This window comes from Anthonomus grandis, chromosome 5 (genome assembly GCF_022605725.1).
Source record: "Anthonomus grandis grandis chromosome 5, icAntGran1.3, whole genome shotgun sequence".
In the NCBI taxonomy this organism is placed as follows: domain Eukaryota; kingdom Metazoa; phylum Arthropoda; class Insecta; order Coleoptera; family Curculionidae; genus Anthonomus; species Anthonomus grandis.
This window is the reverse complement of record NC_065550.1, coordinates 15,043,493-15,172,238: the sequence shown is the minus strand read 5'-3', so window position 1 is coordinate 15,172,238 and position 128,746 is coordinate 15,043,493. Positions and strand designations below refer to the sequence as shown.

The 128,746-nt window shown below is 32.1% G+C and overlaps 6 protein-coding genes and 1 long non-coding RNA gene across 8 annotated transcripts in view; 4 read left to right on the top strand and 3 right to left on the bottom strand.

Moving 5' to 3' along the window:
- Positions 1-8,658: 8,658 nt before the first annotated feature.
- Positions 8,659-13,661, top strand: LOC126736679 (major facilitator superfamily domain-containing protein 9-like). Its single transcript, XM_050441168.1, has 5 exons — positions 8,659-8,901; positions 12,116-12,247; positions 12,308-12,437; positions 12,497-12,709; positions 12,845-13,661. The coding sequence occupies exons 1-5, from the start codon at positions 8,872-8,874 to the stop codon at positions 13,522-13,524; spliced, it is 1,185 nt and encodes a 394-aa protein (XP_050297125.1). The 5' UTR covers positions 8,659-8,871; the 3' UTR covers positions 13,525-13,661.
- A 27,326-nt stretch (positions 13,662-40,987) lies between these two features.
- On the top strand, positions 40,988-61,888 carry LOC126736418 (quinolone resistance protein NorA-like). Of its 2 annotated transcripts, XM_050440749.1 has the most exons (6): positions 40,988-41,052; positions 41,113-41,244; positions 60,692-60,821; positions 60,872-61,084; positions 61,145-61,417; positions 61,484-61,888. In XM_050440749.1, the coding sequence occupies exons 1-6, from the start codon at positions 41,020-41,022 to the stop codon at positions 61,840-61,842; spliced, it is 1,140 nt and encodes a 379-aa protein (XP_050296706.1). In that variant the 5' UTR covers positions 40,988-41,019; the 3' UTR covers positions 61,843-61,888. The 2 variants fall into 2 exon arrangements, with proteins under 2 accessions (XP_050296706.1, XP_050296705.1); XM_050440748.1 differs by having other exon boundaries at positions 61,145-61,888.
- Positions 61,840-63,174, bottom strand: LOC126736420 (uncharacterized). Its single transcript, XR_007660662.1, has 2 exons — positions 62,420-63,174; positions 61,840-62,365 (listed from the first exon to the last, which is right to left on the bottom strand). It is a non-coding gene; the product is annotated as an uncharacterized LOC126736420 (long non-coding RNA).
- An 873-nt stretch (positions 63,175-64,047) lies between these two features.
- On the bottom strand, positions 64,048-68,965 carry LOC126736419 (protein PET100 homolog, mitochondrial). Its single transcript, XM_050440751.1, has 2 exons — positions 68,808-68,965; positions 64,048-64,479 (listed from the first exon to the last, which is right to left on the bottom strand). The coding sequence occupies exon 2, from the start codon at positions 64,456-64,458 to the stop codon at positions 64,234-64,236; it is 225 nt and encodes a 74-aa protein (XP_050296708.1). The 5' UTR covers positions 64,459-64,479; positions 68,808-68,965; the 3' UTR covers positions 64,048-64,233.
- Positions 68,966-70,587: 1,622 nt separating this feature from the next.
- LOC126736161 (uncharacterized) lies at positions 70,588-76,839 on the bottom strand. The gene is made up of 5 exons (XM_050440390.1): positions 76,836-76,839; positions 76,674-76,746; positions 72,146-72,467; positions 71,112-71,394; positions 70,588-70,733 (listed from the first exon to the last, which is right to left on the bottom strand). The coding sequence occupies exons 1-5, from the start codon at positions 76,837-76,839 to the stop codon at positions 70,588-70,590; spliced, it is 828 nt and encodes a 275-aa protein (XP_050296347.1).
- Positions 76,840-87,311: 10,472 nt separating this feature from the next.
- LOC126736897 (protein phtf) lies at positions 87,312-118,667 on the top strand. The gene is made up of 15 exons (XM_050441523.1): positions 87,312-87,537; positions 93,009-93,154; positions 93,203-93,408; positions 93,462-93,628; positions 93,676-93,744; positions 93,795-93,922; positions 93,970-94,128; positions 102,865-103,031; positions 103,088-103,202; positions 103,399-103,533; positions 107,957-108,293; positions 113,377-113,560; positions 113,618-113,758; positions 113,816-114,052; positions 117,990-118,667. The coding sequence occupies exons 1-15, from the start codon at positions 87,512-87,514 to the stop codon at positions 118,137-118,139; spliced, it is 2,367 nt and encodes a 788-aa protein (XP_050297480.1). The 5' UTR covers positions 87,312-87,511; the 3' UTR covers positions 118,140-118,667.
- Positions 118,668-127,148: 8,481 nt separating this feature from the next.
- Positions 127,149-128,746, top strand: part of LOC126736898 (major facilitator superfamily domain-containing protein 9-like) — a 1,625-nt gene continuing 27 nt past the window's right edge. Inside the window, exons 1-5 of the mRNA XM_050441524.1 lie at positions 127,149-127,314; positions 127,405-127,536; positions 127,595-127,724; positions 127,773-127,985; positions 128,040-128,746. The exon at positions 128,040-128,746 is cut by the window's right edge and continues 27 nt beyond it. Of these exons, the coding sequence (XP_050297481.1) occupies positions 127,285-127,314; positions 127,405-127,536; positions 127,595-127,724; positions 127,773-127,985; positions 128,040-128,725 (1,191 nt within the window). The 5' untranslated portion in view covers positions 127,149-127,284 and the 3' untranslated portion in view covers positions 128,726-128,746. The remainder of the gene's footprint in view (positions 127,315-127,404; positions 127,537-127,594; positions 127,725-127,772; positions 127,986-128,039) is intronic.

Below are 128,746 nucleotides of genomic sequence, written 5' to 3'. Positions count from 1 at the left end.
CCCTCACGGGCTCACGGCATTGACGCGCAACATCTTCAGTCAGTGTAGAAACACAAATTGCTGCTATTTAGTTTTTGAATAAATTGTAACCTTAAGAAAAAACGCATTAAATGAAAAGATATAGAAATATCTTGAGCAAGAGGCATGTGACAATCAAACACTACTTCCAAGATGAATTAAATCTATTAAGAATCTGTATGAAGCTAACGTTCAATCGACCAACCCAAACTCATAACGCAGCATATATCGGTAACAAAAAAATGAAATTGAATTTTACTTACAAAACTCCCATCGCATTTTAATAGATATTTTTGTGGATGTTTACAATTTTTTATAAGGAATAATAATAAAATGGTTTATTTTCAAAAACTTTGGTAAATTTGTAGACAAGGCCAGTACAAATAAAACAAAACATATTATTAATGTGATGATGATGAACAAAGCAATACAAATAGGCCTTTAGTTTTAGAAACGTTAAAGCACATTATTTATAAGAGTATAAAACTTGAAAGCAAAAGATGCATTTATAAATGAAGCTAGTAATCCGTCTTAAGCCTGTGAAAAGTCATTAAAGCTTTTAATAATAATGTGAAGCGGACGTAAAATTTTAATGAATTATTTGTTAATGCTCCGACCACCTTAAAACGAATGCTGCACCTTTCAAACCCTTTGACCTATTTGACTGGTGATTGTCGTCCTGGCTTTCCTTTTCCTGCAGTGACTTAGGTAAATCAAATGACTGATTCTAACATTCTACATTAAAACCATAAAAAACTTGATTATTCTTTCCTTAACAAAATTGATTAACGTAACTATCACATTGAAGATTTTCCCCTATAGTCTTAAAAAAGTTGCAAAATGTCATACCGATACATAAAAAAGATGGACCCATCTAAGATGGATCCCTAGAATTATCGGCTAATTTCTTTAATCTCAATTTTTGTTAAAATCTTTGAGACGTTGCTGAAGAGTCAAACGGAAGATTACTTTGAGCAAAATTCTTTTTTGCATGTTAGGTAACATGGCGTTAGACATTAGGACTCAACGGATACCGTGGGCATTAAAACATTCTGCCACCAAATCTAGCCATAGCCCCAAATTTTGGCCAATCAAAATTGATGTGGCTACTTTGAGTGGCAGAATGTTTTCGACGCAGAGGATAACTATTATAATTAACAAACAATATGTTTGATGTTAAAATATTTATATTAATTTTTGTATTCAGAAAGATAGATTTTATTTTAATTAAATTGCTATTTATATCCATAGAAATAGACTAGAGAATATAAATTAAATTAGACATTACATTTTTAAGCAAGGATCAGGTACGTAATATTTGAAAAAGCCACATACTCAATAATATATCATGTGTTAAAAACTATGTAACGTTATAAATGAGTTCCTCTTAGAGAGTCTTTTGATGAATATATTGATTAAATAGTTTTGCTAACGAGATAATGATATTTAGATATTGTATCGTAATGATGGGTATATCATATTTTATATGTATATCACGCATAAGCGCAATTTTTAATAAATTTAAAGGGTTTATAAAAAAAGGGGTATTAATTTAAAATTTAAGTTCAAATACTTTCAAAGACATGCAGGATTTACCTATATTTAGATACATACATAGTAAGTACATACTTACTTTTTTATGGTAGGTAATTTATTTAGGCAGATAGTATTACTTGTAGGATTATTACTTGTCAATAAAATATGAAAATATCAAATTTATAGAAATTAATTTTATAAAAAACAACATATTTTTAGGGTTTAAAAATGGATATAAATAAATTATTATGTAAATGTATATTTAAAAAATATAAATAATAAATACATTAATTAATAAATGCCAAAATATATATATTAATTTACCTAACTTTAATGTACTTTAATGTGCATCGCCATGTTTTAAGGCATTGGGACGATTTTCCCGAACGTTTTTTTGCCAAATTATGTGGCCGTTTGGCCCTTTTTCTTAAAGATTCGCATTGGGCTGGGCGGCCTATAGGAGCTCTTTTGCATCCCCTTACTACTCCTGGTCTTCGTCGAGCAACATTAATAGCTGATCTCCTTTTAACTTTAAGTGGGCTGCAGCTTCCAGCTGTATTTAAAAAAGTTTCCCAAGCATTTTTTGTTTTAATTGAGCTCAGTCGTGACATAAATTTGGGCAGTGGTACCAAATTTTACATGATTTTGCTTCATTAAAATAATAAGTGTGGTAAACTGATCCTCACTAATATTCTCCTCTTGCTGAAGGTCAGTTAATGTTTGGTGATTATTAATATTATTTTCCGATATTAAAGCATTATTTAAGTTTACATCAGTAGCCAAATTTTCGTCAGCTTCACCCACTCGTTCAGTCATGTTTTGATTTGTAGATGTAAATGGCATATAAAAATCCTTTGATTGGACATTCTCTCCAAAAGCTAGCTGAGCCATTAAAAACCTTGATTCGACATTAAAACTTGGAGTATTTAAAGATGCTTTTTGAAAATAATGTAGAACTCCAGCCTGGTGTTTACAAAAAGAGCCTAGCCGTCTAACTTCACAGCTGCAAACTCCGTTTGAAATATCAACGTCATACTTTTTATCCGGATTTTCACTCGGGACAGAATATAGGGTATTAGATAACTGGGAAATGGCCTGTTTCTGCAAGTATTTAATTTTCCCAGCATACCTCTTTAAAAGCAACTTACATGTCGCATATCTCTGATAAATATAATTTCTTAGTCTTCGCAGATAGTAGTCTTCCATTGCTGTGCAAGAGAAATCCACTAGGGACACTGCATTATATGCCTTATTTCTTGAAAGCACGATATCTTTAAATAACCTAACACTTATCTCGCTGTAATTATATAGTGATGTCCATGGGTTGTTGCGTCTCTATAGGCTAAACACCAATCTGTCCTCCTGTTCCAGTGATCCGTTGAATATTTTTGACATTCTGGCAATGAAGCAGAATTTAAAATTGCCAAGTTAAATTCCTCGTTAGCTCTATCTTCTGTAGACGCTACTAAAATATTATGAAAGTTTTGATAAAACTCTTTTCGATGATTTGCTGGAATACCATGTTTTTTCTCCCACAGCCAGCGCCATACCGCTTGTAACATATGGAACCGACAAAGCAAAGTTTTGGAATTGGGCCACACAGATTTTAAGGCCAATCTTTCAGAATTGGAGTCATCAGTCATAAAAATTTTCGGAAAACCTTGCCCGCAAAATGATTTTGGCACCGAGTTCTTTAGCAGTTCACATCCTGCTTGGTAATCACTTGCTGACTGTTCTGAGGTTATAATTATTGCCAAAGGAACTGCACCAATTTGACAAGGTGTTAGTAAAAATGTTAAGCAATGATTTAGTGAATCGCATGATGATGTACTGTCAACAAATACTATATCTTTGGCGAATGGCAAATTATGTGCTCTTTGCATAATTTTAGTTACTACTATGAGAGCAAATGGGATTTCTGAATAATTTATAATTATCTCCTTGAAACTCTTCTTGCTTCTCAACAATTTTCTAAAAAAAAAACACTATGCAGTTTTTGAAAACTAAATAGGTACTTATTTTTAGAAAAACTTTTTTTTTTGAGGAAATTAGATTTTGTATTAATTTTATTATTATACCTACTCGTAAGTTGTAATAAAACTAAATAATATCATGGGTCTAACTCAGTCAGAGGGGCGTATCCGCCAAAAAGTAAATTTTACAGGAGAGATGAAAAACGTTTAATTAATTTATCGTAAATGTTTAATTATTCAAAAAAGGATAAAAATGTACCCTTTAGGGGTATTATATACCCCTAAAAGGCATATTTCAAACTTTTATGATAAATTAATTAAATGTTTTTCATTTCTCCTGTAAAATTTACTTTTTGGCGCATACGCCCCTATGACGTTAGACCTTCGATATGTAGGATGTAGGTATAAGCCAGTTCTCAATCAGAAAGCAAGATTTAGTTTTGTTTTAAGAGTTTATTTTTAAAATAAACTCTTGTACTTCTCGTATAGCAAGTTTGCACGAAAAGTATTTTCGCTTACATTTGAATACTCAAACATTAAAGGTAGTTTTTTCGTATCCATCATGAATAAATATCAATCTTAAATAAAAATGTCTTTGCATAAATGTTACCAAAACAAAAAACAATGAGCGGGAAATCAGCACAACACGCAACGCAACCAAGCACTTCTAGCGGACAAGTGCATCCTCAAGCCTCCACAATCTCGACATTCTGACCCCTGATGTAGCGCATGCAATAACATTATGCCACTCAAAGTAGCCACATCAATTTTGATTGGCCAAAATTTGGGGCTATGGCTAGATTGGGTGGCAGAATGTTTTAATGCATACCGTGGTCAGTGACTTGCATAAAACATTCTGGAGGGTTTTGAGTGCAGTTTCCACTCTCAGACAACATTTTATGATTTTTAAGCTCTCAAGTTGTGTTGTGCATAGCATACTTCGTCAAAAGCTCGTCTATTATAGATTTGACAAGTCAGAAATTAACTTGCTCTACTTCTACTTAACAGGAAGAAGTCAATATGTTCATTTGGAGAGTGGCAGGTTGCAGAGGTCACTGATGATACATGGCGTGCCGCAGGCTCTGTTCATAGGCCCATTCGCTTTTTGGCATCTTCCAATTATCTTCCCAGCTATCGTCCTAGGTCAGTATTTTATTTTTATGCTGATGACACAACATCCCTGAATGCTGATAGCAGCTTATCCAGTCTGTATCAAATCGATTACGTTCAAATCAGAATACAATCAAAAAGATTATTTTTTCCTTAGAGATTGTAGTCATTGGTAAACAGACTCTGGATGAAGTTGACTTTCCTTGGTGTCACTCTGGGTTTGCGATTGACCTGGCGGTCGCATCTTGGGGAACTCTCGTCTAAGTTATCTAATCTATCACTTTAGTTTTAGCTTGCACGCAGCTAGTTTAGTTTTAGCAGGCTGCATATTTTAGACACTTCCACTCCATAATGACGTTTGTTTAATTAGAGTTACTCTGCTCATATGTTCAAACTGCAACGCAGATGTATGAGAGGGAGTGTGTAGTTTTTGTATTTAGCAGTGGCGGCTCCTTCTTAGGGTCAATTGGTCAATGACCCCCCTTAAATAATCTCATAAAAATCCCAATTTTATTATAAATATCTTTTATCTAAAACTTCATTGTGAATTATAAAATTCTCTAAGCAGTCTGCATTGGCAAAACAAATAAATATATTATTAACGTCGCGCCTTGCGCGCATCACAAGCCCGTGGCTGGGCCGTATTTTAAATTGTCCCTATACAGTTCTTATGGCTTATGGAGAAATGCATGTAAAATAGAACAAAGAAGGCAGATTAGCATTTCGTGGGCGGGAGTGAGAGTCACCTTTCAGTCCTATATCGCTAACGTAGTCGACGGCCCGACTGGATGAATGTTTTCAGTTTTGTTTTAAATAGTTACTGTTTGCCGCCCGCACGAAATAATTGCCTTAAAATCTGCTGGAACATTAAATTATGATGTTCCAGCAGATTTTAATTTAAATAATTATGACTGCTTGAGAAAAAGGAAACTGGTCAACCAAAACCAAATATGAATTTAAAACAAACAACAAAGGATAGGGGTAAAGATATTCAAAAATATTTTAAAGAATCAATGTACAATTTGTGTGATTGGATTTGTGGCTGCAGTGTGAGAAATTTTTTTGCTACCCGTCTTTACTATTTTCGAATGACGCTGTATGGGCGAAAAATGGAGTAATTGACATTAAGCATTTAAAAGTGAAAATTACAAAGCTTGCTTCTTCCACTACTCATATAAATTCATCAATGAGTTACGCAAGTTTAGGACGTGTTAACACAGTCTAACAGTTGAAAACTATATACTTTGGTGTTAACATAAGACAGCAACTTGATAGTGTATATCGTAAATCTGTGCATGACTTTAATGAATCGGTTTCTAAAAATAGGTATATTTTAAACAAACTAATCGGCTGTGTAAAATTTTGTGGAGTTTTCGAAATTGCATTGCGCGGTCATGACGAAAGTATCAACTCCAATAATCCTGAAATTTTTCTGGGCCTTATCGATTTTGTTTCTGAACTGGATTTAATGTTTAAAGAACATATTGAAAGGAGTACAGTATTTAAAGGCACATTAAAAACAATTCAGAACGATATTTTCGAATCAATGTTAGCCATTGTACATACTCATATAATTAAGGAGATTGGCCAGACAAATTTTGTGGCAATTCAAGTAGATGAGACCACAGACAGCTTCAATAAAACGCAGATGATTGTCATATTGCAATATGTATTAACTGATTGCACATGAAAGATTTTGGAAATTTGTTAACCCTCCAGATGCCACAGCACAACATTTAACTAATGTAATATTGGAAGAACTTCAATTATCAAAAATTAATCAAGCACCTGAAAAATTAATTGCCCAAAGTTACGATGGTGCATCAGTCATGAGCGGTAAACTGGTAGGAATATAAACAAAAATTAAAGAAATATACCCAAATGCACACTTTATTGCTAGCACTGCTATGCCCATCAACTTATCCTGCAAAAAGCGGCGAGTCAACATAAGCCGATAAAAATATTTTTTGTAAATTTATACGCATTTTCGTCCTTTTTCGACCGATCTCCAAAACGTACGATGGTTCTAGGTAGAGTGGTTTCGATAACCTGTTTATACCCTTTTTCTTATATTTTTATTTAAAATATTTACTCTAATAAAAAGGCAAAGTTAATTTTCGGCAAACGATTTAAGCATTTAAAGTTATTTTTATCCTTAATAGGGTAAATATCTCGGTAAATATTATTGAGTTTTATCTAAGTCTGTATTTTTTATCCAAAATATAAATGACAAAAAGATCTTTCAAATACTTTAAAAAATCAATAGTTTGATTTGTTTTTTTTCTATTAGAGTAAACTATAAGTTTTCAAACCAAAATGACCCCCCTGAAGATTGACCCACGAGCCGCCACTGGTATTTAGATAGGTCTCATGATGCCCTAATGCGGCGAAACGCGTAATCTTTTAATAGACGATTGATTTATGAGACTTGGACTTTGAGTTTACTTTCTATTTTATATAGAGCCATAGAAAAAATAACATCTCCAAAAGTGAACATTTTCGTTTTCACTGTGTTTCAGAAACCAAAGTAGTTGGAATATTTTTGTTTGTTGCTTCAAAAGTTAAAAAAAAAAGTGATACAGGATCGCGAAATCTTGGAACAGTTAGGTCATTTTATGTCCATTAATCACCTTATCAAGATAAACAAAATACGCTTTTATTGTCGGGATATTATATTTTAAATTTTCATACCTCTAAACAGTTTTTTTCAATTTAAGGTCGAGTTTCGGCAAAAGGAGTCGATTTAAAGTCGTTTCCAACAGGGTGCAACAGGTTGTCATCATCCGATTTAAAAAAATTAACTAGGGTTAGATTAAACATTTTCGGAGGGGTTATAAAATTTTTTAATAGATTTTTAAAGGCGGCAAAAAATCTTAGGAGACTTGTTTTTCTGAAATATTTTCTTCAAGAGCGCTAGGGAATATATTCCAATTAAACTATATAATCTACCGCACTCTATATAATCTAGAAGAGATGTTATTATACATATTGTACATACCTCTGTTCTCTATGTGTAGGCCTCTGATAATCATAGAAGAGTGAAGTGTCGAAAAATCAGCCTATAGAGGTCCTTTAGTGTTTCCGCAAAAAATTCCCCAAAGATACATTAAAGTTATGTACGTTTAAAGTTTATCTACATCCCAACAAGAAAAGGGCTACGAACGAATCAATCAATGCTTTCTTTATTTTTTAATTCGGCTTTACAATTTTCTGATTTTTTAATCTGGATAAATCTGGATAACACTGCTAACTTACTAATTTTTGGGAATAAGCAGCATGAAGCCAAAGCTCTTCTCAGTATTCTTCTTAATAATGATATAAGTTGGTGTATGTTAATTCTGTTTTGAATTTGGGATGTTGAAAAATATCAGGCCCAAAATTTAAAATTAGATTCTCACATAAAAAATGTCATCAGTGAAAATCCTCGCGGACACATTAATATTAACACCCTTCAGCTAGTTTATAAGATAATAAATTTGACAAATATATATATTTATTGTTTTGTTAGGTTTTATTGTTAGGTAATTGAGTTGGTATTATATTTTTTACTTTATTTAATTTTTTTGGGTAATATTGCATCATATTATGAATCTAAATTTAATGAGATAATGCTTTTTTTATACATGGGATCTACAATATAAAATGCCCCTGTACTGCCTAGCGGGTCCTTTAAATATTTACTGTTCTTTTTTGCATCTTCTTTCTATTGGGCTACAATAAAAATCACTATTAGTATTATTCAAATCCGAAATTTTTATTGTCATTTTCACTCTGTACAGTGAACAGAGTTAAAAACTAATAATTTTCGGCTATAAAATTTCAAATACATAAATAAGTCAAATAAAAATGATTAATTAGTATTCAATGTGCTTCACCACAACTCAATGTCATATTAACAGCAAACATTAAATTTTAACAATTATTTTGTGCCGCGAGCAGTACAATGTATAAAATCAAATAATTATAAAACCAATTAGCGTATGGCGCATAAGCATATTGTACAAAAGATGCGTGCAGTACAAAAATATAATATCGTATCATCCCTGTTATCACATTACGTGATAAGATTATCGTACATTATTAACTAAGGCGCGTTTAGTCTCAGTTTTAATGGTTAAAAGATTTGAATGAAAAACTTTAATCTTAATTTAGGTAAACAAACGTACGCTGGTTATTCTTAGAAACTTAAATGCATGTGATTTCCACTAGTTAATTTTCAATTTACATTCTTAAAATGAACTGGCTGTCTGTGTTATTTGCTTTGGTAAGTGCTTAATATATTTTTGTTTAATTTATTTAACGTAATTAAACTATATTACATGTTATATGAAATGCAGTTGAGTAAAACCTAGTTATTTATTGTGACAAATACATGTTAAATATTATTTGATTGAATATAAAATATCAAATTATTTATCTATGTTAACCATTGCAATAATTTATTATGAGATCTTACCTCTCCAGTAATAATTTATTATGAGAGTCAAAAGTCATATTAGGATTAGGTTCTTGCAACTTTTGTCGTTTCGATTATTGTTTTACAGGAAAAGTAAATGTACTGTTCTTAAAATAAATTAAAAAGTAAGAATTTTCAAGTTGATTATCGATTTTTTTTCCTACCATTTTTATTTTTATTTTAGTATTTCTTGTCCTACAATTATTACTTTTTCTTTTTTTATGTTTAATTTTTTAAGCGTTTTACATAAAGTTTTTAGATATACTTTGGATTTCAGTTAAGACAAGTTCTGTCTATTAAATTATTTGATATTCGATTTATTTAACATACATTAGTTTTATTTTCCAAAAAATTGTCCTTTCCCGTATGGAAGCTTTTACACGAGATTATTCAAAAATAAGTAGCCATACCAACTCTTTGAGGCAGTAACACTGCCAGAATCATATTTATAAGACCAAACGTTCCTATAAATATATATCGAGAAATGCTTCTTCTGAAAAGTCCTTTTATGAGGCACCATCTAAATGGCTATACAAGCAGTTGACATAAAATTTAGAAATTATGTAAATATCGACCTACTAGATGAACATTTAAACGCTAAATTAAACTCTATATTTAGACATTAATGGAATTTTTTAATCATGATAATTTAGCGTATGTATTAATAATTTAATTTTATTGATTTCTCAAAAATACAAACTAATATTTTTTAGAACTAATACTTAATGAAATATTAAATTATTATTATTATACTTAATCGGATCTTGTAAGTCATTTTTTAAAGTAATAATGTAAGCTCATTATGTATGTGCAATACCCTAAACTTTAACTGGATGTTTTCAAAGTTAAGTCGTTTATTTTAACTGATTGTCGGACTCGTCAAAAAGAGTTGATATACCAAAAATCACCTTTATAAAAGTTTCATAAGAAAAGAAATAGTAAAACATTGAAAATTTGAAAAAATAAGAATCTTAATAAACAAATTATTTGATATACTCGGCGAATGCCGTGTAAATTCTTACCGTTTTTTATTGACATACCCTTTATCCAAATTTGTGTTTTCAGTACGTATCTTTGATTCCGTCAGTTGTATCAGTCTTTTAATATTGCGTATTTCATTGGGCTGATTATTTTCTGCGGAAAAAATGGTCACGAAAAAAAGGAACTAGTGGACATAATAACCTACTGAGAGTGCCAACAAAATGCAGCCACAGCGTGCAGGTTGTATGCGGAAAGATTTTTTTAATATTATTTATAGAGTGCATTCAGGATGAAAGGTACAAATTCTTTTAAAATTCAGGTTTCCATCAAATGGACAACAAATCAGAAATTAGTTACAATTATTCTAGAATAATTTTTTATGTCTTAATTTTATGTTTCGTTACGTCAAAACATTGACTTTAAGCATATGGTTTGCTATACAAAAAGTATTCAGAATATATACTAGAATTGTAACACAGTGTTCGATTTCAAAAAAGCACGTGAAGAAAAAAATCTGAATTTTAAATTAATTTGTTCCTTTCATCGAGATTGCACTGTATAATAAAGGAAATATATACTTATTCCTTCCTATATACAGTGCATCCCTAAAGTAGCGGATAAATTTAATAAACATGAAATGGATCGTTTCTGAAAAAAATGCCCGAACCCGTCGATTTTAATATTGGGTTTAGGGATTTGAATTCTGAAATTTTATTAGCCAATGAGCGGGCCTTGGATTGGTTTTGTGCAAATAATCTTCTTTAAATGCTGCCAAAACTCAAAAATTATGTAAGTACTAAGCATTCTACTATTAATAGTTTTTGTGTCTTGGGAATAAACATTGATTCTGGACTGAGCTGGAGCCCACATATCGATGCTTCCTCCAAAACCTTCTGCTCTGCAATATTTGCGCGACAAACTTTGAGAGAGACTTTAAATGTAGCAGCATTGAAGGTGACTTATTCTGCGTTATTTTACTCGAAATTTTTATATGATTACACTCTACTACTCTCTCTGGGATGGTTCTTCTGATGCATTGAAAATTTTTCATATGCAAAAAAAAGCTGTACGAATTATGACACACTTGGGACCATTAGAGTCATGCCGTAACATCTTTCGCGTCTTGAGAATAATGACATTGCCTTCATCATTCATTTTTTTATACCTTGTTGGAGATTTATGCAAATCATTCCAATTACGCAGCTGATTCATCATCTGAAATTTCCACCCGCGGATCTGACAATTTAAGAATACCACGTTATAGGTTAAATAAAAGCATTAAAAATAGTTTAAATGTAGTAGCTTAAAACATTGTGTTTTGAAGAAAAAGTATCTAATTTCCACTTCACTATTATTCTTACACCTATGATTTTATAATATGATGTGACTCCAAATCTCGGGCTTAACCAGTAAATTATTATTTTTGTTGAAAGAATCGGCTTTAGTCAACAACATGGTCGACACTTTTCACATAACATATAATAAAAATAAAGATTTAATTATATATAACAATAAAATTAAAAAAATAGACGAGACGAAAAGTTGTAGCATTATTTTGCTCTACGGTTTGAAATAAGGTTATATGTACTTTTTTTTTCTTTCTTTTCGGACTTCTCTGAAACCATGTGGAACTTAAGCAAAGTTCTTTATAATATTATAAATTATTGTGATTATTATTTTTTCTCTATTTTTTTTTATTTAAAATACTATTGTTATTTTAAGTCCTATAGTTTTGACTTTTTATTTATTGAGTTATATTTTGAAATTTTTTTTTAGTAAATTCAAAAATTAGATTTGAATCTGCTACTATGAAAAAAAACTCTCTTGAGTAGGCGATAGTGAGATAATGAAGTACAAAAAGAATACTTTATAAATATAAAACGGATGAAAATAGGTCATAATAAAAAAATAAAAGTAAAACAAAGTTTAGTAAAATACTAGAGCAGATATTATTTATTCCGTATAACTCACATATATTGTGCATATATGTTTGTAAATCCAAAATAGTGCTACTATATTACTAATCTATTCTTTGTTTCAGGATATGCTAAATTTAGCAATATTCCTACCAGTATTTAGTCCATTTATCAGGTCTATAGGAGCAACCCCATTCACATTAGGATTAATAAATTCCGCGAGTGCTCTAGTCAGCTTGCTTTGGAACCCAATAGTGGTAAAAGAGAGATTACATTATTAATGAATAATAGAAACTCATTTAAGTTTGCCATTTTAGGGGAGTTTAAGTGATCAAATTGGAAGAAAACGATTGCTAATAACATGCCTTATAGCAAGTGCAACAGGAAGCATTATTATGGCTTCTTCGACTTCACTTTTGGTAGTTGCTGTTGGAAAGCTCTTTGGAGGTTAGTGCACATTTAACTAAGCATTTTATATCAAGTGACTTATATAAATATATATATAGCAATGGGAACTCCAGTGGGAATTCTTCTAAGGTCAACTGTAGCTGATGTTTACGAGTCTCCTGAAGCGAAAATATTATTTTTTAGCAGAAGCGCGTCAATAATGCAAGTGGCATTTTTAGTAGGATCTTTATCAAGTGGATTTTTAAGTGAAACAAAGCACGGATTTACACTTGCGTTTTTATTTATGGCATGTATTATGGGAGTTGCTGCAAGTAAGTACAATAGGTTTTAAATATTTTTTTCATATAACAGCATTCAGTGCACAATATTATTTGTTTTGCTTTGAAGCGCTGATATGTATAATTTTTAGTGTTAACAACATATAATCTAAATGATCTTCTTTTTAGTTATTGCAAATAAAACTGTCAATGAAGATAACAAGCTCCAATCGGCCAAAAAAGATATTTCATTTACCTCAACTGCTATCGCCAATATGAAGTCAGCAATTATAAACATAAAAACAATTAACTGGCCAAAATACAAATATCTTTTCTACGTAAAAGGATGCTATGATTTTAGTATTGCCACCATAATCACCAATGTGGGCTTCTTGCTGCTTAACGAATATAATGTAAAAGGAAGAACAATCGGCTACGTTTTTGTGATGATTAGTATTTGCCGTATTGTTTCGAGCCGCCTAAAACTAAAACTGAAAAATGTTCTTTTGAACATTTCTGATACAAATAAAATAGTTGCAGCGTCTTTACTTCTGCTCATATCATACACAATATTGAGTATTTCAAATTCTTTGGGGCTCTTTCTTGTGGTTTTAGCACTTATGAGCATAGCAAGAGCCTTTATGGATACTACTTTGACTGAAATAATTACAACGAGAACAACTCAGGATGATAGAGGTAAAGTTATAGGAGCTTTCGAGAATTTGTACTCGTTTGCAATGTTCGTTGCACCGGTTTTAAGCGGAGTTGTAGCAGAACTATTTGGACAGAGACTTTTAATCGGATCAGCCACGGTGCCTATTAGTATAGCTCTCTACGCTGCCCTTAAGGAAAATCAAAAGACTGAATAATTGCACGTCTCACCAAAAAGTGTGAAAAATTAAACTGTACTTAATATTCTAAGAAGTTATTATTATAAATAAATTAATATTTTTAACAAATTTTAAATGTTAACAAAAAACTAAAATTATATGGAAATTTATGCATATATGTATATGTTTTTTAGAAATATCCTTTTTTTATGCTTCCCAAAGATCATTAATTAAAATCATGAACTAATTTTAGGAATTATATCAGTCAATAAAAAATAAACTCTTAGCAGCTTATTTTATGGTTTAGTAGGTGAGAAGACTGAGGATGATTAGGCGGGGCTCGGGAAGAAAATGAGTTTCGGGTAACTTTTACGTTGCATGGGTGTTTTGTAGCATGAAATGAATGCCGCCAATGCGGTGTCTTCAGCAAACAATCTCCGTATAACCTATATGTATCGTATCTATCTCCAGATCTTTTTGTAGATCTGATACCCTGAACCACCTGGGAGCACCGTAGAGGCACCTCTGCATTTTATTTTGAAATCTTTGTAGTAATTGCACATAACGTTCTGGGATTTTATACAGGGATAAAATCCCAGATATTATCTGGGATATTATTCCATTTTGACAATGGCTTCTTCATAAAATCGCTGCACAACCAAATTTTTTACGCTATGTTTTATGAACCGATGAATACTTTTTCACAAAAGCCGGTATACGCAACTGTTTTCTACTGTTGAACGGAATAACCCCTAGAAGTTTGATCCCATAGTTCCGAAACACCCTGTATAGTAGTGTTCAAGCATATAGGAGTTTAGGATGGATAATTTGCTTATACAGGAAGATTTTGTTTTGAAGTTTAAGGAGAAGGGACTTTTTTGATTTAGGAGATAATAAAGTTGATTATATATTTTGTTACAGGATTGGATTCGGTTTTGGATATGAGGTTTGGGGGCAAGTCTATGATCAATCGGCACTCCTAGATATTTAATATCATTTAAGATATGATTTTCTCATTTCTGTGGAATCTAAACAATCTGCGAAAAACTGCTAATTTAGAATAGGGGCTTTTAGGAATTTTGGATTGGAAAATGTTAAAAAGAGTAGGGGAAAGGGGAGAATCTTTGGGAACTCCTGTTTTCATTATTAGGGTTGTTAAAAAGTTTTTGTTTATTTTTACCTGGAATTTCTGGTGTCTCAGGAAGGATTGGATCAGTTTTATTAGGTTGATGGGGAATTTTAAGGATTGCATTTTATGTACAAAAACCTCATGCCATACTCTCTTAAAAGTCTTTTCGACATCGAGCACAAGTATGTCGTATGTTTCCTGTTTAGGGCACCAATGGGATTTTGGAAGAGTCTAAACAATTGTTGCCCCGTGGAGACACCTTTCACAAAACCACACTGTTCCTCTGGGATTATTTTACGCGAATTTAGTTGGGAATCTGGACGGAAAAGGACAACCTTTTCAAAGATATTTCCAAGTCCAGCAAGAGCAATTATCGGTCTCCAATTTTGAGGCATTATTAAGTTTTTTCCGGGTTTAGGATGATTGCTGCCCTCTTCCAGGTATTTGGGAATAATGCAAGGAATAGGGCTTGATTAAGTAAATGTTTAATGTCTAGGAGGGTATTTTCCGGCAGTTTTTTGATTGTGAGATTATTTACTTATATCAGGTGCTTTTTTGTTTCTAAGTTTTTCTATTATGCGTTGGAGTTCCTCAAGGTCTGTAGGGTGTATAGCGTGATTCACATCGGGAGGGAGGTTTCTGATTCGTCGAGCCTTCGTTTTCTTCATAATCGAAGTCTGGATGTACATTTAATTTAAATTGTTCTTCAAGGAAACTGTTCTAATTCGTGTCTTTTTTGAAAAACTGAATTTGCATTCCACGATAAAATGGATAGTCCCGATAAGATGTTACTCATAACAACTTACGAGTAGCCTTATATAGTAAATATGTAACTAATAAAGCGAAAACCATGTTTTTACCTATGTAACTAATAAAGCATGACTGAACAAAGTTTTAACACTAACCAAACTATACAATTGATTATAAGAGATTGGATAATTTTTTCCTTCAAAAACCATTTTTATTAAAGTTGGTTTTTTGATTTTTGGATATATTTATCTCAATAACATCTAGTTTTCGATTCTTATTAATTGGTTTTACTAACCTTTAGTTAGCTATTCCTACAAAATAGTCAGTTTTTAAAACATTTTCAGCCAAATAACTTGCTTTTTCAACTCTTCTATATTTCACATGGACTACATGTTCTTTAAATCTAACAATTGATCTCGTAAATTGATATTTACTGAAATATTAGCGTAATATGCAACAAAATAGGTAACTAATTAACAACAACTAATTAACAATTCGTCGCAACAATATACATGGATTTTACTTATTATTTAGGAAATTAATTAATTACAGCAAACCAATAACAAAAATATAGAATTAGCCATACTATCTCTCAATAAAAAACATTTAATACGTTCCAACCTAATAGATATAAAAACAGATAAAATGGATAAACTTTTAACCGAAAATATTAAAACCTATAGTTTAAAATACATAAAAAAATCACAATAGAGGATAGATAAAAGTTAAACATTTATGCAAAATAATTTTCAATTACATATTGTTGCTAGTCTAATTTTTTGCGGCAACATATACAGTCTTGAAACAGAATATTTTGTTGTCTTTTGTGCAGTTGTTTGATGTATTTTTAGACTGTGAACTCATTTCGAGAGAAATTTTATTTTTAAATATACTTTTGTAAATTTTAAGATGATACTTACGTCTTATATTCAATAACTTGGACCCTTTGAAAAGGTTTTCCATTTATTTAAAAAACACTTATTTCTACTGTGCATAACTTTAATTAAGAAAAAAATGTTTTTTTATTAAGTCATAATTTTAATAAAGATATTCTAAAGATTGTTTCTGAGATTCTACTTTATCTAATTTTTAAGCGTGCAAGTAATTTTAGTTTCTACTTATTAGAAAAGAATCAAATTTGGTTTTTTTTGATAAAGCAAATCAATTGGTTCAGGAATGGGATTTCTGAAAAATAAGTCATTTATTTACTTAGAATTACTATTATTTACTATTATTAGGTAAGCATAAAATCATATTAATGCACGATATTAATATTATGTTCTACATAGGTAAAACACGGAACCTACCTTAATTTAAAAGGGATCATCTTACAAATAAGATACTAAAAATCCTATACTTAATTTTCATGAACATTTTCTATATTTTGTTCTCCACCAATTAATGATATCTGAATAAAATCAGTAAAACTTCCATGTTCAACAACATTATGTGGCTTCTAGCGCCACCTATACTGTGCAATTAAGAATGTAAAAGGAATTTTTGTAATAATGTCAATCTCGCTACAAATACGTTGAAGAGTAAAGATTAATTTTTGTATATTTCGGAAATTATTTATAGAAACATTTGAATTTACTAAGATTCAGTTTTTTAAATAGATATTTATAAAGTTCAGAAAATGTAGCGAGATATTGACGTTACTAGAGATTAAAAAGATTTTCCAGCTTTTAAAAAGCTTAAAAACCTTTTTAAAAAATTTTTGATATTGGTCAAGCACAAATTTATAGAAAAAAGACATGGATGCAGTTTGATACATCCTTTGATAACGGATATTACCAGAAGACATCTAGAAGGCATGAAACGGTAATAATAACGGTAATAGTAATAGTAATCATGTTAGGACCAGCGAATATGCTTAAAAATATATATTACCATCTTCATTTACACTTTATAAGCAACCAGCCGTGTAATAAAAAATCCAGACCTAGAACCAACTATAAATATTATCCAATGCCTCCTTTGCTACGAGGGCGGGTCAATAAGTCCGTGACTTTTTGGATAAAGACAGGTTTTTATATAAAAAGTTATTTTATTTTTCAACATAGTCTCCTTTGAGTTCTATACACTTAGTCCAACGTTTCTCCAATTTTTTTATCCCTTCGGAAAAATATTATTTGTCGAGGTCATCAAAATAGGCATTTGTTTGAGAGATGATTTCGTTGTTGGACTCAAATCTCTTTCCGCCGAGCCATTTCTTTAAGTTTGGGAATAGGAAATAGTCACTGGGGGCTAAATCTAGAAAATAGGGCGGATGAGGAAGTAATTCCTAACCTAATAAATGGATTTTTGCCATGGAAACTGCACATGTGTGGACCCTTGCATTGTCCTGGTGGAAAAGAACTTTTTTTTTGGCCAAATGTGGTCTTTTTTCTTTCAGTTCCTCATTGAATCTATCCGATAAGTTGGTATAATATCCTCCATTGATTGTTTTCCCCTTTTGAAGATAGCCAATGTGGATTATACTGCGTGCATCCCAAAAAACGGTCACCATGACTTTATTGGCTGGCAAACCCACCTTTGCCTTCTTGGGCGCCGATTCACCCCGAGAAACACTGTTTTGACTGCTGTTTGGTCTCCGGCATGTTGTGGTGGATTCACGTTTCGTCACCGTGGACGAAACGACGCAAAAATTCATCCATATTGCGGTTGAATAACGCCAAACACTCCTGGGAAATTGTCACACGGTTGCGTTTGTGGTCGATTGTGAGCAAACGCGGCACCCATCTTGCGGAAAGATTTCTCATACCCAAATAATCATTCAAAATTGAAACTACTGAACCATGTGAGATGCCTATGGCTTCCACAATCTCTCTCACTTTCAATCTTCGATCGGCTAAAACCATATCGTGAATTTTTTCGATTGTTTTGGATGTAGAGACCTCGACTGGGCGCCCAGAACGTTCGGCATCTTCCGTGCTTGTACGGCCACATCGAAATTCAGTAAACCACTTCTTTACCATGGAAATGGATGGTGCAGAGTCCCCATAATATTTATCAAGCTTAGCCTTGGTTTGAGTGATGGTTTTTTTCCGTGCTTAATTAACTAAAAAATAATTCTTAATGAGCACACGAAATTCACTTTTTTCCATTTTCTTCTCAAAACGAGTAGTAGTCTGCTATCTACAGCTGTCAAACACAAACTAAATGACGCAGCTTGTTCAAATTTTGACAGGCGTCAACTGACAGTTCTCTGTTGACAGGAGCAGAGTTGCCATTGCCATTAAAGGGCGGGAAATTCAAAAAGTCACGGACTTATTGACCCGCCCTCGTAGTAATAGAAATTCCAAAATGTGTCCCCTCAATATTACCCACTTTCACATTCTCTTACATAAATACTTTCCGCTCGCGGGAAAACGGACGTTGCACCTCTCTTAATAGGTATTTCAGTTGGGTCTACAATTAACTTTGATGATTCCTATTAGATCCGCTAAAAGTCATTAAGTTTTTTGTACCAAGGCGAGAAATCAGACCGCTTAGAGTTTATGAGCTTACTTTAATTCACAGTTCATTAATATAAATTTTACAAACTCACACATTTTCTTATTCCTCTCCACTTCGCAATGGGTGCTGAGAATCTCCATACATTTTTCTTTTTTGGATTTTCCTTGAAGAAAGAAAATCCAAGAATAAAGAAGAAAATCTAAGAGTTTCTTGGATTTTTTCCTGGCTAGTCCACCGTCTTCTTACACTCCTTAATTAGCTTTGAGTTTTTTCTTAGCTCTTGGATGACCGCTTGGCCGATTTGTTTTTTACACGTCTTTACACTTAATCCCTTATTGTTGTTACTTGTGTAGAATGGCGAATATCCCTAATTGAAATACGATCAAGCCCGCTGTGGAGCAATCAGTGTATCAGATTTATAACGTATTCTGACGCTGGGCGTGCATTTTTGGACGCAGTATGGTCAACTCCTTTTCGGCCACATTGGCTATAGAACTTAGAGACAACAGTAGCAGAATAGGAAATGAACAAACTATGAGATTGCTGAGATTAACTGCTGTTATAATTATTGTTAAAGAAAGATGGGTGCAGTGCGTGATCGAAATATGATTGACGCAGAAAAATGAACATAGATAAAAGTACCTAGATTAATCAAGAAATCAACACATTTACAATTTAAGGAAAAAATCCGTCGATTTTAATATTTACTTTAGGATTTTTCTATCTGGAAATTAAGTATACAGAGTGACTAGAAAAAAAGATATGACGTCATCAATATGTTTTTTAAATGGAAACCACTTTTTTAATGCAGAATCAGAAAGAAGGCATTTTTTTACAAAGAATTTGGTACAAATGAATAGTGGCGATAGAAGCAATTTTAAACGAAAAATGATGATAAAATGTAAAATTAAAGAAACAACTATCTAAATTAAATGTTCGAATTGAGCACCGTTAACAACCTGATAATAACAAAGGCGATTTAAAAGTTCTCTTTGAAAGTTGTCAATGACATCTGGAATAATATTTCTAATTTCCCGGCGAATTTGTTCATTTAATTCAAATCTTCTAAACTCGCTGCTCTAGTGACATAGGTACACCTTACCTTTTAAGTATCCCCATAAGAAGTAATCGAGGGTAGTTAAATCTGGCGATCTAAATAGCCATTCAGTGAACCCACGTCTACCTATCCAATAATAAACTTCCTAAGAAACCCAACTATGGCAATACCAGTACTCCAAAGAGATATCCGTGATGCTTTGGGAGCTCAAGTATCGGTATCTACGTTGCGAAGGTGAATACTGACAACAGGTTTGAGGTGTGTTCGACCATTAACAGTGACGAATTTGAACATTTGACATCCCTAGGCAATTTGGAACTCGCCATTTTTTTTGCAATGAAAGCGCATTTTAGCAAAAAATGCATGTATATATAATGTATATATAATGTATATATATATATATATATATATATATATATATATATATATATATATATATATATATATATATATATATATATATATATATATATATATATATATATATATATAGAAGATCCTTTATATGCCATTAGAGCTTGCACTTACTTAACTAGTTAATTAGTCCTTTCCATTAAATACCATTTTATTAGCTAATTAAGTAGAAAAATACATTTCAATAAAAAGCCAATTTTATTACCATCACTTTGTCTCTATTCGCTTTATAATACCACATAATCAAATGCAACTAAGTACTTTAAAACCCATCTTTAGATTTGGCAATATCTTAGGTTTAATTCCATGTTTCGATTATACAAGGAATAAATTAAACTTCACGAAATTCTATGTTATTCGAATATCTATAGTGATTAGTATAGTAATCCTTCTAATGATCAACAATTTAGTTTCGCGATTTAAAATTCTCCAAGTTCATTATATCTTTTTATTTTTTGATTTGTCTGACAGCATCTTGGGCACCTTAAGTTTGATATCAGGATTAATAGCTTCGATAAAAAACAGAGAAGATTGGAGCAGGTTATTCCAGGTTTGTTATTCTTTGAACTTTAATGCGTTCTTTAACTAGTTTTTTAATAATATTTTTAGGAGTTTATCTATTTAGAAGGGATTAAGATTAAACTATTCCCTACAAATAATACGAATAAGCGCAACAGAACTGTATGCGCCATATTTTCCTTTAATATTCTCTTTTTATTTCTCTGGGTATTAATCAATGCTAGGTGGATCGACCTGGTAATACAATGTGAAATTCCTCTTTCCTCATTTTTAAGTAATATGGTAATAACTAGTTTCCTAGGCTATTACATTAATACGATTGTATTCATAAAATATTACATTTTAAAATTGATGAAAACCAGATATAACGACTTAGCTATTATTATACAAGAGATGAAACCTAGATCTCATGCTACAAATTCTGAAATTTGCAGAGATATTAAAAATATTGAAGAAATTTACTTTCATTTGCAAACAACCGTTGTTTACTATAACAAAATCTATAAGATGCAAAATTGGATGATAATGGCTTCGTGTTGGTCTATAACCATGCACAATGCTTTAAATATTACAAGCTTCCCGACGATGACTTCGATTGGAGTAGAGCTTTTACCTAGCTTAGTAAGTATATCGATAGCTATATTTTTTTTTAATTAAGACCTAATAATGATTTAATTAATCAATATTTTATAGTAATGCCTACTTTTCATATAAAAAAAATAAGATCGCCGAAAAATAACCGAAAATCTGAAATACATGTTATCTTTTTAAAATTTATATTACTTCTGCATTCATTAAAAAGAAAGAAGTGATTAGGGTGTAACTCTAGCTATGCCTACTAGAATATCCAGTTAATGTATTGAAAAAGGACTTTATCCTCCTTGATTTGCGTTAAATAGAAAAAGTTATTTTCATTACCTCTCGTATAATGTGAAAACAGCCGATTTTTGCCACCACTACTAATGTTGGCTGAAATTTATACTGTTAGATCAGGAAAAAATGTCTTACCGATTGGTGACAAAATATAAGGTTATACCGAAAAATACTAACTTGAAAATAAAAGTTTATATAAAAAAATAAATATTGGCTTTTTCATTAACACCCCTTATTACTATTAACTTTTAGTTTTACAATTGTATACATTGTTTCATGGTGAAATGTCGATAGGTTCCAGTTAATACATTTGACCTCTCCGTAACGTCAACTGCGACATGAAATTCAAAATGAGATACGGCGTACCGACGTTTAGTTAAATACATCAGATGAAGAAATTGGGAGTGAACACATTGCAAGTTTTGTTCTTGAACAGTTATGTTTGTTGTTGAACAGTTATTCTTATTCGGCATCACAACGGAGTCCGATCCGAGACAACTTCCTTTATCTCAGAAACTAACCAATTCGAACAAAACATACAGTACTTTTATTTCAAAACAAATCACCCTGAATAACTTATAAGAAAAAAAACACGTCAATTTAGATATACACAGGGACATTTAATTTTATATTTGACAAATTTCTCCTCACCTCCAGCTAATCTCACTTTAGTATGTCAAATAGGAACCCTCATCGTGTGATCCATCATTGTAAGCAGCATTAAAATGTCCATTCCACAGTGCTAAAAAAACTAAATCGGTGACGTACAAGCATTATATAAAAATTATGATAGCAGTAATTAAAATGTTGTTAATTATTGATATGGTCGATACATTCGGTGAAGTATCTTCAATTGGATGCAATTGGCTTGCAAGGCTCCCTAATTCATATGTCTTGAGGGTTAATATGACTTAATTTGTAATTGCATCTTTGATTCGTATGATTTTTATTGTTTAATATGAAGCTTGATTTCAATTTATATTCTTGCATTTTTAGCAGGATCAAAGGTTTTCCTCTTACTGGACATTGTTGGAATAGGTCTTGTTTAATTTAATTTAATTTGATTTCACAATTTGTAGGAATTTGAGCTAGTATTTGAATTAGAACTTTGAGTTGGTTCTTCTAGTATTATGTATTGATCAGTTTTACATTTGACCAATATATGTGTATTTTTGGTCGGTAAAATGAAGAATTGTGTATCAGCAATTTGTTTAATAATGGGTTGAACCAACTGAGTTTGTATTGGTATGCAGATTGTAGGTGGTCCTTTGTTTAACAGCTCTGTAGTACAACTGTCTTGTGGATGAAAGTTCTCGAGGCAGTAGAAAAGTCTTTTCAATTTCTGGACATATATGTTGTCTTTAAAGTGAATGTCATCTTCTTCTTGTGCCAAATAAGGATATTTTGGGATAATGATGGAATTATGTTGTATAATAGGAAATTATGAAAGGTGAATTGTTTAATATAGGGACATCTATAGCAAAAATTATTTTATGATCAGAAAAACTTACTTGTATTCCAAGAAATTGATTAAAGCATTAGGGTCATAAATTTCGGATTATGGAATTATGGATGGCATTAAGTTTCGCGAAAGTAGTTTTGCATTTTCAAGATTATCTAAAAAGTTAATTACATTCTGATAATCTTAATTAATTTGAGAAATTACACCTTCAAAAGAAATATAAAGATATGTATTATTTATTTCATTTTCTATGTACATTTGCAGTATTTTTATCCCTCTTTCTAGTTTTTCCTGATTATTCACAAGACTAATAATTGTTAAATTATAATCATCAATAAGTCTTCTTGATAATGAAATTTGTGAATTTACAGTTTTAATTAAATTGTCTCTATCTTTCTGTAATTTTGTTATTACACCATTATAATATTTCTCATCTGAAATCATCTGAATGACATCATCTGAATCAGGTGTATCAAATAACCATTTATTTACTTTACCCACTATATTAAATAGTTATCTTTTAATTCTATCATTAGGTTCAAGATTTAATAGTTTATCCTGTGTAATATTTATTAAATATTCTATTCTTAATATTAAATTGTGAGTAAGACCTATGAAACTTACAGGGTTTGAAGATTTTCCTTAATTAATTTGAATATCATATAATGTAAAATTCTTGTATTTTTTCATTACAAAGGGTTTGATCTTTTAAATTTATATTTAAATTAATTTTTCTTAAGTCAGTGAGACCTATTACTCCATCAAAGTAATCATGAAAATCAAAAAGAATAAAATCGATTTTATTATTAATTTCATATTCCGATAATAAAGGAATTCTAGCTTGATATTGAATATTTTTACTACCAATGGCTGTTCTAATTATATTTTTAGAATTGTAAGTACAATTTGGAAAATATTTTTCAGCAATTGATTGATCTGCACTATCAGATCTACCAGTATCAATCTTAGAACATTGAAAGGCTTTTGAATCTTGAACTTTGAAAGGCCTTTCAATGTTCTAAGACAATATCTCTGACTCCATAAATGTTTAAAACATCCGTATGATTGTGTGAGGCACCGTGTCAAAAGCTTTTGCAAGATCAAGAAAAGCTGTCAAAAATTTTTTTTCCACTATCAATGTGTTTTATTATTGTTCTTGTAAGCTTGAGAATAGCATCAGAAGTGCCATTCATAACCATTCCGTATAACCATTCCGAAATTGAATTTCCATATTGATTTTTTGATAGAATGTTTTTTATAGTTAAAAAGTTATAAAGTCTGTCTTCAAGGCATTTTTCGAAAATTTTTACAAAATTTGTTATTACACTAATTGGTCGAAAATTTTTTATTTTTGTTTTGTCACCTCTTTTGAAGATGAGAGTAACAACAGAAGTTTTAAAGCATTCAGGTACAGATCCCGTTTTAAATATAAGGTTGATTATATGATATGAACTAAAGGAGTAATGAAATAATTATAGTATTTTTTTATAATTTTTGTTTGTATTTCATCATAGCCAGGCGAGCAATCATTTTTAAGGGAATTAATATGTTTAATAATTTCAAGATTATCAACAGGCATTAAAAACATAAAACTCAATGAATTATATTCTATTTTAGAAGCAACAGTTGGCCACTGTCTGCACATATGCCAAAGAAATTATTGTTGTATACAATAAGTATGTAGTTTTATTTTATAAAGATACGTATTTTGTGGTATTTAATAAAAGACCATTTTTTATTAGTATTTTTAAAAGAAAATTTAACTGGGCAAATTTATTTAGACCTCCTCAAAAATGCAATATATTCTTCAATCGTCCAATCTTTGGAAAAATAAGTGGATGAAAATGGTGTTAGGATACTAAACGAAAATAATTTTTATTTCCAACAAGAGCCGTCGCACTACGCTTTGACAGTTCGACAGTGGCTTAATAAATGTTGCTGACAATGATATGTCACAAGATGGGAATTCCCATTTGATAAATCAAAGTTAGGTTAGCTAGGGGTGAGGAGGTGATTGACAGGAACTTTGTCAAATATAAAATTAAACATCCCCCTGTATATCTAAATTGACGTGTTTTTTTAAAGTTATTAAGGGTGGTTCATTTTGAAAGTACTGTATATCTATCTGTCTTATCTTGTATTCGATTTTTTAATTTTGAATAATTTACAGATATATTTAATATGGTTATAAGAGCAATTTACAATTATTATAAGTTTAATTTTATAAAAATAAAACAAGATTAACCTCATCTCAATTATACATTTTTTTATAATCTATATATGAAATAATCATGACAGAACAGTTTTTAGTTGTTTATATTCTGTATCTAAATGACATTGGAAGGACAAGAGGGTTAAATGTTTATTTGATAGAATCAATTATCTCAATTGTGAGTTTTCTTTTCGACATTTTTTTATCGGATACTAAAGCTCGATGGAAATGTGATACTTTATTACTAAGTATAAACGTTGCTAAAACATCTACAATTTGTTTACACAGTTTGACTTTTAAAGAAGGAAAATAAATTTAAATATCGCCCAATCAAATACCGACGGAATGTTTTTAAATTTTAAAAAGAAGTGAAAGATTATGCCATGCCTATTATTGTAAATTCTGATCGAAAACATCGCTGAGGACCAGAGTATCTCAAATTGAGAACGTTGGTAAATCGCATTTTCAAATAATTTTTATAGCTAATAAAATCATGGCACATATAAACCCAAATATACTCATACTCTGTAAATAAATAATGATGTTAAAAAACTTAATCTTTGTGGATTGGTAGCAAAACTTCATATAAAGTTCACAGCTTATGGTGTATTTAGTTTCCAAATTTTACGCTTCTGTGCATTCGAGAGTCCCCAACGTTTAGGGTGGAATTGCGTACAACGGATTAATTGGGCCCAACTTCTTTGATAAAAATATGAATCGCCATAATAATTTGAAAATGCTAAATACGGAATTTTTCCGAGTGCTGGGCACTATGGACCAATTTCTTGGTAGTCAAAAATTGCAAGGAATCCGAAAGGTTTATGAATGATTCATTAAAAAGATTGAACGATGCGCGGAGGTTGTTATAGACACATTGAAATAGCTTTTTTGTTATTGCTGATAACATTGTTTTTTGTCATTTACATTAAATTTGTTTAATATAACTTTTAATTTTTTATTTATTTTCTAATGATTTCTTTTATTCATGAATGGTGCACGACTTTTATTTTTAAGTGTTATGAATTCTCACATTTTAAATAATTAAAATTAAAAAATTTGATATCTCATAAAATAAGATGCTTTTGGTCATTAGAGCATAAGCAGGATTTTTTTGTGATAAATCTGAAGCATTAGTGAAGAATAACCTCATAAATGAAAATGTTTGCCCTCTTTGGGAGTTAGTCTGTGGACACGCTGTGTTTTCAATCTTAAGAGAAAAGATGCACTAAAGTCTTGGCAAGACGCTTGTGACAATCAAAAACCACTTTCAAATTGTGAAACTCAATTGGTTTCGATGAAAGTTCGTTTCCCAAAATATTTTAAACTCCCATAGGATAACCCATTTTATATGTGCCTAGGATGAATACAGGGTGTCCCAGCGAAAACGAAACAGAGGTATTTTTGGTATGAAAAAAAAATTTTTTTACAAAAATCTCGAACACGTCGATTTTATTTTCGAGGGGGACAACTTTTCCTTACCAAGGCACCCTCATACCAGTAACCCTCTTCGAGGGGGTGGGATCACCCCTAAAATCTTAAATAGAAAGAGGGGTCGTGTGATACCTTATTTTAAAGGTCTTTTAATTCTGAATATAACTGCCAAATTTGAAGTGGCTAAAATTTTTTATCCGGATATGACAGCTTGTCAAAATTGTAGAAACAGCGAAAATGAAAAAGGTATTTTGAACTCTGTTTTGGATAATATTTCTAAAAGAATAAGGAAGTCCTAATTTCAAAGGGGTCACTTATTAATTAAGAGGCCACCCTAATACCTGGAACCCTTTACGAGGGGTTGAAAGCACCCCTTAAATCTTAAATAGAAAAAGGGGTCGAGTCATTCCTTATTTTGAAGGCCTTTTTACTCTGAATTTAAATGGTGACTTCTGAGTGACTGATGGATGTCTTGTGGATATAAAAATAGCAAGAAATATCTTTACTGCCAGTAAAAGTGGAGAGATAAGAAATACCTACCCTTTTCCTTTTGTGTCTTTTAAATAAAACAAGTTTATTTAAATTACGTCAATTTATTAAATGTTCAAATTGTGCCCCGCCTACTTCCATGCAGGAATACAGGTGTTTCGTCATCACATGTTTGTAGTAATTATAATTATTAACTTTAATTTTCTCTTAATCAATACTTAGTGATACTTTAACTTTAATTTAATTCTTTACTTGTATTTAATATTTATGCATTCAAAAATACGCGTTTTGCTAATAACTTATTTAACTTTACATAATTTGCCTTACATCTTTTCCTTTTCCCACCTTTTGTATATTCCTGAACTATACACATCTTTCCTTATATTGAATACGAATGCGAAAAGAGTGGGAGAAAAGGAGAAGGTTATGCTAAGCTGTGAATTGAGTAGCAGCAATTCTGGCATTGACCGAAAACCGATTTGATCGATAAGTGTCGACACTGTTTTACGCGCGTATTTTTCGGTACGTGACCTACCACACCCATCCCCAAAATATCCAGGGTAAGTTACTTTATTTACTAAGTTACTTTCTATTTACGTTTACGAATCAGCAGGTGAGAGGTTTAGATTACCGGTTAAATTCGAATATTGAGTCAGTGAAACCTATGACTTAAGGGTTTTACTTAATTCCCTCGGGATATACATATTTCGAAGGAGTTGACCCATTTTATTGGTCCTTCGAGCCGGATAGGTTTTTTTTTTCTTACAGAATAAGACCGGGAATCTAACAGCCTTATCTGCTGATTTACTACATTTTTGAATGCATTTAACGACTCTTTTACTGTTTCTATTTTTTTACATTAGCCTGAGCTTATATTTTGTGGGATAATTTAATTATTAATTATTTACTACGTTTATCTATAGACAAATATATACATACATTTACATACTCTACTACATTATTTAAAATATAATAATTGCAATGGTCTTTTAATCTTATTACTACTCTTGATCCTGTGTGCTATTACATATATATATATATAATATATTTTTGTCGATACTTATTTTACGTACTTATGTACCTGCATACTTTTACAATACTATTAAATTTATTATAATTTTCTTTAAAAGATTTAAATACAAGCCAGATTCCAAGCACACTTGACCTTGGATTAATTTTTACGATTTGCAGCAAATTTGTGCGTTAAATTAAGCGGTATTTAGCCTGTTTACTTCAAATATTTTATCTTTTTATGAAATATCGAATACCACAAAAAAAAAGGTATTGGTCGCGTGTTTGAAGTATACAGGGGACTTTTCAAAGGATTCACGGAGAGGTTGCATAGTTAATATAGTTTTTATTTTCAAGTCTTTATTTATTTATTACTGTTTTCTTGGAATTTATTATGCCACCTAACGCCGATAAAGTTTTAAAAGCAAAAGCTTTGCGGCAAACGGCCATAAGTCAGCTTTCTTTAATTATAGAAGCTGCCCAAGCAGCAAAAAATGATGTGGCAGAGTTAAATTCCTTTAAAGTTAGATATAGATCTTTGCCCAAAATTAAAAAGGATTATGAAAAACACAACAATGCTCTTTTAGCCTTACATGCTTCTACTCCTGATCAATTATTACTCGAAGAAAAGGTTTCTCTTGATTTTATGAAAAGATGTCATGAAATAGACACCATTTTTTATGAACTGTTTGAATTGCCTTTGGAACAAAATGGTATTTTAGATACATCCCTTCATCCTATATTCACTGCGCACGATCACTACACTCATCATGATTACGATAATTTACCTAAATTGGCTATTCCTATGTTTGATGGCGACATTACTACTTTTCCTACTTTTCAACAAAGTTTCAATGTTATGGTTCACTCTAAAAAGCAATTAAGTAACATTTCCAAATTTAATTACCTGCTTGGCGCATTGAAGGGTCCTCCACGGGAGTTGATAGCAGATATTTTAATTACAAATGAAAATTATCCAATAGCCTATAATACTATTATCGAAAGATATAGTAACAGAAGATTACAAGCATTTACTCATTGGAAGTTAATCGAGGAATGTCCTCGAATGACATGTGATAACGCTGTGAGCTTAAGAATTATCTTAGACACTTTTGCTAAAAATCTTGCTGTTCTTAATAACTTAAAATTTGAAACAGGTCTTTGGGATTTTCCGATTACTTATTCTTTACTTTCCAAAATTCACCCTGCCACGCGCAAAGCATTTGAACAGCAACACGCATCAAATGATGTACCCAAATACGATGCTGTACGATTGTTTTTACAAAAACAATGTGTTGCTCTTGAAACTATAGAACTGGAAATGTCTCAAAACTCAAAGCCCTCTACATCTAAGCAACATTTCTCATTTACTAACCCTCGTATTTTGCATAATTTGAATAATAGACACAAACATAACTCTATTTTATTTTCGAATACCCAAAAACCTAATTTACTAAATACTTGTTTCTTATGCAAGGGTTCCCACGTGGTGTACAGATGTCCCACATTTCTCTCAAAACCTGTAAAAGAACGTTTTGATATAGTAAAAGCACAAAAGGCTTGTACTAATTGCCTTGCTACTTTTCATACTGCTAGATCTTGTTCTTCACAAAAACGATGCCGTATATGTTCCCTTGAACATCATACTTTACTTTGTTTTAAAACATGTGAACCTACAAATACTTCTGGAAATCAAGTTCCTTTGGATAATCCTCAAACATCAGATAATTCATTAACACCTAGATCTACCACTGCTTGTATGTTACTTAATGATCATGAGGTTTTATTATCTACTGTATTAATTAAAATCAAGGATGTCTTTAACAATTGGCATACTTGTAGGGCTGTCCTTGACGGAGGTGCTCAATCAAGCTTCATTTCCAGGAATTATGCGAATAAATTACTTTTACCTACATCTAACATTTCTATGTCTTTGCATGGACTCGATGGTATGTACTCAACTGCCAAAAAAGGTGTGAATTGCAGTGTCTCTTCACTTTACGATAATAATCAATCCTTTAATTTTGAAGCTATTATTATTGATAAAATTTGCAATGATATGCCGTCAATCTCATTTTCAAAAGAACATTTTACTATTCCATCGGAGCTAAACTTAGCTGATCCATATTTCTTTAAAAAATCATCTATAGATCTTTTGCTTGGAAACGATATTTTCCCGTACATTTTGCAAGATGGAAAAATAGAAAATGGGCCTAATCAACCAGTCTTATTAAATACCTGCTTTGGTTGGACTGTAACTGGTAAAACATCTTATACATCTACTGATAAAATCGTTCGTACCTTTTGTATTACTATTTCAAATTTGGACACTATAAACAAAACCTTACAAAAATTTTGGCAGATTGAGGAAGTACCGGAAGTCAGTGTTAAATCAAAAGACGATGAATATTGTGAAAAATATTTTTTAAATACCACTTATCGAACACCTTCGGGTAGATACGTGGTCTCTTTACCGTTCAAAATTACTGCTCCAGATTTTGGAGATACATATACCGTTGCTCTCCGCAGATTTTTATCTTTAGAAAAAAGATTTGCTCAGAATCCTCAGTTTTTTATTTCTTATTCTACAATTGTACAGGAATACATAGATCATAATCACATGCAACTTGTACAAAAACCTTCTTTACTTAACATGCATAATTACTTTTATATCAGTCATCATGCTGTCTTTAAAAATGATTCAACTTCAACTCCAATACGCATTGTCTATGATGCAAGTAGTCACGCAAATCAAAAAATTTCATTAAATCAAGCACTACATACTGGTCCTAAGCTTCAGAGGGATCTTGTAAATATTTTATTAAATTTCAGATTACATAATTATGTTTTTACTTGCGACTTGAAACAAATGTTTAGAAATATTTTGATAACTCCTAAAGATCGTGATTTTCAAAGGGTACTATGGCGTTTTTCTCCCAATGACCCCATTTCCGATTACCAATTAAATACAGTTACATTTGGGGTTGTTTGTAGTCCATTTTTAGCTATTAGAACCTTAATAAAACTTGCTGATGATTACAATGATTTGCCCATAGCTTCAAATATTCTAAAAACGTCGACCTATGTTGACGACGTAACCGGAGGTTCAAACACACCCTACGAATTAATCTCTATAAAAAATCAACTTAACGATCTTTTACTTAGAGGAGGGTTTGAAGCCCGAAAATGGGCTAGCAATTGTCCTGATTTGTTAAAAGAATTACCTTTAAATCATGTGGCTCACGATATTTCTTTTGATAAAGATGACACAACTATTTTAAAAATTTTAGGTTTAAAGTGGGATCCTAGACAGGATTGCTTTTACTATACATTTTCAGTTGAAAATAACCACTGTACCAAAAGAATTTTATTAAGTACTTGCGCCAGAATATTCGATGTTTGCGGTTTTCTAACCCCTATTACAATCTTTATAAAGCTACTCATTAAATCTCTATGGTTGTCGGGTATAGACTGGGATGAAAAACCACCAGTAGAAATCACTAATAAATGGGAAAAATTTAAAGCAGATTTAACCCTTTTAAATACACTAAAAATTCCTCGTTTGATAAAAATAACAGAGTCAAATGCATATGAATTAATTGGCTTTTGTGATGCCTCAGAGAAGGCATATTGCGGAGTGGTTTACATACGAACTTTACACTCTGATAATATATATAGAACGTATTTAGTTTGTGGAAAATCAAAGGTTAGTCCTTTAAAAACTCTAAGTCTAGCAAGATTAGAGCTTTTGGGTGCTGTATTGCTAAGCAAACTCATGCATTTTATTTTACATACTTATTCACACAAGTTACAATTTTCTAACACATTTGCTTTTACTGATAGTTCTGTTGTATTGCATTGGATAAAAGGTTCACCACACCAATGGCAAACTTTTGTAAGCAATAGAGTTTCATACATTCAGGAAAAATTATCGCCTGAGGTTTGGCGCCATGTCCCATCAGAATTAAATCCAGCTGACTGCGGTAGCCGTGGTATGTTTCTGTCAGAGCTTGCTAATTTTTCATTGTGGTGGAATGGCCCTGATTTTTTATTTGATCATTGTAACACATGGAATTTTTCTAAAATAGTAATTCCCATAGATTTAAATTTAGAAAAAAGGAAAATTATACTTTCTTCTTTAGTACAAAAAAATGATGAACTTACCGATTTTGACTATTTATTTGATAAGTTTAATTCCTTACATAAAATAAAACGAATTATTGCTTACTTTTTGCGTGGTGTCAAATTATTTCGTAATATTAGAAATAAATCTTATCACCCTCAATTAAATCAATATTCTTGTTTCACTCTAAAGGAATTGAACAATGCTTTGTTGTTTCTTACAAAATATGTACAAAATAAATACTTTTTTTCTGAGATTGCGCTAATAAAAAATAAACAGCCTCTTCCAAAATATTTACAAAAATTAAAGCCCTTTCTTGATGAGCAGGGTCTTTTACGAGTAGGTGGCAGGTTATGTAATTCTTACTCACTATGTTATGATAGTAAATTTCCTTTACTACTGCCTTCAAATGCTAAATTAACACGTTTGTTGATTTTTGATCTACACATTACATATTTACATTGTGGTATACAAACCACCCAGCACTTTCTATTTCAACATTTTTGGATCATTTCTGCCAAGAAAATTATACGTGAAGTTATTCGAAAATGTCATACATGCTGGAAAATAAATCCAAAACCATATACACCCCCTATGGGAAATCTTCCAAGTTTTAGAATTTCAGAAATTCCTAAGGCTTTTACAAATACAGGCTTAGACTTATGTGGACCTTTTGATATTACTATGGGTCGGCTAAGGGGTGCTAAAATTTACAAAGCTTATGTATGTCTCTTCATCTGTACAAATACTAAATGTTTGCATCTGGAGTTATTATCGGATCTTACCTCAGAAGCCCTTTTGGCAGGTCTCCGTCGTTTTATTGCACGACGAGGAAAAGTCTTAAATTTGTATTCCGATTGCGGTACCAATTTTGTTGGTAGCGATAAATATCTGCGGCAAATATTTTCCAATTGTGCGAAAGCTGAAGCGATAGCGTGGCATTTCAACCCTCCAGCTGCTCCTCACATGGGCGGAATTTGGGAGGCAAATATTAAATCTGTAAAGTCGCATCTAATAAGAATTGTTGGTACTCAAAGATTAACGTACGAAGAATTTAACACTGTACTTGTACAAATAGAGGGAGTTCTTAATTCTAGACCACTTTGTCCAATAAGTTCTGATCCCTCTGACCTGGCAGTACTTACGCCTGGTCATTTTTTAACTATGCAACCTCTTAGTGCTTTACCTGACCCTGATTTTACGAATCATAATATAAATCGACTTTCACGCTGGCAACTCTTACAACGCATGCATCGCGATTTTTGGAATCGTTGGCACAGAGAATACCTGCACACTCTGCAACAAAGAGCCAAATGGTTAGATCCTATCGGCGAGGTTGAAATAGGCACCATGGTGGTGATAAAAAATGAGAATCTACATCCATTACAGTGGCTCCTAGGGCGGATCGTGGAGTTGTTACCTGGGCGCGATAATGTACCGCGGGTTGCTGTAGTGAAAACTACTAAGGGTAATTTTAAGAGACCATTGGTCAAATTGTGCCCTTTACCTTTACAATAATTTTTTTTTTTGCTCGAATGAAAACCCAGTGTTTTCATGGGCGTGGGGATGTTTCGTCATCACATGTTTGTAGTAATTATAATTATTAACTTTAATTTTCTCTTAATCAATACTTAGTGATACTTTAACTTTAATTTAATTCTTTACTTGTATTTAATATTTATGCATTCAAAAATACGCGTTTTGCTAATAACTTATTTAACTTTACATAATTTGCCTTACATCTTTTCCTTTTCCCACCTTTTGTATATTCCTGAACTATACACATCTTTCCTTATATTGAATACGAATGCGAAAAGAGTGGGAGAAAAGGAGAAGGTTATGCTAAGCTGTGAATTGAGTAGCAGCAATTCTGGCATTGACCGAAAACCGATTTGATCGATAAGTGTCGACACTGTTTTACGCGCGTATTTTTCGGTACGTGACCTACCACACCCATCCCCAAAATATCCAGGGTAAGTTACTTTATTTACTAAGTTACTTTCTATTTACGTTTACGAATCAGCAGGTGAGAGGTTTAGATTACCGGTTAAATTCGAATATTGAGTCAGTGAAACCTATGACTTAAGGGTTTTACTTAATTCCCTCGGGATATACATATTTCGAAGGAGTTTACCCAACAGGTTTTGCTCAAAACGATGCCTGACGTTTTGTAGAACTTCAGGTGTTATCATCTGACACTCATTTATAATTTTCTGGCGTAAGTCTTCTAGGGTGTCTGGTTGGGTAGCGTAAACTTTTGTTTTTAAATGCCCCCATAAAAAAAATCTAATGGGGTTAAATCGGGTGACCTAGCTGGCCATTCCATAAAAGGTCCTCTCCTTCCAATCCAACGATCAGGAAATATCTCATCAAGATATTGCCTCACACCAGCAGCATAATGTGGAGGCGCTCCGTCTTGTTGGAAAACGACTTGATCATCATCAGAATGATTTCCGCCTTCCATTATTTTTACTATTCTTGGATATACGGCATTTTCCAAGAGATCTCGGTACATTTCTCCATTCAAATTTCCGGGCAGAAAAAACGGACCAACAATGGAGCCGCCCAAGATTCCCGCCCAAACATTTAACTTCTCAGGGAACTGGGTATGAACTTCACGAAACTGGCCCGGATTTGCATTTGACCAGTAGCGGCAGTTATGACGATTTACGTTGCCATTAAGAAAAAAAGTACATTCATCTGAAAAGCAAATGTTGTAAATAAGACGCGGATTAACAGTTATGATATCACTAAGCGATTCACAAAATTGCACTCGTCTGTCAAAATCGTCCTCATTCAGTTCTTGCACCAGATGAATTTTGTAAGCATGGAATTTATTATGCTTAAGTATCCTATGAACACTACTTTTGCTTACTCCTGTACTCGTCGCCAATTTTCTGACACTTATTCCTGGCTCGGCATGAAGTTGACCTAGGACAGTTATTTGTATTGCTTCATTGACAACAACAGCATTTTGAACCTCACGCTTTTTATTTAAGACACTGCCAGATTCCCTAAATTTAGCAACTATTTCTAGAACGTATTTTCTGTTGACTCGTTTTTCTGGATGAAGGTCATTAAATTCTTGTACCGTTCTATTGGCACAATTGTTATGCCGAAAGAAAAACTCTATCATCTCAACCCTCTCTGCAGTAGAATAAACCATTGCTAACAGTGTTTCAACACGTAAAAGACTGGGTAATAATTTAAAACTATTTAAATAAATGCTGCTTTATGAAAAAAGTACCAATGATATTTAGCAAGCTAAATAAATTCTTCAGATACTTGTGTTTGCATTTTATTTGGTATTTTGTTTTTATTTATGATATGCTGATAAGGTGTAATAACAATAATATTAACAATAGTAATACATTTTTAATCATGTATTAATGATCCAATAAAAAAAATTGTAAGAAAGGGTTTCAGGCATAAAGGTTTATTTAAAGCATTTTTTCCAGAATTTTATTTGGCTTTCATATCCAGAAGAAATCCATCAGTCACTCAGAAGTCACCATTTAAATTTAAAGTGAAAACGCTTTCAACATAAGGTATAACACGATCCCTCTTTCTGTTTAAGATTTAAGGGGTGCTTTCAACCCCTCGTAAAGGATTCCAGGTATTAGGTGGCCTCTTAATTAATAAGTGACCCCTTCGAAAATACGATTTCCTTGTTCTTTTAAAAATATTATCCAAAAAAGAGTCCATAATACCTTTTTCATTTTCGCTGTTTCCGCAATTTTGACAAGCTGTTTTATCCAGAGAAAAAATTTTAGCCACTTCAAATTTGGCAGTTATATTCAGAATTAAAAGACCTTTAAAATAAGGTATCATACGACCCCTCTTTCTATTTAGGATTTTAGGGGTGATTCCACCCCCTCGAAGGGGGTTGCTTTGGTAAGGAAAAGTTGTCCCCCTCAAAAATAAAATCGACGTGTCCGAGATTTTAAAAAAAAAAAATTTTTTTCATACCGAAAATAGCTCTGTTTCGTTTTCGCTGGGACACCCTGTATAATAATCTATTTATAGAGCTTTTAAACCAGGCTAGGTGTAATAAATAGGTCGCTGTAACCTCCGGCGTTCTTGACATTGCTGGCAGCCGATCGGACCCTAGTTTCACAAAAATTTATAACAGACTTCCATAAACTACCTTTCTGTGCCTATTCCAATTTCGAAAAAATACAATTAATTTTAAAAATCACTCAGATTTTCAGTAAATGTTATTGTCATATTCATCTTTTTAAATTTACTTATTAATTCCTTTTCCACCTCCAGCCTCCTCCACGGTATTGACCTATCTGTTGTGTGTATTTTTTTATTTCTAATATTTTACTTTTAAAGTTTAATTAGTAGGTACATTCTTCAGGTCTGCTAAATATTAATAGCATTTCCAACCTTCAATAGCATCCCTGCGTTTACGCACATCTGCATTGATTGTTTTTTTAAACTCAATGTATATGGGGAATTTAATGTTTGAAAAAGTGTTTACCCCTTTAAAAAAGGTATTGACCCCATTATCATGCGTTTTACTCGTGGTATTAAAGTGGATTTTTTAAATTTAAAAATACAACACCAATATACCTGTATTTATAGGTATTTTTAAGCCTTTATTATTCCACTAATGAAGTTATAAGCTTAGTATCAATAGGTAACATTTTAGTCGAGCATCATATTGAGCAGAAAAATGGGTGATGCTCATTCTGCCAAATATGGTAGTTGGTTTGCTAGGCTCCCCTTCCTAGACTTGCGGAAATTGCATTTTAAGGCTTTTGAAATATACATAATTATGTTGGTTTGGACACACCTGTACTTTTTGGTTTCACGTTTTTAAATATTTTAAAAGCATTGAGATATGCTTGTAAATAAATGATATGTTTAAGATAACACTTTTAATAATAAATTATATATTTAGCTCAAATATATCCAGGCATTTTTCCTTTTAAGAACCACTTTATCTTATATTATTTATCATGTGTTACTTTGGGTAAGTTCCGTAACCTAATCTTGGTGAATCGTCGGTTAGAAGCGGTATTTTTACGGTTCCTGAAAATATCGGTTTAAAATGGAACCAGAGCGGTTTCTTGTTGGTCTTGTTTTCGTTTGTTATAGGTACCTGTTATTATTTATAATACCCATACTAAATACAAATGCTGTTGGTATATTTGAGCTCTTGCTCCTAAGCAGTGATGAGAGCTCTAGTAGCAGGGATGGTGAACAAATGCATCCTGTGCGTAAGTGTTAAAAAATGGAGGTTTGTACCGTTTTAAAAAAATATATAAATACCTACCTATATTATATCAAAATTAAGTCCTGGATTTGAATTCCATTCAAGTATATTGAATGCAATGAATTGAATGAAACATTCAAATGATCAGATTTTATATACAGGAAAAAACCATGAAAAAATGAAACCAAAATATAATATAACCTACAAATACAGGATTTCCGGATGTCGTAGATTAAACTCAGAATAAATACGTTTAATCCACGACATCCGTAGGAATAACCGAAGGTACCGAAAAAAATTATCGGTCGTAAATTGTATAGTTATGGAATGGTAATCCGCACAACCGGAGGAACCGGTTAAGTTACGGAACTTACCCTTTACTGTAACCGTTGATTGAATATATACCCAAATATTCAATTAACGCTGTAACGATATTGACAACGTCGAGAATAATATCAGCTGTTCTTTTCTTTGTCACTCCGGAATCTCGGTGGGGCAAGCGTGCATACCGCACGATATCTCTGGAGGCACGAGGAAGGTTAGTGAAACTAGTGACTATAAAAGGAGTCCTCGCCGCCAGGAGGCCAGTTCAAATCGAAACATTGGCGCGATTTTTAAATCGACACTGCATTTATTTGCTATTCTTTAAGTAAATAAATATTTCTAGTAGTCTAAAGTGATCGTGTTTAGTATATACGTGTAAAATAAATCATTGACAATTTTTGTACATCAAGTGTTTTAATTCGCATCTAACGAATAAGTAAAAACGCTGCATTATATTAGTTTTCATGACACAAAAGGTGTCTCCAAAGTTATGCGTTATCACCAGTCGTTCCTCGATATACTGCTTTTTTTTAATTTGCTTATGCAGTGCTTTCATTTCAAAACAAACCACTCTTAATAACTTTCTTAAACAAAATCACGTTAAATTAAATTTCTCATTTAAAAGATCGAATTGCTCGAAAATGTTGAGGTATTTTAAAATAGGCTTTATTATTGCCCCGCCATACTGACGGACATTTCGGGCATTTATAAAAATAAATTCCTTGAATTGAATAAGTCGTTTTAAAAATCTTATTTTTAAATATACCTTTTTACAAATCTGAATTACTCGTAGAAAGAAGCTCGTTTACACCTTTCCATAAAAGTTAACTGCCATAATAGCCATCTTTCGACGTTAAAGGGAATTTGCTTTTACACCCTTTTTGTGTTTGATTAATAGTTATGCGTAGGAAGTTATTATCTTAATTTCCACTTTTGCCTAAAAGTTATTGATAGTAAATTATGTTTCCTATTTGGCCCTGATTAAGGGTTCCTGAGATATACAGGGTGTTCCGATGTTCATGTTACAAACGTCTAGGGTAGATAAAAAACGTCAAAAGGATCTCGCTGGCGGATGTTTATTTAACTAAGTAAGAATACAACATTCTCGCATCGCTTAAGAGGTAACTAAAACCAAACTTTCTATAAGCTTGATATATAGAGACGATAATTATAGTAAATCATATTCTGAAAATATCAGGAGGAATTTTTTTCAAGAAAATATTGATTAGTTGACCACCTTGTAATAAACAGATCAGAAATATCATTTTTTTCAAAAAATGTAGCATAAAACTTGTAAACTAGCGTAAAACTTTATCGTTTTTATTCATTTTAGATTCCAACCTTACTCTGCATTTACTCATGCGATTCGGCGAAAAGAGCCCAAGAGCGTTGCATAAGTGCCGCAAAATATGCTGAAAGATCTTTTTCAGAGGAATCGGCTTATCTACTAGAGCTTAAGTACCTTACATATAAATTGCAGAGTTTAAGCAAGGATTTTTCAGCTGGAGGATTTTTTACAATTGATAGAAAGCTACTATTGTCTTTATGTGGTACATTGTCTAATTATCTTTTAGCTTTTCAACAGATTCTACGTGGCAAAATATAAAATAGATGTGTTAAATGATTAAATGTTAGCAGACTAGTTACATTTTTTCCATATAAGCATATGTAATAATTTGATTTGTTGTATTATTTTTAATCACAAAAACTGCATTATTAAAAAAATTTATTTTATTGTCTATATGTATCTAGTTGAGCATTCTTGAATTCTGCGTTTTTATACATTACCTCTTTGTTCAATAGACATGCCTGTGAAGAATCTTATCTTCAATAGGCATGCCGGCATAGAAATATTTATTTTAGTCCTGCTATTCTGTTTAACCCATTCGCTAGACATACGTCTTTTAATCTATTGCCCATGGTCTTTCGTCCAAACCTCCTACCGTTTATTTAGCCTATACATGTCTCCTCACAAAGGATCTGATAACCATATTACATTGCTTAATGAATGGTCAGTGAGGTCACCGGATATACCACCCTTGGACAAATTAAAGTAATACATAGTTTTCCGGAAAACCAAGTTTTTATTTGATGAATCGTAGACCAATAAAGGTTTATGCCACAGAATTCCTACTATATAGGTATATAACATCATAAATCATTATTGAGTACTCGTATTCATGCATGGAAGCAGACGAGGTTCCTGTATGGAATAAACGCACCAAGAACTTGGTTGCCGGACCTGTATGAAGAGACCTGGTTTGGGCGGAGTAAGTCTGACATAAATTACCACGTAATTTAAAACATCTAAATAAACTCTAGTTTAGTGATTTAGTAGCCTTAAGTGTTAAAATAGGTGTTTTTTTTTTAAATTGTAATAAGTTTGAGAATTTAAGTCGCTTTTTAAGTGACATCCAAACGAACCAGAAAAACGCTACAGTATTTTAACCTAATTTTTGAATAGTGTTAAGTGATTTTTATAATACACATAAGAAATGAGATGCAATACCCAAAGACATTTTTGGGCAAGACATTTTAATATGCAATATATAAAATATAAAAGCAAAACATTTTTGACGTCTTAACGTCTTAGTTTAGATTATCGTCATCTTACCTAAAGAGAGCTTTGACCTTAAGAATTATTATGTCAACTTGTATATTTTTTGTATTTTCCTTGCTGATAACATACAGTAGAATTTTTTACCAGTGTATTCATCATAATAATGTGCATCAAGCAACCTAGCAATTAGTTATCAGTAAATATAATGACTCTGCCTCGTTGTCTACATACAAAAATACGAAAAAGTGTCTGCCTTAGTTATAACATAATATGCGACAGACTAAAATTCATTATTACAAAAAAAATATTTTCACATTATTTTATTTTTTTACATTAATCGGGAGTGGCACGGGTTACTTATAAATAAAATTATATCAGAAACTACTTACGATATTTAGGATTCATGTAATAAAGTTGTTTTACGTTTTTAACATACAACCTCATAAAGTAAATGTTTAGTAATATATCATTAAGTTAAAACTATCGTAATTCCGAAGATGATTCAATTATTGTATATTTTGTTTGCTATGGTAAGCGCAGCTTTACCATAAAACAGTAAAAATTTAATATCAAAATAAAATTTTACTTAGGATATGTTTAACCTAGCAATCTTTCTTCCAATATTTAATGGATTTGCCATGTCGTTGGGAGGAACGCCGTCCATAATTGGTTTGGTAGAATCAAGCTATTATTTGGTCTGTCTAATTTGGAATCCTATTGCGGTGAGTATGAGAATCGGTATAAATATATATCCCGTATTACAAGACAGTTTAACCGCTAACCAAAACTCTTATCTACTCAAAATTAAAATAATTTACTTTTAATCTTCTCCCGAAGATGCCAATATCGTTAGCAAAACACGTGTCGAGAGTAAAAATAAAGAGTTTTGCTTTTGGTTAGTGTTAAACTGTCTTGTAACAGAAACAGACGGACAATATTATAATATTAAAAAATTTACTGTCGCTTTTCAGAATTTTTTCTCATTCAGAATTTATTTTTGCAGTTTGCTGGTATCTAGAATTAAAAATAAACAAATAATGTGGTTTAGGATTAAAACATTTAGGAGCACATTAAATTACAGGTTTGTTAGGATACCTTTTGTTCCAGACTTCTCAGCAAATGTTTATTTTTTATGATATCTTCACGAATAAAATTGAATATTCTTAAAAGTTTTTGGGGGCAAGAAAAAGCTCTACTTTCGCAATAACTTCATATTAGATCGATTATTGTAGCTCACTCACTCGAGTTAAAGACAATTTCATCAACCAAAATTCAAGAGCCAAGAAAGTTGAAAAGAAAGTTTTCAAAAGTACACTATTTCAACCTCAAAAATGTTTATTCCTCAACAAACACAATTTTTCCTGAAGAATGAGTTTCAGGGTTAAATCAGATGAATTAAAGATTTCTATTGCTTAGAGCGGTTTAGTTTAGGTATAGTTAAAGATGAACGTGTCTATTAAGGATCTAACGCATCTGTGGATTCCATATCTTAGCACAGAAAAGTGATAGCATGTAGTAAATGCTCCAATAAAATGTTCCAGAAATTTCAAATAGCTAACATAGATCATGCGATAAAAATCAAGTTTAAAAAGGAAATAAAGGTTTCTACTATCCAATAGTCACAGTTCAAAGGAATATATACAGGGATCTGAAAGTTTTTACCACAAATTCTTCAAACCAAACTTTATCAATTTAAGCAATAACGTTGCTTAGTTTTGGCGCTAGACGGCGATGAGCTAATTCAAAAACTGATCATAATGTTTTGCCAGCATTTGGTATATTAGCTTTATGGGGCAGAAAAACTAACTGTTATATTTGTGATTCATTATGATTATTATAAAGAATAAAATTACCGACCACTGCCCAATTGGTTTTTGCTTAAATAGTGATATTACTGAAATAAGTGATAAATTACCAGGTGAAAAAACAAAAACCTATATAAATTATAAAAAATTGAGATCCGATTTGGAGCAGGAATTATGAACTAGCGTTTACCAAAGCCCAAGTCTTGATATCGCAACCTCAAATTTTGTTAATACGGTAAAAGATCACATTGCTAAACGTACAAAAATTATAAAACAAAATAATACAAAAAATGGCAAAAATGCGTGGATAACAAATAGTTTATTGAGACAAATAAAAAGAAAAAATACTTTATATAAAGAGTGTTTAAAGGATCGCGGGAATATGTAACTAAAATCACATTACAATCAACTAAAAAATAAAATAACAAAAAATATAAATAAAGCCAAAAAAGAATTAACACAAAATCAAATATCGAAACATAAAAACAAATCTCAATCTTTTTGGAAATGTGTCAATGCACTGTGTCATAAACCATGGACAAAAACTGCAATTGAAAGCATAGGCAACGTTGTGCTGCGTTATGAAGTCATCATAAATAAGCAAGAGATTGCAGCTAGTTTGAATGATTATTTTAGAGCAGTAGGTGAAAATTTAGCCAAACAAATAAATAAGCCCCAAAACTCTTACGAAAACGCCAAATGGTCAACAATAAGAAAAAGTCCAGGACCAGACGGCATTCGATCTGAATTCCTTAAAGAAGTTTGTCTTGAAATTGAAAAAAGTTCTTTGTTATCTAATAAGCATGAGCTTTAGCATTGGTCAGTTCCTTAATATTTTAAAGATTAAGCAAATGAAACCATTACATAAAGGCGGTTCTAAAAGTGATTTATGTAATTATAGGCCAATTTTCCTCATTTCAAATATATCGAAAATTTTCGAAAAACTTAAGAGTAGAGTGACTGCATATTTAGAAAAACAAATAGTATGTCCAATAATCAGTTTGGTTTTAGAGCGGGAAAGTCCACAGAAGTTACTATAGCAGCCCTTATAGACTAAATATATGATGCATTAGATATAACATCTATTTGCGACTTTGTTGATTTAGCAAAGGCGTATAAGACGGTCTGCCATAAAACTTTATTAAAAAAATTAAATCAAGTTGGCATTAGAGGTAGCGTATTGTTGGGGATTACGTTGGTGGCACATTAGTTTGAAGCTTTCCGTTTCCCTGTAGTTTTATATTACTAGTTCAAAATGATAATCGGTAAATTGGATACACCTTGTTGAATTTGTGTACAGTTTGTTTATTAATTACTTCTCCTTACTAAACTAAAAGATACAAAATACTATAAAAGGTATAGAAAATAATAATTAATAATAACCTGCTTCTTGTCTGGCATATCAAGACGTAATAATGATGCAACACATTATATGCGACGTTGCCACCAAGGATATTAAAGTGGAACGGTCATTACGAATAAAATTAAGAAAACGTAACACGTATATAATTTGTTTCAAAGCTATTTAACGAGTAGAGTACCCCAGGGTACTGTTTTATGACCACTCTTATTAACTATCTAAATAAATAATTTACTTATGGGCGATTGGAGGGGACCGATTGTTAGCGTTGCCGATGATACAGCGAATTTTTACACTGGAAAAACTTGGCCTCATGTAAGGAAGTTGGCTGAATCGAATCTCCATAAAAAATCTAATTGGTTTCAATTAATAAATTAACATTGAACCAAAGCAAAACAAAATACATTCCCTTTGCATCGTACTCCGATGGCTTACCTGAATTTCAATTTTTAAATACTTTTAAACACATTATAGCACAAACAGATATCTAATATCAAATATCTGGGTATAATAACCGATAAGCACTTGCGCTGGGATAAGCAAATGGACCATGTAACACCCAAAATATGATGATATAACGCTTTTTTTTAATCTTGCACAACTTAAAGACCTATATTATGCGTTAATTCATTTTCATATAAATTATGGTATTGTGGGTTGGGGAACGGTACGCCAGAATTACTTACGAAAACTATATAAGAACTATAAGAAACTTATAGAAGTAATTAAAAAATGGGTTTTGCGGACTATTTTAAATAAACCGAAATTATTTTCAATAGAACTACTATACAGAGAAGTAAAAATATTTGATATAAGGCAACCATTTTTTAAATTTTAATTCTTATAAATAAACGAAAAATAGATCTACAACCAATATTGCATCAGCAAAATACTAAGTTTAAGAAAAACGTATGGTAATGACTTAAAAGATGTTATTTATGAGAAAACATTCCGATATAAATTAAAAATGTGGTTATTCCAAATAAGCAGAGCAGAAATTCATGTTTTTTTTCTAAAGGTCATGGGTATTTAAAAAAATAAGAGTAGGTACTTAAATGGTAGGTACGTATAGCTTATTTAGGTACTAGGTACTAAGACTACCAAAACGGCGCGGCGTCTATGTTACTTCAGTGTCTATTTCATCTCAGTGTTTATGTCATTTACCTGTTTAAATCGTAACTCTATATATTTGTTTGAAATAAACTTTTTTATATTATTATTTAATATTAATATCAGTCCATGGAAGTAAAAGCTGGATCTACTAGATATGTTGCGTATTTTAATAATACACAGGTGTTCTTGATTGATAATAATTTTAATGCAAAATTATGTACAAAACTTACTGATAATACTGACTGAAAAGTAACTGATTGTCTGTAAAAAACTGAGAAAACTCGACTCGACTCGACTGCCTCTGTTGCGTGTCCGAGAGGCACTGGTAATATTTTCTGTGACTGCTCGTAAAGTAGAGTCTATTCTATATTACATTATTTTAAATTGTTATGAAATAAATATAATTAAAAAAACACTTAAATAAAAGTATTTCTACAACATGCCGCCAGCCTTGAAACAGTTAACAGCGGTTTCAATGATATGTAATACCAACTTAACAATTACTTTAATAGTACACATATTTACAACAAATTAAAGTACATTGAACATTGCTACTGCTTAAAAACTATGATTAATACTAACTTACAATTATACATCTATTGGTAATATACAAATTCGTGATAACGCACGTTTTACCTCACCGTTAGATGTCTTAACCGTCACCACGCGAACCTTATTGTCTTTGCCTGGATGCACTTCACTGATTCGTCCTAGTTTCCATTGGAGAGGGGGTAAATTGTCCTCTTTTAGGCACACCAACTGTCCTTCTTGAATATCATGTGTCTGAGCTGTTTTCCATTTTGTTCTTGACTGCAACTGGGCTAAGTACTCTGTAGACCACCTTGTCCAAATATGTTGATGTACTTGCGTCATGTGTTGAAAGTTGTTCAATCTAGTAACTTCACGTAAGTCAGGTTCGGGGAAGGTTGTCAATGGGGAAAAAATTAAAAAATGTCCTGGGGTTAGTGCTTGATAGTCTGTTGGATTGGAAGATAAAGGAGTCAAAGGTCGGGAATTAAGACATGCTTCAATCTGTGCTGTTAAAGTAGCAAAATTCTCTAATGAGAAAACATGATTACCAATGATTCTTTTTAGATAAAATTTAAACGACTTCACAGCTGCCTCCCAGATTCCACCATAATGTGGAGATCGAGCAGGAATAAATTTCGATTTAATGGACTCGACTGTCAAGAAATTATTAATATCAGCCTGTGAAGTTTTTACAAAATCATACATGGCCTTTAGTTGATTACTTGCACCAACAAAAGTTGTTGCATTATCTGATGAAAGAGTTAAAGGTTTACCTCTACGACTTATAAAACGTTTTAAGCAATTTAAAAAACACTCGGTAGTTAAATCTGACACAATTTCTAAATGAGTAGCTTTCGTGCTAAAACAAACGAATATACACACATAAATGTTGATAACCTTTGAATTGCGTAACTTATTAGCTTTAACTGGAAAAGGGCCACAGTAATCTAAGCCTGTATGTAAAAATGCTCTAGCAGGAGTGATTCTATTCTCGGGTAAATCACCCATTAACTGATTAATTAAAATAGGTTTATTCTTAAAACAAACAATACATTTTCTCAAAACCTTTTTGACTATTGTTAAACCTGACAAAATCCAGTATTTTGTTCGCAATGTGGCTAATAATGATTGTGGTCCCGCATGTAAGTTTTTGTAATGTTCATCCCGAATTAAACATGTAGTAATATGATGAACTGAGGGTAAAATTATAGGATGCATTTGAGAAAAACTTAGAAATTTTGCGTTGTTGATACGACCACCAACTCTGAGAATACCCTCCTCTAAGATGGGGGTAAGAGGCAATAGTTTGCTATTTTTATTAATATTTTTGTTTTTTAAGATATCTGAAATATCTGCCTGAAAACATTCCTGTTGGACAACCTTAATAATTAATTTTATGCTAAACTCCAGCTCCTTTAAAGAAAGTGAGCCATACTGCCTTTCGGTTTTATTTAAGCAATTATGTTTAAATCTCAAGATTAATGCAATTATTCTCTGCAATTTTGCTATTGACGAATATTTTTGCATAAGATCAAAAGATTCAATTTGTTTGATATGAGCTGATAACTGATATTTAGGTCTTTTCTCTGGAATCTCTTCTGGTGAGAAGATTTTTTGTTTAGGCCAGCATTCTTCACCTTTCAATAACCAGGAAGGTCCATTTCACCATAGTGAAGAAGTTATCAAGACCTCAGGGTTGGCTCCTCTAGAAATAAGGTCTGCTGGGTTTTCTTTGGATGGAACATGCCTCCATTCATTTATCTTAGAACCCTCATGAATGTGAGCGACTCTGTTAGAAACAAAAGGCTTCCAAACATGAGAATCGCTGTTTATCCACTGCAAAACGATCGTTGAATCTGTCCAGAAGGTATACCTGTCAAAATCAATATCTAAACAAGAAATTATCTTGTTTACTAAGTCTGTTAAAACTACTGCTGCGCATAACTCTAATTTTGGAATAGTTAGCGTTTTTAATGGTGCTACTTTGCTTTTTGCAGTAAGCAACTTACTCTGTTTTTTTGTCTTTATATTGACTGATAATATAAACGCAAGCTCCGTGCTGCCTCTGAGGCATCACAGAACCCATGTAATACTAAGTATGTTTTTTGAGATAGTATAACGTGACGTGGAATGTTGATGTTATTTAAGTTTGTTAACTGGTTCATGAATAAAACAAAACTCGTATGAAGTTCCACAGGAAGAGATTCATCCCATCCAACATTTAATTTCCACAATTTCTGGAGCAATATTTTTGCCTGAATAACACAAGGTCCTATCAAACCTAAAGGATCGAAAATTTGTGAGATAGTTGAAAGGACAAACCTCTTTGACATTTTGTTATTTTCCTTGTAACTGTTAATTTTAAAGAATAAATTGTCATGACCAGAATGCCAATGAACCCCAAGGGTTTTATTTTCTTCTTTACTAGAAATAAAATATTCTACATTGGTCTGATTCTTTTCTGTATCTGAAACTATGTTACACTCATTGGAAATCCATTTTCTTAGGATAAGCTTTGATTTTCCAAGAATTTCTTGTAAATTTTGTTTTAATTGTATAGCCTGTTCAACACTGTCACAGCCGTATAAAAGATCATCAACGTAGAATCCCTTCTTAATGGCTGATGCTACTTCTGGAAATAAAGTTTCACATTCGTTTGCTACTTCCACCAGGCTTCTTATAGCTAAATATGGAGCACTTGCAGTTCCATATGTGACAGTTTTAAGCTTGAAATGTTGAATATCTTCAGAACTATTTTTACGCCATAATATTCTTTGATAATTTTGATAATCATCCTTTATCAAAACCTGTCTGTACATCTTTTCGACGTCAACTGCTAAAACAACATTAAAAAATCTGAAACGTATTAAAATAGAAAAAAGATCACTCTGGATAGTTGGTCCAACTTTCAAGCAATCATTTAATGATAAATTGGTAGTTGTTTTTGCTGATCCGTCGAAGACGACCCTTAATTTTGTTGTGGTATTGTCCATTTTTAACACACCATGATGTGGTAAATAGTATGACGGATATTTAAAGTCGTCTGCTGTGAGAAGTGACATATGTCCAAGATTACAGTATTCGTCAATGAACTGTGTGTATAACTTTTTATACTCTGGATTTTTATTTAATTTTCTTTCAAGATAGAAAAACCGATTTTTAGCTGTCTGAAAAGAATCTCCCAAATTCTGAATGTTGGGTTTCGTTAAAAGCGGAACAACGAATTGTCCATCTTTAGTTTTAATTACAGATTTTTTATATTCATCTTCACATTCTTCCTCTTCCCTGTTAAAACCTTTAATAGTCTCAATGCTTTCAATTTCCCAAAATTTCCTGAGTTGTTTATTAATGTCATTAAGAGCAACGTTACAAATTGTTTTTTCATTTTTTCTAATAAAAGGTACATTCCCTGTAATTACCCACCCTAACTTGGTTTTCTGTAAAACTGGTGAATAATTATTAATTTTAATTTGTCCAATACATAGCAAATCATAAAATATAGAAGCACCGAGTAAAATATCTATTTTTCCTGGAATAAAATATGTTTTATCTGCTAATATGATAAGTTTTGGGACATTAAATTCACTTACATTCACCCTGACTACAGGCAAATTTTCTGTAATTTTATCAATTACTAAAAACGAACTTTCGTATTCATAAGAATATACTTGTGACCTGATGCAAGTTGTAACTATATAGTTTATCAAAGTTCGTTTGTCATTAATACCTGATACTGGCATATTTATGCGAATTTTGCTGAGATTTAATTTTTCACAAAGATCAGCACTGATGAAATTAGATTGTGAACCTGAGTCAAGTAATGCCCTTGCCTCAACCATATTACCTGAACGATCTGCAATAGTTATAAGAGCTGTCGATATATATATAGAAACGGTTTATTCCGCATAAAATATTAAAATATTTCAACTTATAACGCGGTTAACACGGTCGTTTCGGCGGTCGGTGGCAGAGAGAGAGCATCACGGCGGCTGACCATGCCCTGGCTGCTGCTTTCCGGTGTTACCGCTGTTGACTTGCCAACATGCCCCCGGCCTTGAAAGGGATGACTTTCAATCGTCAATGGGCAGTGGACATATTTTCGGAAAAGCTCGACGAATGACACCGTCTGCTGTCTGGATGGACGCCACACGACAAATTCCATCTTTCCCAGGATGTAAGCTTAGTATACGCCCAAGTTTCCATTTCATAGGACTAACTGTGTCCTGCTTCAGCAGTACCATGGATCCTGACTGCAGCTCGCCTTGCGTCTTCTTCCACTTGATCCTTTGCTGGAGTTCTGAAACATATTCTTTCGACCATCGTCGCCAAAAGTTCTGTCGCATCTGTTCCAGGAGTTGAAAGCGAGAAAGTCTACCAGTAGGTATTGCAGTGATGTCAGGCTCCGGGATAGACGTTAGTGGTTGGCCGATGAGAAAGTGGGCGGGAGTTAAAGGATTGTCGTCATTGGGATCGGTTGATAACGGTGAGAGTGGACGGGAGTTTAAAATCGCCTCAATTTGCGCAAGTATTGTCGTCAACTCTTCAAAAGTTAAAATATTATTGCCCACCACTCGCTTCAGATGATGTTTACTTGACTTTATACCTGCCTCCCAGAGGCCACCAAAATGAGGCGAATGAGCCGGAATAAAACGCCAGCTTATGCCTTCAGATGAGCATGAGTCAGATATTTTATCTTGGTTTTCGAACAAAAACTTCCCAAATTTTGCAGTTCGTTATTGGCACCAGTAAAATTGGTGCCATTATCCGAGTAAGTTTGTTGGGGTTTCCCGCGTCTACTTATAAAGCGTTTTAACGCCAGCAAAAAGGTATCAGTTGAAAGATCGGAAACCAGCTCAATATGAACTGCCTTTACAGCAAAGCATACAAACAACACCATATAACATTTTGAACTCTTACAGCCTTTACCCTTACGGTCTTTAACAATGAAAGGTCCGCCGTAATCTACCCCACAAACTTTAAAAGGATGACAAGCATTTATTCGATTTTTCGGCAAATTACCCATTATTGGATTTATCGTTTTCGCATTAAATCTAAAACAAGTTACGCATTGTCGTACTGTTAATTTTGCGAGATTTCTGCCGGATACAGGCCAAATCGACTGTCGCAACGAATAAAGTAAAAGCTGAGGACCTGCATGCAGTAATTTCAAGTGCTCTGATTTAAAAATTAACTTGCATAGAGGATGTTTTGTAGACACTATAATAGGATGCTTCTTATCGTAAGAATAATCCGAGTTCTTCAGGCGACCTCCAACTCTTAGTAAACCGTCTTGATCGAAAAATGGATTAAGGTTGAGGATCCTGCTTTTAGAATTTATTTCTTGGTTATTTAATAAGTCGTTTATTTCTGCTGCATATGACTCGCGTTGAGACACTTTTAAGATATATTTGTATGCCTTTTGTACTCTCACAAACTTTAATAGGGCCTTTTTCTCGTTCAGAACGTTTAATAAGGGCAACGAATCTTAAAATAAAAGCTACTGTCCGAATAAGTTTGCTTAACGAAGAGAAACGACTTATTTCTATAATTGGTTCTAAGCAATGAATCGTAAAGGTTTTTAAAACCGACTTAAGCTCAGGTAAATTAATTGAACCGGATACTTCTTCAGGCCAGTCACATTCGGATTTTCTCAGCCAGCGAGGACCCGACCACCACAGATCAGATTCTTGTAAGTCACATGGACTAACGCCTATCGACAAGAGATCTGCGGGATTGTCCTTGGTAGGAACATGTCGCCATTTACAAATATTAGTCAAAGTTTGTACCTCAGAGACTCTATTGGCAGTAAATGTTTTTAGTTTATGCGGTTCGGTTTTCAACCATCCGAGAACGATGGTCGAGTCCGTCCACAGAGGTAAATTGAATCTTTAATGACTCTTTCACGATTTTAAATAATTTTGCTAAAACAACAGTCGCACATAATTCGAGTTTAGGAATCGTTATTGTTTTCAACGGCGCTACCTTAGATTTTGCGCATAAAAGCTTAACTGAAACGTCGTTATTTTGATCTATGGAACGTAAGTAAATGCACGCTCCATAGGCATGTTCGGAGGCATCCGAGAAACCGTGCAATTGAATTAATTGTGTGTTATGCACAATTACATGTCTTGGAATAGTCAGCGAATTAAGCTGAGGAATTTTAGTTATAAAATTAACCCAATCGGTATGTATATTTTGGGGAACGGCTTCATCCCAGTTTAGTCGCTCGAGCCATAGCTTCTGAAGTATAATTTTTGCCTTAATAATGCACGGAGCTAATAGACCTAGGGGATCGAATATTTGTCCAACCGCAGAGAGAATGATTCGCTTTGTTATGCGACCATTAATGCTTTGAGACTCGATCTTAAAAGTCAAATTGTCGGTGTCGCATGACCACCCGAGGCCCAAAGTTTTAACGTTTTTATCTTCCCCGAATTGAACTGTGTTTTGCGAAGGTACTTCGCCATGTATAATTTTAAGTACTTTATGGCTGTTTGAGTGCCACTTGCGTAATTTAAAGCAACCTTCAGACAAAATTCTGGAAACTTCCGTACCAATACGCGCTGTTTCGTGAATAGAATCAGAGCCGGAAATTAGATCATCGACGTATAGGTCGTTCTCGATTATTTGAGATATATCCGGGTAATCTTTTTTACAGTTTAAAGCGAGCTCAACTATACAACGAATAGCTAGAAACGGCGCAGATGCCGTCCCGTAAGTAACCGTATTAAGTTCATATGTGTCTAGTTCCGCGTTCGGAACACTACGCCAACATATTCCTTGGAAGGCACGTTGATTGGGTTTGATCAGTACTTGCCGATACATTTTCTCGATATCGGCCGTTACAACAAATGTATGAATTCTAAATCTTAGAAGTATGGATAAAAGATTGTTTTGGATTGTGGGACCTACCATTTGAAGGTCGTTGAGAGATACGCCCGAACTTGTGGAAGCCGAAGCGTCGAATACAACTCAAAGTTTAGTTGTAACCGAATCCTCGCGTAGCACTCCGTGATGTGGTAAGTAGTATTGAATCGCTTTACTGTCTAATTTATTTACTTTGGTCATGTGACCTAACGCCTTATATTCTGTCATGAAGTCAACGTATTTTTCTCGTAAGTCAGGATTATGTTTAAATTTTCTTTCTAAAGAGAAGAATCGTTTTCGAGCCTGTTCCTCCGAGTCACCTAACTGACTCACACTTGCCTTAAAAGGAAGGGAGACAGTAAATCTACCCGTTTCCACGTCGCGTTTCGTATTTTCAACAAAATGTTGCTCGCATAACCTTTGTTCTTCGGATAAGGCTGATTTTATGACACATTCTTCCAGCTCCCAGAATTTTGCTAGCTGGGTTTGGATGTCACAATTTAAAGACAAGGTACAATGAGTTTGCGCATTCGAACTGCCAGGAATGTTACCGGAAATTATCCAGCCAAAGGATGTTTTTTGCAACACCGGCTGATCGGGCGCAAGATGTATTATTATGTAACATTAATTTCCAAAATAGATTTGCACCGATAAGCAAATCTATTGGACCAGGCTTATGAAAATCTGGATCTGCAAGAATTATGTTTTTTGGAATATTTAGCTTAGTAATATCCGCGAACGTAGTTGGTTGAACACTAGTAATTTCGTTTATAATGAGACACGATATCTTTACCGAATATGCACTGTGATGCGACTCAACACAAATTTCGCATTTTTTTTTAATCTGTGATTTATTGTTATTTAGACCTACGACGGCCATGTTAATCGTTTCCGTTTCCACATTAAGAAAATCGCATAATTTAGACGAAATAAAACTAGATTGGGAACCCGAATCTAGTAATGCGCGTACCGTATGGGTTTTATTAAATTTATCGACAACCTGCACCAAAGCAGTTGCGAGTAGAACGTTTTCTTGCGCAGCGATATTAGAAGAGGTAAGAGACACACTTGCGTTCTGTGTCGTATTATTTTCGCGTTTATCGTGTACGTTTTCGTTGTTGTATTGAATATGCAACAAAGTATTGTGCCTACCGTTACATTTTCTGCAGTTTGTTAATCTGCAAACCGTATTTAAATGACCTGGACGCAAACAGTTTATGCACAACCTAAGTCTTTTTGCATGCGTATTTCTTTCGGTCGCAGATAATTTAAGAAAGTCTGCGCAGTTTCGAATATAATGATTTCGTTTGCAAAAAACACAAACCGTATTGTGAGTCGCATAATCATTTGTATTAAAATTCGCATTATTAGGTTTTAAAGCATTAACTTCCGTATTAACAAATGATTTAGATATTTTCGTTTGTCTGTTGGGAGTATTGCCTGAAGAAGTATCGCGTTTCGATTCTATGGTTTCTAGCAGGTCGGCTTTCGACTTTAAAAATGCTTTCAAGTCGTCTAAAGTCGGAAGCGCCATGCTTGACCTAAAACTTTCCCACTCTCGCGCTGTTGCATTATCCAACTCAGAAGTTACGATGTAAATTATCAATGTATCCCAATATTCGGTGGGCTGATTTAATTGTTTCAAGGCTTTTAAATGTTTTGAAATTGAATTAATTAAAAATCTTAAGGATTTCGAAGACTCAAAGCCCTTAACTTCTAAGTTAAATAGTGCTTTTACGTGGTTATGAACAAGAAGCCTTTCATTGTTATACCGTTCGCACAGCAAATTCCACGCTACCGCGCAATTTGCCTCGGAAAATTCAATTGACGCTATAACCTGCGACGCGCAGCCTGAAAGAGATGATTTAAGGTAATGAAACTTCTGAAAATCACGTAGCGCACTGTTTGCATGCACTAAAGAACTAAAAGTCTCACGAAATTCCAACCAATCCTCATGACTGCCGCCAAATTTTGGTACCTCAACTGGCGGTAATCGAAACCCACTAAACTCGTTTACGTTAATAACAGCTTCATTTTCCGCGCAAGAACGGCCACTTAGAAGCTTATCATCCCTCAACAATTTGGAACGTAGTCGCTTAGCTCGCGCTAACTCGGCATAAAAATTATTCGAAAATTCTTCGCATTCGGCATACAAAGCATCTAACTCACCCTCATCGACTAAATTCTCTAAATCTGACTGTACCTGCTCATAAGCCTCTTGTATTTTGTAAATTTCATCTATCCGCGAGCTTAAATTTAAAACATCATCATCCACAATAGCTAAATCAGAAATCGCATATTTTGATTCTAAATCGTCTAAAAATTTCTTAAAATGTGTAAGTCTGACTTTTACAGAACCTCGTTTACGTTTAAAACTCTTTATTTGTTCTTCGACATCAGCCATTTTTTTTTTTTTTTTTATAAATTAAACAGCCAAAATCGTATACGTACAATACCCACACAAACAGAAACAATCTTACAGACAGGAAATTATCAGGAAAAGAAAAAGGACTTACCCACTTGCAAATTCTGCCAACCGACTAAATCCGGCAATCGCGCTCAATCACCACTGTTCCTCGTTCGCGCCTCGTCTCGCTCCCGGTACGCTTGCACTTAAATATTATTTCGCCTCGGAATGGAAAATTTACTGTTCGATTATTCTCGCTTTGCCCTTAATCTGGGTCGTAGGACCAACACTATGTCGATATAAGTGGACTGTATGATTTTAATTTTTGTACAAAAACGCATATCGTTATATAGAAACGGTTTATTCCGCATAAAACATTAAAATATTTCAACTTATAACGCGGTTAACACGGTCGTTTCGGCGGTCGGTGGCAGAGAGAGAGCATCACGGCGGCTGACCATGCCCTGGCTGCTGCTTTCCGGTGTTGCCGCTGTTGACTTGCTAACAAGAGCTGTGGCTAATAAAACCTCGTTTTGCTGTATTTGAACTGAGTTTTGCCGTATTTGAACTGAGAACAACAGGTGTAGCTGATTGAAAAGACTGATTTGATATACCTGGTATGTCTGGAATAAATTCAAATGTTTCCTGATGTTCTAGAGTAACATTGGTATTTCTACTGTTTACTTGTGAAACTGATTGTGGTTGTGAGGTGTTTGGATAATGTAGGAGAGTGTTATGATTTTTGCTGCAAAGTTTACAACCCCTAGATATACACTTGTCAATGTCATGCTTTCCTTTCAAACAATTTGAACATAACTTTAATTTTTGCACTACAAGAACTCTTGTTTTCACTGGTAGTTGTAAAAATTTATTACAAAAGAAAATTGAGTGTAATTCTTTGCAATAAAAGCATTTATATTGTGGACTGTTCTGGTTATTTGTACTAAAAGCTTGTATTTTGGGTTTGTAAGTTGGCTTGTGAGGATTTTGTTGCTGAGAGAAATTAGTGTGTTTGTCACTGTTTGTGTATAACGTTTCTAAAAGAAGTGAACGCTGTGTGAGGAAATTTAACTGGTTGTCTGAAAGATCTAGAACCCTTAAATTTTTATTAACCTCATCAATCATTTTTCTGAGTTGAGTAAATGACTCTTTTTGCATAACCGGTAACTCAAACAAAGCACGAACATGCGAATGCACAATCATTTTGTTATTCTATATATCTTTCAAAATTGCCCATGCAATATTGTAGTTATCATTTGTAACCTCCAGAGAAGAAATCACTGCCGCAGCATTGTCTGTTAAACATGATTTCAAGTAATAAAATTTTTTAATGTTACTCAAATTTGGATCATTTCCAATTAAACTAGTTAAAGTATCGTAAAACTGCAACCACTTTTCTGAGTTTCCATTGAATTTAGGCAAATCAATGGGTGGAAGCTTTACATCTTGTGACACTGTTAAATTCGTAGAGTTATTGACTACTTGTTCATTATTTTCATTTAACTGTTTATTTAAAATATTCGCTTTAGAAACTGAACTATAATATCTGTCTTTAAAATCATCTAACTCATTCTCAAAATTCTGTGAATCATCTAAAGCCATAAGCTGAATACAAACTGACTGAAAATCTGATAATAATTGTTTTGAATTTGTTATTCTGGTAGGCAGCTGATCTGCCTTCGTTCGATCTGTGTCTAAATTATCAACAAAATTACAAAATCTTGTCAACTGACTTTTTAAAGGGGTTTTCTTGACTTTTTTTGAAGTATTTTCGTCTGCCATTTTTAACTTAAAAATGAAATAAATATGTTATAGAAAACCTCAAATTCCTGCAAAAATATATAACAACAATCAAATAAATCAATAAATAAATACTAACAACAACACCAATCAAAACATGTAAGGGTAAATAGGATATTCGGAAAAAGGATACCTCAACTTATCTCATGGAACGAACTTTACATTCCCTGATACAAATGCAACGCGACGCCTGGCGTCAAAGCGCTTTCTGTCCTTTGCTAACCAACCAAATAGCCTCGTCGCGGGGCGCACGCCACCTGAGCTGCTTGATCACCTGACTCGTATCCCACCAATCACCGCTTGCCCGCTGAAACCTTTCGAAGGTCGCTCTGTCGATGTCCGTCGTCCCCCACGCGACCGCCAGCCTAGCGTCGAAGCAGGGAGCCAACTATGGCTGCTTTGATAGAATGCGGGGTGTAGTAGAAAACAAACGGCAAATGAATCCAATCGAACACCTTGAAAAATCGGCTGTTTCTGTCCTGTCACGGTCGCCAAAATGTTGCGTATTTTAATAATACACAGGTGTTCTTGATTGATAATAATTTTAATGCAAAATTATGTACAAAACTGACTAATAACACTGACTGAAAAGTAACTGATTGTCTGTAAAAAACTGAGAAAACTCGACTCGACTCGACTGCCTCTGTTGCCGTGTCCGAGAGGCACTGGTAATATTTTCTGTGACTGCTCGTAAAGTAGAGTCTATTCTATATTACATTATTTTAAATTGTTATGAAATAAATATAATTAAAAAAAAACTTAAATAAAAGTATTTCTACAACAAGATAGCTAATCTAGTTCTCGCGAAAATTATCTTAAATATGCCTTGTAAAACTTTTTGAAAATAAAAGACGATTATTATTATCATTGTTTATTTCCAGCAGCATAATGAAATTCCTGATAAAAATAACGTACTTCGCTGAATAAAAAATCGCTTCTCTTATGCTCTAATGGAAAACCGAAGGTGAAAAAATGTTAATTGTGCCTAAAAAATATTAACATGTTTAACTTAGTTACATATATACATTATACAGGATATCTCCGATTAAGTCAGCGCTATTGGTATCTTTGTTAATATTTAAGATACAGGATTCTACAGGGTCTGGTAAATTGGCAAACTAGTAGGAATATTTCTGCTGATTAAAATGGTGGAAACAGAAAAAAATTAAAATTGTATTTTCGAGAAAATGTTAAAAATGTAGTTTTGTTAAATGACATACCCGTATATTTTACATAAGTTAAAAGGAAATAATTCCTAATAAAAAAAGTTCATTTACACTAATACCCTAAACCTAAAAATAACAAAGTTATAGCGATATAAATAATTGTGCCAAATTTGCCAAGTTGGCTTTGAACTTTTTGAGAGCAAAACAAATAAATCATTGAGATTTAATAAAATGAATAAATACGTTGCGCATGCATAACGCAAAGTTTGTGAAATTTTTTAATCTAAGTTAGTAAAATGCCTTTTACGCATATTGAAAAATGCGATATGTTAGAATGGTGTTGAAGTTGTATGCCGAAAAGTACTAAGTACTACTAACTTTATAATTCTTTACAGAAATTTAGAACAAAAACGTGTTTAAAAGTACCGGAATGAACCAATTTTTCGAAAAAAGGTATATTTAACCGTAAAAATGTACACTATTGGTCCCAAGAAAATCTTTTCCTTACTAATCCCAGAAATTTTCAAAATCAATTTAGTATAATCGTTTGATGCGGCTTAATATGAAGCCAAAGAATAGACACATTTAACAAATTTTCATTAAACAAAAGTACGTTTTTCACATTTTGTCGAAAACGCAATTTTAATTTTATTTTCTGTTTCCAACATTTTAATATCAATCAATCAATGCTTTATTGTCAAGAAATTGTTACAATTTATAGACAAAGCTGTAAAACAAAAAAGACACAAAAATACAAACAAAACACAATTAAAGAAAAGAAAAACAAAACAAAATTTAAAAAAAAAAATAAATAGAATAGAATAGAATATCTACAATATATACAGATTAATACAATTTATGGATTGTAAGTAGTCAAAAATATTATTATAAAACATACAATTTAATGTATATAATGTCAAAAAAAAAATCATTAAAAAATCTCTCTATGTTAAAAAAAAATTTTAAAAATTATAAAAAATCCTAAAATAGCTATACAAAGCAGTATACCTAAACATGTACAGATACGAAATTTCAAATCAATGATTACAAAAAAAATCGTTAACTATGTAAAAAGAATGCGCTTTTAATGCTTTACGAAATGCAAAAAAAGATGTGATGGATTGAATTTCCAATGGCAGATGATTGTGCATTTTTTTTGCATTATATAATATGGAACTTTTGACCAACTCGGAATGTGGGGTAGGCAGGTATAGATCATGTTCCGTGTTTCTAAGTGGATAACTATGGGAAGGCCTATCAGATGCTCAACCGTGTTTGCGTATTAGACAAACGGACTCAAATATGAATAAAGGTGGAAGAGTTAATATTTGAAATTTTTTGAAGAAATGCTGGCAATGACTTCTGTATTTAAGTCTCAGTGTATAACGTAAAGCTCTCTTTTGTAGTCTAAAAATACGGTCAAATTGAGTTGCACTACATGTACTCCAGAATGGAAGGGCGTATCGAAGGTGCGATTCAAAAAGGGCAAAATAAACTGTTCTAGAAGTAGACAGGCTAAGCTCTTTAGAAATTGATCTTAACGCAAAACAAGCGGAACTTAATTTTCTTGATAAAAAGTCAATATGTGTGTCCCATTTTTACGAGTTGTCAACAGTTAGCCCTAAAAACTTTACAGAATCAACTTCGTCAATTGTTGCGTTACCAAGTACAAAAGATTGCAAGGTATTTTTATAGGACAACATTTTAGTTTTGGAAATGTTAATAAACAGAAAAAATCATAAACAAAGATACCAATAGTGCTGACTTAATTGGAGCACCCTGTATAGTGAGAATCTACTATAGTGAGGGTAATTACCAAGTTTAAAGTTTCTGCTCTTCTCATCGCTCAGACGCTGGGTCAATCTTATCGTCACACGGTCTAGCCCTCATTCTTTAAATTTGAAGTTCGTACTTGTTGATGTCAATAATACTAACAAAAACATAAACTTTTCCAAGGATGATTTTTCTTTTGACAGGAGTTACTAGAAACTACTAACTAGAAACTTCAAACTTTACGACTATAATCAGATCATGTTGCATCATTCCTTTATAGAATCATATTGATTGATGATAAAACTGGGATAATAAGAACTGGTTTTGGATTGAACCTGCTTCGATTTATTTAACGTTTAAATTAATGAAATATAGTTGCTTCTCCTATAGAATTTACTTATTTAGATTTATTACACTTCTTGATGATGTTCGGTGCATAATTTCTTTGCTTAAGGTTAAAAGGATAAAGGCACTGTCCATAAGCAAATGCCTATTAAACATATGTCAAATAAAAAAAAATGTAGGTGATTACAAACTCGGATTTTTATGAGCACATAATGATTACATAAAAGCTGAATCTAAAAAATACTCTAACCTTATTTATGGTTAAAAATAAAAGAATTGTGACTTTTATGATTATGATACTTTGAATTATTATCGACTCTATAACCATATACTTAATCAACAAGTATAAAAATTAAATTTTTGGTCTAGGTACTACCTATGTGAAGAATATTCCTTTCTTTTATTATAATAATCTGGAACTTCTTTAGGTTTATCAATTTTTAAATGTATTTCAGTGATTACTCTATCAATATTCTTATTCTTACTCGAAAGCCAGTTTTAAACCGTGTTGTAAAATTGTTGATTTTTTGTAAGCTTCTTTAAAATTTGGAAGTAATGCATTCGGGAGAAAAATTACGTAAAAAAGTGATCATCTTAATTTAATTACTTCTAACACAGAAACCTAAATCCCATCAGCAATATCCCAAACAGTCATAACCCCACTTTCACGAGATGAAAGTGTATGGTAATGACGAGAACATGAACATAAAGATGGGCTAAGAGCCATTTGGTCGAATGAATCTTCACAAAAGAGAAATTTAATTTTCTGTTCTAGGTTATTATTTACTAAATTCCAACTTTATTTTGCCAAAATAGTGATCTAAAATATACAGGATATTTAATTTAAAAATTTGCTATTTCGGGAGCCAATTTTTTCTTATGTCCAGTGCGTAAACAATAATCAATTTATACGTATAAATCTAGGTATTATTTAATTATTAAATTAGACCTAGATTTTTGAAGAATAAATCTAAACCTCTAAAGTACAAAAAAATATTTTAGGGTAGCTTAAGTGACCATATTGGTAGAAAAGGACTTTTAACAAAGTGTTTAACAGCAAGTGCGATAGGCTATGTTATTATAACAGCCTCTACATCCCTTTCAGCTGTTTTTTTAGGACGAGTTATTTCAGGTATAATATTAATCATGAATTTTACAAGTTCTCCAAGATTTATGTTTTAGCATTCGGCGGGTCAGTTACCATACTTCTAAGATCTATGGTAGGTGATATTTACGAATCACCAGAGAACAAAAGAGAGTTTTTTAGGCATAGTGCATTATTAAATTGCATGGCTTTTCTGGTAGGCTCTGTAATAACTGGGTTTTTAAGTGAGCTGCAATATGGTTATAGATTGTGTTTTTTACTTATGGTCTGCAGTATGAGTACAGCTAGCTGTGAGTTATTTTTCTATGCATTAGTTAAATATAAAAATGCTTATGTGATAATTTTTTAAGTTCTAGCCCAATGCTCATTACCTCATAAGACATACAAACCACCCAAATCTAGTATGATTCAAGATCAGTCTTTATTCAAAAGTGGATTAAATGAACTTAAAATAGCTATTGCAAACCTAAAAAACATATCATGGCCTAGATACAAAAGTTTATTTATAATAAAAGCAGGATTCGATTTTGCGATTATGGTAATTACTGCCAATATTGGTTTGATATTGTTAGAAGAATACAATATTAAAGGACGTTACTTAGGATTTACATTTTTACTAATAAGTACTGTTTCTATAGTTACAAATATGCTGCAAATAAAAATAATCCACTTTTTTGGTAATATTTCAGAGTATGATATATTAATCAGAGGAGGCATGATAATGATAATATCTTTTATTGGAATGGCTACTTTTGTTCCAGTTTTGCTATTCCTAATTTTCATGATAGTTAATTTCATGATAAGAGCCTTTGTGGATACTTTACTAATTCAAATAATAACGATCAAAACAAGAGAAAATGATCGAGGAAAAGTGATTGGAGCATTTGAGAACGTGCGTTCACTAGCTGGATTTTTTGCTCCACCGATATCTGGCTTAATAGCTGAAGTATATGGGCCAAGAATAGCGGTTTTGTCAGCTGTAGTACCATTGACAATTGCCTTGTCAATGGTGAGTATTGCCAATAAAAAAAAAACAAAATCTAAATAAACATTAGTAGTAGTTTATATTAAAAAAATAATTTTTTTAAAGTTCATTGGAATTTTTTTTTATAATCAATATTCAATAATTATAAATATTTATTGAAAAAAACAGTAAAACTAACAAGTTTGGTTAAAAAAAAAGAAAAATTTTATTATTTTTGTAAAATCTAAATATCCTTTACCTGCGACAAAAGATTTTTGCCTAAATCTATATTGCAGGTCTTCCATACGAACCGGCAACTTAATATCCTACGTATATTCTTAGGGTACAGACATGCCCAAGATACATGGATGAGCGCGGTGGAAGTCGCGGCTTACATCGATGAACGACAGAACATGCCGAAGAGGCCTTCCTTTCAGTGTTCTTTACAGTTTCTTCGGGAAAATTAACATTAAATTATAACTAGGTAAAGCATCAGTAGTGCACAGAAAACTGACCAAGGATTTTTTTTTCCTCTTTGTGTTCTGTGTCAGTAGTGACGATAGTGATTGCATGCCTTTTAGTGAGTGGAGGATCATGCAAATTTTAGCTGAAAAAAATGGTATATTAGGTAAGTTAATTTTTAACTTACATTTTAATTTACGTAAGTGTAATGTTGTTCAGAAACAGCTCAATCATGATGCAAAACAAACTATTTTGTTTGACATGGACTTAGTTCTAAACTGCGATGACAGGCGGCGAGGATGAAACATCTTAATTGATATGTCATAAGAAAATAAAGCTTTGTTTTGACATCGATAAAGCGACCACGCCCTCCACCACACTCTTCCATGTATTTTCCGCCGGTTTGTACCTTTTTACTTACGTACTTAAAAGCACCATAAAATACCGAGAAAACAGATAACGATTCGGCTATGCATGTAATGCATCAATCTTTTTTTGGAATTTTTATGTAGGTAGAATTAAAATAAAAATGAATATACAAAGTCTTCCATTTACAATAAAAAGGTTGGTATTTGCAACTGCAACTTGATAAAAAGTATAAACCTTATACAAAAAGTTGTTATTGTAAAGGATGTGTAACTGAGAATAGCAATTAACCTATCTGCGCATTTCTTTAAACGCGCCCTTATTTCTGTTATAACGGATTTATTCTAGATAAGGTACTCAAACTGTATATCACTCGATCAATTACGATCAAACATAGGAGTAATACTAAAGTTTGAATGGTTAGAACCTTAAGGGATACAACTTGAGAAAGTTGGCGTAGGAACAGCGCTTGCCAACCAACTGCTATCAAATCCCACTAAAGCTAGATTAGCGCGGGTGCTATTCTCGCACAGAGGTATTATAGCAGATGACTGTAGACTCAATAGCCATCGGAATATACAGTGAGGGACAAAAGTATTGGCACATATTGATTTTTATTAAAATTCGTATCTGTCCTCTTAAGCTACTAGACCTATTACATTTAAATATTTTCTAATTTAAAGTGTATACCCAAGAGCATTCGTTTCTTAATATTTAATAAAAATTTAATAAATAAAGGCTTTACAAAAGAACCCATATTAAAATTCTATCAAAAATCCCATGGACAAAAGTATTGGCACACATGTTTACAAAGTGTTTAAAAATAGGTGCCTTGTATGTGAGAATTTCGAAGCAGTTTTTTTACATTCTTTAACAGAATATTTAAATGAAGTAAGATATTTCTTTAGGTTCAGTGCTTATTTTAAGTGCATTGCAAATATGGGTCGCAAAGGCCAAGAAACGACGGAGTCCGAGCGAAAAGAGGGTAAATCGTATTCAGCGATTGCCCAAATTGTGAAGAAAAGTCGATTTACTGTGCGTAGTGTCTTAAAAAGGTTTGAAACTGCGGAAAGTTTCAAAAATAAGCCTAGAACTGGACGTCCGCTACTATATTACCTTGTATTGTGAAGTTTTAATAAAAAGTGGTTTGCTAATAATAATATCCTCTATTGAAATGATTCAAGTCCAATTTTTGTGTATTTCTTTTTTTCTAATAGAAGGTGGATAAAGCTTTGTGGATTCGATTTTAGTTTAAATAAAAAGCAATAAAACCGGAGAAAATTATCCCAGAAAGGTTATCGGAGCATTTGAGAATCTAGTACCCCAGACATCAGTGGTACAGGATTTCTTACACCACTGATGTCTGTGCTAACAGATGAAGTGTGTGAAAATAGGTCATTATTATTGTACTAGCGCCATTGGTAATTTTTATAATTGTTTCTGATATACCAAAAAATAAAATAAAATAATTCTGGTAATTTATTAATAAAGAAATATTGTTATATTATTACAGATTTTTCTTTAATGTCAGTAAAATTGTAATCTTTTGACAAAATTAAAATCAGTGTTGATATTTCTATTACTAAAAAAACAATAATAAACACATCTAATCATTTGCAAATATATACTAATAATTTTCCAGAACAATTACCCAGTCTTTCCATCAAAGGCTACTGAATGCTTCTCTCTGGACATCCTAAAAGATTCTTCAAAAGCTTTTCTTAACTCTGGGTTTTCTGGTGGATAGACTTCACGTCTTGTCTTAATTACCCACTCTTCAAATAGGCTGGGCTGATTGAAATAATAGAACATTACCACCGGGAAGCTAACATACATAGCCATTTTGCCTATTTCAAGTTTCCATCCACCCATGGTGACTTCTTAGTATGTTCACTAAATAAAAAAAGTTAATTTTATATTAGTTTTTATTATACTATCAAAATAAACAAAAAAAATTCATTAATAATAATCATTTACTGAATATTGGGATAAAGTGGGAATCAGGGCCAAATAGTCAACCAATGGTTCATAATTCATAGTTTCAACCATATACAAAAAGCATTGACTGATCCAAAACAAGTTACTATGATTGAAGTTGTTATTTTCAAGAACTGATAATTACTACTGTTGATGAAATAATAGTTCAGTTTTATACGTTCAAAACATTGGTTAATAAAACATTTGCACATATGTCAATTTAGTATATTCAAATTTTAATTTAAAAATGTGCTTTACGGCCCAGCATGAATTTGTCTTCAATCACTTAACCACTGTTGGTATTTCAACAAGTCTTATTGGAAGTGTTAAAGGAGCAGTGCCAATTAAATGTCATTTATGCACTATATTATCCAAAGCCTTTGACACGGTGTCCAATAAATGTTGCTTGCTGTGAATGGCATTTTTGTCAATCAAGTAGTATAATTCAGTGTGAATTCAGCTCGGGTATGACTAAGAAATAATATTATTCGTATCTGAATAACACAATCTGTACCCATTTGGTGACATTCCTTTTAATGTAATAATGGACTTATTATCAGATATCTAATGGAATTCTATTTTATAAAATCATAGTCACTTAAAAATTACCCGCTGTTAACCTTCTTGTATTATACATAGATGCTGTTAATTACCACAAGAATTAACTATGCTGTTATTCCTTCAATATTCAAATTTTTCACTTAAGTGCACATTAGTTATTATGATAAAATTATATAGAAATGTATGATTAAAATTAAACTCAGAATTTTTGAAAAAAGCCTTTTACTGAATTCAAATGCGTGGACTAAAATCTAATACAATTGAAATGTGAATTAAAAATTTGGAATTTCAACAAAACAGAAATTAAACAGCACCTTATGAGCAAGAAATAGGTATCTAGTCAAAGGCCACAAAAAAACCTTCCTCTTTCTCTACTTAAAGATTTTAAATAAATAGGTAAAAAACTTTTTAATTTTAGAAAAGAAACTTTACATACATCCTAAACCCAACTACTTCTAAAAAGTTTATTAATTATCTATGCATAGTATCATCATAATAGTATCTGCATATCCTCTAGGGACCCGGTCATGTTTTTGTTAAGTTAGGGTTGTGAGGCTTTTAAATATAATGAAAAATACATAAATAAACATTGTTTACTAATAATTTTTTTTTTTTCTTACTTTGAGAGATACATGACGTCCATTAAAATGGACATTGGGTTTTAACCTAAACAAAAATTCCTAATATATAATTTGTTTTTCAATAACATTTCAGTCTAAACCTATGAAAATGCAGAAAATAAATGTAGACTTAAATTTATTTGCTATGGAACTCCATGAAATAGTTTCTGTTGCCAGTAATGCACAAAAATGTGTTGCATGTATTACAAAAAAACTTGGTTTTTTTGGCACAAGAGTCATTTTTACATCTAACCGAATTTTTTAAGTCTGGCAATTTCTGGAAAGTGTTGTTTCCCTTTTCTTTCGGTGCCTAATGACGATGACGGTGAATCGACAAAAATATTTCCCTCAGGATTTCTTCTAGTACCTACACCTCAGATGTTTTCTTGGGATTCTCTTTGTGGGTTGGGTGTAGTTGAGTGGCAATTTCGATTTTAAAATATAAATATTGTTGTATTTTGCGTGGAGGGATTTCAAATATTTTTTTATCTCTTCGATAAAAAATCCATGAGTTAACCATTGCTTGATCAAAGAAATGGAAAATGAACCTTACAGTCCATTTTTTTGATCTGGCTCGAATTCTATAATAGCTAATCATTCGGTCTATCAAGTCTATTCCTCCCATACAATCGTTGTATTTAGCAACAACGTAAGGTCTTTTAACCTTAATGTATTTAGAGTCTTTCTTAGACCACCTTTTACACTCATCGCTAGGTTGAATTCCTAGAGCAGTAGATGCCAGAAGTACAGATTTCAGATCATATCATTGTACAACTACTATTTCGCCATCTTGTCTTACAATTTGTTCCGAGCTGCCTCTACCTTCTTGGCCATCATTTTTTCCAAAATTAAATTTGCTGCCACTGGTACACGAGATTTCATAATGGTTCCAGTACAATATTTCTCTTGTTGACGAAGATATTCGAGAAGTGGTATTGTCGTGAAATATCTATTGCAGTAGTCATGTGTACATGTGTTCCAGGAAATAATGTCCTTCCAAGGCGAACAACAGCAGAAGGTCCAACACCAAGTCGTTTTACAGAATCATCTGGAAAAGTATCTTTTCCTTGATATGATTCAAAGTCTACAAGACCATCAGGGACAGCAACAACAAAATTCTTCAAGCCCTCTGGATTTGGCTTTCCTCTAATGAACTGCTTCATTTTACAAGTCCCTGTAAATAGGATCATCTGTTCATCAACAGCAACCACTTTCTCTCTAGGTATCTGCAAACACCCCTGCCATCCTGCTTTTATAATAGGACATACTTTTTAAAATTTGTCAGACCTGCGTACCTCTTCAGCGATGCTGCCATCAATGATGATTTTAAGGTTACTTCTTATAGAAAAAAATCTATCTCGAGTCATTGTATCTGCAATAGCTGAAACTTTAGTGGTTTTTGCCCAGTACATTCTGATTTTGGGATATTTTAGACAGGACATCAAACAAACTATTCCAAAAAAATGTTTAATCTCATTAAGAGTCAATTGAAGAGATACTCCTTTAAGTTCAATGTACCTTGCATTTGTGCAATCACACACTTTTTGGAATAACTCATCTTCAAAATACATAGCTAAATACCATTTTGCAGTCCAATCATACCGGTGCTCTGCTCTGCATTCACTAGAGGGGCCTTCAAAATTTGGAGGTGCAAAAGTATCATCTCTTCTCCAAGACTTTCGCTTTAAAGGATCCACAGATTGCTTGGCCATTTTTAAGTTTTCTCTCAGGACACTAAGAGGAATTCTATCTTCTTCTTCTTCCTCCTCACTGCTGTTTACTAGTTCTTCATTAATAATTTTTTCTTCTCTCCCCATTAAATTATCCATAGTTTGAATTTCTTCTTCATCATCAGACATTTCAATGTCGTCAAAGTTATCATTTCCAATGATTTTTAGTATTTGCTCCAATTTTTCATCATTTTCCCCTGGCGGAAGCACTCTTTGATTGCCAAAAATTCCTAAAACAAATTTTATGAGTTAATTTAAAATATGCATGAGATAGATCCAATGTCCATTTAAATGGACGCGAATAACTTAGGGTAATACAAAACTTATTTAATTTTTTTATTATTGTAATGTTATTTAAATTTGTCTATTAAACATTTGCAAATAAAAACTTTCACAAAAATCATTACAAAACGTTAAAAAATAGGCTACATACCATCATAACGAGAACCACGTGCAGCCGCCATCACAACAGAAAACAAACAACTGTTTCCCAGCACATGTGCACAAATTAAAGTCGACCGAATCGGACTGGGAGTCAGCACCAAAGTGTCCAACGTAGTGGATGCGAGGTCTAAGCTGCTTAAATAATAAATTAATGAAACTGGAAACATAAAACTGGCATGTCCATTTAAATGAACGCTAGGTCCCAGGAGGATATGTCTAAACTTACCCAAATATATACACAAAGAAGATACTTATTATTTCAAGTATATCCATTTTAAGATTCAACACCATATTTAAATTGCATCTAGTTTTAAAGAATTTATTCTTTTCAAAGTTTAAGACAATGTAATATAATTCAAACTCCATCTGAGACTCTTGTATACTATTGTATTTTACAAGGATTCTTCAGTCAGATAACTGTCTAAAGTAACTTTAATAATAAGGTATTATTTCATTACAAAAATAAAATGCTAATCAACATAAGAAATGAAAATGTTTTAAATAAACCTTAGAAATTGGAAACTTTAAAGTTACTCAGATAAATCTAATAAATAAAGAAAAAGGTTACATCAAGATTATATTAGGGAAGAAAAGTTTCGAAAACTTTAATAAAAAGGGTGTAAAAAGTGGAAGTAAATGGTTATATTTAAACTGACTTATTTAAGAACAAACTCGACAAACATGAACAATTTTTTATCAACTGTTCTGCTATATAGGTAAGAAAAATATCCCAAAACAGCATATTATCTTTTTTTTAATTAAATAAGGTGTCAAATGAACTATTGCTTTCTTGCAAATTTAACTAATTTCAGTATAGGACAAAATAACCTAATAATTAATTTCTGGAAGATAATATATCCTAAATTGTAAGGAAATATTGTATACTTACCAACGCAAATAGTAACTGCAGGATGTCGCTATTTATAAATATAAATGCAGTTAATTTTTTGTAAATTTATATTTATATATAATATTTTTTTCCTGTCTTTTAACGGGAGTACTTCATGTATCCAACTATTATTAAAAATTAAAGTGACTTAAGTGACACTTGACTTGAAACACTACCACTTTCTAGGTTATATCACTTATATCGGTTTTTCTTTCAAATGCCTGATTCTATTTGTATGCTCAGTGAATGTGAATTTTTGCGCTTCAAAATAATATTAAAAAAGGTAAGTAATTGTAGCAATTAGTTTTTTGCATTTAAATTTTTCGTAAAGAAATATTAATATAAAAAAAAGAAAAGAACCAAAAAACCTTTTTTATGTCCATGTCTTACCTTATTAATTTGTTTCTTGAAATTAATTTTAAAATATATGTATAGATTAAATCATGTATAAATAAATTTAAATCAAAACCATTACATGCTGACAAGTATACAATACAATTCAATTCCAGTATAGAATACTTATTTTCAAAAACCATTCATGAAATGTGTACATAGAATACCTACATACAGATATTTACAAATCATGGAATGATTGTTGTCCATGATTTGAAAATAGATTTCCACTGTAAGCCTGAAGTCATACGAATAAAATGTTACTTTAAAATATTATACGGTGTCAATATACTTCCAGAGATGTTCTAATAAGATAAATCAAGAGCATACAATTTAAAAAAAGGGTTTGTGTGAATGTGGAATCTAAAATAACCTCCAGGAACCTAACATATTTATCACAAAGAACCGGATACTAAACACAAATTCGTATCTATAATTAAATGTATAAATTATTGTGATAACCACAAAACACAAGAATATAGATATAAGTTATATATCATATTTCTTATAAATCTAAATATTAATCATATTATATTACTACATCATTATTTTATATTTAACGTTTCAGCATTTTACCCGATTTAACCTTTTTATGTTATGTTATGTTTTCTGTTTGAATAAAGTTTTTTTAAAAAACAAGTTCCGTGGCATCAGTATATAATTTATATATATATATAAATATAGTTATAACCTATTAATTCATATCTATTTTTAAGGATTATATACTATCATTTTATTTTATTCAAATTTAAAACAAAAACTTTATTTCAGAACCACAAACGTACATAGTTTTCTTAACGACTTAGTCTCTTGCAATTTAATAAAATAAACATGAGTGAAAATATTGATACACGGTTTATGGAAAAAGAATTTCTGTCAGGATTTATCGAAATATATAAAAGTCATCCGGCATTATGGAAAACAAAATTTTAAAGAACAGAGGTTATGAAAATTTGGTGGAATATTCGAAAAAAGTCTATCCTAAGGCAGATCGTGATTTTGTTTACAAAAAAATTTAAAGTTTGCGTGGATGCTTTCGAAAGGAACTGAAAAAAATATTCAATTCACAAAGGGCAGGGGCAGCAAGCGATGATATTTACGAGCCCCGTTTATGGTACTTTGATCTTCTGCTCTTCACAAGTGATCAAGAAGTGCCGGTACAAAGCACTGAAAGTAAAGATTTGGAGATACAGAGTCAGTCACATGAAAGTGAAATTGAAACAGAGCATTCAGAAATAACTGAAGATGACGAAAATACACATAACTCAGTGGAGGTAAGTAAATCTGTTTCAAATAATAAAATACATAGAGAATAATTGTTCACAACATTTATTTCATATTATTAATTAAATATCTATTTTGTAACTAACAAGAAAGAAAATATCTACTATGCTTTACCAGCTTCGATCATTTTATCTTGCCAATCAAGTTTTCCTTTATGATTAAAATATTCGCAGTATTTATCTCTATTATTCTTAGCTTCTATGGATGCTTTACCATGTTTCCTTTTTGAGAGGGAAACCAGTTCCACATCTTTTGACCGCCATTCCCATTTTTTAGTTATATGTGTAGTAAGATTTTCTTTGTCGGCAGCTGTTGCATAAGACGGACTACTTCTTATTAAAAAATTATGTAAAGTGCAAGCTGCTAGGACTATTATAATTATGTTTTTTTGATCCATTGCCAAAATGGTGTGGAAAATCCGAAAACATGCAGCAAGTAAACCAAACGCATTTTCTACCACATTTTGTGCCCTAGACAATCTATAATTGAATATCTTTCTTTTATAGGTTAAATCTTTATCTGGATAAGGTTTTAATAAATTATTTTGTAGAGGGAATGCCGAATCACCAATAATAACAAAGTTTAGATTTTCTTTAGTTTCACTGTTGTCTAGAAAATCTAAATTACCTGTAAGCAGTTTTTTATAAAATGAAGTCCATTCGAAAGCGGCACTGTCTGACATTCTGCCTTGCTTTCCAACGTCAACATAAATAAACTCGCAATTCGCTTTCACTAACGCCATCAGAATAACACTATAAAATTTTTTATAGTTATAATACAGAGCACCTGTTCTTGGTGGTGGTACTATTTGGATATGCTTTCCGTCTAGGGCTCCTGCACAGTTAGGAAAATTCCATCGGGATTCAAAACCGGATGCGATACTTCTCCAATCTTCTTTGCATGTTGGAAACTGAAAACAAAAGTTTATTTAAGAATATAATAAAAATTTTCTAATCTACCTCTAGTTATTTCAAATTAAAGTCAAATTAAAGTAAAATTTCAAATTTCCGCAAACCGTCGTGTCACAAAAAAAAGTCAGTAATAGAGAAACCGCTGGTAATTAAAAAAAAGAAACGATCATTTCAAGAAAGTCATGTGGACTTCATGAGAACATGTACTCAAGTTTTGAAACAAAATACTGATCTGCCGCCGCCGAATGAATTTGAAGCTATCGGGATTAATGTCGTAGCTAAGTTAAAAAAAATGGACTCCATGCAACAAATTTTAGCAGAAACACTAATCAATAAAATACTAACAAAAGGATTGTTAAAAGAACTATCTCGGTCAGTAGATATAGTAGATACTTCCATCATAAATAATACTTGGCCGACAAATGAAATTTCAAGCAACTTAGGATATTCATACCATTCCAGTACTCCTGTAACTACACCATCTCCTCAACCAAGCTCTCAGTCATCTATTATTATAAACGATTTAGCTGCATATTAAGCTGAGAGTGCTCGAAGTATCTCAAGTCCACAAGATATTTAGATAATAATTTGAATATTTTGTTTGTATTAATGAACAGATTAGAATGTTGTATATTATTATATTTTTAGATTTTCTAATATGTAATGAAAGTAAATTTCTATATTTCGATACATACAGAGGATTAAACATATTTTTTTTGTTTATTGAATTCTAATATTAAAATTACTTACCTTTAAATATTCTTGCTTTAATTCCTCAAAAATTACAGCACATGTTTCCGGTATAAGGTATCCTAATGCTTGTGCGGATATTCCTACAGAATATTTTAGATCTTCATAAGATCTCCCTGTTGCTAGAAATCGAAGTGTGGCTGTAAGACGTTGTTCTGGAGAAATTGGCTCTCTCATAGCAGTGTGTTGTTTTGTTAATCCATTTTTTACCATGGATAATAATTTACCAAAAGTTGCACTATCCATTCTTAAATAATTTTTGAAATCCATAGGTTCGTTTTGTTTTATTTCTCTTAATAATGGTACGTGGCTTAGAGACTCTCTTTCCAACAATTTTTTGACTCATTTGCTAAGTTTTCTAATAGTACGATGTTTAGTTGCCATAAGAATCATACCAGACATAGCTAAACACAGTGTAATCTTTTTCTTATTGCTAGGCATCTTCCCTGTTCACACATACCTATAAACACAAAAACACAAAAATTAGTAGCCTTATTTACGATCGCGTTCTCTCAAAACTTTTGCCGAGGCCACAAACTTATTTTCAGGCATAGTCTGCAGATAATTGTACAGATTATATCCACTAACATACGGTTTTGTTTGCAACATATTAAGTCTGTCAGATTTGTTCATAAATATGTGTTTACGTTAGTGGTAACGAAAGTTTTTACCTCTGACATACCAAGTCCGCCGAAAACATACGACTTGAACCGCGACGAATTAAATCTCGAGAGAAGTCTCTATGTGTGTGGCCGGCTATTGAGTGAACAAACTCCGAACGAACAACGACTTCCGAATGATTCACTTAGTGTGTACGTAAAAGCAAAGGCGAATCGAATGGTATTTTACGTTCGGTGCGCCTTCGCTTGCGTTCGGTCGGAGAGCGGTACATCAAAGAGATTCGCACTTCGGTGTTGACGGGACTCGCGGGTTTTTACATTTTTTGGGTCGAGTTCAAGATGTCTGTTGAACGGACAGACCAACGAGGAGGAAGAGTTATGGAAAGCAACGACTGGTCATAGGATTTGCATGTAGCTGCGCCCCTCCACTCGACAGTTAGAGCCAGAAAGGGAACTTCGAGAAATGAATGTTTGCAGTGTGGCTGAGGTTTACTTTTCTTGTAACAGTACCCAAATTTTTGATGAAGATCAGGTGAAACGGATGGAATTTTGTGAAGAAATGATAGAAAGAGCGCACATAAATCCTACATTTATAGAAAATATTTTATTCATTGACGAGTCGTCTTTTCCTATTCATGGTTGTCACAATCCATCTGCTGCCGTCGGTTACTTAACAGAAAATAAACACTTGAGTATCGCAAAATGTACGTAGTACCCTCAGAAGGTTAATGTATGGACTGGTATTTTAGGAAACTAAATTGGTAATAAAATGATGGCAATCTAAATGCCCAAAAATACCTTAACCTTCTGAGGGACGAAATTATTCCTACACGTCGCATTAGCACGCTAGGGTTTATTTGATGGCCTCTTAGATCTCCAGATTTATCCCTTAATGATTTTTTCCTTTAGGGATACCTCAAAGATACCATCAAATAATTTAAATTATTTAAAACCAAGACCATTTAAAATAGACTTTTTTGCCGACATTTTTATTTATTTTATTTTTTCATTAATAAATTCTAAAATAAATAAAATACTTCTAAATTACATTTTATGTAACAGAATACTAGTTTTATTTCGCTTTGCGGCAGAAAATATGAGAAAATAAATTGAGTGTTTGACATAGCATGGCTAGCATATCGTAATTTTTCTCCCGTTAAAAAGGCATCGAACTGCACTACTCCGTTGGTAGCGAGCGACTAAACCAACACAGAACACAAAGAGGACTTTTAAATCGAAATAATTAGTAGGAAATAAATGCCAAATGATTTTTATAAAATAAATACGATGTACATAAGTAGTAATTGTGTTTATTGTGTCCATGTGTAATAAATTAGTTGGTAATTTTTTTGCACCGATTTCGTTAATTTACACTTAAACTATTACGTCAGAATATTACAATATTTAAAATAATTGAGGATTTCTCTTTCTCTCTTCATAATTTTTGCTTCAAGAGGCTCCGGATTCGTCAGGGGCCTTGGCTGCCACTTATAATAAACTATTATTTTTTTCTCCTCTGGTGTGTTTTTTAAAACATTGGTTCAATCTTTACTTTTTTGCTTGAAGGCCTGTTGGAGTTTCTGAAGGGATCGTTTTATTTCAAAGCATGTTCGTCTACTTTGCAAAGTCTACATCTATCCGCGTAAATAGACTTAGCTGACCAATAGCTAGGAGTACGAGAAGTATTGGGATTTTGATTAATTAATTGTTTTTTTATCTATGATTTTGATTAATTATAGTAATTTGCTCAAAATGTCCCATTCTATAATCTCGCTAAAGGTGCGTACTCACTGAGGGAATAAACTTTAAACGAACAAAAGCCGAACAACGAAGTTTTTGGGTTCGTTCGGCTGCAATTCGTTTCTTCTAACCAGTAAGCAAATCTGAAACGATTGCAGAAAGTTCGCTGTTCGCTTGGCTTCGACTTTAATCGGTTTTTGGTTTGTGTATTTCGAAAAAAAAATGTGTGACAAAATTATAGCGGCATCGGCTTTTATAATTATTGCGGGATTAAACGCAACTAAAAAAAACCGAAAAGAAAACATTATATGTCAAAAGTTTATCAAAGTCGGGATAAATATAGGCGATTGAACCTTTTCATTGATTTAAGAAAAGATCTGGGGCAGTTCATTAATTTTTGTACAATATCCCCTATAGATTTTGTATTTCTACTTGGTAAAATCAGTGGAAAAATTTGTAAAAATTCAAGAAACTTTCGAGAAGCAATTCCACCTAAGAAAAGACTGGCACTAACTCTCCGATTTTTAGCAATTTTTCAAAAATAGTTGATGTGTGTGCCGCACTAGTGAAAACTTTACAGAAGCATGTTGAGTAATAAAGGTTTTTTATGTATGTATGTATATATTTTTTGACAAATTTAGCAAGTATAGGTTTATGTATTATTTTTTTTCTACTATTTGTCCATCTTGTTTCGCTGAAATCTTAACTAATAATAAGAATTTTCTGCAAATACAGCAGATAAACAAAAGGTATATAAACACTATACATTTTGTAGCCGACTATACAAGTAAGTCGCTCTCAAAAATGCACGAAATAATGGCTAAAAACTCGTAATGTCGAATTTGGCTGTGGTTCAGAGCAAATCATAATAGGATTCTCAATCACTTCTCTGGAAATATTTGACAAGCTGTATATGAATGCAGAAAAATAGTCACCCCTTATTTTTTTAAAACATGACTCTGCAAAATATTTTAAATAATTGGATATGCATTACGGGGACTGAGAAGTGTTTCTTTACAACTTTGCATACGCGTGTCAGTGCAAAACCGGTAAAAAATTCTGAAGTGATTAATATCCCGACCTGTGTTTGTCACATACCTACTAGTCATTGCAATTACGGAAATGTTTATATGACTTTCATGCATCTTGACTATTTTTGGACGCATTTTATTTTTTTAAGGCGAAAATACCGAGCAATATAGATTATTATAGTTTTTTAAGGGTGTATGATTATCTGGTATGGTAAAACAAATAAAATAAAAAGATTAAAAGTTCTCGAGTTTTGGGGTAAGAAATTAAAATTAATAAAATAAATTTAGAAATTTAAAAGAAAACCAAATTTACCATATTGTTTTTTCCAAATTCTATAGTACGATTCCGACAGTTTCATTTTTTTTGCAGTGAAAGAAAGTTTCTCAAAATAGAAGAAACAACACGGTGACCGATACTAAAAAAGGTTTATGCATATCGGAGGGGTCAAAAGTAAATTTTTGTCATAAAATAATTCGATTTGTATTATGCCAAGGCACTTGCAGGTATAATATTTTTTTATTTTCATGGTGTACAATGGGTTTTTTTAATATTGCGACAAAATTCAGCAGCGTGCTTCTTGGACGACATCAAGCAAAAAAAATTCTATGTAAATATGTCCTACACAGATTTTACACTACAGAGTGGTAAATTTGAAAAAAAAAACTTTTTTTGTTTCTTTTAGAGCATATCCGTTCTCTTGGTAATTTTGCGCGTGATGCACGGTTTTCGTATAAAAAAATAAAAACCATTATTGTGCATAGCCATAACCCCTAAATCTAATTATCTTAATCAAGTATTATATTTATATTATATTTATTTAACAACTCTATTTTCAGCATTTATTAAAAGCTTTTTTATTATATGCATTAAAATTGGAATATTTTTATCTCATTCTTCTTCTGCCTAAAAAAAATTATTTGTTTGCCACCAAAAGCAAGTGATTGTTTTCATAAACGTTACAACCTTAGCAATGTATAATTGCATGATATGCACTTTGTTTATGGACTAGCTTCTGCCAACGCACAAAAAGCCATGCGTATTTATGCTAAACTTTATTCTAATCGCGTTATTCCCATCACTCTATTTTACTCGTTTACATCATCGTCTAAGAGAAAGCGTCAGCCTTATAAACTTACCGCTGAAAACAGATATCGGAGTTACTTCTCAATTGGAAGAACAGGTGCTCAATAAAATCGAGGAAAGCCCTACCTACAAGCACTAGAAAGATTACTCACACCTTACACATTAGCCATCTTACAGTTTGGAATATCTTTAAAAGGAATCTTTTATACTCCTACCCATTGTTGCCGGATGAAAAAGAGTTCGCAAAAGCCTTCGCAGAAAGACCAATATAGAAAATGGATAAAAACACACAGAAAAAGAAAACACATAGTCACGGACTCACCAACATATAATATCAGGTAAATCTGAAATTTTAGTTTATTTGCATAGGGTGTTTAATATTGGGATATTTTAATATTTTTGATTTTTTTTATGTTTTTTTCGGTAGCATAGTATATTTTTTATGTTTTATTCAGTAGTATGGGAAACTTGTCGCATAAGCCGTAGGCGAATGATTCGATTTCATCAAAAAAGGCGCATTTTACACACTTTGTTACATACAAGAGGCCTTAGAATTTCTGCTAAAAACCTCCGTTTTTTGACTAAATTGTGCAAATATACCACAAATGAAAATATCCTTGTATATCATCAGAAATACCGTAGTCTGTACAGAAAGACAATTAAAGCAGCAAAATCTAATTATTATAGGGATCGCTTAAATATGTCATCAAATAGGCAAAGAGAGTGTTGGTCGATTATTAATGATTTTAGACATTGCCATAGAAAAGTATCGGAACCGGAGTTAAGACCTGACATTTTAAACGACTATTATTGTGACATACCTAATATCTTGCTCAAGGGAATTCGTAGTAACATTGATCCCTTACACTATCTTCAACAAGTGTCGGTTGAGCATTCTTTTTTCTTTCATCCTGTCGAACTTACCGAAGTAAAAAATGAAATCAAACGCCTAAAAAACCATAAATCATCTGGAGCTGATGGGATATCTTCGAGGTTGTTACTCTTTTTGCCTGATTCAGCCTTAAATGCTTTAGTTTCTGCCATAAACAATTCTTTACATATTGGCATTTTTCCTTCATGTTTAAAAGAGGCAGTGGTTATCCCTCTTCATAAGGGTGGAGAGTTGGATCAGCCTTGTAATTTCCGTCCCATTTCTATTTTGTCTACCCTCTCTAAGATAGTTGAAAAACTTGCAAAAAGCAGAATTTTGTCCTTTTTACATCATAATGGCATTTTGTCTGCAAATCAGTTTGGATTTCAAGCCGGTAAAGGGACTCATGATGCTGTTTTTAGCTTTTTGGAGAGCGTCTATGTGTCCTTGAATTCTGGAGAGTCATCGGCGGCAGTGTTTTGTGATCTATCCAAAGCATTTGACTGTGTGGATCATGGAATACTGTTATCTAAGCTCGATAAATATGGTTTTAGAGGCGTAGCATTGCGATGGCTTGAGTCCTATCTATCAAATCGTACTCAGAAGGTTTCAGTGTCTGGGCGTTTGTCTGCTTCTAGATCCCTAAAATGCGGCGTTCCCCAGGCTTCAGTGTTGGGACCACTGTTATTTTTACTGTATGTGGATGACTTGAGTTTATTGAAACTGCAGGGCAAGGTGGTTCAGTTTGCTGATGATATCACCATACTATGGAGCCATAAAAATTCTGACTATATTAAGACTTGTATCCTTGAAGACCTTCAGATTTTATCAGGGTGGTGTGCTTCCAACAGGCTCGTGTTTAATGTAAGAAAGACGTCTATTATGGGGTTTAAGTGCGATGTTCAGGGTCTCATGTTTGACGAAAATTCCCTCTTGCAGAATAAAGAGTGCTGCAAGTTCCTAGGAATTACCATTGATGGTCGCCTTCGGTTTGAAGATCATATTTTACATTTAGCTGGGAAATTATCTTCTGGATGTTTTGCAGTAAGAATGGCAAAACAAGAGCTGGGAGGGGTGGTTGCACATTCAGTGTACTTTTCACTTATTGAATCTCATATTCGGTATGGCTTGCCTTTTTGGGGTTTAACCAATAAGGGGCTACTTAACATTATCTTTGTTATTCAAAAAAAAGCAGTTAGATACCTGTGTTCTGCTAAGTTAAGAGATTCTTGCAAACCCCTCTTCATTTCTGAAAAAATCCTAACTCTTTTTTCACTCTTTATCTTAGAAACAGCTGCTCTTATTCACAAAATTCCCAAACTACCCTCTGACACTGGCCATTTGACTCGTCGTGTAAATGATGTTCCCCTACCTATTCCTACGTCTTCCCTTACCAAAAACTCATTAATTTACATAAGTAAAAAAATTTACAATCATGTTCCTCTGTGTGTTAGACATATATCGGATATTAAGAAATTTAAAAGAGAATTAAAGTCGCTTTTATTGTCTAAGGTATATTATAACCTGGATGACTTTTTTAATGATTTTAGGTTTTAACCTTGGAAATGTTGGAAAGTTTTCTTTTTTTCCTTTTTTCTTCTCTAGTTTTGTCAACAAGTTTACCTTTATTTAGTAACTGATTGTTTTATTTAGTTATCTTTCATTTAAGTATTTAAGTATGTTCAAAAAGTTATGTCTTCTTGTGTTTAATTTTGTTCATTGTTTTGTCAATTTTTGAAATTGTATTTGCGTTTTGTTTTTTCAGCCTGTAGGATGCTTGTACACAAGATTATTCTTACGTAATATAGCACATTTTCTTTTTTTCTTTCTTTCTTTCATAAATAACTATTTTCTACTACCGTGCGTAAAGTATTCACTTTACACACTTTCCAGGATTCGTAAAGTTTCACTTTTTACGCACTTGTGTCTAAAGTAATTTGACGTTTATTTGACATTGACAATTTATAATTTGTCAACAAATGTTTTGGCATTTTTTTTACCGTAAAGTCGTTTAAGTGCGTAAAGTAATTTGGTATTTTTGGTTTTTTTAATATTTTCTTGAGTAGTAGAAAAAAATTTGTATGTTACGCGTGTGTAAAATCCCCTTTTGTTATTCGTGGAAATTATCGCATTCGCCTACGGCTCATGTTTCCCAGTCATGACAGGTTTCCCATTCATAAAAAAAAATATTTTACCCACTGGTTACATAAATAACTATTAACTTATTAATTAATTATAAGAGCTTCTTTTGGCTAATAAAATTCAATTCTAGTCATAAAAACACATCAATTTAAATATATTATTTTAAGCCGGATTTTCTAAGAGATTGAAGCTTAAAGGTAGCTTCAAAGCAATAATTTTAATATTTTTTTTTGGTTAACAAGGTTAATTACACATTGGATGCAAAGACATATAAGGCAAGTTGCACCGTTTTTGAGAAAAGTACTCTCCACCGATGAGGCTAATTTCTCCAGGGCCGCAATCATGAATTTTCATAACAATTACTTATGGAGTAATGAGAACCCACAAGCCGTGTCGGAAATCCGTCATCAACACCAGTTTTCCCTTAATACTTTCTAGTTCGCTAATTTTTTTTGCCGGAAAGAATGTCTTAATAATGATTTGCCAGTACTGCTTCCTATTCAGACAACTAATGTTCTTTTTAAAAGATGGTGCTCCAGCACATTTTAATTTAGTTACTAATATTTAGATATTACAAATCCAAATCGTTGGATAAGTCGGGGAGGTATAAAAAATATTTAGTTCAAAGCCCGCATGAACGCTAACGGCGAATATAATAATTTTAATTGCATATAGAAAAAACGCTATGTATGCTTAGAAACTACATACCAATTTTCAGAAAAATATCTACAAAGGTATCAAGCTTACCAAGAAAAGTAATTTTTTTGTAGCTGTTTTTTTAACTGTTGTCTAAAATTTAAGACATTTAAGACATATGCTTATAGGAACTATTTAGCTTAATTTTATTTAAGGAACACGCCCCTAAATTTTGTCGCAATAATTAAAAAAATACCCTGTATATTCTTCGAATAATGATTTTCTTTTTGAGGAAGTTATGGTGACAATTAACATAATATTGGCAATTTCGTTTGGATAATTAAAATAATTTACATAAAAATTATATAATCAGGGCTTTTAGATATAAAACAGTAAAATTATATCACTTTCGTAGAGAAACAGTCAAGATGTAAGGAAAACATGTAAAAGTTATTGATTTCCTGGACCTCTGTAATAACAAGCATGTGGTAGATATACAACGAGAAAGTATAGATCAAAAATTGATTTTCCAACATTGTCTTATTGACCATTTTTGGTTTGTTATAACACTTCACAAGTACTATCACGACATCTTCTGATGCACAACCGATTATGGAAAATTTTTATCAGAGCTTGATTTTAAAAAAAGAAATGTCGGCGACTAATTGTATAAATTCACACAGTGTGTCATTGAAATGGTGTAAACAAATTCGGTACAATAAAAAGTAGTACTTCTAAAAAATAGTAAAAAAAGTTCCTATAAGTATAAATCGGAAAATGCATATTAAGGGAGTCAGGGGCAGTAAAAGGGTGAATTTAAAAAAGTGTTTCTTTGCAATTGTAGGCTTAAAAAATGTGATGAAATTTCGAAAAAAAATTCTCTGCCATAAATTTTGACTCTAATTCAAATGATGATACTGAAAAATTCGTTGAAAAATTGGAAAGGTTTGTTTTTTCAAGAGTAGAGGGTTGTTTCGTAAATAACTTTTTTAGGGTAATTTTTTTCGCAAGGTGGGTTCATTTTTTTAAAACGAGAACGTTGGTTTTTGAGAAAATTAAAGGTAAAGATTTGGCTCTGATGAGTTGGTAACTGATTAATCAACATAAGCTTATGAAAGTCAAAAGTAATTAAGTAGTTATTAAATAATAAATTGAAAAATCCGATTTTCAAGATTTTTTTAAATATTTTATAGCTTTAAGAAAATAAATAAGCCAAATACCAAAATTCCTTATTCAAAACATACTTATTTGATTCATTGAACGTATGCGGTCTTATCACTTTATGTATTTTGCATGTACGCAACAAAAATGTTCTAGTATTTTTAGTGTTTTTGTTGAAGCGTAAATGTTAAATTTAAGAAACTATGGAATACACTGTGCGTATATTGACAGATATGCATTTTATATATCGAAGAGCAAACGGAAACCGTCTTTTGCCTAAGCGCTTGTATATCGAAAAATATCCAAATCCCAGGGCACCTTCTTACCGAATATTTGCGAGAATTTATCAGCGCTTTAGAGACACAGGCTCATTTGAACCCAGAAATCAAAATCGTGGCTGTAATTTGACGGTACGTACATCTGATATTGAGGAGCGCATTTAAGCACATGTAGAGAAAGATCCGCGGAAAAATGGTAGTCTTCATTTTGTGGTTGACTTTTTATACTCAACACCTGTATCCATATGACATACAAAGGGTACAAGCTCTTGCTCCGGCAGACCCGCTCGAGTAATCTTCTGTCGTTGGCTATTAATAAAACTGGTACAAGAACCTCTTTTTTTGGCAAATGTTAACTGCATAGATGAAGCTCGGCTTACAAGATATGGAATTTTCAATTACTATCATACACATCACTGGTCCAATGAAAAACCTTCATGCTGTTCGATGGCTTAGAACCATAATGACGTAACTACAAAATTGGCGAAATTGAGTTAATATACCCAAACGGATGTTCAATTTTTCAAGAGTTTAGTGCCAAAGAAACGGAAGAGTTATTATTAATATTAAAGAAGTTGCCGTCATGCGTAAATACAAAAAAACATTTTGTTTGGAGCCATAGTGAAGAAACAGCGCTTAAATCATTTGGGATCTAATTAAATATTTTTCAGTTAGCACGTAAGCGGCGATATATCCTTTTGGCTCAAACCGTCCCTTGCGAAATGTTTACCTTGCGCGCTAGCTGTTCTAATCTGTAAATTTTAATATAATATTAAGTAGTAGCTATTGTAAGTAGTAGAAATGTGCTGTTAAGTGTTGTTGTGCTTATATACCAAGTTAATTATAAAAGAATAACTAATAAACAACTATAATTTAACATGTCAAGAGAAAAAAAATTAGTGGATATGGTTCTTAAAAATCGTAAGTATACTTCTTCAAATATTAATATTTAATTTGCATAACAACTATAAAATATTTACTATGTAAATATAAATAATAATAATTTTTATAATAATTTCAAATACTTTACTGTAATTTTAAACTGCTCTTGTCTAAATTGTTATCTACCAAATTTTTTACCAATTTTTTTAGAAAACACTCTTCTAGTTAAAGATAATATAAGAAACAGTCATATAGACGTTGGGATAGAAGTTCCCACGGATTTGTTTGATGGCAGTACCTTGGAACAGCTTCATAATTCAAATTCAACTGTTTTGGTAAGCAGCGACGCCGACGGTAAGTTACAAGTAGCTAAAGTGTGATAATAAATAGGGTGTTCCATTTAAAATAAGCAAGTTGACATCCGGTATAACCGGAAGTTATTAATATTATAAATATTAAGATAATTATTATTATTCCTACGCAGACCGACGTCTATATAGTATACAGGGTATTATTTAAGTACGTGTCCAAACTCTGTTTGTTTTTTTGTCCTTTCGTACTTTTTCTGTCCGACGAACGGTTTTTTAGTAAAAAAATTAAATACCTTTTATATTTATGCATTTTCGTAAGTTCTAAAGATTCCATGGAAGGAGGTGTTAGAAGTTGTTTGCTTCTGCTGTTTTTCTGCTTATGTGCCAAAATATTTTTGTAGCGAATAATTTCTAACCGCTTTCTTAAAATGTTTTTACAAAAAAAAAACAAAATTGCATAAAAAAAGTTACAAATTAACTATCTGAATCTAAAAGCCTATTAAGAAAATATTCTTTTAATATAAAAAAAAATCAATACTTTCTTTTTAGAAAATGCACGAAATATGGATATAAAGAAACATCTGCATATTACAGCAGAACCTGAGATAAAGACAGATGGCAATATAATGGTTAAAGCTGAATCTTCAACAACTGTTGGCGCTTTCGAGGGTTACACTGATAATATCATGGATTCCGATGACTCCTTAGCTGATCCAGATTTCGATCCGACCAGTTCAGACTCAGGTTAAAAATAAGCACTAATGTTTTTTATTAGAGATGTTTTAATAGCTTTTTATTTATATGATGAAACTGGAAATGAAGAACTTGAGGAAATAGATATAAATAACATTCAATCATCGCAGACAGTCACTGGGGAACGAAAAAAAGGAGAATGATTGCCGAGCCTGCAATGTGGAAAAAAAATCAAAGAAAAATTAAACGAGAAAAGGTGAAGCCTACGTTTCTGTTCGTCGAAAAAATATGTCTGCGAAAAAAGTAAAGGACAAAGACTGCAGTAAGTGCCCAAAAAAGTGTAACACAAATTTTAGTCTAGAGACAAGGGGCGAACTTCATAAGGCTTTTTGGAATATTGGAGATATTGAGAAGCAGCGTCAATACATCAGCTCGTTGATAGACGTTATAAAAACGAAATCCAAACGAACTGAAGCAGAAGTATCCAGACGGCATAATACTATCTTCCACAGTTTTGTTAAGGAAGGAAAAAAAATTCAGTATGTCAAGGATTTTTTCTTAAAACCCTAGACATATCTGACACTTTTGTAAGGAAACTTGTATTTAAATGGACTATAGTACTATATAGACTACGGCATATAGTACAACCTGACAAAAGAGGTCATCATGTAGCTGGAAATAAACGCCCTGAAAATATTAAACAAAATATTATTGATCACATCAATTTATTTCCTCGAGTACCGTCTCACTACTGCCGAAAGGACAACCGTAAGGAATATCTGGCTTCCGATTTAAATATTCAAATTATGTATGACCTCTATAAAGACGACTGCTAAAAAACCTTATTCTAGAAAAGCTCTGGTATTACAGAAATATTTTCAAAACCGAGTTTAACCTTGTCATTTCATACTCCCAGAAAGGATATGTGTGACAAATGTTTCACATCTGATCACTTGTCCGAAGACCAACAAGTCATAAAACAGAATGAGCACGACAGTCATTTAAAAAGAAAAACATTAGCCAGAAACATGAAGAACTCTATAAAAGAAAAGGCACTTGCTGGTGATTGTTCATTAGCAGAATTTGACCTAGAAGCTGTACGCTGTTGCCCAAAAACTAATGCAAAAAAAATATTTAATAAACGCAGATTGGCTGTCTATAACTTAACAGTTTTTAATGTAGGCAAACAATTATGTTTGGCATGAAGGAATAGCTAAACGTGGTTCCGTAGAGACTGCTTCCTGTATCTGGAAATATTTATCTGGAAACCAGCAGCATAGGGAATTTAATTTTTTTTCAGACACATGCAGTGGGCAAAATCGAAATGTGAATATAGTTGCCATGTTCCTTTATGCCGTAAAAAATTTGCATATATACATATATAAAACATTTTTTTTTTGCATATATAAAACATTTTTATAATTAATCAGTTTTTCTTTGAGCCTGGTCATTCCATGATGGAATACGATTCTGTCCATGCGCAAATTGAAAAACAAAGTAAAAATGTAGACATTTTTCATCCATCTGGTTGGTACACTATTATAAGAACAGCTTCCAAAAAGTTAAAGTATGAAGTAATTGAAATGGATCAATCAGCTTTTCTAGATTTTAATAGTTTGACAAAAAAAACAATGCATAATAGAAAACTAGATAAAAATGGAAACAAAATAAATTGGCTCAAAATTGTTTGGTTTCAGTTCAAAAAAGAGAGCCCAAACACAGTGTTTTTTTAATACGAAATGGATTCGGAAACCTTCCTAGAGTTTGAAATCTCGATGATGCCTGTAAGACGAAGCTTACGAAAAGAGCAAAAAGTGGAAGAAGTTGAAAGTCTTGGAAAAATGTATACAAGTACTATTGCTATCTCCGCCGAAAAACACAAAAATCTTATAGAGCTCTGTCAAGATATTATTCCTAAGACGTATCATGCTTTTTATACATCTTTAAATCAATCTTATGAAACAGAGGAGACTGAAAACTTCAGCGACCATGAAGATGGTGATTAAACTGAATAAAATACTGTTAATTTCATAAGTGTCTCTTAATTTTTTATATTAATAAAAGCATCCAACAGTACACATATCTACATTTTTTAGTGCAACAAAAACGTAACTACTTATAGGAGTAACAAAAACCTATACAAATTTAAAAAAAAAAAGAAAACACACATTTTACTGTTAATTCTATTTATTATAATGTTACTTCATAAGAAAAAATGCTTTTGATTGATATGCTATTATTCAATATTAAATAGTTAGCTACAATATTGTTTTGAAATGCTATTTTTTGCTTTATTCAAAATTGTATTTTTTGTAGTTACGTCACTATGGTTCTAAGCCATCGTGTTGTAGAAAGTCGACAGCAAATTCGATTCTCAGTTAACGTTTGGAAGGAAGTTTTCAAAAAATTATAATAATAATAATGGGTATATAATAATAATAAGGTCTTTTTATCTAGCAAAAAATATACAATTACAAAGTTAATAGTTTAAAGGCGAAATTCAGCGACAAAGAATCAGATATCTAAATGCCTGTTCTTCCATCTAACCTAAAAAAATTAACCCACGTTGCAAAAAAAATAACCTCAAAAAAGTTATTCACGAAATAACCCTTGCAAAAACTCTTTCCGGTTTTCCAAATACTTTTTCAGTATCACCATTGCATTTAGGGTTAAAATTTATGACAGAGGATTTTTTTGAAATCTTATTTTGTTTTTTAGCCTATAATTTAAAAAAAACAATTTTTTTAATTCATTCTTTTAGTTCCCCTAATATGCATTTTACGCCCTATACTTATAGGATTTTTTTTTAACTATTTTTAGGAGTACTACCCCTCTCCGAACTTTTTTACACTATTTCAATGACACCCTGTATACATATTTTGGAAACCTCGAAAAAAATTTGAGTCTATGAAGGAATCTATATCCAATTGGAGATAAACTGTACAGCTTGCATTTTGAGGATGACCAAGTAATACTTGCAGGAGATCAGGATGATATCCACTACATTGTTACGGAAAATACGAAAAATGCACTAAGAGGTTTATCAATCAGCCCACTAAAAATAGAGCATGTAGTGGTAGTCACCTCCTACCACAGGATGGTATTTGAAACTAAGACACACAAATCGAAAATACTGACAGCTATACATATCTTGGTGTAAGCATTACAACGGAGGATCGGAACACAAAGGAAATAGCAATTAGATTTGGAAGGTAATTCAGAAATAGGTTAATTAAATGGTATTCTCTGGAATAACCACATCACTCGAAACACAAAAATTAGAATATAAAAAGTATCATAGAAAGCATTGCTGGGATAGATGTTACCAATTAACCAGAAAAGTTAGAATGCTACATTGGGTTTGCACCAACCGTAGCAAAAAAACCTGTAAAAAAGGGGTAGACCGAAAAAATCGTTGAAAATCACCAAATCGTTGGAACCTAGGATGCGAGAAACGGCAACAATCATAACGTAACAAACTCGTTGTTATATATTTTATATACATAAAACAACTTACAGTCCAACTCCCTTCATCGGCTTGGTCCAATATGGTGACCGAGCTTACTCACTGCTATAGAGTTGTACTTTACCGAAGGCCATTAAAATCAGCCCAACAAATAAATACCGAATACGCTAATACAAATGAAAATGCACCCTTAGACATATAATATCCGTCAATAAATCTGACGAATCGCCATCAGCTGATCCAAATGACAATGAAATCCTTATTCTCTCGTTTCTCGTTTATTTATAATTAACATTTTTTTAAATTTGATTTTAAATTTCAAATTTACATTGGTTTTTAGTTTAAATTTACTTTTGACGTCGTTTGTGTTAAATCTTTGATACCTGCTAGTCGTGAACGTCGTAATTACAAAAAATACCAGTTGAAAAAATCATTTTATAATTTAGCATAAATGGGCATTGAGGAGCTATTTGTTTGGTATGATAGTTGTTTATGTTTACCCTAATCTTTGTTATTATGATTATTATTGCTAAGGCGCTTAGAAAACTGACCTATTGAAAACGAACAAAAAGAGTAAATTAATTAATAATTAGTAAAATCCTAGAATGAGATTAAGAAAATAAATCCTTAATAAAAGGAATTCAAATGTTATTCCTAGCATAGACAAGGTTTCTAGAGTCTTCCTGCTTATAATAACTTTTATTTATTAGGATGTGACTAGTTCTCTTGTTGCCAAAGAACTTTTAATTAAGTACTAACTTCCTAAGTACTCTCATCATGCAGTACTTAAGAAGTAGATTTGTGCAAAAAAGTACTGATAATTTTTTTGTCAAAGTAATGCATGTATGCATAATGTAAATATTTTAGAAATAATATGTAAATGTGTAAGTGAAAGTATATAATATTTAAATTCTTTATTTGAAAATATTATTTTACTCTTAAAGCTTTTAATTTAATTTTTAATTCCAAAATAATGTTCCCACAATGAACAAACTTTTAATAATATATGGTTATATAGCATAGTTAGTTTTAAAAGGAGAAACTTAAATGGCAGATACAGCAGCCTCAAAATAATATTAGCATGTATTGTAAACTATATTTGAAAAATACTTCTTTACAAAGATACAGGGTATCAAAGTTTTAATTAAAATATTTATTTAGCTTTACAAACACCAAAAAATAGTATTTACATTATCTCAAAAATATTACATACAAAATATCCATTTCTCACAGACACCTCAGGCATGTAAGTGATATGCCTCAATGCAACACTTCAACTCTTTCTGTTTTGAAAAAAATAAATCAGCAGACTGTGAACCATTAAGCAAAGGGTTACAGATGACTAGCCTAGTATTTATTGGAGATAAGCTATTGGCCAAAAAAAATTTTTTGATTTAATTATATTTTCAAAACTACTTTAGATATTTCAATGAAATTGGTACATTTGTATAGCTAGCAAAGATTTTCAAGACATTTTTCTAATGAAAAAAAGATAATTTCACTTTAACCAGTGGCATGCATATCAAATCAAATCAAATATTTATTAATACATTACACAGTCTGTGTTTGTACAAGTCAAAATGTAGGTCTAATGGACAGAAATATATATAAAACAGTAGAAATTTAAATTATTACACATTAATATCTAAATACAATTCATGTAAGGTATAATAAGCAGAACACCTAAAGAAAACAAATTTCCATACAGAATCAGCACATAAATGCAGGTAACCAAGTCAGACCGCAAAATATAAAACATAAAAATGGACATCTGGATACAGCCTCCTCAATGATAATCCGTACTGAAACATGTAAAAAAATAATTCAATGCAAAGAAAATGGATTATTACAGGCTTCTCTAGTATCAAAAATGATTTCTAGAATCCTGATTAAGTTTACAAGAAAAAGTTACCTTAAAGTCTTTTTTGTTTAACATGGCGTTTGCCACAAAAAAAAATTGAAAATACATACTGATTTCAAAAAAAATAAATTAAGCAAAAACCAAAATGAAAAATTTAAACTAGTAACTTTCAACAACAACAACAAAATGAAACAAAGTTAAATAAAAAATTGCTCAAAATGAAATTTTGCCACATCTCGTTGCAGGCTCTGCTAAATCTTAAAATTAAATATTCCTTATAAATTTCTTATAAATTTATTATATATATATAATATTTCTTGTAAATTTAGGAGTTACAAACACTTTTTTTGAAACTTTGTTATTAAGACAAAACAAAGGTAAAAACACAAAGTCGGTCTCATAAAATCCTTAACAATTCCCACCATAGATAAAAATATATGCTTAAAAAAATAAAAAAGTAAAAATGTAAAATGTCACCTGTGGGGAATGATCCAGCAACCTTCAGATTCACAGGCGCGCGTCTAACCCATAGGCCACCAAGTAACATGATCAAAAATGGAGAACAGTCCGAACTATACTAATATGTGTGAATATAAGTAAACAATCTTAACAATAAAAACTAAAAATATCTAAAATCAAAAAAAGAAGAAAAGACTTTTTAGGAGAGGTTGTTATAAATGAGGTGAGGTTCAAACGTGAAAATATAACACACACACAAGGACAAGGCTCTTCTTAGCTTTAGTTATTTCCATTTTTTCTAACAAGTCCAGTTTTTTGCCTTTTTAGCACTCATGCTCAAAAGGCAAAAAACTGGACTCACCGCTCCATGAGTTAAAGAAAAACCATGTGAGGAAGCCAATAAATGATTTGCAAACACCGATTTAGTTTCGATCATGTCAGTATCCCTATACCTGTCCACCAAACTTGTATGTTCCTTTACTCTGGTGGAAATTTTTCTCCCCGATTGCCCTAAAAAAAAACAAAATAAAATTATATGGATTTGATGAGACTGTGACTTTGTGTTTTTACTTTTGTTTTCGCTTGGTCTCTTAGAGAAAAAATGGATGATATGTTTCTTTTTGTTATTAAGAAACTCCACAAACAGTTTCAAGTTAAATCTTGGCAGGAAATGTGGACCCTAAACATTACCATTAACACCTAACAACAAGTTTACCAAAAATTCATTTTAATATTGTCTTGGCCGAATTTCTCTAGGATTTTAATATGCCCAAATATAGATATTATGGTAATTTGTTATGCCACATCTCATAAAAGAGGACTCATCCATTCAAAGAATCTGCATCACTGGATGCGAATCCTGAACTGGCTGTAGGTAATATGCATGCTGTGGTCATCATGCAGTGTTTATAGCATTTTAGACCTAGTTACCTAAACATGCTGAGCTGGTTTGCAAGAGCTAAACCTTGGATTATTATTAAAAGTATGAACTATAGATTATTAGTTCGATGGTTTCTGTTTTCAAATGCTCTTAAGAAATCCCTTATATGACCACATACAGTTTCTCACAGAAAATATCTCTTTCAGTGGTGACCAATTTCTGTTTGTTGATTGGTAATGTTTAGTATCTTATATTCTTATTATGTGTATTTTGAAAAACTGCTTAGTATATTTTAACGTTTTTTAGTATTAAAGGTTTAATTGTATATTTTAATATTTTAAGGATAGTAACTGACTGATTTTTTTTGACTTGTGTAAATCTTTTTGGTATTCAACATTAATAAATGATTGATTTTGTTCATTATTACCATGCAGGCCAAAGTTCCAAAAATTCTGATGAACTCTTATAAAAACGCGAGCATCTGGAATTCTTGAAATTGCAGCTGCCGCATTTCGATCAATTCGAAGTTCATAGCAAAAATGATTATCTGCATATTTGTTGTTAGAAGATAACACTGTTTAGATTAATACTTAAATATAGACAACTAATTACAATGTTAATAATAATTATTTTGAAAATAAATACCTAACATGCAAGAAAACTAAATATGAAAAAACTAAACTAAATCATAATAAAATGCAAAAACATTCATTCATTCAATTGCCTAATTAATTTAATTTTGTTAAGTAAATTATGTATTAAATTTAAAAAAATAGTAATTTTTTGTTGTAAACTAAACAAGGATTCCAGAAATAATTTTTATTCAAAATAAAATCAGTGTGTGCAATTTTTTTCAATAAAATTGAGTGAAGATGTTTCCGTACGCACGTCATTGGTGCAAGTAAAATAAGAGTTTTTGTGTAAAAAGATGTATCTTTATTATCTATCTAAATGTGCCAAATTTTATTTAAATATCTAAAGTAGTTAAATATTTTAATACAAACTTTGACACCCTGTATCTTTGTAATGAAGCATTTCTTTAATTATTGCTTACATTAGAAACTGATATTATTTTGAGGTTTTCTATCTGGTATTTAAGTTTACATTTTCAAAACTGGACCCTATATTAAATATTATTATTATTACATGATTGAAAATTACATGTTTAATGGCATGTTTTTTTTACATCCTCAACTTAAAATTACCTTAGTTTGTTTTAGTTTACCCTAGATATCTTATCACATGTAGTGCATATTAAGTTATTTAAATAATCTCTAATATTGTTTGAAATTGATTAAAATTTAGAGACTTAACTGTAAACATAATTCTAAATTGATTATGGTTAAAATTCAAGAACTTAAAATTTATTTCATATTTTATCTTCCTCTGATGAGGCTCTATAATATTTATGACAAGTTTATGAAATAATCTATAAAATCAAAATTGCCATAAACAATATTGAGGTTCTCTCAACATATATATATGGCACAGGCAAGTTGTTCTGATTAGATCTTGTTGTATATATTGGGTTGATAATTTCAATGTTGACTATTTTATAGTTTATCACGCAATTTAAATACAGATTTCTTAATTTTAAAACCTAATACTTCTATATAAATCTTTTGAAGGATATCTAAGGATAATTCAAAAGAATTCAAAATCTGAAGAATATCTAAAATTTTTGAGTGTGTACAACCCCATATAATAATATGGTTTTGGTTAGATTCTACCTGGGAACATTTAAGAATAGTAAGCATTTTATTAAGGATATCCCTTAATTGCTAAAGTTTATAGAATATACCTATTCTTTTTCGTTTGAAAAGGCTCTTTGCTTAACTTATTAGAGATTCTAACTCAAAAAAGCTTGCAGGTAATGTATATTCTTAATCCTACATTTATTAATATATAAATTGGGACAGTTAAAAGAATGAATCTGGTAATATTTTTTGCAACGCAAAACTGCAAACAAAGAACTAAAAGTCATAAACATTGGGTTTAAGAGCTATTATTGGATTTAAGGCTATTACTTATGCACTTACCATGCACCCTGTTATACTGATACATTTCAGTTTAGCAACCACCAGAAAACAAAATAGCATCAAGCTCGATTTGATTATATTATTTACAGGTTAAAAAAATGTGTCTTTAGTAAAACTTGAAAATTGAAAAAAAAGTTAAATTTTCACATTTTTTTTCTTTGCATTTTAGTTCATTGTAGTTAGTAGTTCCTTTCTATTACCAAATTTATATACATGGGTCATAATTGATTTGTTTGAGTAAGATGGATAAAAGCAGTAATTGAAACATAATTGAATCAGATGTAACAATGACTTAAAAGATATAACTATGAATGTTTTTAATTGGAACTGTGGTACTAGTGTTTTTGATTGTTTAACATTAATTGTTTAATTTTAACGTAAACTGATACTAAAGTAAACTGAAACAGCAAAAAAACTCTGATTTTTGAGTATCATATATAATTGTTTTTTTTAATTTGTGACACTGGGATTTATTGCATTTATTATTCTCTAGTAATCCAAGATTTTCTTTTTTTGACATATCGCACATCCTAAAAAAATATAACTAAACTCAAAAAATACTGAAATTGCGATTTTCTTATAATTAAGAAAAAAAAGCAACAACCTATTTCTTTAGGAAAGCGTAATAAATCTATTTCGTCAATACTGGTTTTGGGTTGAGTTTTTTGACTTAAAGTATAATTAAACTTACTTAATTATATTTTTTCAGGTACCAGCAAAAAATTGGCACATACGACAAACAGTTATGGGAAACACGAATAGAACAAAGAGAACAACGATTTTATGGTTTAAACCATGTTCAAATGCGTACTGCAAAACTTAATACTGATTTAATTGACTTAGATCTAGTCAGAGGTAAATATAATATATAATAATAGACCAAATTTAAGAGTAATATTACAGGTTCTTCATTTACAAAAGCTAAACCTCAGCATGGAATTTTAAAAGTAACAAGATTAGCGACCGTTAGATCCATTTTTATGCCGCTTTATGCCAAATGGTGGATACACCAGACTTCTGTCAAATTTTTTACATTTTTATTGTTCCTATACTCAATGCAATTTTTTAACATTGTTATGTTTTATATGTACTCATCTTCAAGTTCAGAGGTAGATAAAGAATATCCCGTTGTTACTTTATTTAAATATTTGTTTCTTGCAAGGGTCTTTCATGTATGGAAGTAGCCGTACCTGTTATTATGGCCTGGCTCCTAAGTCTAATTCACTCTCAGATTGTTGCTACCATTCCTGATAAACAAGACAATCGTAGAAGGACAAGGAAAAAACTGCAGTTTGCAGATGACATCAAATCTGACATTAAAAACAGAAGGTGAGAATTTGCCGATAGTTTAATATTGTTTTAATTATGGTTTCTAGACGTTTTAGCACTAAGAACAATCCATTCAATCTTCATTTCAGTTCCTATGCTATTAGGCGAAAGTATAGGTAAGTGCATTTTGGTCTTTAATATACATTCTCTAATAACATATTTACAGGTTAAACTTAAGGCCTTGGTTTAGAAGAGTAACTGTAGATGATGACGGTTTTGAAAGTTTGGTCGGTAATGGCTCTAGAACCAGTGAGGAAGACATTGTGTCTAACGAACTGGTTCAGCCAATTGAAGGTAAGGTGTTTAGAAAGCTTATATTCATTTATTTTAGAATATTATAGTGTTAAATTTAGGTAATACTAGTACACCAAAAGAATTCAAAGAGAAAACTGCAAGTTCTCCACCTTTACCAACTGAAAAGATACTAATTGAAGAAATCACTGAAAACATTACAAGTACTACTTCCGGCCCTGCTCCTGCTTGTGTTCTCTGTAAGAGAGGTAACGTACTAAGTACTCAAATATACGTCTTGGGCAAATGTTTCTTGGGTGCTTAAAATGCATTAAGATGCAACAGATAATCATAGACAAAGGTCTAGGTTATAGAGGGAACGACAATAGCTTACTGATTCCTCTTTAAGCGGAGCGTCTATGCGTTATTTGTTATCTTCATTCTCTGGTGTTATTATTTATTACACGGCTACCTTGCGAAGCTTAAATCACGTTTTCGTTTTGGATCCATGATCTTAATTGCAATTGTGTTTCGAAATACAACCGTGATCTTAAGGTTTTATTAGCCCTGAGGTAGAAATCAAAACCTGATTTCTAAAAAAATAATAAAGTAAATAATATTTTATTCTGGTTATTTAAAAAGCATGTAATTAAATAAGTTGTTAATTTAACCTATTAAATAATAAATATATTGATTTCCTAATATAACTTGCTGAATAAATATACACTATTCAAAGTTCTCAGCCACAATAGACTAAAAATCTGTATGAGCACATTGAAGAAATTTTTAACATTTTAGAGCATACTAAAAGCAACTCTAAACTATATAAAAATATGAATAAACAAAATTATAAAATGTAAGAACTATAGGATAGGATAGATCTAAAAATTTGAGAATAAAGACCTAGAATAGATACCTACAACATTAGATAAAGGCAGAAAAAAATACAATAGGAATTTCAGATTATAGTTTAATTTAATATGCTATCATTTTACACTAGTAAAACAAATTATTTGGTGGTAGATATTCTTAAAATTATAACTTAACCAGTAAAGTTTGCCTTTAATTTTATTGAAACTATCTGCACACTTAATTTCATATGGGAGTATGTTAAAAATTTTAGACAAAATCAATAAAATATACCTTTGGGTTGCAAAAAAAAAAAATAGGGAGTTCTAAGCATTCCATTCTCATTATTCCAACAAGGTGATGGCAAACATTACCAATTTTTTTATTTTTAAATTTATATCCAATGATATTTCTTATTTACAATTGTCGTATATTTAACAAATTAGTTTCTCTAAATAAAATTGCGCATGGATATATTAGATTTTTAACGAGGAGCGGCGATAAAAACATTTTACAAGCAGCAACCTAAACTGTTATGCCATAAGTCAACAGGCATGGGACTCTGTACATTTTCTCTATTTAGAGAAGGAAGCGAAGAGAAAAAGATCGCTTAATGCCTTGGCACTCTATAAACATTTCCTTATAAACTTCGTTGTTGCTCGGGCATAGAGAATTCGATAATTATCTTTTCTAAAAACATCAGACAATTGACCATAGTCCAGCTGTGAATACAAGAAGAAGAAAATGACATTGACAATATTGACATTTTGAATTTTTTTAAATTTTGCTTATGTCAAAAGTTTGTTGTGATGTGAAACTTAGAACTTAGTTTGTGGCTTTGTTTTACTGTTTTACATTAATTTTCATTGGGTCTAGCGCCTAAAACGCTTAGTTCAGGCACTTAAAACTTTAAAATGCTTCCTGTGCAAAGATTTTTAATTAACGAGTTAGAAAATCGGATTACCAGAAATAATATTATGATGTATACCCACTTTTTATCTATAATGATTTACAATTGCAAGGTGTAATTTTACATAGGATATTATTTACTTGAGGGAATGGATGAGTACTTACCTAGTAAAATAATTTGATTTCTCCTTTTCCTTTTACCCTAAATCACAGAATACAAATATAAATAAAAAAAGAAAAACTGAAAATAAATCATGACATAACACTTAAAAATATCAGGTAGTCTCATCTCACGTAATCCCGTCCATCGCACGTAAAATTTTTTCTCCCTCCTAATAAAATTTCCCCGTTTACGGCGTACGGACGGGGAGTCGGTGCCAAATCCAAATAATTAAGCCAATAGTTTATTCTTTCCCACAATACACGCTAAAAAAGGAAAAAATAATATCTTTACAATAGAAAGGTCCTTTTCTGTAACGAAAAAGCCCGAACGGCGTTAGAGTACGAAATACCGTAGAGATAGAGAATAAAAAGTTTATCTATCGCTATTTGCGTTACAGAGTCCCACCTCAGGGGCCTTATAAGATATCCTTATTAAAGAATACGAAACTGCATGTCTTAATTTGTAGACTTGTACACTGTGTCCCATTTTGGATGAGACTGCAGGGTATCTCTGTCATTTTTTAAGATAGAGCTTTGCGGTTTTCGCGACCCTGTATCACTTTTTTGTAAAACTTTTAAAGCCACAAACAGAAATATTCTAACTACTTTTGTTCCTGAAATACAGGGTGAAAACGAAAATGTTCACTTTTGGAGATGTTATTATTTCTCAGGCCCTGTATAAGATAGAATAAAAATGAAAACTGCTTATAATAGATATTTTTACATAAAAGTCAGTGGCGTATTTAATTTTTTTTTTTCTAATGCACTGTTTTTAAGATTGGGTACAAACTTGGTATTTTTTAAATGGAACACCCTGTATATTTTAACGTCAAATTTTTGCATTTTTTTTCTGAATACATTGATCTATCACAACCTATTCTTTAGTAAATTTTAGCTTCAAAAATCAGAAAAATCCATATTTATTTTTGTTTTTAATAGTAGGCCATGAATTCTTACACACATGCATTTAATTATTACTTTTTTAAAACGCCATGTGATTTAAACCTGTTTATTTAACTATATTTTAAACATTAACTTAAAATATTAATATAAACATAAAAATGTTAAAAACAAAAAAAATATATCGGACCAGGTTTAACATTAAAAACTAATTAGTAATTACAAGAATCAAATTAGAAAATTAATTACAAAAACCAAAAAAAAAACAACAAATATAAATTTAATAAAACTGTTCAAACTGCTGTCCATTTTGTCTTATACAAAAACCACATACAGTCTGTATTCGTCTTAAGGCATTTAAAATTATAAAGGGTTGCCTTTGTAAGTTTATGAATGCTTCTTCAGTTGTCGCTCGGAGTTCATTTATATTATTATGCCGATTTGCATAAATTTTATTTTTTAAGTACGACCATACAAAAAAGTCCAAAACACTTAAGTCGGGTGAACTCGGGGGCCATCTGATTGGCCCGTGTGTGCCAATCCAACGTCTATCAAAATGGGCACTTAAATATTCTCTAACTATCCTTGAATTATGAGCGGGCGCTCCATCTTGCTGGAAATATATTTGATGTCGCTGGGCTAAAGGTATGTCCTCCAGCAGCGCTGGCAAATTATTTTGCAATATATTTAGATATCGTTGGGCAGTTAAGCTACCCTCAAAAATTGTATATACAATTTTAGCGCCCAATACAAAACAGGAAACACTAAAACCAAATCGGCCTTGTTGCTGTCGTTCAAAAGTAATATGTTGGTTTTCTTGATACCAATGTCTGGTATTTTGCCTATTAAATATGCCACTACTGCTTATATGGGATTCGTCAGACCATATTACCTTTTTTACAAAATCCGGATCTTCATTTTGAAATTTGGGGTCTTGCTTCCACACACGCTAAAACATTAATTTCGCCAGCTTCATTTCTATCAACATGGGGTTGCCTAGGTTTTGAATAGCAGCCATAATTTAAAAGATTAGATTTTAACCGGAATACCGTAGCCCGAGATGGCTGACGTCTTTCTGGAAACCTAATAAGATCTTTTTTATTTTTTGAATTTTGTAACAAAATAAAATAAGCTAGAGCTTTACCTATTTAAATATAATTGCTGCGCCGCTTCGACATTTTCGTTAGAAAGGTTTAAACATTTTATAATATCATACTTTTCAAAATTTTGGAATTCCATATTTTCACCGTCAGCCATCATTATTGATATGTATTGAGTCTGTTTGTGACTTAGTTTCCATGAATGCAATAAACAAAACTTTTTTATACATGTGTCAAAGAATTCATGGCCTACTATTAAAAAAATAAACATAAATATGGATTTTTCTAATTCTTTGAGCTAAAATTTATCAAAGATTAGGTTGTGATAGATCAATGTATTCAGAAAAAAAAATGCAAAAATTTGACGTTAAAATATACAGGGTGTTCCATTTAAAAAATACCAAGTTTGTGCCCAATCCTAAAAACAGTGCATTGGGAAAAAAATTAAATACGCCACTGACTTTTATGTAAAAATATCTATTATAAGCAGTTTTCATTTTTATTCGATCTTATACAGGGCCTGAGAAATAATAACATCTCCAAAAGTGAACATTTTCGTTTTCGCCCTGTATTTCAGGAACAAAAGTAGTTAAATATTTCTGTTTGTGGCTTTAAAAGTTTTACAAAAAAGTGACACAGGGTCGCGAAAACCGCAAAGCTCTATCTTAAAAAATGACAGAGATACCCTGCAGTCTCATCCAAAATGGGACACAGTGTACAGTAAATTTATAACCTATTTGGTTAAGAAATTGATATGACTTTGGCAGGTCATACATTATTCAAAATATATCCTTAAATATAAGGTCTCAGACAGTTACGCACTTTTATTTTATTCATAACTTTTAAGCCTGTTTATAGCAAATTTTTTTGCAATGGGTAAAGCAATCCTTGGAAATTTATTGTCAGAATTAACAGATGCAATAATGAATCGGTTTGGTGCCCAACAACGTGCCTTTTATGTCCGTAGATTTTATGAATCAAATCATCGTAGTTCGGCTTCGTGCTCGTTATGTTCTTCACAAATGAAGCACCTAGTACAAATCTCATCAAATCCTGGACAAATAAATTTGAAGAAAAAGGTTCGGCTGAAAATATTTACTCTCCTGGACTCCTACGAAATATGCGCACTAATCAAAATATTGACCATGTTCGTGATACAGTTGACCAATATCCACACAGATCAGTGTGAAAACATGCTACGGTTCTGCGGTTACATAAATCACTTATACATAAATCACAGTTACATAAATTACTTTTAAAATTCAGATCGTGCAAGGATTAAATGGAACAGATTATCCTATATGATTGATGTTTCCCATCAAAATGTTAGAAGGATTTTATAACTTTGTCAGAATTTTCTTCTCGGATGAGATACATTGTCATTTGCATGGATACGTCAATAAGCAAAATAGTCGTTATTGGTCGGAAGAAAATCCATGAGAAAAAAAGGCATTTATTTCCAACAGGTTTGTTACCCAATTACAGGAAAGAATTTGATTTAAAAAAAAAGAGAAACAATAAAAGTTGGTACTTCAGCACATGCAAAGCAGAAAAGAAAAAAGAAAATAACAAAATAAGTTTAAAAATGCCTAACATTCTATGAACTTAAACAGAATATCTATATACATAGTAGAAAGACTCTTTATCACCTATCTACTTTTATACTTTCTATGTTCATTAATATAATTCTGACACATTTGTTGTTGTTTTCGGTTATATCTTTGCCTAATTTATGTTACAATATTTATCTAGGTCTTTATATATCTTAATTATGATTTAATTCTTTGGTTCGTTAAACAATTTTGTATATGTTTTTTAAGATCTGATACAAATCAGTTCATGTAAATTATTATTAATATAATTCTGACACATTAAATTAATAAGGGATTTAAACAAAATATTAGTCCTAGCGGGATTTACATAAAATAATCTAAAATGCCTAGAGTTTATTCTTGCTATCCGAAAATTTAATCCAGCCAACAGGGTGGGACAGTCAATATTGTTATGAATAAGGTTATATAAGAATTTTATGGAAAGAATTTCTATTCTTTTTGCTTAAGGTATAATATTAAATTTATTTAAGTATAATTGACTATTCAAACCTCTTGCCGGAAAGACACCTTCCTCTCTAAACCAGAGATAATTCATAAACTTGCGCTGAATACGCTCAATATCATGTATCAGATAAATAATATATAAATAATACATAAATTGGGTACCAAATTAGAGGTCCGTATTCTAATTTTGATCGTATGTAAGAGAAGAAAAGTAGTTTTAAAGTATTAATATTTTCAAAATGCCGACAGTTTCGATAAATAAAACCCATCAATTTGGCAGAAACAGAAACTATTTTTACTACATGCTTGGCGAAACTTAATTTCGCATTATAAGTAATTCCCAGAACAGTTTTCCACAAAATGAGAGAATAGAGCATTTATTAACATTTAAATATAGTCTATTGACTTTGCACCAATTCTCAACTTTATTAAGATTTACCTAAAGGAATTCGTAATCGTCTTCAGTATCCATTTTGTGAACAATTTTATATCGTTCACAGTATTATAATTTTATAAACTCTGACAAGACAGAGAAAAACATTAATCTCTATTACATAGTCCTAAAGTTACTATTTGGGTAACAATTTCTTCCAGGGTCATAATAGGCTCATACTTTTTTGAAGAAACGATGCTCAAATAGTAATGGTAAATTCTGTCGATGGCTTAAATGAGCAGTGGTGGTTTTAGTAAGAAAAGACTACTGGCCATACATCAAATACTGCTATTGGATCTGTAAGAGCACTGTTCCCAAATAAACTGATATCAAAAAGAGGCGATATTAACTGGCCTCAAGAGGTTCTGACTTTGCTCCAAAATATTTTTTTTTTGGAGACTATCTAAAAAGAAGAGTTTATAACACGCCCCAACAAATTTGATACAGCTTAAAAATCACATTTAGCAAGAAATTGAGTCATTACTCTTGAATTACGCACAAGTATAATGGAAAATCTAAGGCATCGCTTGGAAAAGTAGCAGCGGCGAAATGGGCATTGACATCTCGACATAATGATGTTATTTTCCACTAAATGTACTTTATATGTTTTAAATAAAGTTAATAATTACTTAGCTAAATTTAATTACTAATTTTATTTATTACTTACTAATTACTACTTTTATTTACTAATAACTTACTAGCAAAATTTGTAAGAAAATTATATAGTTATATTATAGTTCCTCCCTCATACTCCCCAAATGTATCATCCAATGTTCAGGCTCTGACGAATAGTACAGTATCATCTGCAAAGCAAATGATTTAGCTTTTTGTGGTTACACTTGTTAATGTGTTGATATAAATAAGGAACAGGATCAGATCTAGCAGTTCCCTGTGGAACACTGAACTCAATCTTTTGCAGCTGTTGATAATATTTTCCATTTTCACAACTTGCTTGGGGTCAGTGAGATATGACTTAAACAGAATCAAGGGAATTCGCCTAATACCTTTTTTCTCTAATTTTATTAAGAAGAATATAAGTAGCACCTCGGCTAAATCGTCCTTTGTCCCAAGAATTGGAATATATCTGGGTAAACTTCAGTACTGAAAATGCTACCTAGAAGATACCTAAGAGATTCATGTAAAGATCTATGGTTGCATTTAACAATACCTTCAGAAATCCCATTTTCCCCTCTCAGTGATTGACTTAAAAAAAAATTGATTTGAGTTAATTCATTTTCCTAACTATATTACCCCAATTATCATTCACCCCAACATTCGAAACATCAATTTTACTAGCAAATGCACCTATAGTACTGGAAAATTTATTAAATTTATTAGCCACCTCAAGTGGGTCTGAAAGGTGTTTACCATCATCGCCCATTAGTGCTCTAAGGGCACGCCACTAAGGCACTAATGTGCTGTGGCTTTTGATTTATCATCTCTCTTACAGTTTGCCAAAGCTTTTTAAGATTGTGGCAGTATTAAACTATTAAGTGAAATATCATTTGTTGTTGTTTTCGGTTATATCTTTGCCTAATTCATGTTACAATATTTATCTAGGTCTTTATACATCCTAATTATGATTTAATTCTTTGGCTTGTTAAACAATTTTGTATATGTTTTTTAAGATCTGATACAAATTTAACTGCAATCTCGTTTGGGTCAGTACATGATAAAACATTTTGCCATTTTTCTTTTTCTAATGCTGTTATTAGTTTTAGTTTATTTATAATGCTGTTAAATCGTAACATATGATGACGTTTTTCTTTATTAATGGATTTAATTTCTAGATTTAACATTATGGATTAACATCTGATATGCTACTCTTTAATATGACTGCATTTGTGTTATTAATAAGAAAGAAACTCTAGTAAAGTAATTTATAAGATATTTGTATCCAAAAGTACCTAGAGTGCTTATATAGGTACTAACTGTTCGTCTCTTGTTTCGATTTAGTACATGTACAGTGTAGTCAGTAATCAAATTACGCTTTGTGAGTTACTTTTTATCCGTTTCAATTTACGTTTTTTAAATTACGTTCCAAAATATTTCCTTATTGAGCTTGGATACACGAGATGATAAAACACCTTCCTAATTCTCCTAATCGTCCCCATATAATTTATTTCTCTACACTTTCAGCTCTTAAATATAATTTACGAAAATTAGTATTTTGTTCATGGCAATAGATATTAATTTCTTAGATATCCTTTTAATATTTAATATGTTAGCGGTAAAATTCTAAAGTAAATAAACAAAATCTTAGCGTGCGCCATGAATTAATACCGTACGTGACACTACTCTGGATCCATATGACGCGCGAACGATTTTTCACGCCTGCGAGCCTTCCTTACGTTCAATTTGGATTGAATTCTATTTAGGACAGTGCAGGTGAAAATAGGGAAAGCGCAATCGTTCTCTTTTTAACTTGTGACTTAGACCTGTTTATTACAAGTTAACACATTGACTTCCGCACCCAAGACATCAGTTAGCCAGGCCCATATGTATTCCTTGCTGCAATTTTGGGTACTTGGTAGTTTGGTACACCAAAATTTGAATTTTTTAATTTTTTTTTTAATTAATTTTTTTGTTTAAAAGGTAGCCAAGATCAAGGCTTAGAGGGTGAAGAAGCTTCGAACTGTCCATCTTGCCTAAAATGCAAGAACTGGGTAAAACAATTAAAAGGTAGTGTAAAGTCGGCTTGTTGTACGGACTCCGACAGTGAGGGTGACGAGGTATATAGCAAATTCTCCAAAAAAAGCATTGTAAGTATTTGGTTGTATTTATTTTTCAATTATTTACAACTTTTGTTGATATTTAGTCCAAACGAAGAGTTGCAGCTCAAGAGTTGCCGACCATAGCAGTAACGTCGGCCGTGGACAGCACTTGTGATACAGAAAACGAGGCTCTTTCGTCACCCCGTGATTGGACTGCTGGTAATTATTTAATTAATTTTTAAAAATGATTAAAGAACAATTTGTCGAAAAACAAATAATAATCAAGTTTTTAGATTGGTTTTTTGATAGTAAACAATTTGTTTTTTAGAGGACTAAATTTTTAAAATAATTATTGGACGGTTAAGCACAAGACTCAAAGAAACCTCCTAAATCTCCGGTCTTTTTTCTCTTCTAGGGGTCACTACAAATAGTGAGGATTGTAGTAGCGATTTAGACGACGTGTCTGATGCAGCACCAGCAGACCGCTGTTCAGATTGTTTCGTTGTTGATGGAGATGCTAATGCGTTTCTTACGCCTCCTTCCGTTAAGGGTAAGTTTTGCCATTAAACATAGTATTACTTTCTTATTCAAAAATGATGTTTATGGAGGTAAACAGAGATTTTTTTAACAGGAAATTTAATATGTTTATTTTAATTTTATTATGTTTATTTTATTTTAATTTTAAAGTTAAGTATATCGGGTGAGCCATTTTAACATATGCATCCAAATTGCTCCGAAAGTAAGCGAGATACAGAAAAAGGTTTGAGACCAAAGTTGTTCAGGATAGCGGGAGACATGATTCTGTGGAGATCGTTTTGACATTGAGGTATTTTGTCAAGCTTAGAGTAATTTTTTTTAAATGGGAGCTTTTATCTTTTGTTGCGGATGCGAAAAAATCTTATCTTTTGTTGCGGATGCGGGAAATTTTAGGTTTAACATGATATTTCAAACTTTCACAACCTTGAATGGTCAAATTAAAGTCACAGTACAAAAAAACTGCTTTCTACTTCGTTGTTAATGTTTTTATTTGAAATAAAAATTTCAAAACACTTAAGCGTGTGGATAAATCAAGAATGTTTAAATAATCTTACCATCTTGACCTTGAGGTCAATTATCAAGTTGGATTGATCATTTTCATCACCGACAAAAAAAGGACATGAACATCGCTGGAGGCTTATAGCATGGTGTGGGATTGTAAATGGTTATTTGATTGGTCCTTACTTCTTCTTTGAAAAAAAGAGTACTTTTAGGTATGAAAATAAGAAACAAAATATCCCGGCATTAAATGCATATTTTAGTTGAATAGAGGTCCATATTTTGTAGGAAAATGCGTATATATAGATTTCTAAATGGGGAAGTCTTTATCCCCAAGAAAAAATGCATGTAGATCATTTAGTTAAATGTATTATGCATTTCGGCTGTGTAAATAGCTATCCTCAGATGCAGAAAATCACAAAAAACATATAGGTTCAATAAATAAAAATTAAAAATTACCCGTTATAAGGTCAAAAAAAAAGATTTATTATTATTTTGACTCTCGATAAATCTACATGCATTTTTTCTCGGAGATAAAGACTTCCCCGTTTAGAAATCTATAAATGCATATTTTGTTTATATTCAGAAGGTGAATCGCTATAAAATTACCTAAATGCCCCGAAATTATGTACACGCTACCGGACATGAGCACGTGAATACAATAATTCAAATTTTTGTTTAATATTAAAACGCACCGATAGACAGGGTTATGTGAGATAAATCGAATTAAAGAATAAGTAGGTATTAATAGAAAAGTGTTCTTTGTTAAAGTAAGAACCCAGTATTTATTCGTGAGTATTTACTTACGCCAAAATGCCGTACTTAATAGAAAGTTTAAAAATCGAAATCCGAATGATGAGTGGGCTTGGAAACCGGATGCGAGCTCAAACTGAAGTTGTGGCACCATTTCGAGAAACTTATCCTGATTTGACCCCACTGAGTCAAAGTACTGTGAGTAAAATTAAGTATCCCTAGACAAAAACAACCATCGGTAAGCAAAAATACAAAACTGGATATTCTGTTATAACTGGATAATATTGAGTTGTGGAAAATCCCTCCGGTAAGACAAGGATTACGAAAGGATACGAGATTACCATGTATTTCACAAAAATGTTTTAAAAATTCAGTAAAAAGAGCCTTTAAGATGAAACCAGTTGAGGAGGTGATAAAAAACGCTACAGTAATAATAAGTCTATATATCTTCAAACAGTAGTATAACAAGCTTCAAACTTATAGTTAAACTCTAATCGTTCTGTATGTAGTGATCATTTTTAAGTTTCTGATCCACCGTTAAGTATGCAGTTATTAAGTCACTTCCGTGCGAATGCTGCACTGGTACTGTCTACACTAATGAGGGCTTTCTTCAGAGCCATACTGACAGTTTTGTTTATAAATTTTTTTATTTGAAAAAAAAGTGTATACTTGGATGCCCAGAACTGCATTCTACGATCTATTTGTAACTTTAGAATTTACATTTTGTACTGCCTAAACTTGTTAATTTTTTGAATAGACTCTATTAGAATCATAGTTTCAATTTTGGAGACTTTTCTTATTAAAGGAATAAACTTGCTTTGTTACAAAATTCAGGACTCTAATTTTTATTTCTGGTATATTTAGCATTACTTCTGGAATCAGCAGTTATATAAACATATGATACGTTTTGTTTAGAACGGCATTTAAAAACCGTGGCTATTCTCCATGAAGCCCTCCGTAATTTAATAATACCATTTCAATTCTTTCGTCCAAGAAGCAAATAATTTTTAAAATTAACACAGCAACTTTAAAACTTAGTTATTAAATATAAAAACTTTTAAACTTAGTTATCTTAAAACAAACCCTTAAATCTGAATATTCAAATAAAAGTTACTTGGCCATGAATTAACCAAATTAAAAAGGTAAAAACGGCAAAATATCAAGACCTTTAAAACGGTCTGTCTGTTCCAAAAGTCATATGCTACGGATTTCAGTTTAGATTTGGGCTATTGAGGAGACAAACTGTACAAATTTCAAAAACATTAAGTAAAAAATATTATGCGAAGGCTTTAGCAATTTATGAAAAAAAAATTAAAAAGATTCTTACGACTTTTCTTCCTACACAAAACCATAAATATATTTTTTGCAGTTTTCAAACGGGAATTTGTTACGCATATCGCGAGTAGAACATGTTTCTAATCGGTTTTTTAATTATTGTTAGAATAGGAAGGTATTATGTTATGAAGTTCAAAGTTAAAACAAATAAATATAACTGATAATATCAGTTTTCAAATAACTACTAGCATCAAAACTAGCTACTTTTGCATTTGACTCAGATGAAGTAATTATCGGTTTTCAAAAATAATTTATTTTAATTTATGGTTGCTTAAAAACTTAAAATTTTTTTGAAACGAATAATGCCAATTGTAATGTTAATTAAGATAAACTTAAGTTAATTTAATAATCAATATTTATGAACAAAACCATTAAACAGCTATTTGAAAAAAACAGTAAACTATAATGTAACACTGTTGAAACATTACAGTTTGTCAAATTACTGTCAAAAATGTTTGTAGGACCCGTTTCAATTACTTTGCTTTAGATATCCGAAAGGTACAAATCTTACGTAAAGTTAAATCATATACAAAAAATAAATACGCCTTTCATTAGAGTATATTTATTTGTTGTGAATTTTTGTTGAATACGTTTAAAATTAACCGAAATGTATTTTGAATCTAATCGTAGGTGTTAAAGCTCACCTAGATAACTTGAAAAGTTTGCTCAAATTCAATCAAATGTGGAAGAAGCTATTAATTATAAACATTTACTCGGTTAATGTTCAATTTAAAATAGTTGAACTAAAAATAAACAAACAAGAACTCTGTTTATTTAAGCTTATCTTAAAAAATTAATTTCAAAAGTACTATATATATGCTCTATTTTTAATATTCCTATATCGGAAAAATTACTACATATTTTATTTTGCTGGTTAATAAACTAAGCTCCCCTTCTTAATTTGGTAATTGTTACCTGGTTAGTAATTAATTAAAATGTCGATATTGGCAATTGACTTGCATTGCATTTTAATGATGAAGCAAAACTATTAACTACTTCGGAATGGACGGACATAAAAATATATTTCTAGCTTTTCCGTATTTCATTCCGAATTAGGTTATAGTTATATTGTTATGACTGTAAGTAATGAAATGAAATTATTAACTGGTTCGGAATAGACGGATATAAAAAATATATTTTTAGTTTTTCGGTGAATCATTCCACATTTGGTCTTTTTAGTTTTATTTGTATAGCTGTAAGTTCAATATACAAGTCCAACCATTTTAGGTCAAATAAAATCAAAAACCATTCTTAAGTCGCGATAGTTAAAAAGGGGAAGATTTCGTAGAGTTTCTTCTTCTTCCGCCTCTACTAACTGGAGTTCGACCTAAATTGAGGTTGCATTAGCGTTCTGTTAAACTTAAGGCTTTGACAATTTTCTATTGCATATTAATGCATTGATTTTTTTCACCCAATATAGCTGAACCGGTATTTAATATGTTCATAAGAATATTTTTTATTGACGTTTTATTTTCGTCAAAAAATACCTATATCAAAATGGGTACGGTTCTAGATATCTTAATTCATGTTTTGATGCATGATTCCTAAATAGTACCACAGGTGCTCATTCCGAAATAAGAAAAGGAAAGAACATGGAATGAAACTATTCCTTTATCAAAAACTATATTGAAATGTATATATTTTGTAATAATCATAAAAAAAAATGGTTGTATCATATTTTCCGATTTTGGTTTTAGCCTTCCCTATCTGAGGAAGAGAAGCCTTTTGAATATTAGTTTTAGTATTTACTTTTCTAGTTACTTGGTTATTTTCAGATTTTAATCTCAGCTCACACTCACACTCAGAAGAGTGAATAAATAAATAACTTTTACAGTTCTTTTTCCCAATAGCAAGTTGCACCATCTACGAAAGAGATGAAATTAAAAAAGCCGATCTTTCAATGCTCGACATCAGCTCCATAATTATCAGCAAAGTTGAAGCAACCCCTTCAACTCCAGACTACTTTTACGCGGGAATAGTAGTCGCTTCATTCATTACCATTTTACCTTTACTTTGTCGAGTCAGCGAGGAAGAAGCTTACGTGAGAACATTCTGGGAAACCTGCAAGAATGGTACCTTTATGTTTATAAACTCAGGCTCAGCTACTGATGCTATTTTTGTCGCTGCAGATCAGCTTTCTAAAAGGATTGTCGAATTTGCTGATGTAGCTTTAGCAGAATCTGGCTGGTAAGTTATTAAAAAAATTAAAATAATACACATTTTCAACAATCAATCTCAATCAGAAATATCTGGGAATGTGTTTATAAAGGTTTGTTACTAGAATGATATACAGAGCGTCCCAGAATTGTTAAATAGCTTGCAAGAAATGATAAGTTCACATATTTACATTTCTTCTGTATCATCTTTCTACGGTATTACATTTACAGTGAAAGCTCTCTTTGCGGACAGCTCCTATAAGCGGACATCTCTTTTAACCGGACAAAGTTCCTGGAACCGAATTTCAGCATATCATTTTCAATGTTAAATGCATTCCGATAAGCGGACGCTCTTATAAACGGACGCGGACACTAGATTTTTTTGTATGTGATCAAAAAATCTCCCATAAGCGGATGCGAAACTCTAATACCCGGACGATTTTTAGTTCCGCTTATTGCAATGCACATATCTACATACATCAAATTTGGTGATTCCCCATTTACGCATTTCGTTGGCTAGCCAGTATGTAATCTTGTGGTTGATCTTCAGTTCAGGCAAATTCGTAGTTGATTGAGATATTTTATTATTGTAACTGTAAAATGGCACCAAAAAAAGGATGCTCTCGTTAAAGGAAAAGATGGAAGTTGTTAACGTATTAGACAGAGAAAGTGTTTCAGTTCGTCAAAAGAGGTTTAATATTGGGAAAACGCAAGCAGCTGAAATTGCCAAAAATAAGGAAGATATCAGGAGTAAATGGCAATCAGGAACTATATAAATCAAAAGAAGGATTTTTTAAAAAAGGAAGGTTTTGCTATAGACAAAATATGTTTTGAGTGGTTTGTGAAAGCTAGAAGTCAGAACATTCCAATCTCAGGGCCGTTAGTGAAAATGAAAGCTAAAGAAATTGCCATTACTTTGGGCTATAATCATTTCAGTGCGTCCGACGGGTGGCTGCAAAAGTGGCGCAAGAGATATCTGGCGAAGCTGCTGCAGTAAATCAAGTTGATATGTCACAATTTTTGGAGAAACTTCCGTCCATGTTGCTTGGCTACAAACGAGAAGACGTGTACAACGCAGATGAAAGTGGACTTTTTTTCGCGCATTGTCTGACAAAACTCTGTCCCTTAAAGGAGAAACATGTGTGGGTGGAAAGTTGTCTAAAGATTTTACCTGTGTTGCATTTTACTCTGTGCAAATATGGCCGGTGAAAAATGCGATTTGATTGTGATCGGGAAAGCGGCTCGTCCCCGTGCTTTAAAAAACGTTGCTATTAAGGATCTACCAACGACTTGGAACTCCAACAAAAAGGCATGGATGACCCGAGAAACCATGTCTGAGTGGTTACTGGAATTCGACCGGAAAATGGGAATCCAAAAAAGGCAAGTTCTTTTATTTTTAGACAATGCATGCTCTATCCTCGTGATCTGAAAATGAAAAATGTAAAAATTATATTTTTATCGCCAAACACAACTTCAGTTTGTCAGCCCTTGGATCAAGGTATTATACAGAACTTTAAATTTATTTATTATATTTTAACAAAAATTTACGATGTCCAAAGCTTATCTGAGCTTACAAAGTCTATTAATGTGTTAGAAGCTTTGTATTCTATGAAAAAAATTTTGGGATAAAGTAAATTCATCTACAATTAAAAACTGTTTTGGTAAAGCTGGATTCAGAAAAACTGGATGTAGCTCAGAATTTGCTGAGCAAAATTATTACGATGCTGAAGACGATCTGCCCTTAGCGACACTGGCTCAGTTACTGCGACATGCCAAACATTTAGGAGTAGCAGACCCCCAGAAAGTAGATGATTTCCTGGCCTTAGACAATAACATAACAACAGAAGAAAATGCCATTGACAACTTTTCGAATTTGGATGTAGAAAGCCCAGGCCAACTTGAATATGGTAGTCCAAACGACTCAGAAGAAGAAGTGGAACTGGTGGACTCACTAAGAGGTTCAAAAACTATAAATTCATATGGGGAAGCTCTAAATCATATTTCTATATTGAAAAAATTTGCTAAAGATGATTTCACTGCATTTCAACATTTAAAAAATTTAGAAAGTTATTACGAAAATTGTCTCCTTCAGCAAAAGATGGTGAAACTTCGTTAGACAAACATTTTAAACTTTTTTCAAAAAGCTAAAGAATAATGTTTTTTTTTTTTAATTCTCGTACCATGTATTGAAGCATTTATGTTTTTGTATGCGTATACATACATATAGATATATAACATAAATACATACTTTAAAAATGTGGCGAGTTTCTGTTTCATTTTCCTCATGATTATATACCCCGTTATTTATACTCTATACTCACATACTCTCTTTTAAACGGACACCTCCCATAAGCGGACAAAAGTTACGGAACCGTAAGTGTCCGCTTATGGGAGCTTTCACTGTACCTACATGACGCATCTAAAAATTATATTTTTCTCAATAACTAGCTTTTTATAATTTAATGAGTTTTTAATATGATAAAAAGAAGAATTTTAAAAACAAAAACAAAATTAACCAGAACTATTCTAAAGGGTTTCCCAATAGCCATATGTTTTCAAAATATCACGGCGGCCATGATAGAAACAATAATATTGTTATTTTTTGACAGTTGGGTTCAGCATAGCCGCTTCAAGAAAGTCTCATTATTATTCAAAAGTTTTATGAAAATAATCGATCTTTTGTTGAAACCAGTCGCTTGGTACGTGAAAATTTCGGATCCAACAATTTTCGTACTGTGCTTTCAATTTGTCAAATCGTAAATATGTTTGAAAATAAATTTACTCTACACGATAAGAAAACACCACAGCGACGACAAACTGCAAGAAACCCAGACAATATTGCTGCGGTAAGAGCCAGTGTTACCGAGAATGCCAATTTGTCGGTAAATCGTCGTTCTGAAGAACTTGGATTCTCAAGCATGACCTCTTGGCGAATTTTAATGCGGGATTTGGCTTTATACCCTTACAAGATGGTGTTGACCCAAGAACTAATTGGGCTCAAGGGAAACTTAAAAAATTATTCTTTTAAGAAAATGTTTCTTTCTGATGAGGGTCATTTTTGGCTAAACGGTTAGGTGAACAAGCAAAACTGTCGTTTTTGGAATGAAAATAATTTACCTGAGATTGTTGAGAAACCTTTGCACTCAGTCTGGTGTGGTTTATGGCATGATAGCATTATCGGACCTTAGTTTTTCCAAAATGCGGAAGGAAATACGGTTACAGTTAATAGTGAAAAATATCGGACTTTGTTTTGGCTGGCATCTTTCAACTTCTTCACTTCTTTCAACAGGACTTATCACACTTCTGGTGAAACCATTGATTTATAGAATAAGATTTGGTCAATTTCGACCAAATGCTTGGCCTCCAAGAAGCTGCGATTTAACACGGTTAGATTATTTTTTACCGGGTTACATTAAGTCAATAGTATATGCGAACAAACTGCAAACAATCCAGGACTTGAAAACGAACATAGAGCGCTGTATTCGTGACATAAATATAGATTTATTCCCCAAAGTGACCGAAAATTGGGTTCATCGAATTCGCTCCTGCATTCGTAGTCGCGGAGGACATATGAATGGAAGGAATGATATTTTATTTAAAACCTAAATGCTGTCGATGAAACTTTGGATTAAAACAAAATTATGGAATAACGTTAATTTTTCGATGTTTTATTTACATTTAAAAACATATAATTTTTGGTATGTTTTCGGAAACCCTTTATTATATCTGGATAATTGTGTTTGCCACCAAGGATGGACTATGTCCACACACAATCTTTCCATTTATTTACGCTATATACAGTTTATAGATATCTCAAAACTACTCTAAAAATGCTATTCTTGATCAATATCGATAAAATTAAGGTTTTCGATCTAAATGATTTCGGTGACATTGAATTTTATGTCATTGATGACCAGTAGGTGTAACCCTTAGTAGGTAATAAAAAAACGTGTAGATTAAAGATTAAAACAAAATTACTGCATTTTATCCGACTCCACTGTACATTCTGATTAGGTATTTTTTACATAAGGAAAGTGATATCTTGGTTTGGTTGATCTGGTTTTTGAAGACGGATTTAAAAATATTTAAAATTGTAAATTTCTTACTTTAATTTCCCTCAGCCACAGACTGTGACCTTAAAAACATATTCGCAATAACTTTTTTTTTAATTATTTTTCAATATGACAATCTTCATTTAATTTATTTTCAATAATGGAATTTTTGCTTTCTGAACAAGTTGACGCGCTTTTAATATAAGAACTTGCATCATGTGATATCTTAAAACCAAGAGTTTATGAAGGAACGATTTCCGAATTACAGATTATTGATAGGAAAACGTTTAAATGAGCCAATCGTTGTGGGGACACTGGTAAAAAAATACAATTTATAATCAAAAATATATTACTGGTAAAAATCACGTTATAGGCTCGTATCTAAGACCAGGCGGCCAAAATTTTTGACGAAATAATTATAACAAAAGATATATTTAGTTTTCTGTCGAATTAGTTTTTTAAATTTTGAATAATTTACGGACATATTTAATTTAGAATATATGAATTTTTTGAGTACTATTTATGAGTATTATGAGCTTATAAAATAATAGAAAAGAGAAGAACAGATTTTGTAATGGATATTTTAAGAATCCTAATGGTTTTTTAGATCCTGTGCCTAAGCCAAATTCTTTTTTTTTCGCTTATTTTTCGAAGCTGATAAAGGTTCTTAATGCTTGATCCCTTTGTCTTGAGCCAGAAGCTTAATTGATCATTTAAACAAGTCACAACCATATTATTAAAACAAAAAGGCAATTCGTATGATTGGAATTCAGTTAAATATAAAAATATTTTTTAGTATACAATCACATACAAACATGTTCTTTTCAATTAGTTTTTTCTGATAAATCTAATTGAATGATAATAGATTTTTTTCCCAAAAACTGTTTACTTATGGATATTAACCAAGAGTTGCTTTAGAAAGTATTTTAAGATTTAAAATTATGTTAATATTTATAGGTGCCTTTTTATAATTATGTAATTGAAGTATTATTTATTCATTTATAATTCTGTATAATTAAGAATATTCAATATTGGTAATCATTTCTAAAAATTTTGTTTTAGGGAACGTTGTATAGTCGCTGTAGCTATGATACAGCGTTTTATTTTAGCGTGTATGGTTTTTTTTCTTTTGGCGATAGCGGAAAGAACTTTTAAACAACGACTTTTGTATGCTAAATTGTTCTCCCATCTTACATCATCCAGGCGGGCACGAAAGTCGGAGATTCCACATTTTAGGCTCAATAAGGTGAGTTGACGCGTTTTTAGGCTTATTTTTACTGGCATTTGTTAAACTCTAAATTAGGTTAGAAATATTAAAACTTGGTTGTCAGTACGATCTTACTTGAAAAAACGTGGTCCTCAACGATCTGTAGATGTAATCGTATCTACAACTTTTGTCGTAACGTTACTTTTACTAGCCTTCTTATGTGCAGAAATTTTAAAGGTAAGTATACATATCTTCCAACTGTTTTTACAACGCTCTATTTATTCGCATTTTTAGGAAACAGTGTCGTTTTCCCAATATTATTTAGAAGCACTGATATGGTGTGTCGCATTGGGTGTTATGCTTTTACGCTTCATTACTCTAGGAACGAAAATTAACAAAAAGTACCGAAACCTTTCGGTTCTAATAACGGAACAAATCAATTTGCACTTACAGATTGAGCAGAAGCCACATAAGAAAGATGAACTGACTGTCGCCAATAACGTGTTAAAATTAGCAATTGATCTTTTAAAGGTATGAAACAAAATATCTAATTTTTATCGGTGGTAGAAATATTCCGATTATGCCAACTTCTTTTATAACCTAGTCTTAATATTGTCTAAATTTTAATTTTGTTTCAATGGATATTTTTGCCACAACCACGTTCGAGGGGGTACCCTAAAAATCCGAAAAAATCGCGCACCTCATTGTCGTTCTGGCTTGTTCTTAATTAATTTTTGATGCTGGCAGCATCTAGACGTGAAATATTTTTTACTTAATGAACAACTTGCTGAATCTGTTTCGATATTGAATACAGCTTACAAAGTTGACGCTAAGAAAAAACTCAAGGTAAGAGGAGTTGCAAAAAAATTTAGAGAATTTTTGTTCGCAACCTGATCGGCAGTAGAATTTCCACGAAAAATTTGGAGATGAAGAGTTGTTTTTGTATTGGTTAAAATTGTTGCCCGAGGAACAAGTTTGTTCTTCGGGCTTAAATCTGAAGGAATTCCGATAGTTATATCTAAGCAAAATCTAAGGATGGCCATTGACTGCCAACCCAAAAGAATATCATATAGTTAAACATGTGATTTATTGGAATAGCAGCTTAAAATTGATATCATAAAAGGACACCGATTTGACCATTTTAAGGAGTTCATAAAACGTAGGACAAATCGATTAGTTGTAATCGAGAATTTTGAAGGGGACAACGTTATTTAGTAAAGAAATTGAAAATAAATAGCTTTTAATGGTTACCCCCTCGTTTATTACCTGAAAAATTATCGCGCTGAAAAATATAGATTAAATTATAAATAACGTTTAAATGCCGTTTGGCGTTAAAATTACAGAATGCGAAATTAACAGCTCACTGTTTTAAAACTATTTTGTTTTGTCTAAAAAACTTGATAACACTATTGTTAAACTCCTAATGGGTTATTATGGCCGCTACTTAACAACAACCATCAGAATTGTTTAGAAGACTTTTTTCATGTCTTCTTAACAATATGTCTGTAAGAGTTGTTTTAGGTATGGTTTTATTCCGGTTTGAGATTTCGTTTTATAATTGAAAATATCTGTTATAGAATCATCATCGATGATATCTGTTAGTGATTCTTTCTAGCTAAATATCTTATTAGGCAAATTAGCCAAGTAGCTGACCGTCACAAAAGAAGGAATACTAATTTAATACCTTTTGATTCTGGGGTACTTCTACTGCTTTCAAACATTCTTCCCTTCTCTGTAGGGCCTTTAAATCTGACTTGCTTCTTTAAAATTGAGCTGTTTTGTTGAGAATTTGTAATTGAAGTTTTCCTTGTTTGATGGTAAAAACTTCCTTTAAGTCTGTTTCTTTTTAAACTTCCTTTAAGTCTGGCTCTTCGATTGTGTGTAAGGAGTAAAAGTCTTTCTGGGCGCATTTATTGGTGCTAGTACTAATATTTCATGTATGAATATTCACAATAATATTCTTGTTGACAATAGTAGGGCGCGAGGACGTCTAGGGCCATATTATTGTAGAGAACGAATCCATTCATTAAGTCTTATTAAACAATATTAAAAACGTATTTAAAACTAGAAAATGGTGTTGGCAGTTTTGTTGTTGTTGATTTAAGGTTAGAATTTTTTTTATATTCTTACAGAAAAAAAATCAGATTTAAAAGCCCTACAGAGCAGGGCAGCATTTTGGCTAATTTGCCTAATAAGAAACTGGACTTGAGTATGATCAATTTGACAAAAAGTACACCGCTTTCAGTTAAAAAAAATCAGACCTAGATTTTTTTTTAGGATTCCTAAAAACATACTAAAAAAATACTAAAGGAGCTATTTAATAGTGGTGCTTTTTTTGTGGTGTAGGTGTATTTTACGAGCATGTATACATTTAGATAATATTTTATAAGTATCTTAAAGTGCAGTCAGAATCTCTAATACAATAATTTGCTTTTTTACTGCTAAAATTCAGAATAGAATTATCCCAAGACTATTTTATTGCGTTGTTCTCTATCACAAACATAAACATAGATGTGGTTTAAGATTAATCAGGCATTATGGTCGAACTATCTGGTTACGTAATACTATAATTTTATCTTAAAAGAAACGTTCTACAATGCTTATCTTCTCATCCGGGATTTATACGATATTAAGGTCCTATAATGTTTTATTATTTAATTTTAATTTAATATAGACGCTATAAAACTATTTTTAGCACCTCGAGTGATTTGATTCTTAAAAACTTCTTACTGTTGCCAGTCTTCAGCCGACAGTCTTAGACAAATCTTATTTTTACAGCAAAAAAATTAAATACATTTTAGTTGCATTTATCCCATCATAAGAAGTACAAGATATAACATAACTCACTTGTTTAAAGTAATTTTATGTTACCATATTTTATACTGCCCAAGCTTGCAAAACAGCAAGTTAATTTGCCGTGTTATTCTATAGCGCCTTAGGGGACTACATAATAGCACTAAAGTATCGCTTAACGGAACTTATAGGAAAAATATTAAGAATAGTCAGGTTCTATATTCCGAAGAGCTCTCTTAATGCGGATTGATTAATATTGAAAGACGTTGCCCAAATCTTAAGTTTTTCTTTAATTTTATATATATATTTTTTTATTTCAGAGAAAGTATCAAATTTTAATTTTTTTTTAATTAGTCTCGTTGTTACACTTAGAAGAATTACCTGGGATTTTTTATTTGAAATTGAGAAGTGCAATTAGTCTGAAGTATTCTTTGGTAATTTTTTTTAAGGATCTTTTAAAATGGCTACTCTTTTTTTGTTTCCACTGAGACACGGTCAAATTCATTTTGTAAAAGCAACCGATCTTTATTAATTCTGATATTATTTTAGGTTACGTATGAACTGATTTTATTGAACAAAACTTCAGGTAAATTTATCCTATAAACTCTTTATAAAAGAGCATACTGTTTAGTTATACAATGAATATAATGCTTTTATACTTATTGTATAAAGCTTTAACTTCTTACTTTTTACTTTTCTTAACGAACTGCAATACAACCATTTACTTACACACTTTGTGATGGAAGGAATATATTAACTATTAACGCTCTATTAAAAGGTATTATAATATAATTTGTGTAAAGTTCTTTTAAATAATTTTATAAGGATTATCTAAATTGTTATAAAATTTATATCCTTACAGTATTCCTTTATCCTATAATACGATTTGGAAGACATACAATAGTAAAATAGAAACCCCAATATTTTATGACACAATTGTCGTAATGATACGCTTTATATAATAAATTCTTCAAGGGGCACTATACAATATATATAAAATCATTTCGCCACAAAATGTTATCGAATATATTTCTATAATGGATAATTTCAATTATAAACCGAAATCTTAAAACAAATTATATACAGCAGAATATTGATAAAAAAATCATGAAAAATTCTTCTTAAGAAATATGATGGTTTGATGATTTATGTTAAATAACGGCGCCGATGGACCCACAGCTATTGGCACAGTTGCAATGGTATCATAATAACTATCTCGTCTTGACCTATGATTTTAATGTCGAAAGTATAATTTAAGTTAATGCTCTCCTCGTATATTTTGTGGTATAATGTGTTTAAAAAAATGATTTTAATAACTTCCTGGATATTTTTATTAAATTTTGCACACGCCAAAAAGCTTTTTCAATAATTAAGGTTTATTCCAGAAATACCTAAGAGATGTTATTTCAACTATAGATAAAAAATAGCTGCTTATTTTTATGATTTACGTTCATTTAAAAAAAATACTTTATAGCAATTATTTAATTAAAAAAAACAGTATTTAAACTTGTTTTTGAAGTTCCAAGTATAAATATTTTATAGAAATAATTCGAGTGCAACTATTTTAAAAATATTAAGAATACTATTTTCTTATATGTGTGTGACTTTGACTTACATAATTGAATTTTACTATCAACAATTAATATATTTCCTAATAGCGCATTTCTTCTTGCAGGAATTGGAAAACCCTTTCAAGATCTCTGGTCTGTCAGCAAATCCGATACTGTACAACGTAATCAAATTAGTGATTCTATCAGCCCTTTCAGGCGTTCTATCAGAGATGTTGGGTTTCAAACTAAAGCTACACAAAATCAAATTAAAATGATGATAACTAGATAACAATATAATATAGTTAAAAATTAATTATCTGCAATAATCACTTATAGTTAACAGAGAATATCCGGACACTATTCAGATTCGCGTTTATAAGCTTTTTATATCAATGCAAATTATTTTTGTGTAAGGATAAGATTTACTGTGATTTGTAATGAACAGGGCAGAAATAAATAATACTTTTAGGGTAGGGTGTACAAGTAAGTTTCTAATATCTGATAAGAGATTTGGGCGATTAAATTATTAAAAGATTAGCAATAGTTTAACTTTTATTCCAGTTTTCGTCAGGCTTCAAGCTTTTCGAGAAGTTTTGTCTTCATTAGGTAGAAGTTGAAACCAGATTTTGGTTATTTTATAAAATTGAATTAAAGTTGTAAATTTAGACGTGATACTATATTGTGATTATAGACTAGTAAAAATATTCTATAGTTAATATTACGTGGTTCTGTTTACAAGATTTTGAATTATAGTTCCTTTTTTGTGTTCTCTATATTGTATTAATAGATTAAATTTAATTAGAGTGATATATTGTTTTATTTAACATTTCGCGCCATGTCTTTGTATGCTGTTTACTTTTTAAGAGAATCAAGGTTATCTTGAGGATGCAAGGAACTAGAAAATTAAATAAATAGTCGGTAAGAGTTACGCTCTGACTTGGACGTCTTTCTAAAATACTCAATGACTTCATTTATTCAATCAATATACGGCAAACCCCATTTTACAAAAGATTTGGTTACAATATTAAATAAAGTAAAAGATGTATAATTAACATAATAAAAGTACTTTCACGAACATTATCAGACATATTAGTCTTCAAAACATATACACAAGAAATAAACATACAACAAACACAATAAGAAAACAATAAATTAAAATATTTGACCCAGTTGACCAATAAATCCAGAGAGTGAGCTTGCAAATGGATCAAGTTCAGGGTGAAAGTTTAAATAGGCAAGACTTCGACAGATTGGAGAATGTAAAGAATAGTTGGAATGACAGATTGGTAAAGCAAACAGTTCATGTCTTCTTAGGGTGCGTTCATGGACCTTTAAATTAAAGCTGTTGATGAGAGCAGGGCAATCAATAAGCCCATGAATAACCTTATACATAAAGCTGAGGTCACTTTGAGGCCTTCTAGATTCCAACAATTGAAGTCCCAATATTGCCTCCATGTCAAGTAGATTATCCTGCATATTCAACTTGTAGGAACAGTACCGGGTAAACCTCTTTTGGACTGTTTCAAGTTGCATTTTCTGACAATTATAAAAAGGAGACCAAATGATCGAGGCATACTCTAAATGACTTCTAATGAACAATAAAGTATCTTCAAAGTAGATATAGACATGTCACGACAAGTTCGTAAAACAAAACCTAACATCTGAGAGGCCTTCCCCTCCACAAGATCACAGTGTTCCCCAAATTTGAGCTGAGTATCAAAGACTACTCCTAAATCCTTTATTGAGTCAACAGAACTAAGTACTATGTCATCAATAGTGTATATATTATTCATTTTATTTTTAAGTCTAGAGAATCCAATTGAGTAGCACTTATTTATATTTAAAGAGAGATCATTCATATTAGCCCACTTTACAAAAGAAGTAAGATTGTGTTGTAAGATATCAAAGTCCCGCTGTGACTTAATAACACGAAAAAGTTTCAAATCATCTGCATATGCTAAGTAATCACAGTCAGTTAAACACGTTACAAGGTCAGTCAGAAATAAATCAAAAAGCAATGGGGAACAGTGTCCCCCTTGAGGAACTCCAGAAGTCACCAAGATACTTCCAGATTCAGAATCTCCAATCCTAACACGCTGCTCACGACCCAGCAGCATGCTTCTAAACCACCTTAGGGATCTTTCACTAAAGCCAAGGGAACTAAGTTTTGCTAGTAATAACTCATGATTGACACTGTCGAAGGCCTTCGAGAAGTCGGTATAAATTGAATCCACTTGATAACCATTCTCGAAGGCCTCCAGCAAGGCAACCTCATATAAAACAAGATTAGTAGAGGTAGATCTACCACTAATGAACCCATGCTGCCTATCATCAAACACCCCCTTGCACGCCCACCTAAGCTGATCACATATAATATCATCCAAAATCTTGGGAACAGCAGACTGCCTTGAGATGCTTCTATAGTTCCCAATGCGATCCCTCTCACCAGACTTATACACAGGAATTATATAGCTTAATTTCCATATATTTGGAAGCTCACCCTCTGATATAGATCTATTAAACAACAAAAACAAAGGAAGTGATATACTATATTTAAGTCTGCTTAACATGTACTCAGGTATCTTATCAGGTCCACAGGAAAGTTTATTAGGTAATTTAGAGAGTTTATCAAATACCTCAGACAAGCCAATATCACAAATAGAAAAATCAAGCCTATTCTCTAAACTAAAATTGGGAGTTCTTACATTACTGTTGCAATAAACATTAGAAAAAAAATTAGCGAATAAATCAGCTATATCTTTACTATTATCTGCACTTTTGTTATTATAAAACATACAGGTAGGTAGATTGTGAGATTTTCTTTGCTGGTTAACAAATGACCAAAACTTGTTTTAGGGTTATATAGGTAAGGGTTATCAGTAATATTGCTTTCAGTGTTGATTAAATAGTTGTTATAATCTCGTCTGGCCAAAATCTTACATTCAGATAAATCTTACATTCTTATTATTCTATATTGTTGGTGTGCTTGCTTTTTCAATATTATTTTTGTCCTCAATTCAGAGGTAAAGTAAGAAGGAAAATTGGAGCTTCTGGACACTTTAGTTGGAACAAACATAGCTAGACCCAGATTAATGATTTCATAAAAAGTGTCACTACAGAGTTGAATACTTTTATCCTGAAAAAGACTACCCCACTGTATACTGGAAAGAAAGCTGTTAAATCCAATATAATTGGCATTTTTGAAATCAAGGTAAGTATGCTCTACTTTCAATTGAGGGGGATGCATAACAGCTATCTCACCAACATAAGGAATATGGTGCATACTCTCAGGCAACAGATAATCAATAGCTCGTATAAAATTGGTTTCTTTAAAATGACTGAAAAATAAATCTAAGTAAACATTACGTCCATTAGGAACAGAAATTAATTGCTTAAAATCTAAAAATGTAAAGGACTCTACTAAACAGGTTGCATGGCTTATACGCTGACCAATTGCAGTTAATCGATCTTCATGGCTGCCCCATGTGACATGTGGCAGGTTGTAGTCTCCACATAGAACTAATTTGGATGATGGATTATTGTAACAAATTTGCTCTACAGCATCACAGTGGTGTTGATAAACATCAAGGCCAGAATTAGGAGGGATATAAACTCCTGCAAAAATAAGTTGGGTACCTCCATAATTGCAACAAACAAACAAATGTTCAACAGATTCAAAATCAGTCCTCACTAGCCTGGGACAAAGTGAGCTCCTGACAAACATCACGACTCCTTCACCATACTGCTTTTCACTTGTCAGCACACACCTATCTTTTCTATATGTTGAATAGCCTCTGATGTTGATTTCGGAGCCATTTATATTGATCGAAAGCCAGCTCTCAGTTAAAATAATAACATCATATACAGTCAGGGCCACAGCTTGTTTAAAATCTGAGATCTTCGTTTTCATACCACCAACATTCTGATAATATATTTTCAGGGGGTTTAAACTCCGTTTTTTGACTAACCATCACTTGAAGAGGAGCTAATCTTGGTGATAAACGGATTACCATTTTTATATTTAATGCCGATATTATTCTCACCATTGGCCTTTCTCTCATTTAGTTCTGAGTATAATTGCTTTAAATGGGCTAGTTGAGTTGGGGTCAGATCAGGTTTAATGCGTACAGCTGTGGTATAAAGCCTCAGTTTGCGTTTTAGGCAAGCAAGAGCAGATCCAGGTTCAGCAAATATAACTTTGATTGGCCTAGACCTCTCACCCTTTTTTCCAACTCGAGAGACTTTGAAGTCAGTTATTTCAGGCAAGTTAAGAGTGTTTAGGTCCTCAAGTATCTGCGCTCTGTCATAATCTATTCTATCTTTGGTCACCTCAGAACGACTTTCATTAATATTAAATACCATAATATTTTTTGAACGGGAGGATCTCTCTTGAATTTCATGTACATGTCCACTTGCTGTACTGCAGACAAGTGGTTTAGGGGGGCATTTGTTGTTTCTTGTCTATTTCCACCCGGTTTAAGCTGAGAGACTTCTACACTAAGTTCTTCAATCTTCGACTCCAGAGCGTCAATTCGATCATTTTTAAGTCTTACATTCTCATTAATTTCCTTCAAAGAGTCTTCCAAACATTGTTTTTGCTTCAATAAGAGGTCAATAATGCTGACCATAATTGTAAGAATGTCCTTATTCGAAGTATTTTGTTTCTTTATAAGGCTATACATTTGCTCTTTTAGTTTTACCTCACTTTCAAGACTTGTGTCTCCAGAAACACTTACAGAAGTGATATTATGACCGATGTCAGAGCCCGAGCCAGCAGAAAGACGTTTGTTTACATTTGATTTGCAATTTTTGAACGTCCGTTATGAGACCCGTTTTTCTTAAATTTCCCAGCCAATAGATCGTATTCCGCATTTGTTAACAAGGAACAGCACGATAAACAACTAGAACACTCAATAACTGCATGATTACGATTGCATTTGCGATTACAATAAGGACAGACAAACACTTTGTTAACAAGGAACAGCCTTTATGAAACCACGATAAACAACTAGAACACTCAATAACTGCATGATTACGATTGCATTTGCGATTACAATAAGGACAGACAAACACTTCCGTCATCCTTTACTTCCTGGTTACACAAACAATTTGCTATTAAAAAAGAGGCACTAAAATTTAATATTTCAGTTGAAATACGCTGCACTAATATCAGTTAAAAAGTATGAAAATTTGCTACACTAATATTAACGGTAGAAGTCCATTTACTGTAGGAATGTTCCTTCAATAATAGAAATTCCAATGTATTGTTGTTAAAAATCCTCTGTCTTTGGCATTTTATTGATTCTATGTAATTCTGTTCTAGGGATTAACTCTAGTTATAGCCAGTCAAATTAGCACTTAAAAACACACATTTAGATATCAAACACCACTTATAACACTTTGATAAACTGTGACAAAAACTGATAATAAGAGAGAAACATTAAACACGCGTTAACAGTTATACATCTTTTCGTTGAACTTGTTCATCTTATTCATCTTCCAATTTTTACTAAATACCTAACGCTCTTTTATTCCGCAGGCTCTAAAGGGAAAATCGGAAATTTTCTTATGAACCCACATTATTACACTTTCAGATGAAAAATGGAAAAACAAACATCAGAAACCATGGATTTTAGACAACACGGCACCTATGCCCACATTGATAGCGCCCTGTACAAACTTTGTAGGTGACCGAAAGCTTCCTAACAATCTTGGAAGACCATTGGAAGACCATTGGAATTCTCCTTCTGCAAAGCCCAGTCAATTGTTTTACGATATTGACAAATCTCTCCATATAGCGTCGCTAATAACTGTATAACCCCAAAAAGCTGCATAGCTCATGCTTGTCTTTAGGAACTAGCCAATCGTTTACAGTCTATAGACTTTTGCCTTGTCCACCTTGTCTCCTTAACTGAAAACCACGAGTCCCAGATTTAAAGAGGGGCGCAGCCCTTTGAAACATCGCATTTCTTTGGGCTCAATTTTAGTCCCGAACCTTGTAGCCTCAAGAACACTTCTTGTAGGTTCTTGAGGAATTCCTACGTATGTCTCAAACGATTTTCCTACAACAATAATATCATCAAAGTAAACCAGACATGTCTCTAGGACAGTCCTCTTAAAGTCGTTCCCATCAACCGTTCAAAAGTGGCACGAGCATTGCAGGGTCCAAATGGCATTACTTTAAATTGCCATAATCCAGCACCCACCGTCTTTTCCTGAATAAAAAAACTGAACTTGATGCCGTATCCACTTTACAGGTCTAGCGAGGAAGTTTTATCAGTGCGGTGAAGAGGAGAGATGTTCTTTTTGGCTACGTTATTAAGGTGCCCGTAATCTACGTCGAATCCAGTCGATCCGTCTTTTTTCTTTACCAGTACCACCCGTGAAGACAATTAACTGCTAGATGCTTCCTGTATTTAGTGAGTAGAGGAGAAAGATACTCATTTGTTAAGAATCAGCATCATCGAAAACTTGGCAAAATGCGGATCTTATAAAAGAACAAGAAGATCCCGATAACCAGCACTGGTTGCTCGCCAGGAACCGATGTTTCGCAGAGGCCTACGTCAGTGAGCTCAAGAGAGTCAAGTTAGCATTATCATTCAAGATGCCAGACATCGCATGAGGGATGCTTAGGATGTTAATGCCAAAGACCAAAGGTGCAACAACGGTGACATTGTTTAGCTTTACGACCCTAAGAGACAAAAGGGTCTGTCACTGAAACTTCAACGATGTCCTTTACACGATACAAAAGTCGCCACGCGGTAAAGCTTGAGTCATTAAGTCAGGCGACTAGAGTCTTAATTATGAAAACAACGAAGATGCTGACCTCCGGCAAATCCAAGCAGATTAGATGATGTTGTATGAGCTTAGGAAAGGGGCTAAATCCGAAGCCAGGCAGAACTTTTCGTCTGGAAGGCGTTTTTAATTGGTCATATTTAGGACGTAGATGACCGACGTTAGTTAATATGTCACAGTCTCAAGAGGTCTTAAATATACCTAATGTCTTGAGGGCGACTTTAAAAGACTACTAGTATTGTTTATTATTTTCGACGTCTTTAAGACGTACCGAATACGTCAATATATGCTCTATATTTTTTCCAAAAAAAAATCAGGATTTTGTGGGTAGAAATATTACAAAAAACTATAGGAAATATGAATACTACTATATGTAAATATAGAGACTAGTATATATAAAATTGATTCTTATTTGTAATAAGGCTAAAAAGATTTCAAACCAAATTATCGTGGCCTTTGGCCGGAAGAAGCACTTAACTTCATCAACAGCAAAACCGGTAAGCTACATCTGTTCCTATGCCTGAGTATGCGTAAATTTACATAAATGATAAGTATTTAAGTATAAGTATTTTGAGTAATCCATAATCCTTTAGCGGTCCTGCAATTGAACTATAGAACAAGAACAGAACAACATCAAATACACAAAAACATCTATAGCAACGCAAGATCGCACACGAAGAGAGACTCGAGACACGAGCGGCGCACTGCGATGCAAATGCAAGCAAGAAAACATGTGGACAACATGTTTTCTTGCTAGAGTGCACCATCTTGTGCAGCACTATCAGACCAGGATGTTAGCTTTGGCTTTAAATTTAAGTTATTTATGCAGACATGAATTAAAATTGGTTTGAATTTTAATATGCATATATATTAAAAACGCATCCTTTTAAGCCATTGTAAAATATAAATTTTTAAAAGAAATTATCGTTTGCATCATATAATCTAGACTCTAGAGAGTTATTGGTATTTGACGACAAACAATATTATCCATCCGTTAAAGAGACGTTCTTACGACTTTATATGACGTCTTTCTATCGTTAAAGTTCCGTCTTGAAGATGATCTGTCAGTTGACTATTTTTGTGCATCGAGTGTTTTAACCAGACTTAACCGTACAGTAAAAACGCTCCAGTATATTCTTCGACAACTTTATCTGTGTCTCGAAAAGGAATTTATGGGGCTGGACTTATCTATTAAGAGTTTCAAAGCAAGTTTGTCTTATTGATCATCCCCTAAAAACACAATATTTTTTGAAATTTAATATAATATCATTGTATACCGGGTGGTCGGTCGCCGAGCGGAACATGAACGGAAATCCCATGTAAATTTTAAGGGGGTCAATTATTGGCTTCCCTGTACATTTTACACTGGTGGTTTTACTGGTGGCTGGTGTCTGGTTTTACCGGAACCAAAAATTTGCTAATTTTGCAATTACATTTAATTGAATAATTCAAAATTCGCTTATTAACATTTTTTTGAAACTTTGCACAAGTGTTTGCCAAATTGGTCTCTTCAAAAAGTTATCTTTTCTGTAAAATGTACAGGGAATTCAATAATTGATAATTGAGCCCTTAATATTTACATGGGATTTCCTATGTTCCGCTCGGCGACGCACCACCCGGTATGCTAAAAATTTAAAAAAAAATCTTTTTGTAGGTTCAATCTTATTCAATTCGAATAAAAATGCCAATTTTTAAACTGATTGGCTCCCCACCCCAGATGTGTTCGAGGTGTAGGTGTTCTACGTCATCATCAGGTGTTTTTAGGAGGCGGTCATCTACGACAAAGAGGCGAAGGCATATTTATTATTTCTTTTTTGATACACGTGTTTATGAGACTATAAAGTTATTTAAATTTTCTGAAAAATAAAAAATAGTATGCCAATGCAGCGGCCATATTTACCTCCTGTCTCACCTATACCCCTAAGCTTCAGATAACTTTGTCGACCTATAGATGCTTAGTCTTATTTTACACCTAAGTATTTTCATAGGTACCCAAAACACCAGTTTCTAAAATGAAAAGCTATCAAAAAAATTATACAATTTTAAACATATCATTGAGATCATTTATATCCTCCTGATGATGACCGTTTTGATTTCATAAGGAAAAACCAGAGATGAATTGTGAAACCTGATGCAAACAAAATTGATGATGGTTCTGAAAAATCGAATAAAAAGAATTATTAAATCAATTTAGTTATTTGAAAGTAACACAAAAACCAACAGACAAAATCAGAAATCAAACGGCATTTAATTTTTTTTTTTTAATCTTTTAACCGTTTTCTTTTCTTTTTGGTTTTTGAGATTCTGAAATTTGGTTTTCGCAATATGTTAACCACCACATCCTGATTTGACATATTTTTTTAAACCTTCATTAAGTATAAAAAGTTAAATGCTAATGTTTATAACAAGGAGGTTCAAAAGATAACATGATCAATTTCACCTATCTCAAATATACAAATCAGCTGTTATCTGTAACTGATTATCTAAAGCGCCGTAGCACATAATTACTTAAAATAAATTTGGATCATCATATTCGATCCATGTTATTATCACACATGCTGCGAAGAGGCATGCAACATATTTTATTAACAAATTTTTAGCGTCACTGAACAACCACTTTTCATAATGATTTGGCTGTATACTTTGTTTGCATTGGTAAGACATTTTTTGAACTTGTAACATGATGAAATATTGTGTAAATATTGTGTTTAAATTTTATTGCTAAATAGGAATTATTTTATTTAGGAAATTTTGAATATAGCAGTCTTTCTTCCAGTCTTTGGTGCATTTGCCCGATCCTTGGGTGTAACACCATCTACTCTTAGCTTTATAGATTCAAGTTGTGCTTTGATTTCTCTACTTTGGAACCCGGTTATTGTATTAATATATTAATATGAATATGAGAAATTTCTGTGCTAAAATTAATTGATTTTAGGGAAGTTTAAGTGACCAGATTGGTAGGAAAGGACTTTTGATAAAATGTTTAGCAGCAAGTGTGATCGGCAGTATTATTATGGCCGTCTCCCCTTCTCTTCCAGTAGCTTTTGTAGGACGATTAATTGGAGGTAAACAGCTATTTATTTAAATGCACAAATACAAGTTTTTTCTTTTAGCATTTGGTGGGTCAGTAGGGATCCTTTTGAGATCTATCGTAGGAGATATTTACGAATCACCAGATGATAAAAAGACGTTCTTCAGCCGTTGCGCGCCATTTATTTCAGTGGGATTTTTAGTTGGTGCACTGTCAGGTGGATTTTTAAGTGAAGCACAACATGGCTATAGACTATCATTTTTACTTATGGCGAGTGTGATGGGGACTGCTGCCAGTAGGTTTTTATAAGTAAGTAACTATGAGTTAACTAATGTATATATGTTTTTAGTCTTGGCCCAATGCTTTATACCAGATGACACAAAATCTATATCCAAGAAGTCATCAAAAAATAAGAAAAATCAATCCCTTTTAAAAACTGGCTTAAATGAACTAAAAAATGCCTCTGCCGATCTAAAAAGCTTATCCTGGTCTAAATACAAAAACATATTCATTATTAAAGCATCTTATGACTTTGCCACTTCTTTAATTATGACCAATGTTGGTTTAATTTTATTAAACGAATATGAAATTCAAGGACGTTATTTGGGTTACACATTTTTACTAATTAGTGTCATTTCTATAATAGCAAATATACTACATCTAAGGCTTAAGAGCATGTTTGATAATATCTCGGATTATGACATTTTAATGAAAGGTGGTTTTGCAATAATAATAACTTTTATTGGAATGAGCATTCCTAGTTCCGTTTTTGTATTTTTGTTTTTCCTAGCAGGCATGTTCATGGTGAAAGTCTTTGTGGATACGACATTAGTTCAAATGATAACCACTAACACTGAAGAAAATGATCGCGGAAAGGTTATCGGAGCCTTTGAAAATCTGGTGCCCTTATCACGATTTTTTGCACCACTGGTGTGTGGGCTGTTAACTGGAATTTGCGGCCATAGGTTATTAATATTGTCAGCTTCAATGCCATTGATATATTCTATAATTATCGCTAAAAGCAAAATAGAATAAAATAATGCTTGTAATTTATTA

Excerpts from the sequence above, each read along its gene's own strand:
- LOC126736161 (XM_050440390.1), bottom strand. Across the intron at positions 71,395-72,145 it reads TAAAGCAAGAATATTTAAAG|TTTCCAACATGCAAAGAAGA; the intron begins GTAAGTAATTTT and ends TTTTGTTTTCAG. Across the intron at positions 70,734-71,111 it reads TTATAAAAAACTGCTTACAG|ATGTGGAACTGGTTTCCCTC; the intron begins GTAATTTAGATT and ends GGCGGTCAAAAG.
- LOC126736679 (XM_050441168.1), top strand. The coding sequence starts at position 8,872 with ATGAACTGGCTGTCTGTGTTATTTGCTTTG. Across the intron at positions 12,438-12,496 it reads TGTTGGAAAGCTCTTTGGAG|CAATGGGAACTCCAGTGGGA; the intron begins GTTAGTGCACAT and ends ATATATATATAG. Across the intron at positions 12,710-12,844 it reads TATTATGGGAGTTGCTGCAA|TTATTGCAAATAAAACTGTC; the intron begins GTAAGTACAATA and ends TCTTCTTTTTAG.
- LOC126736418 (XM_050440748.1), top strand. The coding sequence starts at position 41,020 with ATGATTCAATTATTGTATATTTTGTTTGCTATG. Across the intron at positions 41,053-41,112 it reads TGTATATTTTGTTTGCTATG|GATATGTTTAACCTAGCAAT; the intron begins GTAAGCGCAGCT and ends AATTTTACTTAG. Across the intron at positions 61,085-61,144 it reads CAGTATGAGTACAGCTAGCT|TTCTAGCCCAATGCTCATTA; the intron begins GTGAGTTATTTT and ends TAATTTTTTAAG.
- LOC126736419 (XM_050440751.1), bottom strand. The coding sequence starts at position 64,458 with ATGGGTGGATGGAAACTTGAAATAGGCAAAATGGCTATGTATGTTAGC.
- LOC126736897 (XM_050441523.1), top strand. The coding sequence starts at position 87,512 with ATGGGCATTGAGGAGCTATTTGTTTG. Across the intron at positions 87,538-93,008 it reads ATTGAGGAGCTATTTGTTTG|GTACCAGCAAAAAATTGGCA; the intron begins GTATGATAGTTG and ends ATATTTTTTCAG. Across the intron at positions 103,534-107,956 it reads TACGCCTCCTTCCGTTAAGG|CAAGTTGCACCATCTACGAA; the intron begins GTAAGTTTTGCC and ends TTTTCCCAATAG.